The 117054-nt window shown below is 41.1% G+C and overlaps 7 protein-coding genes and 1 pseudogene across 9 annotated transcripts; 2 read left to right on the forward strand and 6 right to left on the reverse strand.

The window, feature by feature from the left end:
- Positions 1-2088: 2088 nt before the first annotated feature.
- LOC117474992 lies at positions 2089-4072 on the reverse strand (annotated as a pseudogene).
- A 4333-nt stretch (positions 4073-8405) lies between these two features.
- Positions 8406-10138, reverse strand: LOC117474999 (glutamine amidotransferase-like class 1 domain-containing protein 3A, mitochondrial). Its single transcript, XM_034121043.1, is given in 6 exon segments — positions 8406-8742; positions 8834-8985; positions 8987-9036; positions 9131-9302; positions 9492-9604; positions 10041-10138. Coding segments are annotated over 5 exon segments (675 nt in total). The 5' UTR covers positions 9600-9604; positions 10041-10138; the 3' UTR covers positions 8406-8549.
- A 1583-nt stretch (positions 10139-11721) lies between these two features.
- On the forward strand, positions 11722-15740 carry LOC117474993. Its single transcript, XM_034121038.1, is given in 9 exon segments — positions 11722-11727; positions 11932-13093; positions 13096-13500; positions 14049-14148; positions 14231-14379; positions 14472-14584; positions 14666-14755; positions 14847-14969; positions 15063-15740. Coding segments are annotated over 9 exon segments (2349 nt in total). The 3' UTR covers positions 15264-15740.
- Positions 15741-32825: 17085 nt separating this feature from the next.
- On the reverse strand, positions 32826-37818 carry LOC117475010. Its single transcript, XM_034121057.1, has 11 exons — positions 37689-37818; positions 36790-36975; positions 35096-36610; positions 34919-35011; positions 34724-34828; positions 34480-34589; positions 34179-34370; positions 33907-34069; positions 33657-33822; positions 33433-33527; positions 32826-33325 (listed from the first exon to the last, which is right to left on the reverse strand). Exons 1-11 carry the CDS (start codon positions 37813-37815, stop codon positions 33240-33242), a joined length of 2838 nt encoding a protein of 945 aa, XP_033976948.1. The 5' UTR covers positions 37816-37818; the 3' UTR covers positions 32826-33239.
- A 238-nt stretch (positions 37819-38056) lies between these two features.
- LOC117475011 (cis-aconitate decarboxylase-like) lies at positions 38057-42076 on the forward strand. The gene is made up of 6 exons (XM_034121058.1): positions 38057-38130; positions 38554-38608; positions 38698-38885; positions 39206-39298; positions 39596-39798; positions 40439-42076. Exons 1-6 carry the CDS (start codon positions 38113-38115, stop codon positions 41361-41363), a joined length of 1482 nt encoding a protein of 493 aa, XP_033976949.1. The 5' UTR covers positions 38057-38112; the 3' UTR covers positions 41364-42076.
- A 4374-nt stretch (positions 42077-46450) lies between these two features.
- LOC117475116 (glyoxalase domain-containing protein 5-like) lies at positions 46451-50005 on the reverse strand. Of its 2 annotated transcripts, none has more exons than XM_034121231.1 (5): positions 49959-50005; positions 48982-49140; positions 48271-48423; positions 46921-47076; positions 46451-46754 (listed from the first exon to the last, which is right to left on the reverse strand). In XM_034121231.1, exons 1-5 carry the CDS (start codon positions 49998-50000, stop codon positions 46602-46604), a joined length of 663 nt encoding a protein of 220 aa, XP_033977122.1. In that variant the 5' UTR covers positions 50001-50005; the 3' UTR covers positions 46451-46601. The 2 variants fall into 2 exon arrangements, with proteins under 2 accessions (XP_033977122.1, XP_033977121.1); XM_034121230.1 differs by having other exon boundaries at positions 46456-46754; positions 48271-48426.
- Positions 50006-50110: 105 nt separating this feature from the next.
- rlim (ring finger protein, LIM domain interacting) lies at positions 50111-57382 on the reverse strand. Of its 2 annotated transcripts, none has more exons than XM_034121229.1 (4): positions 57265-57382; positions 55782-56016; positions 54073-54186; positions 50111-53988 (listed from the first exon to the last, which is right to left on the reverse strand). In XM_034121229.1, the coding sequence occupies exons 2-4, from the start codon at positions 55951-55953 to the stop codon at positions 52109-52111; spliced, it is 2166 nt and encodes a 721-aa protein (XP_033977120.1). In that variant the 5' UTR covers positions 55954-56016; positions 57265-57382; the 3' UTR covers positions 50111-52108. The 2 variants fall into 2 exon arrangements, with proteins under 2 accessions (XP_033977120.1, XP_033977119.1); XM_034121228.1 differs by having other exon boundaries at positions 57231-57381.
- A 6592-nt stretch (positions 57383-63974) lies between these two features.
- Positions 63975-114937, reverse strand: nexmifb (neurite extension and migration factor b). The gene is made up of 4 exons (XM_034121045.1): positions 114313-114937; positions 76266-76396; positions 67250-71453; positions 63975-66728 (listed from the first exon to the last, which is right to left on the reverse strand). The coding sequence occupies exons 2-4, from the start codon at positions 76345-76347 to the stop codon at positions 66623-66625; spliced, it is 4392 nt and encodes a 1463-aa protein (XP_033976936.1). The 5' UTR covers positions 76348-76396; positions 114313-114937; the 3' UTR covers positions 63975-66622.
- Positions 114938-117054: the final 2117 nt, after the last annotated feature.

Here is a 117054-nt window from a genome sequence, read left to right on the forward strand (position 1 = left end):
TTCAGCTATATAACTTGGTTCTTCAGATTTTTGATATCTTTTACACTTTTTTAGATATTTAACTTAGTTTGGAGCTTGGTAAAGAGGCCTTCTTCAGGTTTTAACATTAGTGGTGTATAGAGTGCCACAGTGACGCGTCCTAAAACCCGGAAGTAAACTTCTTCCGGTTCCTTCGACAAAAAAGCAATGCAATTTCTCCATAGGATTTGGAAAATAGCTCGAAATAAGGGTCTGTGGTTGACAGACATTAAGAGACGGATCACATTTTTGTTCAGCCAGATAATATCCACGCTGTCTACCCTACTTTTATAATTTTCGAATCATAAATCTAATCGCCAGAAGCAAAATGCTAACGTTATGCTATAAACAAACTACAGCAGGGTCGCTGCTTCAACGTCACGCCAACTTAAGATCCATATTCAAAAATACAGATTCAAAATTGCACAAGTTGAAGCGTTTGTTTTAACAGTTTGCAGGAGGCAGGTACTTGCTTTCAAGCAGAACACGGGGAAAAACAAACTTAGCGGGAGTGTTTACGTGTTCGGTGTAATGACGTACAACGGCCTCGACAACTTCTGTCGTCCTATTCAGCCACATCTTAACAACCATCGTTTTTCAGACACGTAAACTCTTCAAAAATCACCAGTGGGGTCACTGCTGATGTATTTAATGTCGTAGAACAAAACGTGATCTGTCTCTTCAATTTGTGTCAACCACAGACCTTATTTCGAGCTATTTTCCAAATTCCTATGGAGAAATTGCATTGCTTTTGGCGAAGGAACCGGAAGTGGTAAAATGCTAACTTACTTCCGGGTATTAGGACGCGTCACTGTGGCACTCTATTGCGCAGCTCGTTAAGGCTTAGAGTGTGTGATGTCACAGCTAGAGTGGAGGAGAGCTTTTTTTTTAAACTGCCATAATTCCCAAACCCTACACTCCTGGGACATCATTTTATACTTGAAATTTAGGGAAACCTCTCTTACGTTGAACAATTGAGGGCATGAAGTGACAACAAACTTTCAACATGTCTCCATTAAGGCCCATTGTAAATTCAGCCTGATCTATCCTCGAGCAGCAGCTGCACACCTTTAGTAAATCTGCCAAAAATGCCACATTATTGACCCGAAAGTGCACACAAAGCACACTTCAAGACACTCGGGGGTCTTGACATGCTTCACGCGTTGACATTTTACCAAAAGCAGGCTACCGTTTTTTAAACTATAGTTCGAATGTAGAGGGTTATCTTCTCATTCAGAACAATGGAAATGGTCTCCTTTCACAGCACATCTCCATAGAAACCTTTGATCTCTGGGCTCATGTACACAGGTGTTTGATAACGTCGTCACCATGGAAACCTTTGATCTCTGGGCTCACACACAGGTGTTATGATTAGCTGTTATGATTAGGTGCTCAGCACAGAAACGAACACTGACAAACAGACTGGAGTTTAAAGACTGTCTCATCCTATTATTTTCTGTCTGATGGAGACTTCATACTTACTTCAACATGTTCCACATATTTTATACATTATTGGTGACGTATGGTTTTAGTTCAAAAGTTTGCAGTTAAAATATTCTACTGCTTTTCAAAGTGTTATTACTTTATTTTCTCTGCTTAATACACATTCATTCACTACTACTTAAATGTAATATCTAACTCCTTCAGCCTACTTTCTGCTAGAGAAACCATTCAACTATTAAATTATTCAGCTATTTCAGGACATTGAGGCTATACATTTTGTTCTTTATACCTTTTTTAAACCTTTTATTTTAAATATTAAGCTTCTTCACTATTTGTCCTACTCTTCCAGTTTAACATTTCACTTTCAAGTTTTCAACTAAGTCATTGCAATGCATTTGAGCTGTAACAATTTTGATTCAAAATCATTTCAGCTTTTTCTGCATTTCTCTCCGCTAAGTTTAGCAACACACTACTTGGTTTTTGTAGCTAAAAGCAGCTACAGAGACCATTCAACTAATTAAAAATATTCAGCTTTTTCTGCATTTTCAGCTAAATTCAGCAACAAATGTAACACAGTTTACAGCATTCGCACGCATTTTCAGCAGGAAATGCATTTTCTAGTTGTACTTAGTGGATCCCTCTGGGAGTCGACTGGTTATAGTTTGAAACTTCGATGAGGTTGTGGTCTGGATCTCTGAAGTACAGAGACGTGATGGACCCCACAGCTCCACTCCTCTTCACACCGGTCCCTCCTCTATCTCCACCCCACAGACCTGCAGAAGAAGAGAGACAACAGCAATTGACGCTGAGCATTTCAGAGACACCCAGAATGGTGAGAAAATGTGATGCACAGACAACTAGAGTCACGTGGCTTTAAAGGTGTAACCATCTTAAAATATTTAAATTGGCATTATTAATTCAAGAGAGTCTGTAGGAAACCTTCAGATGTGAAGCCACTGTAGCGAGGGGGGTTTTGGTGATGAGGCACAGGTCCGCAGAGCCTGACGTTGGATGCTTGGCTTTGGGCTCAAACTCCTGACCCAACTGGTGAAGGTTAAACTTCTGCTGCCCAAAACCCAGGGCCTCACGATCTCCCTTGAAAACGCAGAGAGAGCAGGTAATGTGGGAAAGCTCAAAGCAGCTCATAGTGGGAGTACATAACAGTAGAGACACTCTCAGCTGACATACAGTCAAAGCCTGCCATCTAGTGGATGTTCTCTCAAACCAAAAGCAGACAGTATTTCACCTTAACTAATCACTACATAAACAATGCATGGATAATGATAATACTGACACATTAAATGATTAGAATTATTAACATTAAATTGATCCCCAGGAGGGGAATGGGGTTATGTTAAAGTGGTGTCTATTTGAAATGAATAAGAATAAATTGAACAGTTATGTTAAAATTGCAAATGAAGATATTGCATAAACTATATTCAATTAATTAGCAATACTTAATCTGATTTACTATGAGTATGCCTACTAAAACCACTACTACTAATACCTGCTACTACTGTTACTGATACTACTACAACCATTACTACTACCTGCTACTACTACTGCTACTACTACTGCTACTACTACAACCATTACTACTAAGAAAAATAATAATAGTACATTTACATTTAAAAGCACATTGCAAACCTTGAAAGTGATGACTTCCATGCCCAGGACTGAGGTATAAAAGTTGATGGTGTCTGGCACACTTTTCACAGTCAGAACCAAATGATCCAGACGGCTCACTTCAACAGGACAACTTGTTTTGAACCTGACAAAGCCAAGTGTTTGGATGGAGACCTGCTGTAAGAGATAAGACAAATACATTCTAGGGATTAAACAACAGCTTTATGTTGATGGCATGGACTAATGCTATTCAAGATTAATAAAACATTCTATATTGGCTACATTTATAAACAAGATAATACAAAAATGTAACATATTGTAAAATTAAAAAGCCATACATTATACATAAATGATCTGGGCATTTCATTTGTATATATTATTGTGCTGACATGTACCTTTTTGACAGTGCAATAAAAACATTTTAAATCAGAAACAGCGCCGCAGTGTGGCGTCAATGTAGCCTACGGCACACTGTAAGGACCAGAAAGGTGTGTTTAGCAAAACGTTGATGTAGACCAGCAACACGTTTAACAATCATATAATCATAATGATTAACAGTCTATTGTATGAACCTATTTTTCAAGTCGGTTATTAAAATACCGAATTATCTAAAGGGAAGTCTTAACTGCTGGTACTTCTGCCTTTACAAAGTGAGACGCGAGTGGTAAGTAGTGGGAATACATTTAGCGGTTAAATTGGCAGATAATCTCAATAAAGTACCTTTAAAACGTTCCTCTGAAAGTAAAAGAAACGACCTCCAGCTGTCCGGAGCGCCATCCTTGCTGTAGTCTGCGGGTTGGAGCACTTCCTTGTTGTTGCACCTCTGTGTGTGAACCTCAGACTGTGAACCCGCTGCAACTGGCCAAGACAGAGGAACCACTGAAGAGAGGCATTAACAAACTCTGATCAAAACTACAACCTTTCACTAACATACTTTTCCGGGGTACGTCTCTATCGAAAAGACACCTATGAACAAATACAAAATGTCTATTAAGTTTTACATTGGATTTTCACAAATCTGCCAGTAGGCGGTGCTAGTACTTACACACTTTCACAGATGCAGAGACCAAACGCCAGTGGTGGAAAGTAATAAAGTACATTTACTGAAGTACTGTACTTAAATTCAAATATGAGTTATTTGTTCTTAACTTGAGGTTTTCTATCTTATGTTACTTTATTCTTCTTTACTAGGCCCACAGCTTTGAGGAAAATATTGTACTTTTAACTCCACTTTTAATTTAATTTGATAAATTAAGTTACTTTGCAGATTCCTATTGTACAAAAATCTAACCAACTAAAAAGATATTGTAATATTATGGATAGATGAGTCCAGTTAATTCCTTAGTCAAATGCACAATCTCTTTGACAATGTGAAATACACATTATCCACATCAATGAGTCAATTATTAAATTACATTATGTACAAAAGACTCATGGACCATTCTGCCTAGGAAGGACTTTTGGTACTTTATTTCAATATTAATGGAACCACTTTTGTACTTCTAATTTGTATATTTTGTAATGCTTTTACTTGTTACATTCTGGGGCACTGTGGCATTAGTACTGAAGTAAAACACGAGTATTTGTTCCACCACTACCAAATGCATCATAAACAAAGATGTATTACACATATTTTGTATTGTGTAATATGCACAATGTGTGCAATATGTTATGGTCTGGACATTAAAGGGAACACAAACCATGCTCTGCTGCTTCCACTCCACACCATCATTCAAAGTCATGATTTTGCCTTGGATTAAAAAATGTTAGAAACCAAATATAAAGCGGTAGAAAAAACATTTCAATGAACATCTCAACGCGTCATATCAAAACAAACATGAAAATAAAAGTATATTTAGACTGTTTAATATATAGGGTAAAAGTAATAATATAATGATTGTGTGCACCTGAATGCAGAATAAAATTACCAAGCAGCAAAGTAAGTGTACAGAATGCGTACCTGCAAATGCATTTTGTAGCATAACAACGTGTTTAATTCAGCGTTAGTTTCATTTAACACCCAGTTAACATACTGCACTGGGTGACACAGAACAAGGCCAAGACTAAGGAATGGCCTAAGAGGGAACATACATTTCATTTATATGTTTATGGTATACAACAATGACAACGTCTTGCATTCAAACTTTTCTGTCCCACAGAGGGAAGTAATAATTGTGGCAAAGACATCAAACAGTGGAACAAGACACGTGACAGGATGGCATTCATTGTGATGACCATTACTCCTTTAGCCAGTGTTCCTGTTCATCGACAGTGCTATTAAAACCTACAGAACTTCTAAATAAAATAAAATAACTTCAACACATTTTAAAAGGTAATAAGTCTTAATTTAAAGGTCCCATGTTATGCTTTTCCGGTTATTACCTGTCCCCTTCTGTGTTATGAAGGTTTTTATGCATGTAAACGGTCTGCAGAGTCAAAAACCCTCAAAGTACACCCTGTAGCGAGTAAAACTCTAATACAGAAAATACCTCCCCAAAACGCCTCGTTGGAGATTTCTCATTTTCCAATGTTTTCTTCCTGGGTATCGCTACGTAGGGATACCCAGTAGCCACGCCCAGAGCTATGGCCGCACCCTCTGCCAGCCTTTCACGAAACAAAGCTTCCCAAACCTTTCAGCGATTCATGCCGGATATGTACAGCGTAAGGCACTGAAGAACGATGCTGTTCCTACTTTGTTTGGACCAGCGGGAGTTCGGGTACACAACCTGTAAGTATTCATTGTTGTTTGTGTATTTATGATGTTTAAAACAAACAAGGTATCTACCACGACTGTTTAAATGGGTAAACGTTTTTCGGGCTACTACGTTGGGATCGCGGAGAAATGCTCTCCGCAGACCCATTCTCACAGCGTTATAAACTTACACTTTGATAAGGTAGCCTAGGTGGATTTATCTTTCCCTTATGTCTGTACAACATTCTTTTTTTTAACCTTTCATGGTATATGCCACTCATACACAAAAGAGTTGTTTCTTTCTGGTGAACAAGAAAATGAGAGTACACGTCACACTGTAATTGGCAAACCAATCAATGTCCTACAACCTTTGGACATCACAATCTTTAAATAATTCTGCTGTGTACATTGATACCTCCAATTGGTGCAACAGTCAATTTAGGGATTCTCTGATAGAGAGTAATTGCCGCCAACTTGACCTTAATCTTCTGTTTTTAAAATGTAAGAAGTAAAAAGTACAGGTATTTGTGTTAAAAATGTAAGAAGTAAAAGTAAAAAGTTGTCAGAAAAACAAGTAGTGGATTAAAGTACTGATACCAGAAAAATGTACTTAAAGGGGACCTATCATGCAAAATGCACTTTTGTACGTCTTTTATACATGAATATGTGTCCCCGGTGTTCCAGGGAACTCACCAAGTGTCAGAAAACACAACCCTCTCTATTTTCCTCCATACCCAAATCTCTAAAAAAGGGGCTGCAATGGATCTGATACAGACTGATCCAGATTTGAACACTGTCCTGACGTCAGGACGGTGGCGCTACGGCTATTGGGCCAACTCCACCAATCAGGAGGAGACAGCCACAGCGATTTCCGTTCGAAAGCGCTGGAGACGCTGTATTACATATGCCAGGCCAGTAGATGGTGCTGTTCTCACTGAATCTGCCCTTGCAGAGCAGAGCTAAAAAAAAGTGCAAATTGAGCGAAATGAGGCATGGCTAAAATGCATGATCTGTTTGGTATTTTGAAAAGAAAAAAGTATAAATATGCCTTATATAGGTATGGTCCTACACTATATTATTCAAATATAGCATGATAGGTCCACTTTAAGTACAGTAACGAAGTATTTGTACTCCACTACTTCCCACCTCTGTAAATAGGGTGTAACTTTTTCTCTCTGTGCCCTGCAGGTAGCCACTGCGCCGGCATGTTACCCCACCGCCAGGCCACCCGACCTGGAAACATGCTGTCAGTCAACCAGGAGATCCCAGAGGAGCTGCTGCAGACTGATGAGGCTGTGTTCTGCCCTCTGTTAGCTGGCCAGATGTCTGTGAGTGTATTTATTGTGCAGTGCTTTTAATAGGCTTGAATTAAAGAAGGTGAATTAATTAGGATTTGTTTTCACAGATTCATGATGGACTCCTGGTCCATGCCAGTGATGCCAACACATCCCAGAGAAGGCGCTGTGGGCTTGTGATCCGTTATTTTCCCCCCTGTGCACATCCCACCCAGGTGAGACCAACATGGTAGATGTATTGCTGTATTTCATTATAATTTCACAGACTTGTAATGTGTGTTGATCTTGTTTTTTTATGTTGCTGATAGGATCCTGATCGTCCCAGGATATTTGCTGCAACAATGTTGGCCTGTGGATCGGATGGCTTCAATCAATTCTCCGACAAACCACATGAATCCTTCCTAGATTCATCCTACGTGCTACAGTCACTTTACTGAAATATGTTTTAAACTTAAACCAAGTGTCTCCTATGTTGATTAATAATATAGTAGTTTAACAGAAGAAGGACAGGTCTTTATGGTAGTTTATTCTACATTTCAGTAGTATTTATTTATGTATGGATTGTGAATAGTGTGCTTAAATGTTCAGAATCTGTGTAATTTGCAATGATATTCATTTACTTGTATACTGTTTTTAAATGATTAAAAATAAACATTAGAAAACACTTTCACTGGTCACTCATTACATCTCAGTTCAACCCAATGAAAAATATGAAAGACATCATTAGTATTATTATCATTACATTTTTACTTTCTTGTAAAGCGCTATGAGCACCAGGAAAAGCGCTATATAAATGTAATGTATTATTATTGTTATTAGTAAAGGTTCATCAATGGAGTATTGAAATGTTATCCAAAATGGAGGTATTTGTTTTTTTAAATCCAACACTTCCTCGACAGTATATATACTCAGCTTGTTTTAGAGGGAAATCTGTAAAACATCTATAAATAAAATCAGGCACCTTCAGTGATTCAATACTTTACATTTTATTCAGGTGAATTAGATTCCCTAGAGATTGTCCTTAAACCGGACTGGACTCAATGAACGTGTTATCTCTTACCCAAAGAACTGTTCCACTTCAAGGTTGTTGTTTTTTAAATTGTTGGTGTGTAAAATGGTTATTGCCCCTTTTCATGCAGCTCAATGCTGATTTACGTGTTGTAAAGGGAAAAACCACAGGTATCTCGGGCCTATATGTGGGCTTAAATTTCATCTGACTGTGAAAAGAAAAATGTGAAGTACAACCACTATTCACAGTATATTTTGCTGTATGAAAATATTGTGGAGTGTACCAAATGTTCATTGCTTTAAAAGAAGAAAAAAACTCAAAATTGTAATTCGAAGAGTGAATTTTATTGAAAATCTCAAAACAACACAACACAGACATCACTGCTATAACTTTATATTGAACACCGTGTTTGTATAGAAAATCACAATAATTAATCACAGCCATGCAGTGTGTAATCAGTGACCTCCTAGGCCAGCTTCAGTGTCTCTTTAACCATGACCCCTATTCCATCAAAAACATTATGAATGGGAGCATTGCACATGAATGCAGCGGTGGTGACCAGCTTGTTTTTAACATCAACGTGAGCTTTCTCCACATCTGTGTTGACGTGTTTGCAGCCCATTTCCTTCATAGCGCCTGCGGTCTTAGCGTACGGCCACCTGGAGATAATTGAGAAAGAAAAGTTAGAAATATAGATCATTTTCTCTTTATATGCAAAGACATTTGATAAAGCCAAACTGTGTCACACACTTTTCACACTCCTTGTCCTGTCCCACAGTGAGCTCACAGCCGGGCAGGATTTTGGCAGCGAGGACGGGGGAGATGCAGCACATGCCCATCGGCTTTCCAGCCTTGTGGAAAGCCTTGAGGAGCTTCTCCAGAAGTGGCTGCACGGTGCAGTCCCTTGTTCTTCACTGCCCAGTCACTCAGGTTCTTTGCCACACCAAAGCCCCCTGGAAGACAACAGAAACAAAACCTAATAATTAAATAAAACAGAGAGAAATATGAGATATTGTTCTCTGCAGCATTTATTTATTGCAGCCTAACCTGGGATGATGACGGCATCGAAGGCTGAAACTTCCAACTTGGCCAGATCAGTCACCTCACCTCTGGCAATGCGAGCACTTTCCTGCAGGACGTTTCTTTTCTCCTCTGTGGGTTTCCCCTCACAGTGGTTGACAACATGCATCTGCTCTGTGTTTGGAGCAAACATCTGCACCTGAAATGAAGAATGTCAAAATGTAGACTGAGGACTGTGGGATCTCTTTAGGGTTGTTATAATACATGAACCACTTACTAAAAGAACAGAAACGTCAAACTGAAAACTGCTGTCCTTCTTAATAGGACCAAAAACAGATGAATACACTCTAGTAGGCTACATTTACTTCTCTTCTTTTCTTGCCCTTACTTTAGCTCCAGCTCGACTCAGATGTACGAGGACAGCAGAGGCCTCGTGGACCTCTGTGCCGTCATAGACTCCGCAGCCTGAGAGAATAACTGCAACACGCTTTGCCATGGTTCCTGTGAAACACACATAAAGCACATACATTTATCAAATGGGTCTAACCCCTGTTTAAACATTGCTGTTTGTTTCCCTATCACACATGCAGAGCTCTGCTGCAGTGCCACCTGTTGCACTTGTTGACATAGAAAATGCACGGGGACAGAGAGACCCAGGAGAGCTGCTGCTGCTGCCAGGTTACACTGTTGTTGACAACAGTGGGCACGAGATACAGGAAGAGTCTGAATTAATGAGCAGCACTGTAAAATGAATATGTCTAAGACACTTTTTAAGCATTTCAAAATCTCTCAATGCATTTTGCAGTGCTACTTTACATTTATGTAGCCTATAACAATATAGTCTAAAATCAACATGTGTTGGTTCCTAAAAATATAAGGAATAAGCTTAAGGTTAAGTTTAGATAGCAGAAGAGAAGACAGTGTAGATATATCTCACCTTGTATACGTGCAGGTTAGGCTGTGTGTAATGGAGCAGTTCAGCAGAGAGGTGTGAGGCTGTAATCTGAAGCAGAGTCTTTATATCGTGCCTGTCTCCTCCCACACTGCTGTCCAAAAGGGTGGGATTAAGGTAACCAGGAACCTGATGGATTGACTCAGTTACCTTTTAAGGTAAAATGCTGAGTCATCCGTCTCAGATTTCAATGCACAACAATGGGGAACATTTAGGAACATTTAAATTACTATATGAAACGATTTTGACTGGTTTGCATACACTAAAATGAAAATGTGATAATTATTTGATTATAAAAATGCATTAGGTAATTTACTGTATTTCTAGGCTAAATAAATACAGAGCAAATAACAGGTGCTTTTAGTATAATATGAAAGTTTGGACATTTTGTGTGACACAGTTGGAAGAAATATATTAGCCTAAAACATATTAAGCTAAACAAAAATCACCTTTTTGTTGTTAATATTAACATGAGTTTGAAATTAATATATAAAAGTAATATTTAAAATGTTTTTAAGACATATTTTCAGCTGGATGATTCATTTGAGTAGCCTATTTTTCTTCTTTGACTGTCTGTGACGCACCTGTCTCGGCATTTCCCGGTGAGGGGAAGATCAGGGGTTTGCGTGCTGACGTCACACGCAGCTGTATAAAGCAGCTTCACGTGCTCAGAGCTGTACTCCGCTATGGCTCACCCCCACTCTCTGCATGAGTCCGTCGGCATACTGGGCATCTCTGGAGGTAAGATTTACATACAAAGTAACGATGTTTTTATTGCGGTAGTTGTACTCGCTGCTTGTCTACTCTTATTTATCATTACTAATCATGAATTGTTGGATTGAATTCAGTGAAATCCTTTTGTAACATTTTTTTTTTAAAGTATACGTTAAGATTTGAAAAGTTAGGGGGAAAAAACGAGTAGCCAAATATTAATATCAGAAACAAATCTGTTGTTTTTAATACATAAATGCAATTACTACGGTAATCTTTGCTAAAACAAAAAAATTAAAGTGATACTTTGGTACAGCTTACAGTTAGGACTGGTTTTAAAACCCCCTTTTAAACATCCTCATGGACCCTTCGTTTTATGGAATTTTAATTATTGTACTCTAACTGTATTTGTGTCATTGTGTTAAGTACCTCTTTTAATTGGTATTTTCACATTTATCTTGTAAGATTCATTTGTTGTTTTTACATTGCTTTTACATTGTCAATTGTGTTTGTTGATTTGTGAAGCCCTCTGAGACAAATATGATTTGTGATATTGGGCTATATAAATAAACTTGAATTGAATTGAATATATAAGTTTGGCATTTGTTTTATTTAATCGTGTTTGCAAATTAAAACATGGAAATATTTTTGTTTTTCTTTAGTTTACAGCCATATGGCACACACATATAGACTCCTGTTTCACAGCTTCGTTTTTTTTAATTGTTTTATTAAAGATTAGTATCTCTGACTCTAATTTATTACTTTTTTCACAGTGCATCAAGTGTATTTTAATAACATTTTTGAAAATATGTCAGTAAGAAGGATCATGTTTTCATCTTACTTACAGGTTCTCTCCTGCTTTTGGTGAACAACTATGCCAGCTCGCCTGTTAAAGAATTCATCCCCCATACTGCACTGGGGATTCTGCTCCTCATCATTGCAGTCCTCTTAGCCTATGCAGGTTAGTTTAGTTTATTCTTATTAACTGAAATCAATGGTTACCTTGTTATTGGGTAAGCTCACGGTCTTCCTCTCCTCTGTTTACTCTTCCTCTCTAAGGGATCTCTCGCAGCCTGTCCCAACGCCCAGCTGTTTTCCTCTGTGTGTCTGACTGTCTCTGCCCTGTGGTGTGGGTCCGGTCTGGTGCACATCCTGGTGGTGGCAGGGGGTGCTGCAGCCCTCAGAGCTGAGAGCCTCTCTGGTCCCGGGCCTGGCAGCATTCACCTTAGCTCTGCTCGTCATAGGTGGCGTGGCAATAGCAGTGAAGAAAGCAGTGCTTTTCCTCATAGCTTTCTGCATTAGCTTAGCATGTGCCCATCAAATCGCTGGTTTGTCAGCTGTAGGTTTTGGTCAGTCTGCTACAGCTGCCAACTACCTTCTTGTCTGTCTGGTTGGTGTTTACTTTGGATTTGGACGTCTGCTGTCCATCATCACTCATGGTAAAGTGGAGCCTCCGGGAACAGGCCTGAAGAAAAAAGCTGAGCTGGAAACTGAGCAGAATCAGTGTAGTGATGCAGTGTCAGTGTGTCTGGTGATGAACTTGCTCTCCGCCTCAGTGTTGGCCTGTCCTCTGTTGGGCGTGGTCCCCCGGCTCTCCGTCGGTCATGTCCCCTGGCTGTGGACGGCTGGAGTCTTTCAGCTTGGCATGTGTGTCCTCTTCTACAGAGCCATGGACACACTTGCTGCCACTTTTTACGGCTTCACTGCTATTCTGAGATTTGCCGAGGGCTACAGTGCTCTTCTATCATTCTACTCAATTCAGCCTTTCTCCCCTGTTCCCTTCCCTGCTGTCTTCTCCGTGCTCTTCTCCATCCTGGCTGTGTTCAGCTGTCAGAAGAGCCTGGTGGAGGGGCTCTACCAGTTATTCTTTGCAGCTTATTGTATCGCCATCGCAGCCCAGCCTCAAGGCTTCTTCCAAGGAGGCACACAGGGTGTACAGGGAGCTATATTTGTACTCTCTGCCGGCATGCTTTTAATTACCACATTCAATATGGTCTCGACTACAATGATTCCCACAGGCCAGGGCTGTTTCAAGGCCTTAGTAGCCAGGATTCAGGGCCTCACTCTCAGAGCCCATGATAAAGAGCTACATGCTCCTCACCTGGGCTACTCCAAGTATGCTGATGCAGAGGTGTTGGGCCACGCCTGCAGTGTGCTGGCTGCTTTTGCTGTCACAGCCACAGTTGGTGACAGAAACCCTCTGTCTGTGCTGGTTCTGCCCTGGGTGGTGGTGGCTGGCGGCGGGCTCCAGCTGCTCTGCGGCTCAGTAGCTTTTGCTCGAGGTAAAACCTTTGAGAGCACAGTTTTTACTCTGTACGGGGTGATGTGGCAGTGTGGGGGTTGACCCGATACGGCGGCCTGTACGGTGAAACCAGAGGCTTCCATGTGGCTGTCGGGATCATAAGCTTCATGCTGTTTAACTGTTTAGTGACGGTCGCGGCGTTGTTTCTAAATGTCGCCTGGTTTGTTTATGCCCTCACCTTCCAGCTCATCCTTATAAGCTTCTTGCTGGATGCAGTAGGCTCACTGCCTTATGGTTATGACATTGGAGTCACCATCATCTTTGGTCTGGTCAGTTTTTATTGTTTCCTGGCACACATTTTCAACAGCACCTTCCAGTCCCCCCAGATGCCCTTAGGAAAACCTTTAGTGAAGCTGAGCGGGGTTGGAGGAGGCGCAGATGTCTGTCCGCATGTACCGGCCCGCAAGGCCTCATCCGTCCAGCAGATTGCCGGTGAGAATCTTCAAAAGTGATACTTCTCCATAAAGATTAGCATTTGTGTATCAATTATTATTAAACCTTGAAACTTGAAGACTTTGCTTTTCTAGCATGCCTTCATGGTGAACGAAGAATCAATAAATGGAGAAAAACTGTCGTGAATTCAAGTAAATAGAGGTTCAACCTCAGGAAAACTATATCACAGCATAAGTTCTTTAACACAACTTGTGCAGTATAGTTAAACTCTCATGTATCCAGTCCTATGCTCATTACTTCTCAAACACAGGCATTAATACTGTGTACTATAGTTAAAACACTTTGGAATGATATGAGTCGAGTAATGCGTCAGTGCAAGTACAAGAGTCTTTATGCAGAAATAGTAAGGTTTTATTGAAAAAAGTAGTAAACAAAAAACTTGATAAATGAGAGTTAAAAAAAAATCTACAATACAAGGTAACACAGTGAGCGTAATTGATATGAAAATGGTCGTTCTGTGAGTTAAAAAAAAGAAAAAAAAGTTGTTTACATACTTGCCGTTACTTTTCCTCTTTTACCATCTGTAGAAATCATGAAAAATGGGGGCATATGTGGAATGCCTACTGACACCGTCTATGTGCTGGTGGCAGCTTGCAACAGGCCAGACGCAGTTATCAAAGCTTATAAGTGAGTTTCCATTTTAGATTTTTATCTACATTCATTTATTGATTTGATTTCATTACTCTTTAATTGCTGTGTTTGACTCCAGGGTGAAGAAGCAGGCGGAGGACCGGCCCATGTCTCTGTGGATCTCCTCCATCAAGCAGCTGGAGCCGGTGCGACACCTGCTGAGCCCTCTGCTGCTGGACTTCATGGAGGCTGCCTGGCCCTCCTCGATCAGCATGGTCATACCCAGAGGTAAGTGTGCCTTCATGTATGATTATTAGTGCGTGTGCCTATGTTGGTGCCTCATGACGGGGGGTTTTACGCTGGTTTCTCGGCTCACACAGGCCCGTGGATGGACACTTTTGGTTTAGGGGATGCTGCCAAACACATAGGGACTCCACAAAGCATTGCCATCAGAAACCCAGACTGCTCTGTGGCCACACACCTCATTAATATGGTAAGGGGATTAATCATTCAAAATGTGTGTGAAACTAGTCAGCAGGCCTTTTGTTTAAAACAACAACTTTTTTTCTTGCAGGTGGGGCCCATCGCTGTAACCTCAGCCAACCCTACAGGCGAGGCAGACACGACTCACCACAACCAAGTTTACGCCAAGCTGGGAAAAAAGGTTAAGACAATATTTATTATTATTAAATATAAGAGGCCTGGGTACGTTATTTTATTTTCCAGTAAACTACATGTGCTTTTTGCATGGTTAGGTTGATGGAGTGCTGTGTGACGGACCCTCCCCAGAGAACATTGCCTCCACTGTGGTCGACTGCACTAAGATCGAGACAGGACATATTGGTTTCTTCAGAGTGGGTCTCATTCCTAAATCTAAGGTAATGTTGGTTCTATGCATTTAGTTCTAATACACAATTTCAACTTAGTGCATGCTTATTCTAATACCTGCTGCTTGTGTTTGTGCTTTAAAGGTTCTTCAAATCTTTGAGGAGGTTCAGATGCGGCACAGACATGGGCAGACAAACCCTGCTTTCGAAGATGACGTACATCTGTCTGATATACAAAGGGACAAAAGTTTTGTAATGGAAGACGTAGCAGAGTCAGGAAAAGGAAGCGGAAACTCTACACCATCCACAGTTTCACCTGAACAAAGTCCAGTCCTCAGAAATTAGTCATAGCACCAATGCACTATAACAAATGTTCAAATGTATTTAAATGTAAAATCCATGCAGGGATGGACATGCAATAGTTGCTATGGTGTTGTTTGATTGATGTTCTGATGTCTGTATTATGCTGGTCTGTTTATCTGAATGATGCATATTGGTGTGTCATTTCTATAGTGGTATGCACACAGACACTAATGTCACTTATCTAGCTGGGTAACTTAAATGTGTGTTTTGTATTGTATGTATTATAAAAAAATGTTACATTTTTTCACAAATTTGGAGTATCTTAAATACATGAATGTACTGTGTATATTCACTTTCATGATCAATTATAGGCTTCATTAAATTATTTCCAAAGAAGTTTAATTTTTTCATATTTTTAGCAGAATATTGATTTGTGTTTTTCTCTGTTGCATATTAAAGTCTCCTGACTGCATTACAACATCTCATTATGGGCAATATGAAATATAAATACATGCATAAATAAACGAAATCACATAAATATACAAACATATTATTTATCTAATCTGTCAATTAAAATGAGCTTTGTTCCAAAATTAGGTTAAACCAATCCAAAGACAACACATATTTGTTCATAGTAGCAATATGTTGGACGACTCAATGATGAATGTTTATCTGAAAAAGTCAGATCATGCCTTAAGTTGAAAATTGATTACTATGGATAGATCAATGCAATACATCTATAATACCCATCATTTGAAAAGCACAAAACCACTTTTTCATGTATTTTATACAGAAAAACTCTCTTTTTGTCCTGATCCATTTATATAAAAACCTCTCTGAAAATGAGCTGATTCGATTTTGGCCACTTTATGATGTCAAAACGATGTTTTGGCTTGTGTAACCATTAGCCAATAACCAACCAAGGTAACCCCCCCCCCCCCCCACCACCCCCACCACCTTATCACCTGAATCTCCTCCTAGAGCACCATTGTGTTCCTTTTAACCAAATATCTCTCAGAGGGGCGTGGGGAGTGGCTCCTTATTTTCATCTAAAGTAACAGACAGAGAATCAGCACTTTTGAAACAGGGCTGAAACAGAGGGGTTTATGGGATGCTGCAATGATCTGTTTGGTATTTGGAGCCGAACACTTCAGAGACATGTTTTTTATATATCTGAGACCTATAATATATTGAGGAAAAGCAGTATAATAGGGGACCGTTAAAGCCAAAACTCACCCAAGGTAAACCCATACAGGGGTTTACATTTACTTTGTTTGACAAGACCTCTTTTCCCCATCTTTGTACAAACTTTGTTCATTGTGTACTGTGTATAAACATTACGCTTTTCCCCAAAATATTGTGCTTCCTTGATCAAGACAAAGTAGGATGAAGCAGCCGCAGCAGTCTATTTCTTTTTTTTTTGTCATTACAATTTTTATTACATTTTTCACATTTTATACATAAATGCAGAACAAACATATACAGGCAGCAGATCCGCCCCCCCTGGAACCCCAATTATTCTCTCACACACACATGCCTACATACAGCTGCGCACACATTCATATATACATCAACGTAAAGCATGTAGATATACATTTACAACAAATACATCATATACACGCACATATACACATATACAAATATACTTCCCTCCCTAGGACAGTGCCCCTTTGATATAGGCCAAGAAGATGTGCCACGCTCCATTAGATTTGCTTGGGACATTATTTACCCTGGCGATCATAATTTCAAAGTCTCTGTCATGAGTTTAAGCCATTCTGTAAACTCTGGCTGATGTGGGCTCTTCCAGTTGCGCAGCATAAGCCTGGCAGCTACAATAAAACCTGTTAAAGTCAGTCTAAGTTCTGCTTTAGTAAGGCCTGGTGGCACAAGAGATTTGTCCCCCAGCAAACAGAGCTGTGGCGATTCTGGTAGAGGTTTTCTGAGCCACCCTTCAAGGTTTTTTAATACCACCTTCCAAAAAGGCAGTACCCTTGGGCAATCCCATAGAGCATGAAGAAATGTGCCCATTTCTCTATTACATTTCCTACATTTATTGTCCTGAGTTAAGCCCATTTTAAACAATTTCAGGGGTGTAAAATAATATCTATGCACAATTGTATAATGGATAAACTTGCTTCTCGTATCCCTTGTAGCCCAACCTACATTCGAGACTATATGCCATAGATCCTCCCTAATCTCACTACCAAGATCTTTTTGCCATATCTTTCTCAGGGCTTCACATATTCTAGAGTTTTTTCAGAGCAATTCTTGGCTTTTTTCCATTCCATAAAAATTCCCTAATCATCTGATTATATTGTTTGAAAATTCCGTCAGAGATGGTTACCGGTATCATCATAGAAACATAACTAAATTGTGGGGCAACCACCATCTGAATAATATAAATGTTCCCCAATAAAGTGAGATTTATCAATTTCCATTTTTCCAAATTTGCCTTAATTCTTTTAATTAGAGGAGTCATATTAATAGAGATTATATCTTCTAGCCCTGAACACAACCTGATGCCAAGATATTTCATTCCAACTGGGATCCACTTAAAATTGAATGTTGACACCGCTCCTTGGTTGCATCCAGTTGATATGGGCATACATTCAGATTTCTGCCAATTTATCTCATAGAGTATTTTCGAAAAGTATTCAATTGTAGATAGAACATTAGGGATTGACGAAATAGGATCCTTGATAAGTAATAAAATATCGTCCGCATATAGGAACATGTTGTGTTCCCTTTCCCCCTGTAAAACTCCTCTTATACCAATTTCTTCCCTGATTGCGGCGGCCAGGGGTTCCAGAAATAAAGTAAACAGCAGAGGACTGAGAGGATCTCCTTGTTTGGTCCCACGTGTTAGTTTAAAGAATTTCGATATCACCCCATTAGTTGTTACTGCTGCCCTTGGGTCTGAATACATTTAATTTATCCATTTGATAAAACCTTCTCCTCATCCAAATATTTTAAGAGCATACCACAAAAAGCCCCACTCGACCCTATCTAATGCCTTTTGGGCATCCAGGGAGAAGGCAGCTGGCGTGCTTTCATCCCGATTACGCTGCATAAGGTGTAACAATCGTCTGATGTTGTCTGTGGATGATCTTCCCTTAATGAATCCTACCTGGTCTGAGTGTATTAAGTGTGGCAGAATGCTTTCCAGCCTCTTAGCAAGAACCTTTGTCAGAATTTTGCAATCCACATTAATCAAACTAATAGGCCTATAGCTTCCTGGTTCAGTGGGGTCTTTATCATTTCTAATAATTATAGAAATCAGAGATTCATTTAATGTTTCTGGCATTTTCCCCAGGGATAAAGATTCTTCATACACAGTCGTTAATATTGAAGCCAGTTTGTCCACATAATTCTTATAGTATTCGGAGGGGAAGCCATCTAGACCAGGCGATTTCCCAGCCTTCATTAATGAAATAGCACTTTTGACCTCTCCTGTTGTTATTGGACTGTCGAGATACTCTTTCTGATCAGCTGACATTTCAGGCAGGTTAATCTTTGAAAAAAATGCCTCATACTCACCCACCTCTGGGCTAACCTCTGATTCATAAAGTTGGTTATAAAAATCACCCTGTTAATGTCGCTCATGTTTGTCACCAATTCCCCTTTCTCATCTTTAACAGCTGGTATAACATATCTAGCCTCTTTTGGTGTACTTTTGGTGTAGTTGTCTAGCCAATAGTTTTCCTGGTTTTTCCCCACTTTCATAGAAAGTACTTTTAGCAGTTCTTTCATCAAAAAATGAACTTTTACCGGGATTTCAAGTGAGAACAAATACAGGCAAGCGACAAACAAGCTGTGGAGCGGAACATATCCAACAACTCAATATGTAAATATCCGTGTGTATGTTGACTCTCCAACCACATATCCCATCAGGAAGTGTATCCTTCCTCGATGAAGTCAAATAGGATTAAGTTAGAGCAGCAGTTTGCTTCTTACATCATTACCCTATATATATTGTGAAGTCATTGTGAGTATGTTATAACAAGTTAAAATAAGTACAATTATAGTAAGTTATAAAATATTACAACAAGTCAATAAATAAACTTTTACCAGGAAATTGAAGTGACAAATAAATACAGGTGTGTATCCTTCCTTGTTGAAAAGCAGGATGAAGTTAGAGCAGCAGTCTCCTTCTTTCATCATAACGTTAAGTAAATATGTTAATACAAAAAAAGTCATAACAAGTCAATAAATAAACTGTAACCAGGGAATTGAAGTGAGAAACAAATACAGGCAGTTTATGGTTTTAGAGAGTGATTGATTAAGCTAGTGAAGTCCACAGCGACAAACAAGCTATGGAGAGCATCCACAGCCTCAGACCATAAAAAAGTCCTGAGTCATATTCAAGGTCAAAGTATATTATGTCGTAAAAGAAATTAAGGTTTTCTTTCGGTTTAACTAAAGGCATTCATTATTAAGGATTCTGTTATTATACAGTATCGTTGTTTCTATTGTGTTTTCTTTTTTATATATTTTCCAATTTGGTACATTTTATGCATGACTGTATTTGTCTAATCTGGATATATGGAGTATCATGTGAGCCCTGAAATAACACTTGAGTGCATTTTTTCTCAAAGCAAGGACCCCCATCAGGCACAGCGAAAGCACTTTAATGTATGTTTCAAAGATGATATGGGCACCTTACTATTTATTTATGACAGACCAGGTGATCAATTTTAAAGCTTTTCATTTCATTTTCATGCTATATTTAGGTACACTATGGTGTGGTTGAGCCCTGTTCTTAATGTTGAAAGTGAGGATGGAGTCAGGGTTAGGGTTACATGATCTTCAGATAAGATTGATATTCACCAATATTCTAACATCTTTATTTATTCACTTATTATAACATCTGCAAAAACGAAACCATTAACTTCATACCTCCCTACGCAGATATCTCAAGCAAACACTGCTGATTAAACTGTTTGTCAGTAAATGTTTACTCAATGAACATCCTTAATCATGCTTTTGACTATCACCTGATAAATAAATCCTCTATTGCCGTAAGCTAAGTGAGGAACAAATACAGGCACACTGTAAAAAAAGATTGTAATTTTACAGGAAATAACTGTACATTTTTATAGTAATTATCATGTTTTTTTAAATAACTTGCAAAATCCTGTAAAATGACAGATATTAACTATAAATTAACAACCCAAAACATTATTTTAAGTATTTTGACAATAACAACAAATAACGATTATTTCATTTTTTTTTACAGTAAATTTACTATATAATATTTACAGTATTTTTGCACTTTCAGAAAATACATGCAGATGTACGTAAAATAAAAAGTATTATCTGTAATTAAATATGTAACTCGTAATATAAAAGTGTATTACTATTATAAGACTTTAAGATATTTCTTTGTAATTTTAAGGTAAACATAAAACTGTAAAAAAAAAGCGTCAAACAAAAAAAATGTAAAGTAAAACATTTTTACATAAATCATTTTCTCAATATTCGATTGAATCCACCACAAACACAAAATATCCAATGTTGAAACAAAAGTAAATAAATATGTTTTCATTAAATTCCTAACTTACTATATTGTAAACATCTACAGTTGACAATATCATTAAAAAAAATAAAAATCTTAGAAAGTGGAGAAATCTCTGCAGGGAGGACCCAGGTTTAAAACACACACTGTTATTTACTCAACAATAAGTCACAGTTATCCTTGTTTTATTTATGTGTTCTGTTGCTGTGTTTTTTTCCCCATTGGTCAATATACAGTAATAAGCCTTAGTCTTACATGCAGTATAATGTGCATGGTTTTCGGATTCTGGCCGACAGCCAGAGCTACGGCACTTGAATTGGAATTCAGCCATAACACGGCAGACAAGTCAGGCATGTTTGGAATGAGTCCACAACACTCCTGATTGGTTAATATAAACGTCATCGAAGAAACCTGCCAATGAGAACTGCCCGCGCCTGTTGTTCACATTTGAAACATTCACGTCAGTTAGAGCGGGTCTCCTCCTGGGGACGGAGCTACAGCTGTCTGCCCCTTTCACACCGGCGCTTTTCCAGCTCCGGCTCGGAGCTGCAGGAGTTTATGGATTAATGGATTAATATCGGGATCGTTTTACATCTACACGTTAAATATGAGCATCGGGACGTCAACAAAGAACAGAAGACTTGAGATCTGGTGAGTCCTGCAACTGTAATGGAGTTAAACATGTATTTAGATAATCCTTAGTTTGTGAATGTTTTATTTTTTATTTAAGGTTACGTTTCTTCTTCTAGTTAGCTGAGTTTGCATCATTAATAGGTTGTTAAATGTTAAGAAGCCCTGAGATGCTGTTTCTTGCAAGATGTTGCGCCCAAACCTGGTTTAACAAGGTGGCTGCTAACGTTAGCTTACAGCTTATTGCAGTGCTGCCGCTCCACCTCTCGTCTCCAACACGGGAGAATTACACATAAACATGCAGCGGGGTGTCACAGTGTTGTCGCCAAATTTAATGTAAAGTTTCACAGCTTTCTTACAGCGGAATCGAGTTTGTTAATGTTCAGTAGCCAACAGCTAGCATAGCATAAACAGCTAACCGCTAACGTTCGGCTAACTTGCTAGTTAGCTCTGCTCTATATATTACAAGCTAACATGACTAGCTAATGTCACACTGTGTGAACTAAAATACTTGTTGTATTACTACATCATACATGCTTGGTCCAAATCACTGCTAAAATTAATTATTTTGAAAATGTATAGTAAATAAACACTCAGCCATGCATGAAATAACATAGCAAAAGAATACGGGCAATGTTTGACCCATGTTGTCCCTTAGAAGTGTAGTGATACAAACATGATTTTTATTCAAAAAGTAAGAAAGTAAAAATTAGAATCAACCAAGCATATCTTCCCCCTCGAAATCCCAGTTGTACTTCGCTAACATGGACTAGGTCATGTTAGACAAGCAATCCAGTGGTTAGTTTTAGGGTAAGCTCCATTGTTTTTTTTTTTTTTTTATTCACTTTAAGAGAAAGGGATTTCAGAAACAAGTATCACAAGTTTGGCTCGAGGTAAAATTAACAAAAGCTAACTGTTGTTAGACTATGTTCCCCCCTTCTAAACTTATGAAATAATCAATGCCCTTGGGATGCTCGTGTGTGTGTGTGTGTGTGTGTGTGTGTGTGTGTGTGTGTGTGTGTGTGTGTGTGTGTGTGTGTGTGTGTGTGTGTGTGTGTGTGTGTGTGTGTGTGTGTGTGTGTGTGTGTGTGTGTGTGTGTGTGTGTGTGTGTGTGTGTGTGTGTGTGTGTGTGTGTGTGTGTGTGTGTGTGTGTGTGTGTGTGTGTGTGTGTGTGTGATCATACAAGATTTAGGGGCTCTATTGGCAGCTGCTGATAATAACATCCATCATTATGGTTTACTAATAGTTATCACTTCACTTCCTCCTCCAGCACCTGGACACAGCAGGAACCTACGCCAGGATCCTGTTTGTGGACTTCAGCTCTGCCTTCAACACCATCATCCCAGCTCTGCTGCAGGACAAGCTCTCCCAGCTGCAGGTGGATCACAGACTTCCTGTCTGACAGGAAGCAGCACGTGAGGCTGGGGAAACACGTCTCTGACCATCAGCACCGGTTCCCCTCAAGGCTGCGTTCTTTCCCCTCTGCTCTTCTCCCTGTACACCAACAGCTGCACCTCCAGTCACCAGTCTGTCAAGCTCCTGAAGTTCAGACGACACCACGCTCATCGGACTCATCTCTGGTGGGGACGAGTCTGCCTACAGGTGGGAGATGGACCATCTGGTGACCTGGTGTGGGGAAAACCACCTGGAGCTCAACGCTCTCAAGACAGTGGAGATGGTTGTGGACTTTAGGAAGAACGCAGCCCCGCCCGCCCCCATCACTCTGTGTGACCCCCCATCACTCTGTGTGACTCCCCAGTCACTGCTGTGGAGTCTTTCCGCTTCCTGGGCACCATCATCGCCCAGGACCTCAAATGGGAGCAGAACAGCAGCTCCCTCATCAAAAAAGCCCAGCAGAGGATGTTCTTCCTGAGGCAGCTGAAGAAATTCAACCTGCCAAAGACGATGATGGTGAACTTCTACACCTCCATCATGGAGTCCATCCTCACCTCCTCCATCACCATCTGGTACGCTGCAGCCACAGCCAAGGATAAGGGCAGGCTGCAGCGTGTCATCCGCTCTGCAGAGAAGGTGATAGGCTGCAATCTGCCATCCCTCCACGACCTGCATGCCTCCAGGACCCTGAGGCGGGCAGGAAAGATAGTGGCCGACCCCTCCCACCCTGGACACAAACTGTTCACCCCCCTCCCCTCTGGCAGGAGGCTGCGCTCCATCAGGACCAAAACCTCTCTCCATCAGGACCAAAACCTCTCTCCATCAGGACCAAAACCTCTCTCCATCAGGACCAAAACCTCTCTCCATCAGGACCAGAACCTCTCTCCATCAGGACCAGAACCTCTCTCCATCAGGACCAGAACCTCTCTCCATCAGGACCAGAACCTCTCTCCATCAGGACCAAAACCTCTCTCCATCAGGACCAAAACCTCTTTCCATCAGGACCAAAACCTCTCTCCATCAGGACCAAAACCTCTCTCCATCAGGACCAAAACCTCTCTCCATCAGGACCAGAACCTCTCTCCATCAGGACCAGAACCTCTCTCCATCAGGACCAAAACCTCTCTCCATCAGGACCAGAACCTCTCAAAACCTCTCTCCATCAGGACCGAAACCTCTCTCCATCAGGACCAGAACCTCTCTCCATCAGGACCAAAACCTCTCTCCATCAGGACCAAAACCTCTCTCCATCAGGACCAGAACCTCTCTCCATCAGGACCAGAACCTCTCTCCATCAGGACCAGAACCTCTCTCCATCAGGACCAGAACCTCTCTCCATCAGGACCAAAACCTCTCTCCATCAGGACCAGAACCTCTCTCCATCAGGACCAGAACCTCTCTCCATCAGGACCAAAACCTCTCTCCATCAGGACCAGAACCTCTCTCCATCAGGACCAGAACCTCTCTCCATCAGGACCAGAACCTCTCTCCATCAGGACCAGAACCTCTCTCCATCAGGACCAAAACCTCTCTCCATCAGGACCAAAACCTCTCTCCATCAGGACCAGAACCTCTCTCCATCAGGACCAAAACCTCTCTCCATCAGGACCAGAACCTCTCTCCATCAGGACCAGAACCTCTCTCCATCAGGACCAGAACCTCTCTCCATCAGGACCAGAACCTCTCTCCATCAGGACCAAAACCTCTCTCCATCAGGACCAAAACCTCTCTCCATCAGGACCAAAACCTCTCTCCATCAGGACCAAAACCTCTCTCCATCAGGACCAGAACCTCTCTCCATCAGGACCAGAACCTCTCTCCATCAGGACCAAAACCTCTCTCCATCAGGACCAAAACCTCTCTCCATCAGGACCAGAACCTCTCTCCATCAGGACCAGAACCTCTCTCCATCAGGACCAGAACCTCTCTCCATCAGGACCAAAACCTCTCTCCATCAGGACCAAAACCTCTCGCCACCAGGACCAAAACCTCTCGCCACCTCAACAAGGCCCCCCCACTGACACTTTACCTAATCCACAACGCAGACTCTATGCATTACATAATGGAGATCACAGGATGGTAAATATTACAATGTTTAAATATTGCTTACTGCACATATTTTATATTCTATAATTTATTGCATTCTATTTCGATGTATATTACTGCTTTATTTTATTGCTATCTTACTATATTTTTATTACAGTGTTCTTAATATAGTTTGCTATCTGTGTACTTTTTTTTATTTAATTTTTTTTATTTATATGTGTATGTACGACACCTAGTCAAATTCCTCATACGTGTGAAAAACCTGTTTCTGATTCTGATCTTTTTGTCCTCTAGGTTGCACTGCCACGTCTACAGTAGCGCAGAATGGACAGAAGAAACATGATTGGGCCTCAAGTTTTTTGCAGCCAATATACATTCTACAAACTTGGGATAGGAGGGTGAGTGAACAAGTTATCCATTGGTTGGAACCTACATCCCCATTGTTAGACGTACTAAATCCTGCACACTGCTCCTTCAAATTGACAATGTGAACATATGTTGCCATTTTGTAATTTCTGTTATTTTCAGTTGAGAATGTTTCAAAGTACTTGAAAGTAATTCAACTTACTTTTTGTTTCTACTGTTTATAAGTATGATGTTTAAATATGAAATGCTGTATTCATTAGTTGTACTATAATTCTACAAATATTTTTATATTTTAAGTTTTCAGAGTAATTGTTTCCTACAGAACATTTTGTGATTTTATTGAACCTGTTTGATTGGAAAATGTTAGAAAAAAGCTGTAAAATAACAGTATTCTACCTGTAGAACTTTAGGTTCTGTATTTATTTTAGTGTTTGATCATACAAATCTAATAAAAAAAAAATGTAAAAAACAGTTTTTCTCATCCAAACTTTATTTAAGGTATTTGAATGTAACATTTTAAGACAATGGATTTTGAAAAGAGAGGAAAGTTTCCTGTAAAATCGTTAAGGACAATTTCTGTATATTAATTGCTTTTGCACTTTATTTGAGTTAAAGTATTTTTACTTTAATTTTATGGTTTTTGTTTGGCAGCCGCTGCTGCCAGTCATTTGACCGTTTTTTTACGGGTTTTTTTGCCCGTAGAAGTTTTAGTGCTGTACTTTTTATTAAAGGTTATTGACTGTAAAAAGAGAGGATAAATCTGTAAAATTAGAGTATTTGTACGTTAAAGTATTAGTAATGTACTTTTATTAAAGGTTATTGACTGTAAAAAGAGAGGATAAATCTGTAAAATTAGAGTATTTGCACGTTAAAGTATTAGTAATGTACTTTTATTAAAGGTTATTGACTGTAAAAAGAGAGGATAAATCTGTAAAATTAGAGTGTTTGTACGTTAAAGTATTAGTAATGTACTTTTATTAAAGGTTATTGACTGTAAAAAGAGAGGATAAATCTGTAAAATTAAGAGTATTTGCACGTTAAAGTATTAGTAATGTACTTTTATTAAAGGTTATTGACTGTAAAAAGAGAGGATAAATCTGTAAAATTAGAGTATTTGTACGTTAAAGTATTAGTAATGTACTTTTATTAAAGGTTATTGACTGTAAAAAGAGAGGATAAATCTGTAAAATTACAGTGTTTTCCTGTAAAATCTTTAAGGACAATTCCCGTAAATTAATGGCTTATTCACTTTATTTCAGTTAAAGTATTTTACTTTAATTTAAGGGTTTTTGTTTGGCAGCCGCTGCTGCCAGTACTTTGACCGTTTTTTTACGAGTTTTTTTTTTTACAGTGCAGGTTATGGTTTTACTGAGTGATGGATCAAACTGTAGAGAAGTTAACCACAGCGACAAACACGTGGAGAGGAGGACATCTACACAGTCTAAGATCATCAGTAAAACTACATTTATTTGCACATATATTATTACTTAATGTGCAAATATCCATGTGTAGGTTGACTCTCCAACCAGCTTTTACATTTGCAGACGGTGTGCTCATGTGATGTTTGTTAATGTTATAATATGTAATGTATCATTCAAAGCCTAATGAGCCTGTGGACGGGGTTAATTAGTCACACTATCAAAAACTAAAAACATTTAAAACTCTTTCCTACTCCACCTGGTAATGACTTACGGTATAAGAAGAGCAGTTTCCTTGTTTAATCATTAGCTTATAGTGACTCTTTGAACAGGGAAAATCCCAAGGGTATTTGTTTCAGTCCATTAAGATACATATGGTGACGTATGTGGGGGGAAAAAATAAGTATTTCCTTCACAGCAAAAGAAAATGACTCAACTTATTTACTTAAATTATATTACTGTGTGATTATTGCATGCTAGGGTTTATCTCTGTTAACTGCTTTCATGTTTGTGCTAAGCTTGAGAAATATCCTAATTAAGATTACATTGATAGTGAGTTTCACTATGTGCACATTATCACGTATCCAACTGCCAGGAAACTCCTCTAATGGGAACCTGAGCAAAAAGGTGCTCTGTGTGTGAGTGACCTTGAAACATCTAGTGCCATCAGGTTCGTCCCTTTCAGTGTTGAAATATGCAACGCAGTCTCTCCTTTTTGTATTTCACTCTGCAGACAGTGATACTCTCTGTATGACTGCAAGCATTAAAGGGGCCCTTTCCTGTAGTGTGCATGTAAATGGACTGCAAAGGCTAAAACCCCATGTTTCACTCCAGAGAGTCTTTCTCTCCTCTTTTCTTTATTCAACTTTAATAAATAAATGTGCAGCCACAGTAACCTATACTTTAAAGGGGCCTTTCAGGATAATCTCCCTGGAAACAATAAATGAAAACAATATTTAATAGAGACGGTATTCTTAAAAGGGAAAAAAGGGATATTCCAATATATGATTACATTTATCCCCATCTTGACAAGGATTTGACAGTGATATTTACAGTGAAAGAACCTATTTTTCTTAATCTTAACTGTCAAAGCTAATTCTTCCTTAGAGCAGATTTGACTTAGTCTTTTCAAAAGATGTCTGGTAATTGTTGCTGTATCGCCCTGTAACAGTATGTAAGCCAATTCCAGAGGTTAACGTTACTAAGCTTTGTCTGCAAAACACCCATCATGGAAATGTACACAACTGGACGAACAAAAGAAGATACACTGATCGACATTGAAGCCTGAAACCACAAATATTACGAGAAAAGCCCGTGAATTGAGCTTCCTTGTTTTGAAAAAGTTGCATGTAAAGGATTTTCATACTTGAAAAGAATGACATTACTCATAACTAATTCAGTAAAAACGAGACACACTGACTCTAACCTTTCTTTAAGGTTTCAGCACCTTATCAGAATCTTGATTTTGCTATTAACGAAATAAAGCCTCATACTGTAACATCAACTTAATTAATACAATGACTCCCTACATTAATAAAACTGGATGTTTTACATATGTCTTCTCCCTTCAGGCTTTTTTAAACAAGTGGTTGGGACACAATTTTCAGATAAAAAAACAACTAGCGTATAGAGTGGCGAAGACCCTCCCCTTCCGGTGGACCTCCATGGGACCTTATTTCGGAAAAAATATGTATTGAAGTCAATGGAGAGAGAAAGATTATCTTTCGATCCCGTTTGAATTGTGCCACAAATTACACATATGATGTTTGTCAATTTAAAAGATAATTTTGCAAATCAAAAAAAAAGAAATATGTCGTAAAACTGTGAAGTAACACATTTTTTTGTGTGAAACGCTCAATGAACTACATCTATTGCACAACAACACACGTCACCAAGATGGCCGTCACTACTGTCTTGTCAAAAAAGGGATTGGCTACCCTCACTATCACCACAATGAAACACGTCCAGAAGAATGTCATGCAAAGCTGCCTGCCTGCCTGCCTAGCCTGCCTGCCTGCCTGCCTGCCTGCCTGCCTGCCTGCCTGCCTGCCTGCCTGCCTGCCTGCCTGCCTGCCTGCCTGCCTGCCTGCCTGCCTGCCTGCCTGCCTTCCTTTGATTCTCTCTGAATTGCCTGATCTTTTTAATGTTTAATGTCAACCATTTGTGCAGATAGCATGAAGTAGAAAAGATCGCCGATGCTAATGTAGCGTTAGTGTTAGCATTTCTCCCCCGGGATTAAATGGTGTATTATAGAATGATCACACCGGTGTGACAGTACTCTTCAAAGGGTTCACGAAATATGACTACTACTCTTACTGTTTAACATTTTGGGTTACTTAATGTTACTTCATGTTAAGGCTAATAAAAATGACAAGGCTAAGCCGGCTGTAATGCTAACTAACGTGCTTGCTACTAGCTAGGTAGCCAACTTGATCCAGCCACTCCTGGTCCTTTCATCAGACGGGAAGCGAAAGAACGAGCAAGACCCATTGCTGGTATGATAACAACCTGGTACTAAGCACACAGGCATCTTGTTAAAGTTATCTTATCTTAGCTATCTCTATTTTAGTGGAGGAAAACAATTGTGACATCAGTTATGAGTGACATCACTTACGCGACTCTGGGATTTGTAATCTTTCTAGTTGCGTAGTCTTATATTTCAACAGTTTTACGACAAACTGTGACTTTTTTGACATGGAAATGATTTTTTAAGATTGACAAACATCATATGTGTAATTCATGGCACAATTCAAACGGGATCGAAAGATAAGTTTTCTCTCTCCATTGACTTCAATACATAATTTTTCCGAAATAAGGTCCCATGGACCGGAAGTAGATGGGCGTGACTTTGCCACTCTATTGCGTTCCAGCAAGCAATAACCAGAGTTGGGTGTAACGCGTTACAAAGTAACGCGTTACTGTAATAATATTACTTTTGTCGGTAACGGAGTAGTGTAACGCGTTACTTTTATAATTCAGTAATCACACTACTAATTTGAGTTCGTCCGAAGAATAGACAGCAATGTGACGGTGAGGTGCAAACTGTGTCCAGGCCAGCTGTTATACACTGCTGCAAACACCACGTCAAACCTCAACAAACACCTGCAAAGAACACATGCTAAGGTGTAGCTAATAGCTAAGGACCGGACCCCCGAACCCAGAGTGAGGATGTTGTGAGTCGCGGCCGCCGACTCCGAAGCAGCACAAATTAGAATTTGGAGGACCGGTAACCAAAGCAGAGATGGACAGGCTTGTAGCATCCTTCATAGTAGAGGTAATGTTGCCCATTTGCACAGTGGAATCACCATCGCATCGTTCAGAGATATACTGCGCAAAATACAGATAGCAGGAGACAGAGGACAGCCATAGTCAGAGCTATCTGGATCAGTCTTATGCGACAATGGAAACTGAACTAAAGAGAACATTTGAAACTTTAGCAGTCTGCGTGATCTGCCTGTAGGGAGGGGCGGGCCGGCCCTGCGAGTAAAGTAACGAGTAAAGTAACGAGTAAAGTAACGAGTTACTTTATGTAGAGAGTAACGAAGTAGTGTAATATATTACTTTTTTTTTTAAAGTAATATGTAATATGTAATATATTACTTTTTTTTTAGTAACGACCCCATCTCTGGCAATAACCATGGTAAAAAAATGTCTATTTGTTAGCAACACCTGTGATCACATGCTTTACATTGTCTATGTACTACACCAATAGTTTAGTGGGAATGCTGATACAGCATTCCAACTATCTGTTCTTCAAAATCTTTATTCCGCCCGTTATTTTGCCGGTCTTCTTCTCCCACATTCCACATCGCAGAAACTCCGTTCAAACATCAAAACTTTCAGCTCGGTCGGGAATCGATTGCTATTACTTTTCTCATTCATAACTTTCATAATTCCCGAGATATATCCTATAATTCATCACATTTTTAACCATTGAAGTCAATGGAGAAAATCTTCAGACTTGAACAATCTTCATGCCACTTCAACTGCTAACTGTTCCTTCATACTTTCACTCAGAAACCTCATTCCAACTTTAAAATGTAGGAAAACATCTCGTAGCTTGAAAGATGACAGATTAAGCAAAATAATTAAACAAAATGCCTCTTGAGGGCATGAAGTGACAAAATCTTTCAACATGTCTCCATTAAAGCCCATTGTAATTTCAGGCTGATATTTCCTCACAGCAGCAGCCGCACACCTTTAGTTAATCTGCCAAAAAGGCCACATTATTGACCCGAAAGTACACAAAAAGCACACTTCAGATATTCAAGGTCCTTGAGATGCTTCACGCTTTGAAATTTCACCGATATCTGTTACGGTTCTTCAACAAAACGTTCACATGTAACAGGTTTATCTCATTCAGAACAATGGAAACCTTTGAGCTCAAATATAAACACCTGTGTCATGGAACACAATGATGTCATAACTCCAACTGACATAATTAGAGCAGCAGACTTCAGATAATGGTTAATGGTCCTGCCCTCAACAGCTCTACGTCAATTATGGGGTGTCATCATATGCCGTTTCCATGGAAACGCATCCTTCGCCATAAAAGACGATGTCGCTTTACATTAACTCCTATGAAAATGTTCAAAAAGTGCTCAAACTTCACATGTGTGCTAACAGTCCAGCTGTGATGACATCTGTGTGAAAGTTTTGAGATTTCTTCAAATGCCGTTGCCATGGTAACACAAGGCTCGCCATGAAACACGGTTTTCTCATAACTTCAGTGAAAATACTCCAAACGGCCCAAAACTTCACAGGTTTGGTAACGATGCAGCCATCAACGCATCTAAGCGTATTATGGGGTGTCATCAAATGTCGTTGCCATGGCGACAGATCACTCGCCATGAAACACGATGTCGCTGTAAGTCCAATGGACACGGTCCAATCGTCCCCCAATCTTCACTTGTATATCACCGGTCCATGCCTCAACAGCTCTACGCCAAATCTGAGATCTCACCATATGCCGTTTCCATGGAAACGCATCCCTCGCCATAAAAGACGATGTCGCTATAACACCTATGAAAATGTTCAAAAAGTGCTCAAACTTCACATGTGTGCTAACAGTCCAGCCGTGATGACATCTACAGGACAGTTTTGAGATTTCTTCAAATGCCGTTGCCATGGTAACACAAGGCTCACCATGAAACATGGTTTTCTCATAACTTCAGTGAAAATGCTCCAAACGGCCCAAAACTTCACAGGTTTGGTAACGATGCAGCCATCAACGTATCTAAGCGTATTATGGGATGTCATCAAATGCCGTTGGCATGGCGACAGATCATTCGCCATCAAGTTAGTTCAAAAGTTTGCAGTTCAAATATTCTGCTGCTTTTCCAAGCCTTTTTAATTTATTTTCTTTTCTCATCACACATTCAAGCCCCCAGTGTTCATGTATCATTTCAATCTAAATTCTTCAATTTCTTCTTACACATTACATTTCAGCATAGCAATTCAGCGTCAGCTTTTCAGCATAAAGCATTCCCACTAGCAATTTCTTCAGGAATTGCATTCTCTAGTTATTATATTATTATTATTAATTTCCAAAACCTTCAAAGCTCTCTTGCATGTGGCAGCTCCATTGACGAGAGCTTCCTTCCTTCCCATGTACGAAATTGAAGTGAATATAAGTCGCTGATGGATTGTGGTAGCAATACATTGTATAAAATAGTAATTTAACATTTTCCACAATTAATATTCAAAAGGAGTTTTTCCTAACTTGTTGGTGTATCCAAAAGGCGACCATTAATGTGTGAAGGGCTTTTTAGAAGCAATTAACTGTGGAGGTATTGAATATTTTCAAAAAGAACCTTTCACAAAACATTTTCAAAGCACATGTTTTAAATTAAATGTTGTTGTATAACCTGTAGGAGATTATCAATTTGTTAAGTGATTTTGCACTAAACTATATTACAATTCGAGTTACCAACTGTGAATAAATGTCTTTGCCTGTTGGAACAATGCAGCAATAGATACTGATTTTTCAAGTTTTTGCCAATGTCTTTAAAAATATTTCTTTAATATATATATTGAATTGAATGCATCAGTTATAGTCCAAAACATGACTTTATTCAAAATTAAAGCACATCATTTGTAAGCTACTGATCCCCATGTCCTTCATGCCTACATGCTATAACATGTGTTAAGAAATGAATCAATTGAAAGTTATATTATAGTGATGTAATTGTTTTTATTATTATTTACACAAACAGTACACAACTTCAGTCACATTCATTGTTTCCACCGTTAGCTTAGATACAGTAACCGGGTAATTTTTCTATTCAACAAAACTCATGTCAACATAATGGATAATTTAAATGTATACATACATATTACATAATTACCAAACATTTACAATGGTAGGTCCATAAATATATTTTGTATTGTGTTATATAGTAAATAAAAAGTTCAGCAGATACAGCAAAGAAACAGTATCTTTCCCAAGGTCTTTGCTGAGAATGTCAAGTATCTATCAAGAGCATTGTGAACTACAAAAGGTTATTTGTATTCTAACATTTGCACACACACAACATACGCTGTTACTTATAAAGTCGCCCTGAGATTGTAGAAGGGAAATAGGGGAGCTAAACAAGCCAATCTTATGGGGTATCAGTCATGAAGAGGAGAAATTGAGTGCAAGAGAATCACACCATAGTGCTTTTCACTCGTTCGAAGATCTGATGGACTTTGACGGCAGGGACACAACCTTCCCTCACAATGGTGATGGTTCCTGTGTAAAAGTGTAAAATAAAAAGTAAAACATAGGCTTGGGTTAGATAGTGCCAGTGAAACACACAGAAAAGAGAGAAACATAATGGGATTTCTCTTGCATTTTACCTTCATCAATTTTGAGGCAGTTGACCACAGTAGAAGCAACAACTTCATTTGAGTCCCCGTCACACAGAACCCCTTGGAGCTTGTGTCCCAGTCGACTGTGGCAAAAATAAGATAGGAGAAAGAATGTGAGTCAATGTCCGTCCATGAAGAATATTCAATCATGACACATTTTGTCTCTCGGGATTAAACTGCTGTAAAAGGACATTCAGAGGATAGACACTGACTTGATGACCATGGTGTGGTGGGTGCTGTCTGGCTCTCCGCTGGGGTTGGCTGATGTAATAGCAAGGGGTCCGGTGATGTCACATAGGTGGCCGGTCACTGTGTGGTCAGGGACTCGGATCATGATGCTGTCCTTAGTGCCAACACGGTCATAAGCTGGACCAACTCCTACACAAGATACATTGAGGTGAGCTGACAATTGATGGAAGACTTGTTAAATGGGTCCAGTAAAGCAGCTGTTAAACTGTTTACCTAGTTTGAAGAGCCAGTCTCCTTTGCTGACGATGCAGCTGATGCCTCCTGGATACACGTTCCTCATAAACTCCCAGAGCAGAGGGCTGAAGGGAGGCTTGGCTGCCACCAGCTGCTCCACATTAGAGATACAAATGCAGATGGGCTTCTCTGCTGGTCTGTCCTTGAGGAAGACACAGAAAAAAGGTTGATGAGTTTCACATTAAAGCTAAATGTGGATTTAATGATTTCAGATTACACTTTAAAATGATAGCAACTACAAGCATTCTTACTTTAATATTGTAGATGTTCTCAATAGCTCGGGGGTTCTTGCAGGAGGCAGACAGGGCATACACAGTGTCTGTGGGAATACCGCACACTCCTCCTTCCTCCAGAAGGCCAGCGATCTTCATGAGGCTGCTGGTGAGTCGAGAATTAGCAACAGGACAGGGCAGCTCTGGAACAGACTCCCACCTCACTTTCTCCTAAGGAAGGCCAAAGAGTTAGGGATAATTTCATGGAATACATTGGATAGAATATTACAGACTATGTAGAATTAGCAACAAATGCAAAAATAGTATCTTAATTGGTTACCTTTATCAAGGGAGGGCCCATAGGCAGAAGTCTATGTGAGAAGATGCAGTTCACCAGTGACGCCAGAGCCCCATATATACAAATTGTTGAAAAAAGTGCAAGCATGGCAACTGTAAAGAAGAGGTTGTCAACATGTTTTAATAACAATATGGATTTGATTTTACAGATTTGATTTTAATTCAGGCCTTTATCTATATTTAAAAAAGGGACATTCATCTCAAAATGAAGCTTTGTCTATACTTACTTTCTAATTCATATGGAAGTCGTTGCAGAGTGGAAAGCAGGAAACATACCAGAACGACCTCCATGACTGATGTTAGAAACAGCAAAACCAGGTTCCTATAGGCAGCTGACATGGACAATATAAACATGAAAAAAAGCTAAAAAAACAAACTAATGAAATCTCCAAACTCTCTTAAAATAGAATCCTTGACCTTACCAATGAGCATAAGGAAAGCGTTAATGACCAGGAGAGCAATGGCTCCTGCTGTGAAACCGTATGCTGCCTCTGCGGAGAGCTGAAGCAGGTTGCCTAGAAAAGAAAAACGTGGGATCAGAATGTGTGTAATTCAGTCACAACAAGTTTTCTTTTAAACACATGTTTGTCATGACATACCTGAAAACCTAAACCAGGTCCAGGTTGCCCATACTGCTACGTAGATGGTTGGAATGACTGAACCAAAACGACCCCCTCCTGTGACCTGCAGCCGGCTGACATAGGCCTGGATGATGGCTCCAGAGATCAGGACCCAGGGGACAGTCAGATGAAGGAAGGCAGGATTCAAACTGGAAGAACGTGCATGAAGAGCTGAGAGAGCTGCAACCCCATTAGAAATGTAGAACAGGGCGTCTGATCCCTGGTCAGTTTGGGGCTGCGCCTCCTGGTCTCCCTGCTTGGCCCTGCAGCACATGAGAGCCTTCTTCAACATCTCAGAGGAGATGGGCTGGGGTCCCACAGGGATCAGAGACTTCTCTGCTATGGTGTTGATGAGACGCGAGAAGGTACAATACAGGGAGGCTGCGGTGAACAGGGAGCAAGCTACACCAAAGAAGATGTAGTATCCCTGGAGAGCAATCTGGGGGATTGTTGAGAGCGTGAGCAGGACGAACAGCAGGTTGTGGATCAGCTCCAGGACATCTGTGTTGAGGCTTCCCACGCAGAGCACCACACCTGCCATCACAAAGAACCAATTCCCCACCATTGCTTCCCTCCCTGAGGCCACTTTGCCGTCCTCCAAAACCAGAGCAGATAGCACAAACTCATCCCAAGCCTTGATCAGCCAATATGTGGCATGAAGACCAAACTTAGTGGTGTGGTAGCAGTCTTGGCGCAGATGGGCGTAATAGCTGGAGAACAGCTGGGCAACTGTGATGATTGAGACCCATGCCACTCCAACACCAAAAGACTTAATGTACCCAAAGCTGTAGAAAGCAAAGATGAAGGGGGCTACAGTGTCACAGAAAAAACCCAAGGCCATCGGCTCAGCATATTTTGTATTTTTCTTCTTCTCTTGGCCAATTCTCTGGGCGCTACCTGAGTTGGTGGTCCCGAGCAGGAGGACATTAAAGAGAGGGGTACCAAAGCCTTTGAGGACTAGACGTTGAGTCAGACCTTTTCCAAGCAGTGCAGCTGAACCATAGATGGCAAAAATCAGAATAAGCAACTCCAGAACCCCAGAGACCACGAGAGCCCAGGAGCTCGCTACCAGACCCACTGCTTCAAAGACTAAGGTGGCTGTGATGGCCCCGAAAACCAAAGGCATGATGTAGTTGACTGTGGCAGAGCAGAAGGCGAGGAGAAAGGACAGAAGGATGTAGGGGACCAGACCAGCAATGGCTGTCTCCTTTATGGACAGGCATACATGGCAAACTGGGATCACCATGGTGGAGGTCAGAGACATGTTGCTCGTGATATTAGTGGACAGGGACAAATTGTTCATCATTTGAGCTGGCAAAGGTATTATTGTTAGGGTTTGAGCTGAGGCACCAAAGTAGATTCTAGTGGCACCATAACTGCCCCAAAGTGCAGCGTAGCCAATAAAGGCAGTGCCGCTCAGATGATCGTATTTTCTAAAGGAAAGCATTCCTGCAACTAGTTGGCATACACCACCAATCAGGATGAGATGGACACCTACAAAAAAACATAGAATTGAAATTACTAAAACGAGTTTCGCAGATAGGTACAATAGATACAAATGTATTAATATCAAGGAAACATTTTGTATCAAAGATTGTGAAGAAAAAAATTAAAATAGAAAAGTAAATTACAACAACATCAGTAAATATAAATATATTTTAAACAATTTCAACCTGCTAGGATGTTCTCCACCCCGGCTGGTGCAGTGCCAGTGTGTGCTGTGTGGAAGTTCTGCAGAAGAACGAGGAATGCACTGATCCCATTGGATAACATGCCCAACACTCCTGGTTCTCCATAGAAACTGGCTGGAAATCCATCTGACGCCATCAGGTCTTTGTTTTCAAGCTGAGTCAAAGAAACTAATCACACAGACAACACATCCATAAGTGTATGAACAATTTCCATTATGTTGTGCAATACCAAACGCAGGACTTGCCTGAAATATAAACTGATACTTTTGTTTTAATCTCGATTTACTGTAACAATTGATTTGCTAAAGTAGAGTAGTAAAAAACTCAAAAAGACTCAAATAAAATTATCATGTACCATAAATATTTAGTTGAACACAAATAACAAATGGTTATGTCATGAAATGTAACGTAAATCAAGTACTTACAGTACTCACTCTTATCTCCCTAATCATTTACAGGAACATGAGAGTCTTTGCCCCCCCGCCCGCCCTGTCATAAGTATGCTTAGTGTGACCCACTGTAGCAAGACACACAAGGAATATTATTTTTAAATCCAACTTTAATACTCCAATGCCTCAAAATAAGCATGTCACAATTTAACATTTTATCCATAAATTACACTTAAGATTAGATTTACTGAAATCTACCAAAACACAGATTCTGGTTTCATTATGTCTTATATTCTTTCAGTTTCAATTTGAGTAGTCTATGGTAAAATATTTTCAAAAACAGTTTAACGTTGTATTATATATTTCATCTAATGGCAGCTTTTCACCCTGTGTCAATCTTGTTATCACCATCACTTTATATTTGGCATTTTATTACATGTAATAAATTGTTTCTACTAGCTAGTAATACAGCAATTAAAAACAAAGTCTTACCTGGTGAAGATACTCGGACAGAGGAGCTGCTGAGTTGAAGCAGGGATTCAATAAATAAGTCCTCCTGTTTGTAGGAGGAGTTCATGAAAATTCCCCAACTTGAAGTTTGCAACCTGAGAGGTGACATCACTGCTCTTCATCTTAGACAATGAAGTACCACTCCTTCCTCCTCTTCTACCCAGGAAGACCATCCTGGTTATGACGATATTGAGGATGATGATGATGACCACCGTGGAAATTCCATTAAACCATAAGGTGTTGTTATAGATTTGCCCATCCCTGTTTTTTCCAGGTCAGCATTAGAAGCCATTGTGAGGCTGGGACTATATAAGGAAGGCACGCTCTGAACCTGAGAAGCATCAGCATCATCTGAACAACCTGTTGACTGCAAAGAGCAACGAGAGAGAAACAGCTGACTGAAGCCATGATCTCCACATTACAGGTAAATATTTATAGATATAAGTATATTTCTTATTAATAGAACATCTAGATAGTCATACATATTACTAAGGCTTGAGTAACTCAATTAGATTGTTAGGTGTCCTTAAAATATTCATCTTAATCCAGTCAGCTCTAAACTAATATAGCTTGCACTAGGTGTTTTTGTTCTTGTTAAGGGAGAATTAACCTGAGCAGATTACACACACTGTACCATACCCAGCACAATAGCTTTTTCAAAAGAGTTATTTTCATTATAAGGATGCCAATATCCACAAATAGCTGATTTAATTAAACCAGAGTCTGGCAGAAAATCATTGTGCGTGTGCTCACTGACGGTAATTAATCTGAGATAGTTAAACAATTATTGTCACACTTAGTGGTTTACAGGTGTCAGTAAGGATTTTATGTTTCCTTGTTCCTGCAGAAAACCATTCGACCAGTATGGGCTGTCAGGGGGCTGCATAAGTCTGCAGTAGAAGGTAAACTTAACTACATCTCTTTGTCTGAACACAAAAAGACCTCTTTACTTACTCCTGACCTATAATATCCTTTCTCTTTCTCCCTGCAGCCTTGAAGCGCCCGGACCCTGAAGACACAGTCACAGCCAGCTATGGGAGGTTCATCAGTGAAGTCAAGCCTCAGCACTTGTCATCACTGGTGCTTCACCGCAGCAAAAGAATGGTGCTGGACAGCATCGGAGTTGGTCTCATTGGCAGCACTACAGACGTGTTTGAATTGGCCCTGCAGCACTGCCAGGTGAGGCGAAGTCAATAGAAATAACCTGAAGGTATTATCTGATATGAAGCAATAAGACAGATGAAAGCAATTATTGACCTTTGGCAAACAGTAGTCGCAAGTCAGTGCAAGTGCTGTGTGGACAGATCAGATGGGTTTAAAAAAACAACCATGTTATTATTAGGCAGAAGTTCGTCATATATCGTGAGAGGGGTTTATTTATGCATGGTGACCTTTTTCTCCAAATGTCTGTGTTTGACTTGAGCACACACAACTTTTGTATCAAAAATTTCCTTGTGACAACACCCTGTGTTTACCTGTCTCTGTGTTTCCCGCTCCAGCACATGTATGCTCCTGATGACATCAGCTCTGTTTACGGACGCAGAGGCAGCAGGCTCTCTCCCACACTGGCTGCTTTCGTCAATGGAGTGGCTGTGAGTACAAACAGGAGGAACAGATGGGTCACAATTGTCCCCAGTGCACATCAGATGCACTAAAACCATCTGTGCATCCCATCGAAAGATGGGTTGATGAAAATACTGACTTGACCCCGCATTACCCTTCTGTAAAAATGTCAATCATTTTGTCAGCAAACATTGCTTGGCTTTCATACTTTAAGCAGCAGTTCATTTCTGCAGCAGTTACTTTTAGTTGTATATTTTCATTAAAAACAGTAATTAAACAGTCCATTTTCATTTGAATTCAATCTGTTTGTTTTTTGTGTGATGCAGACTCACTCCATGGACTTTGATGATACATGGCACCCTGCCACTCACCCCTCAGGAGCGGTCCTCCCTGCTGTGTTAGCACTCAGTGACATGATGCCTAACAGCAAACCCAGTGGCCCTGACTTCCTGCTGGCATTCAACGTCGGCATTGAGATCCAAGGCAGATTGATGAGGTTCTCTCATGAGGCCCACAACATCCCTAAGAGGTGAGCGCCTCAGGGAGTGGGTCAGATTAGTCAAATATAATGTTATTCTTAGGGTTATAAAAACATTTATGAAGGTTTGTACTTACTGGGTCTTACAGTGATTAATTGAACGATCTAAAGCCAGCTTATTATTGAGTATTTTGAATTTTTACTTTACGCGAAGAACAAATATCCACATGAGTCTAAAGAGCCCCATATTTGATTCTGCAGATCCCTGCAGTGTGGTTTACAAGGAGGTTAGTGCAGTGTAATGGGCAGCCTCTTAGTGGTGTCAATGAGCTGTGAAAGGCTGGTTGTCATGTTCATATCAAGGACAGCAGAGCCTCTGTGGGTAGTGTTACCACAATTAGCCATGTGTTCGAGAGTATCGCACAGGAGGACTACTTTTGGCAAATGTGTACACCAAGTCAAATCACCCAACACACTATTTACTTGTTTGTCAAATACTAAAATGGCTTTGAACCATTTTCCTGAAATAAGCTCTCTGAATGTGGAAAGTCTTTGGAAAGTGTACCAGATTCTAACAAACAGGCACCTTTACACAAACATAATGATGAAAAACACAAATTTGAAATGTTCTGTCCCAGGTAAAAATAGTCTTAACACATTTTAACACAGTTTCTTTCTCCCTTATCACCAGGTTTCACCCTCCAAGCGTTGTGGGGACCATGGGGAGTGCAGCCGCCTGTGCTCGCCTCTTGTCTCTAGATCACTCCCAGTGCAGTCATGCCTTGGCTATAGCTGCTTCTCTCTCTGGAGCCCCAATGGCTAATGCTGCCACTCAGTCCAAACCCCTTCACATCGGTAATGCCTCACGTTTGGGGCTGGAGGCTGCTTTGCTGGCCTCCCGGGGCCTTGAGGCAAGTCCTCTGGTCCTCGATGCTGTTGCTGGTGTGGCCGGCTTCGATGCCTTTTATGAAGACTATGTGCCCGAGCCTTTAGAATCCCCCAATGACGGCCATGTGTTCCTGCTAGAGGAGCAGGACATGGGCTTCAAGCGCTTCCCAGCCCATCTGGGGATGCACTGGGTAGCAGATGCTGCTGCCTCAGTCCATAAGCTCCTTGTGGGGTTGGGCCCTGGCACTGTCTCCCCATCTCAAGTCCAAGACATCCTGCTCAGAGTCCCCAAATCAAAGTACATCAACAGGCCATTCCCCGAATCTGAGCATGAGGCACGCCACTCCTTCCAATTCAACGCTTGCAGCGCTCTCCTGGATGGCGAAGTGACCGTGCAGTCCTTCACTCCGGCTGCTCTGATGCGCCCAGACCTCCTCGCTCTGCTGAGTCGTGTTCGCGTGGAGCATCCCCATGACAACCCTGCTAATTTTAACAGCATGTATGGGGAGGTCCAGGTTACACTTGTTGAGGGAGAAATTCTGAAGGGACGCTGTGACACGTTCTACGGTCACTGGCGTAACCCGTTGACCAATGAGAGCCTGAGGAAGAAGTTCAGAAACAACGCGGGGGCGGTGCTTCGCTCAGAGCAGGTGGAGGGGCTGATTGATGTGGTGGGGGGGCTGGACACACTTGGAGACTGCAGGGACCTTCTCTCACAGCTGCAATGAGACAAAGAAATGACATTGAAATAGAAATTATTGTGTGCAAAAATATATAAAATACATTTAGCAAAGATCTTTTTTGTAAAATGTATTTGACACATTTGCCCAAATCCAGGCTGGAAAATGTAACTTGTTTCCCTTATGTAATTGGTGATGGTGAAAAGGCCACTATGTTGTACACTATGATTCTTTAACACCCGTAATGACAAATACTGAAATATCTCTTGAGCCATGTCAAAACATATTTATGAAATGTACAATTATGTATGCTGAATTATGTGATTGTATAGTCATATAGGACACTTTTAACTTGTAAAATATGATCTAGTAACATAACAAAGACGAAATGAAGAAAAATGTATGAATTTATATATTACGTTTTTATTAGTATACTTTCAGATATTAATGTTGTCAAAATACTGCACTTTATGTTTTTTGTGCCCAATAATGTAAGATGTTTATTTCTCCACATTGCAATGTTTAATGCTTTAAACATGTAAATACAACACTGTTTTCTCTTCCACATTTCAGAATTTCAAACATGTAGCATTTCTGTTTGTGTTATGAGCTTCAATAAACTTACAAAAAAAAACACAGTCTAAGAAATTAAATATTTGACAGAAGAAAATTATAATGTGTTTTGTTTGGCCATGGAAGCTACTAATCTGTCTTTTGTGAGTCCTTAACACACAATGAAAATGAAAGCAAAAGAGTAGGTTATAAAAGAAAATTCAACAAGCTGTATTTCCCAAGAAGACACAAAGAAAAGAAATTACTCATGATATCAGAAAGTACACTACAGTCATTCAGTTGACAACTCGCAGTTAATCATCTGGAACTGAATCCATGTATGCAGTCTTTTTCTCAACAAGTAGGACAACATTTGCAGAACAACTGAGTCAATAAATAACTGCATACAAAAATCCAATGAAAGTACTTTTCTTTTCCAAGTGTAGTTCACACAAAAACAGAAGGATGTGTTTGTAAAATTGGAGCAATGCTGGGAAGAGAGGGCTGGTTTCCTCATTCCAGTCTGTATCCTTCAGTTAATGTGTGGCAGTAAGTCTGCAGGAGATGGAGACAAGTGGGGTTTGTTTTATGCACCGGTGTGCAATGGGACATCTGAATGGAGAGAGTGTTTTTGCAAAGTCTTAATAAGGGTAAGTATTAATGCCAGATTAAGTTAATTATTCAAGTGATTTCTAAACAGAGTCTATAGCAGCCCAACAAGGTTCTAATTAACAGTTAATGTATTAATTTTGATCTTATCTTACAAAAAGAGGGACACCCAATTTATTCATGTTGTTTATTCATTTGTACACACTTTTCTCTGTAATTCTACTTGACATATTCATTAATCTTTCGAAATCTTGGGGACGTAAAACATTTAAGTTACATTTGGGCATACTGCTGCATATCAGCAGATGACATTCAACCTGTATAAAACAGTGCGTGCACTGTGTACGTATACAATCATTTAAGACTAGGACTTTTTCAACTAAATGTCCTATTGTAAAAGCTAGGTTTTGTGTAAAAGCAAAAACTAACACCTTGTAACCAAGCTTTTAAATTAACAAAAAGGGTCTGCACAATGTTCTCAGCGTCAACAGCAGACACTACACTTCCTAAGCGAGAGAACGGAATATATAAGGAGTTTTCCACAAAGGTCCACAGATCAGGTTACAAACACTATATGACCTTTGTGTCTTAAATTACAAGAGCAGATGTGTACAATTCTTCTTGTAGAAAAACATTTTGGCCCCAAATGAGTTCCCTATTTCTATAAAGCACTGGATCAATACAGGTTATCACTAATCATCTGAACATGGTCTGTTGTGTTTGGCAAAAAAGGAAAGAAAATCTAGGGCACAGTCTTTTGACAGTCTTCCACCAGTACCAGGGGATAATGGGGTTTCTGACTGATGTCATGTTAACGCATACGAATTAGAATAGATGGTAAAGACACTTCGGATAAGGTACTGTTGTCCCTTTGCATGGAAATAAAAACATTCCCTATGAATACAGCATTGAGGTAAGATGGAAATACTAAAAGAAAGAAAGAAAAAACAGTCATGTGATTTCATAATTTGTTTTTCACTTTTATCCAATTGTTTTTTTTAAAGTCTTTTTTTACTTTAAGGTTGTGTTGTCACGTAAAAGAAACAATACAAATTCAAAGAAGGAAATAAGCAATAGATACAATGCAATGGCCAGGCAATGGATACCAGTATGTTTATACAGGGATAATTATGAGCATTGGGTCAAATTACCCACACGTCAAGGATATGTTCTATTGCCAGGAATGTTTTCCTAAGGATACTTGCAGTTCTTGCATATCTCTGAGTTATCGTAAACATTACCATGGTAAAAATAGCAATACAATATCTAAGCTAAAAATATCCCCTCAGGTGTAAAATGTTGTCATAAAAGACTTTTGTGTGGTGACATATCAATGACAAGGGAATTCAAACACAATAGAGATAGATTATAGGTGTAAAGTTCTACTTTATACTCCGCCCACAGCAAACAAGATTACACAATATTTGCTCAGACTTCTTTATAGACGTAAATCTTTGACAGAGATTAAGTTTCCATACAACAATGGATAGACAGGTTTCTTTTGATGAGTGCCAGTAAGTCCAATGTTACGGTTTACATTCAGGAAACAGGGAAAAAAAATATTCTTCTCACTAATGATAACTTTCATTCATGTGCACAATGCACTGCCCCTTACACGCAGGTTTCAGATAAGGTAGCACCGTTAACTCAGCCTTCAGTGGTGTCATCTTGTCACTGATAACAGACCACAAACAAAGTTACGATTGTGATTCGATACGTGGGGTGATAGTGGGTGAAAATACAGAGACAGAGAAATGTTTATCTTCTAGCTCTTCAGTGCATGTTATTTTAACATTGGGGGAAAATATTGAATACAGGGAATTGTGAACCTAAGAAAGGAATATTCAGTACTGACAAAATTAACTATAGCCCTATATTTGTGCTACAGTCTTGTTGATCGATGCCCAGTTGTGTACAGAGTTGAGACTGTCTTGAACTGTCTTTGTACTGTTTTAGTGTTGGACATGATGTGTTCCAGCTGCAGGATGTTTTAAGAGAAATGCACTACTGAAGAAATAAAAGAGAAGTACACATTTGTCATGGCCCATGCGCCAGCGTGTGTCTATACAGTATACTATTCACATAATAGTATACCTATTCAGTGTTTGTGAATTAAATGAGGAGAAATGTTGCCTATTTCAAGTACATCTGACCCACTAGTCAATGTGCTTTACAGTAGTAAAAAACAAAAGTCCCGATAACTCAACGCCACATAAGAAATTGAAAATTAGATTTTTTTCAACTGTCTTTTGTAACATATGATGAAATATGATATTATCTTAATAATAAATAATACATTGACATTCTATTCAAACAGGCTAAGCACTACTGCAATGAAACTAATAAACTGCGGCAATAAAAGGCTTACAATATGAAGACATAATAAGCCAATATTGTCTAAAGAGTTATTTAGATGATGGCGAAAAGCAGACACACCAGAGCCTTAGGTGCATGGCAGATCCTTTATTTTCCTCTAAAATAAGCAATCATTGGTTCGGTTTTTCTTTACAAAGTATAACAAAAAAAAGGTGTGATCAAATATTCTAGTCTACACATAATTATAATAGCAACAACTGGTCAGCAGAGTTACACAGAACCAGTCTGTCTACACAGCCAACTGCTCTCTGAAAATAGTGCTGTGTTGTTTAAGTACAGTAATTGGGGTTCTCACACTTCACAGCTAAACTCTAATTAGTGTGAATGCTGTGCAACAGCTTTCCACTATAGTTCTTCTGTTCTTTAATCTTCTTCTTATTATTTCAACCAATATTTTGCCGTCGAATAACTTCAGCCTACTTTCAGCTACAGGAACCATTAAACTTTCAACTTTTTCAAAATATTTTATACTTTTCAAAATATTCAGTTTTTTAATCTCTTTTTTTAACATTTAACTCAATGGGAGGAACCTTCAAATCCTCTTTTACCTACACCTTGCGCCAAATGCTACTCCTTCCACATACTTTCAGCTAGAGACTTCATTCCAACTTTAAAATGATCCTAAGACATTCAGCTATAAAACTTGTTCTTCAGATTTTTGATATCTTTTACACTTTTTGAGATATTTAACTTAGTTTGGAGCTTGGTAAAGAGGTCTTCTTCAGATTTTAACATTAATGTGTATTGCGCAGCTCGTTAAGGCTTAGAGTGCGTGATGTCACAGCTAGAGTGGAGGAGAGCTTGAAATTCGCTTTATTTTTATTTTTTTAAACTGCCATAATTCCTAAACCCTAGACTCCTGGGACATAATGTTATGCTTTTTTAAAATTAATCAAGTCCTTGACATGCTTCACGCGTTGACATTTTACCGAAAGCAGCTACCGTTTTTTAAACTATAGTTAGAAATGTAAGAGGTTTATCTGTCATTCAGAACAATGGAAAGGCTCTCCTTTCATCTCCATGGAAACCTTTGATCATCTCTGGGCTCACACACATGTGTTATGATTAGCTGTTATGATTAGGTGCTCAGCACAGAAACAAACACTGACAAACAGACTGGAGTTTAACAGACTGTCTCAGCCTATTATTTTCTGTCTGATGGAGACTTCATACTGACTTCAACATGTTCCACATATTTTATACATTATTGGTGACGTATGGTTTTAGTTCAAAAGTTTGCAGTTAAAATATTCTACTGCTTTTCAAAGCGTTTTTACTTTATTTTCTCTGCTTAATGCACATTCATTCACTACTACTTAAATGCAATATCTAACTCCTTCAGCCTACTTTCTGCTACAGAAACCATTCAACTATTAAATTATTCAGCTATTTCAGGACATTGAGGCTATACATTTTGTTGTTTATACCTTTTTTAAACCTTTTATTTTAAATATTAAGCTTCTTCACTATTTGTCCTACTCTTCCAGTTTAACATTTCACTTTCAAGTTTTCAACAAAGTCATTGCAATGCATTTGAGCTGTAACAATTTTGATTCAAATCATTTCACTTTTCTGCATTTCTCCGCTAAGTTTAGCAACACACTTACTTGGTTTTTGTAGCTAAAAGCAGCTACAGAGACCATTCAACTAATTAAAATATTCAGCTTTTTCTGCATTTTCAGCTAAATTCAGCAACACATGTACACAGTTTACAGCATTCGCACGCATTTTCAGCAGGAAATGCATTTTCTAGTTGTACTTAGTGGATCCCTCTGGAGTCGACTGGTTATAGTTTGAAACTTCGATGAGGTTGTGGTCTGGATCTCTGAAGTACAGAGACGTGATGGACCCCACAGCTCCACTCCTCTCCACCGGTCCCTCCTCTATCTCCACCCCACAGACCTGCAGAGAAGAAGAGACAACAGCAATTGACGCTGAGCATTTCAGAGACACCCAGAACGGTGAGAAAATGTGATGCACAGACAACTAGAGTCACGTGGCTTTAAAGGTGTAACCATCTTAAAATATTTAAATTGGCATTATTCATTCAAGAGAGTCTGTAGGAAACCTTCAGATGTGAAGCCACTGTAGCGAGGGGGGTTTTGGTGATGAGGCACAGGTCCGCAGAGCCTGACGTTGGATGCTTGGCTTTGGGCTCAAACTCCTGACCCAACTGGTGAAGGTTAAACTTCTGCTGCCCAAAACCCAGGGCCTTACGATCTCCCTTGAAAACGCAGAGAGAGCAGGTGATGTGGGAAAGCTCAAAGCAGCTCATAGTGGGAGTACATAACAGTAGAGACACTCTCAGCTGACATACAGTCAAAGCCTGCCATCTAGTGGATGTTCTCTCAAACCAAAAGCAGACAGTATTTCACCTTAAAGGGGACCTATCATGCAAAATGCATGAATATGTGTCCCCGGTGTTCCAGGGAACTCACCAAGTGTCAGAAAACACAACCCTCTCTATTTTCCTCCATACCCAAATCTCTAAAAAAGGGGCTGCAACGGATCTGATAAAAACTGATCCAGATTTTAACACTGTCCTGACGCCAGGACGGTGGCGCTACGGCTATTGGGCCAACTCCACCAATCAGGAGGAGACAACCACGGCATTGCCGTTCGAAAGCGCTGGAGACGCTGTAGTACATATGCCAGGCCTCTAGATGGTCCTGTTGCTCACAGAATCAACCCTTGCAAAAACAGAGCTAACATTTTTCAAATTGAGCGAAATGAGGCATGGCTAAAATGCATGATCTGTTTGGTATTTTGAAAAAGAAAAAGTATAAATATGCCTTATATAGGTATGGTCCTACACTATATTATTCAAATATAGCATGATAGGTCCACTTTAACTAATCACTACATAAACAACGCATGGATAATGATAATACTGACACATTAAATGATTAGAATTATTAACACTAAATTGATCCCCAGGAGGGGAATGGGGTTGTGTTATTGTGGTGTCTATTTGAAATGAATAAGAATATAAATTGAACAGTTATGTTAAAATTGCGAATGAAGATATTGCATAAACTATATTCAATTAATTAGCAATACTTAATCTGACTTACTATGAGTATGCCTACTAAAACCTACTAATACCTGCTACTACTGTTACTGATGATCAGTGGCGTACTGGCCATCGGGACGTTCGGGACGAATCCCGATGGGCCGGTACTGAAGTGGGCCGGTCGGACGATGTGGGCCGGTCGGATAAGTCACTAGCACCCCCCCGTTGACAATTTACTAGCGGTATTTACTTGCGGTACCGAGGTGGGCCGGCGGTACCGAAGTGGGCCGGTCGAGAGTCCAAGGCTGATTTTTAGTCCCAGTCCGCCCCTGCTGATGATACTACTACAACCATTACCACTAAGATAATAATAGTACATTTACATTTAAAAAGCACATTGCAAACCTTGAAAGTGATGACTTCCATGCCCAGGACTGAGGTATAAAAGTTGATGGTGTCTGGCACACTTTTCACAGTCAGAACCAAATGATCCAGACGGCTCACTTCAACAGGACAACTTGTTTTGAACCTGACAAAGCCAAGTGTTTGGATGGAGACCTGCTGTAAGAGATAAGACAAATACATTCTAGGGATTAAACAACAACTTTATGTTGATGGCATGGACAGAGCTGGGTTAATGCTATTCAAGATTAATAAAACGTTCTATATTGGCTATATTTATAAACAAGATAATACAAAAATGTAACATATTGTAAAATTAAAAAGCCATACATTATAAATAAATTATCTGGGCATTTCATTTGTATATATTATTGTGACAATTACCTTTTTGACTGTGCAATAAAAACATTTTAAATCAGAAACAGCACCGCAGTGTGGCGACAATGTAGCCTACGGCACACTGTAAGGACCAGAAAGGTGTGTTAAGCAAAACGTTGATGTAGACCAGCAACACGTCTACATCAACGTTCATATCATATAATCATAATGATTAACAGTCTATTGTATGAACCTATTTTTCGGTTATTAACATACCGAATTATCTAAAGGGAAGTCTTAACTGCTGGTACTTCTGCCTTTACAACGTGAGACGCGAGTGATAAGTAGTGGGAATACATTTAGCGGTTAAATTGGCAGATAATCTCAATAAAGTACCTTTAAAACGTTCCTCTGAAAGTAAAAGAAACGACCTCCAGCTGTCCGCAGCGCCATCCTTGCTGTAGTCTGCGGGTTGGAGCACTTCCTTGTTGTTGCACCTCTGTGTGTGAACCTCAGACTGTGAACCCGCTGCAACTGGCCAACACAGAGGAACCACTGAAGAGAGGCATTAACAAACTCCGATAACTACAACCTTTCACTAACATACTTTTCCAGATTACGTCTCTATCGAAAAGACACCTATGAACAAATTAAAAATGTCTATTAAGTTTTACATTTTCTCACAAATCTGCCAGTAGGCGGTGCTAGTACTTACACACTTTCACAGATGCAGAGACCAAACGCCAGTGGTGGAAAGTAATAAAGTACATTTACTGAAGTACTGTACTTAAATTCAAATATGAGTTATTTGTTCATAACTTGAGGTTTTCTATCTTATGCTACTTTATTCTTCTTTACTAGGCCCACAGCTTTGAGGAAAATATTGTACTTTTAACTCCACTTTTAATTTAATTTGATAAATTAAGTTACTTTGCAGATTCCTATTGTACAAAAATCTAACCAACTAAAAATATATTGTAATATTATGGATAGATGAGTCCAGTTAATCCCTTAGTCAAATGCACAATCTCTTTGACAATGTGAAATAATACACATTATCCACATCAATGAGTCAATTATTAAATTACATTATGTACAAAAGAGTCATGGACCATTCTGCCTAGGAAGGACTTTTGGTACTTTATTTCAATATTAATGGAACCACTTTTGTACTCCTAATTTGTATATTTTGTAATGCTTTTACTTGTTACATTCTGGGGCACTGTGGCATTAGTACTGAAGTAAAACACGAGTATTTGTTCCACCACTACCAAATGCATCATAAACAAAGATGTGTTACACATATTTTGTATTGTGTAATATGCACAATGTGTGCAATATGTTATGGTCTGGACATTAAAGGGAACACAAACCATGCTCTGCTGCTTCCACTCCACACCATCATTCAAAGTCATGATTTTGCCTTGGATTAAAAAATGTTAGAAACCAAATATAAAGCGGTAGGAAAAACATATCAATGAACATCTCAACTCGTCATATCAAAACAAACATGAAAATAAAAGTATATTTAGACCGTTTAATATATAAGGTAAAAGTAATAATATAATTATTGTGTGCACCTGAATGCAGAATAAAATTACCAAGCAGCAAAGTAAGTGTACAGAATGCGTACCTGCTAATGCATTTTGTAGCATAACAACGTGTTTAATTCAGCGGTTAGTTTCATTTAACACCCAGTTAACATACTGCACTGGGTGACACAGAACAAGGCCAAGACTAAGGAATGGCCTAAGAGGGAACATACATTTCATTTACATGTTTATGGTATATAACAATGACAACGTCTTGCATTCAAACTTTTCTGTCCCACAGAGGGAAGTAATAATTGTGGCAAAGACATCAAACAGTGGAACAAGACACGTGACAGGATGGCATTCATTGTGATGCCCATTACTCCTTTAGCCAGTGTTCCTGTTCATCGACAGTGCTATTAAAACCTACAGAACTTCTAAATAAAATAAAATAACTTCAACACATTTTAAAAGGTAATAAGTCTTCATTTAAGATTTTAGCCATTAACAACAGTTTTAACAATAGCATACATTTATATCATGGTTTGTATTTCCCTACTTTCACTTTAGCATGTATTGCACACTGATATGGAGCATCTGCTCATGGGGTAGAAGGAGGCAAGCATTACGACTTTCTACTGGAGCCTTATTAAGACAGAAGGAAAATAGTGTGAATGTTTTCAGACTTAGTTGGCGTCTGAAACTCAAATCTTTGGGTTAATAACTTAAGTTGGACCTCCGTGTAAAGAGCTATTCTGGCTGAGTTGACAGTTCAAGTGAATGTGTGGTCATTTCAATCTATGCGAAAAACAACTTAGATAACTTACTTCATTGGTCAATAATTAAAGACAATCCGATGTGTAAAAATAAAAAAGGATCAGATCTGTAGATAATGGATGACAGGACAAAAAGATTGTGAAATCATAGTTGTACATTAAAAAGCAAACAATCTTTTACATATGGGTGAAGAAAGCAAAAGAAAGTATATCTAAGTATTTCGACATGTCATGCCTGTTAGTATAGTATTTTTAAGTTGGGAAAATTCACATGCCAACAACTTAATATCAACCAAATATCTACTACCGATATTGAGACACCCCTAATTTCTGGTATTACTGCTACTTAATCATTTTTAATGATCAAGAAAATAAAGATGCTATATGATTCCAAAATAAAACTCACACTTCGATAAGGTAGCCTAGGTGGATTTATCTTTCCCTTATGTCTGTACAACATTCTTTTTTTAACCTTTCATGGTATATGCCACTCCAAAATAGTTGTTTCTTTCTGGTGAACAAGAAAATGAGAGTACACGTCACACTGTAAATGGCAAACCAATCAATGTCCTACAACCTTTGGACATCACAATCTTTAAATAATTCTGCCGTGTACATTGATACCTCCAATTGGTGCAACAGTCAATTTAGGGATGCTCTGATAGAGTAATTGCCGCCAACTTGACCTTAATCTTCATGAGATAATTTACAATCCAAAATCAATTCAATAATACAAAGTATGATTAAAAATTATTTTTACAAGCTTATTTACAGCTAATACTTTGAACTGGTGTAACTAAGAAGTGTACCAATACCCAAATTCTGGTATATAAGGCGCCATTTAGGAGATAATAGAAAAGAGCAGATGTGCCTGAACTACCTGCCGGTGTGCAGCATTTATAACCAGGGGGTCTTTAAGAGATACCGAGCCGCCTGTGTGCATGGCTTTATGCACTGCCACAAACTGCTCGGTCACTACAGGTGGATTCAAACAGCATGCATTGCTTGTGCCTAACTTTGGACTGCAATTATAAATGTCTAAATAGAGACTGAATATGTCTCGATGTCACTGTATGGAGCACCCCAAAACAAACCTGTGACTGCATTATGATTTAAACTCACAAATGGTATGAAGGAAATCCATTTCAACAGTGGAGAAACATTTCCTCAAATCCTCTTATGTACTTGGGACAAAAGGCCTGCAGTCTTTTTGAGCTACACAACACTCTCTCTGTTGGCTGACACCAAGACAGCACTGCGGCAGATGGGGCAAGTGGAGTTTTCGGATAGCCAGCGATCAATGCAGTGCACATGGTACTCATGAGAGCAGGGCAACTTACGTAGCTTGTTACCTTCTGCATATTCTGTTATGCAGACACTGCAAGTCTTCAGGGCATCACTCTCACCAAAATTGCGCATTGAGAGGTTGTCAATCTGCTCTATGGTCAGCCCTTGGGGCTGGTCCTCATCGTCATCATTTAGAAGAAAGAAGTGAGCAAGCCGCAAGAAAGGCAATGAGCTGGGCTCCGCTAGGCTGATAGGTGGTAGTGGTCTAACCCTGCCAGCTGAGGCAGGGGGAGCAGTGACAACACCCTCCTCAGTATCAGTCTCAGCTGTCCTTGCTCTGACTCCTGCAGCTACAGGGGGTTCTTCCACATCAGCAACAGGAGCCGCAGCAGGATTGGCTTCCGGGTTGTTGAGGGCTTCAGCCAGATCTGCAGGTGTGGTGGCTCCACGGTTTGAATCTGACGAATCGGAGTCTGAGTCCATGAGGTAGCCGAGTTCACCAAAACCAGTCATTATTTGCCTAATCATAGATTGGAGAGCCATCGAGGTGGCCTCCCCCAAACCTGCATCAGAGATTCTTCGGATAGGGATGCGAATAGTGCTGACGTAGGTCCTCACCCCAGCACGCTCAGAGCGTGAGAAAGTCCTGCGAAATCCACCACGCTCACTCTCATAAAGAAATGTGTTGTTTGAGTTCTGGGAGCGTGAACGGGTGCGGCTAGCAATGCTGTCTCTTTGCCGATATTCGCCTGGACGCACACGACGCACCTGGAGATCAAGCATAATGGTAGGGGGACGGCGCCCTGCTGCGGCCCCTTCCCCTGCAGCAGCTTCTCCTTCCTGAGCTCCTACAGGTTGGGCCTCTGGGACCACTTCTGCACTAGCCCTAGATGGCTGAACATCAACGTCAGCAGTGCTTTGCCTAGAAAGAACGTGTTGTCGAGTCCGTGAACTGCCCTCCACTTGAAGCACAGGGGGAGCATTGGTGGCAGGGTTGAGGCCTTGAGTGCTGTGAGCATGACGTGGATTCGGGAGGCCATCCAGGCGATCCAGGTTGAGAGGGGAGCGGCTCCTGGCCGTGCGCGCCCTGGTCCTGCGTGGTTCTGGACTACGGCTGCGGGCTCTCCGCTGTCCTCTGCGTGGAGAAGGAGAGAGTGGGGGTTGTGGTGGTTGTACCAGCAGGGCGGCAGTTGAGAGGAGAGGTTCTCCTAAAATCTCTTGTGAAACAACTTCTTCTAGTTCAGGCTCTGGTTCAGGTTCTGGTTCCTGCTCTGTTTCAGGTTCAGGTTCAGGTTCCTGCTCTGGTTCCTGCTCCAGCTCTGGTTCCTGCTCCAGCTCTGGTTCCTGCTCCAGCTCTGGCTCCAGCTCCGGCTCCGGATCCAGCTCTGGCTCCAGCTCTGGCTCTGGCTCGACTATCACAGCCACTTCCTCTACAACCGGTTCTTCCACCACGTCCGTCTCCATGGGTACCTGTGGTTCAGCCTCCACCACAAGTGGTTCAACATTAGCCACCATTTCTTGACTCTCTGGGGTTTCTTCTGAAGTTGCCTGCGGAGTTTCCTGTGGAGATTCGTGTGGAGATTCCTGCTCCCCTTCAGCAGCTGCCTGCTGTTCAGCCAGGTTGCGGTTCACACTGATTTCCAGGCTGAAGCGGAAATCACCACTGTTTGGGTTGGTCTGGCTCACGGCCCGCCATGACTGGTTTCCACGATGACCAGTTCTGGTTGTGTTGCCTGTGCGCCTCACTGTGTTCAGCCAGTCTAAGAGACTATCCCCATTTGCAGGATCCTCAGAGTTTTCTGGTGGTTCTGTAATAAGAGGAGTAAACAAGCATTAAATTAACTCTACATTTGACAGTAAATCAAAGAAGAAGAAAGAAATGGCAAACTTACCAACTGGATCCACTCCACTTTCAGTACTGGGGGCACTAGGGGTGCTATTCGGCTGCTCTGGACCATCCTTGATTTGCTGAAGTCTACTTAAAAGTTCGTCCTGTGTTACCTCTCCTGAAAGAGACATTGCAAAACAGAAGGTTAATAAAAACTCTGAGAATGATATTGTTCATTGTTCATTGTTAAAATGTGTTATTAAGCCAAGTAGGATTGTGTTGAAAACCAGTCACTAACTGCCAAGATCAAATAGCTATTTTTCTGCAGATTTAAAAAAGGATTTGTTTATGAGAGTTTAGCATAATGGGACGGCGTTAGTCTTGTTCCCTGACTCTACTACCCGGTAGTACATGTTTTTATAAATTCATAATAAATGGGGATTTCTACAACACTAATTAAAATGTCTTGATTTAAGTCAACTTTATCTATATTAACACTTTTGACTAGCACAAGTTTAAAACTGGAACGGAATGGAATTCTATACAGCATAAAAAAAAACAGAAAATAGTAAGAAGATAAAATGACAAAGAGCTTTAATTTACACAAGTGCTTGGTAAGATCCTTTGCTGGCAGGCAATCGGTTTGTTTTGACCAGTTATGATTTGATTTCACTAAGAGTACCTGGAATATACAAAACACTGATACACAGCCTTATCTTTGAGTTGCTTAGTCAGTGTTTCCCACAGAATTTGATTCTATTTGTGGGGGCACTGCACCCCCCCCGGCAAGAAAAGCCAAAGGCCCCTTAACCTATTCGGGTGGCCCACGCATCCACCCCCCCTCAAATAAGAAAATACATGTGAGTTCATGGCTACTGTAGACAACGTTCTTGTTGCTCTGTGTTGCGTTGTTAATGAGTGGGACACACCGGAGTTGAGGATCTGTGGGGTTTATTCTCCCAAAAATATAATTTACAATTTACAATTTACAATTCAGGCATTTAGCAGACGCCTTATTCCAAAGTGACTTACAATGACCAATTACAGGGACATTCTCCCTGGAGTAACTGAGGGCTAAGTGCCTTCCTCAAGGGCACACTAGTAGTGGTGTTCCAGGCGGGATTTGAACTCGCAACCTTCCGATCATCAGCCCACCTCACTATCCATTAGACCAACAGTTTTTTTTTTTTTTATGAGATCCATTTGTGGCGGACGATATTTAATTGTGGCGGCCCGCCACAAATAAATCAATGTATGGGAAACACTGTTAGTATTATCTTGTCAACATTTGTTAAAACCTGCTCTAAGATCATCGAAGTGAAACAGAGAGACTTAAACTCCTTTTGCAACCAACAGATTCTGCGGAAAGCAGAGAGCATTCTGGCCTCTCCAGGTCATGTTCTTGCAGATTAATTTCATCTGTTGCCATCGGGGCGTAGATATGCTCTACCTGCTCTAAAGACAAATCATTCCTCCCCTCTGCACTAACATTTTTAATTCTTGAAAGGCTTTTTAACTTGATTATTATCTATTATTGTGATGCTATGAACTATTTATCATGTAAATTGGAATGATCCACATCTCTGCTCCCGGGTGTATCTGTGTGTTTTCTTCCTGTATGTTCTTGCCTGTGTACATGACATAAACTGCTCATAACCAATTGCACCTTGCGGGATTAATAAAGTTGTTGACTGATTGATTGATTGATTTCCACTGTGAACTGTAAAGGTCACAGGGCTACAGGCTGGTGTAATTAGATTAGAGGTTCATTACCTGGGGTGCCTAAAAGATTGTTGTCTCTCATGAGCCGATAGTCCTCATCACTGAGATTGTTGACAAACTGGTAGAAGGCCTCCTCCCTGCCCAGGCGGTCCAGCTGCCTCCTGCGCTGAGACTCTGGCTGCTCCCCGCCGCCGCTCTGCTCGGCACTGTCAGACCCCTCCATTGAACCAGAAGGGAGGGAGGTGAGGGATGCTCTCCAATCTTCAGCAGGATCCAGCTGCTGCAGCTAAAAAAAAGAGGAAACTTTTACAGATGTATATTTAATAACAATAAGGTTAAGGTTAGTTTATTAATGTAGCAAATTTCAGAGACAACGGCAATTCAAATTGCTTTACATAGGCAATAACACATAACAAATAAAAACTAAATACATTGAAAAAATAATAATAATAAAAGAGATGGAAATCAAGAATACTAGATTATGCAACATTGATTCATAAAAAGGCCAAATGTCTTATCACACTTTAACTTTACACCTTAAAGAATTTCCAATTTGTTAGCTATGAGTCTAATGACCGAATCGGTGTTACTACCAACAACCAGGAACATTGTCCTCAGGGTAAAATCCCGGGTCTAAATACTGCATCACATTGCGACACGCTTAATATTTGTGAATATGGCCCCAGTAGCTAATGTTAGCTTGGTTTACATCCACTGGTTAACAACAGAGTGTAATGCTGATTTACTATAAAAACAACACCAGCTAGCTGAGACGTTACACCCAAAGAGATGTAGACAGAACGTTTCCTGAGCAACATTGAACAGGTGGCTGTTTAATATCTACACTTGCTTTGAATAATTGAACGGTTTATGTATCTTAAAGTCCTATGCAAAAGCAGTGTGTTGGTCAAAGTCGAGATAAAAACAAAATGGCACCATCTAGCTTAGCCTACGCTAGCGAGCATTGTACACGGTTTCCCACACTGACAACTTCAACTACTATTAGCTATGAATGATCACCTACCATGTCTGTGGTAAAATGCGAAGCAAATAATCGACTGCTGACAGTGAGTCTGAAACCATGTGTATCGTCGGTTCAAAACAAGCTTCTCGGGTGACCAAACATCCCGGTTGTGTTGAGCTTTCACTTTGCTAAAGCTAGTAAGCGTACATGTCTAACATTAGCCAGCAACTTCGTGATAAGTGTCCTCAGTTACATTTCTTTGACGTAAACACAAATTTCGCACAAACTGCTGTTGTAAGGAAACATGGCATTGCCTTGCTTTAAGTCTTTTATATTGTTACTGGGGGGGGAAACACGAGGGTTTTATTAAAAATACATTAACGCTACTGTTAGCATCACCGCAAGCTAACTAAGCTAGCGACGTCAACCAATGACGTTCACAAGCAATTCACAAACAAGCTAAAATTAGCTAGCTAGTGAAAGCAAAGGTAATCACAAGTAATATACAGTCTGTCACCAAATCGCTGTTACATTACCTGTTCAATTATGTTAATAGCAGTGTAATTGTACCTCCAATTTGTTCTATTGATATTCTCTCAAAAACGCTCCACTGTTAAGCTAAGTGCGATTTCAGGATTCCATTTTCTTTCTTTTAGGAAGGCTACAAAGATCTTCCGGAAACCGGGAACAACGCAAAATGTTTCCCTAAGTTCGGCCTCACAGGAAGAAACAGGCGCTGCATAACGCGGTTTGATCCAATCGAAGCGCAGGAGGCGGGGTGAGTTGTACGTGGGGCTGCCTGAAAGACTGACCTCAGGGCAAAAAAACAGCTGCTGTTCTCAGAAGAGCGTTAGAAAAAGGATGTTTGTGTTGCACAGTGTGGCACTGTTCAGCTGTAGCGTCACGATGCGGCTGAACATGCAAACACTCTTACCTCCTCTTAACATTGTGCATCACAAACACAATTAGAGAATACATCTTAAAATATAACACAACATGTATTACATAACAAACATGCATATTTCAACTTTTCAAGAAGATTGAATACATCTGTTTTATGGTGGCCAATATTGAATTACATGTTGGAAAGACATTTGAGAACTAGAGAATGCAATTCCTGAAGAAATTGCTAGTGGGAATGCTTTATGCTGAAAAGCTGACGCTAAACTGCTATGCTGAAATGTAATGTGTAAGAAGAAAGTGAATAATTTAGATTGAAATGATACATGAACACTGGGGGCTTGAATGTGTGATGAGAGAAGAAAATAAAGTAAAAAGGCTTGGAAAAGCAGCAGAATATTTGAACTGCAAACTTTTGAACTAACTTGATGGCGAATGATCTGTCGCCATGCCAACGGCATTTGATGACGTCCCAGAATACGCTTAGATGCGTTGATGGCTGCATCGTTACCAAACCTGTGAAGTTTTGGGCCGTTTGGAGTATTTTCACTGAAGTTATGAGAAAACCGTGTTTCATGGCGAGCATTGTGTTGCCATGGCAACAGCATTTGAAGAAATCTCAAAACTGTCCCGTAGATGTCTTCACGGCTGGACTGTTAGCACGTGAAGTTTGAGCACTTTTTGAACATTTTCATAGGAGTTATAGCGACATCGTCTTTTATGGCGAGGGATGCGTTTCAATAGAAACGGCATATGGTGAGATGTCAGATTTGACGTAGAGCTGTTGAGGCATGGAGAGGTGATATACAGGTGAAGATTGTGGGACGCCCGAACCGTGTCCATTGGAGCTACAGCGACATCGTGTTTTATGGCGAGGGATGCGTTTCCATGGCAACAGCCTATGGTGAGATCTCAGATTTGGCATAGAGCTGTTGAGGCATGGACCGGTGATATACAAGCGAAGTTTGGGGGACGATCGGACCGTGTCCATTGGAGTTACAGCGACATCGTGTTTTATGGCGAGGGATGTGTTTCCATGGAAACGGCATATGATGACACCCCATAATTGACGTAGAGCTGTTGAGGGCTGGACCGTTAACCATTATCTGAAGTCTGCTGCTCTGAGCATGTCAGTTGGAGTTATGACATCATCGTGTTCCATGACACAGGTGTTTAGATTTGAGCTAACGATGTGTCCAGAGATTTCCTCCCAAGGTTTCCATGTTTTTTTATTCAAAATTAAATCTGTCCTCCACTCAAGCTGTGACATCACGGGCTAGCTAGCTCCCCGTGGCTCCGTTAGCTCCGGCCGGCGGACTCCGGCGGCCACCACTGGGATAATTGGGTCCCCTTTTAACATTTGCTCCCGTTTAGCATTATGGCCGTCATAGCCATAGACTATAAAAGTCTTACCCAAGGCTGAATCATAAACTAAACTGTATATATATATATATATACATGTATAAAGGGTTACGTCCTTAGCTGGCTAATAAGCTATATAACAAGCTAAGCTAACAAGCACACAAACACCTGCTAACATGTATAATATTATCATTTTACTCAACGAAAAAAGCTGAGAGTAGACTTCTTGGAAGTTCTGTTAGTACATTCAACCGCACAGCACGACATGTTAATTGTCTGGTATTTGTAACAACATTCCCTAAAAGGCACAATCACCACGAACACGGCTAAAGGGTCAAGTACAGTAACTACAACTAGCTAACGTTGTAGCCTAGCAGAGTGGAGAAGTTGCTGTTAGCTGACAGTGAGGCACGTAGGCCTACCTGTCCATCAAAGTGACCACGCCCTAATTTATGCAAACACTTTAAGACCTAATATAAATAAAAGGGTCGCGTTATAAAACAATTCACTCAACAATTAATAATCATTAAGGTGGAATCTAACTATATCCCGAATAATTTTTATTGCATCCAGGGGCAGAAACATGTTTATTTCTGCTGTAAAGTTGGGCATTTTAACATGGGGGTCTATGGAAATTCCTCCTTTCTGCAGTCATCGCCTATCAGCCAATAGATGAACTGCAGTTTGTGGCACTTCCGTATTGGCATCCCGGCTCTGCCCCAGAGTTTGCCGCTTGGTCTCGCACAACAACACACGTCACCAAGATGGCCGTCACTACTGTCTTGCCAAAAAAGGAATTGACTACCCTCACTATCACCACAATGAAACACGTCCAGAAGAATGTCATGCAAAGCTGCCTGCCTTCCTGCCTTCCTTCGATTCTCCCTGAACTGCTTGATCTTTTTAATGTTCAATGTTAACTATTTGTGCAGATAGCATGAAGTCGAAAAGATCGCCGATGCTAATGTAGCGTTAGCGTTAGCATTTCTCCCGCGGGGGCATCCGGGCTTAAACCATAGACTGTATATATAGGCTTAAACGGTGTATTATAGAATGACCACACCGGTGTGACAGTACTCTTCAAAGGGTTCACAAAATATGACTACTACTCTTACTGTTTAACATTTTGGGTTACTTAATGTTACTTCATGTTAAGGCTAATAAAAATGACAAGGCTAAGGCTGTAATGCTAACTAACGTGCTTGCTACTAGCTAGGTAGCTAACTTGATCCAGCCACCCCTGGTCCTTTCATCAGACGGGAAGCGAAAGAACGAGCAAGACCCTTTGCTGGTATGATTACAACCTGGTACAAAGCACACAGGCATCTTGTTAAAGTTATCTTATCTTAGCTATCTCTTATATTTAGTGGAGGAAAACAATTATGACATCAGTTATGACATCACTTACGCGACTCTGGGATTTGTAGTCTTTCTAGTTGCGTATTTTTCATAGTCTTATATTTCAACAGTTTTACGACAAACTGTGACTTTTTTGACATGGAAATTATTTTTACGATTGACAAACATCATATGTGTAATTCATGGCACAATTCAAACGGGATCGAAAGATACGTTTTCTCCCCATTGACTTCAATACATAATTTTTCCGAAATAAGGTCCCATGGGTCGGAAGTAGATGCGGGACTTCGCCTGGTTGAAAATTGAGCAAGCTATGGTTATTTCAATAGTGCACCATAGACATAATGTTATGAATGAGCAAGCTGCCTGTGTCAAGATGGCCGCCATGTGGCAACGTCGGTCTCCATTGGCCAGCAGCACGGGTGAGTCATCTAGTGTTTATATATATCAGGGCTTCTCAAACTGGATCCGGACCGAACTGCAAATCAATCCGGACCGAACCCTGTGTCCCATTATAAAAAAAAAAAAAAAAATGATAAAAAAAAAAAAAAAATATTCTGATTCTGATAAATTAATGTACATCATCATGTACGCGCGTCTTGTGTCTGACGCGTTGTGAGAATGAACGTGCATATATATTTACTTGTGTGCGTGAGCGTGACACGCATAGCAGACCGCAAGTTAACCGCAAGTTTACCTTGACATACTGTATGTATGTATTGAATGTGTGTGTGTATACAGGGGCGCCGTTTACCGACAGGCAAGGCAGGCAAGTGCTTGGACCAGAAGGGGGCCCCCAAAGAAGGTAGATTAAGAAGGTCCACAGCAACGACAACACGAAACACCCTTTAATTTACTGCAACGACATGTCGGGCATTGATCCGGACCAGTGACCTTGTATAAAGTTCACAACTGGACCTTTAATAAAAAAGTTTGAGTACCCCTGATATATATCTATGGCTGGGACTCCCCGCAGCTTCTACTGAAGCCTTCCGAGTAAATCGCCAGAACGCTGACACCTCCTCATCACTCCACCGATCCCATGTTTTCTTTTGTGTTGCCATAAGTTAGTCTCTCTCCGTTGGTGCGCTGGGCTAATGCTAATGCCAGCAAATACAATGGCGGCTTCTCAAAACTTTTCAGAGTTTTACGGGGCGTGGTTTGCAATTCGCCCAGCCAATCAGAAATTGGAACTTTTTTCTCCCCAGGAAAGTACCTGCTCTCTAGCAGGGACTGAAAAGGGGGGGAAAGTTCTCATGAACTTTTTGGTGTGAACGCAAAATCCCAGGAACTATCGGAACTAAAAGGGAAAAGTACGGGGAAAAGTACTCCGGTGTGAAAGCGCCTAAAGTGTCACAACATAAATTAATGCAACTACAATATTTTATATTTATTAAATCATTTGTAGTCCAGTCACAGTGTGTTTTAAAATGGTTCCCATTCCCATGTTGACAAAGGAAATAGCATACAATACAAATAGTCATTGTTATAGGAAAAAATGTCCGATAGTAATTTTCAATAAACAAAAAAAGTGCAATAACTGAAATCCTGTGTGACTGTTTTGCAAAATCAATTCCTTATTTTCATAATTCAGTGGAGTGGTGCACTTGTACAAAGGCACACAGTTACGTATAGCCTGCGATTTATATTCTATATTGTTCAAGGAAATGTTCTAGTCCTCATATTGTTGTGTCAAATGCACCCACTCACTTATATCCAATTCAATGCCACGTTTCTCAGCGAGGGAGTTCTGCACCTAGGTCCATTGATGATGAGGCTCTCCCTGCTCTCCATCTTATACTGTAAGTTTACAGCTTACAGTGCTTACAATGTGTCAGAGTTCAAGCATTTTGTCCCAGCAAAAAAAAGAGAAATGGCTCTATTTGATGTGGCAGCTGGAGTTATCATATCTTCCTCTTTGGTTTCAATAAAGTAATCTATGTTACTAACATTAAGTCCTAGCTTCTGTCTGTTGTTGTTGTTTTTTTTCAGACAATACTGCTCCTAGTACTAGACTCCTGGTACTAGGATGGGTTAAATGCAGAGAACACATTTCACTGTGTGTGATGTGTGCTCTGCATGTGTGACCATTAAAGAGGGGTTCATCTCTCCAATTCTATTCTATCTATCTATCTAAATCTGTGGCAGTTTAGAGAAATTACTTGAAAGAAAATTACACTTGATACATAACATTTCTTAACTATTTAACTAAATTTGAACATTATTTGGAGGTCTGTCTACAAACATTTTTCTATAGTCAAACAGGATTTCTCAATTAATTGACTATTATAAATGCGAGGCAACTTTTGATCAGTTAAGGACTTAAAGCCACTGCACTCACTTTTTAATGCATCCAAGTAAACACACAAAGAAAGTCCAATAGAAAAAGCAAAGTCAAAAGGAATACATTTCTCTTCATCTTTGAAATCATAATTTAAAATTGGAAGAACAATAGATATTTTAAGGGAAGAAACAGCTCCGGCTTATAGCTGGGCCAAGACTTTAGTGTGGGCGGAGGTGGGGTTGTTTTAATATTCAGCAGCAGGACAGAAGATACCCTGGGATGACCCTTTGGCAGTAGGTGGCATCTAGTTACAGAACATCTGTAAACCAATGTGTAAAAAACAAGCTAAAAAGAACAATTGCAGCCATCATCGACCCCTGTTGGGGAAAATTTACTAACAGTAAAGCCAGCAAGCGTAACAAAAAAAATGTGTGGGTAATTGTGTTGTTTGTATGTTCTTCTGATTTGAAGTAAATGTCTGCATCAGAAGTGGGCATGCTGAGTCTTGCAATGTTACCCTGCAGTCTTGTGGGTAATGATAAGAAAACAAAGAGGAAACAATGTTCCTAATGAGAGAGTCTACAGCTGTCCATGCATTGTGAGCACGCACTGACAAAACAACTTGGGTCTTATTTAATAACCACAGGTGAACCTGGTCCATTGCATTAGACATTCCATCTTATTACTTGCCTGCTCCCTTATTGGCTATGGGTGACTAAAGAACAAAAACAATGCTAATACCACCTGACAATTTTGGAGGCATACATCACAGGATCTGTTTATGGTGTGAGACAGTATCTCCAGCTCCAATTAAGCATGCCAGAATGAGTTGCAGTGTGGACCACAGCAGCCCGGCTCAGAGTTATGGATGAGCAGTCACTCTAGCAATGCCTGACCCTGAGCACTAATTAGATATGACATTAAAATAACATGAGCCAAAGCCAGGCTTGTGCAGAAATTAAAATGCCTTACGACTAAGAGTCTCCCAATATAATGAATAAGGACAGACTTATTTGAGTTTTTGAGGGTGTATTTACACTCACGCATTTTGTGGAAATAGCAAACGTTGTATATCAGATTATATATTTTTTCTATTACTGTTATTGTAGCAGTACCATAGATGGGGTCGATATTTTTGAACATGTGTTACTTACTTTACTTCTGACATACAGTATCAATAAGCTGTCTAGTATTAAGTGGCTTCACAAAACTGCATGCATTGTGACCTATTGTGCACTTAATGTCATATTCTGTTTGCAGAGAAGTAAAAAGTGTGAAGCTTTTATGTGCATTTTTATGTACATTGTATACTGTTGTTACTAGCTACAACAAAGGGTGGGTGGTAAAAAACACAACCTAACGCTCTTCAGAAAGCAGCATTCAAAATCTTATTTTAATTTGTATATTTACTCCATAAACATTATTACAAAACTCAGCAAGTTACCAATATTACATTATCACCATACAGGCTTGATCACAAATATTTAAAACCTTTGCAACAGTTACAACAAAACAAAAAACAAAATAATACTCAAATAATTTACATGAAAATCTATAAAACAGCAAATTGTTCACAAATTATATATTTTTTCCAGGTTTTCATTTTTTTTCTTTGCTTATTTGTGTTTTGCACAGTAACACAACACTCTCACAACAAGATCATGGTCTTATTACAAAACTCCCAACAAAATGTAAATATTTCTAGTTTTTCTGTTGATACTTTCATATTTTGGTTTTTAAAACCAGAAACTTGTCGTTGTATATCCTTTCCACTGCCCATAGAGGCGCATAAAAGGTTACTCACACACACAAATACTTCACAGCACTTTCTAAGAAAAATATACACTTACAAAATATGTTACAAATTGGCACACAAAAAATATACAAGATTTTGTAGTGTCAAGAGTTCATTAAGATTCCTTCTGGTAACAACTCTAGACAGTATATATAAAGCTCGGTAATCTTTTAATGAAAAGAGCAAAAGTAATTTCAATCAATGTCAAAGAATCATGAAGTGAATACATCAAACATAACATTTCAATATACATTCATAAGAGGGTTAGGTACCTAATCTATTTTGCATTTCTTTTTTGTTAACTCTGGGAAAACAAAAAAATGAAAACGAAAATGAATAAAATAAAATAATTGTCAGCTTTCTTAGCACCATTAACATGAGGCAGCTCAACAGTGGCACATTATAAAAACAAAAACAAGAGAAACCAACAAAGAAACAATGAACTCAGAGAAGTACATTCAATTTGACAATAGGCAGAAATGAGAGAAGGCAGACTAAATGGGCGTGCAGCCCATGAGGAGCTTCCCATCAGCAGCTTGGTCCTAACCCTGATACACTGGAGAAAAGAAACAAAGGATCATGGCAGAGAGGATAGAAAAAATAAGAGACAGAGAAAGATTGATTTTGATTCTTGCCATATGCAATCAATCAATTACTATCACCTCAGAATTACCAAATCCAGTGTGACAAGGCCTGTTTTTGAATCAAGCTTCATTTGTCCGCACATCTCCATGCAGTCTCATGTAATTACTGCTATGTTTAAAAATGATATTCAACATTCAAAAGAAAGTGTAAATAAAGGCCTATTGTTTGAGTATATATTTATAAAAGATACTCTTGTAGCAAGTTGAAGTGGCTCTGCATTTCTCCTGAAATACATGTAGTATATAAAATCAAATAATACATCTGATTTAACATGATTGTATGGTTCATTTTAAGGTGGATTTATTTCAGTGCAGTGAGGCAGAGTGAGCCCATAGTAATTCATAAAAATGGCCCCGGGAACACACTGGATCAGATAGTATCAATACATTTTCTTTTTCAACTTGTGCCTTTATCTGGCTTTGATTTTCTAGTGATATTATTTTCTGCCAAAATATTGACCCATCAACAACTGAAATGACAGTTAAAGACACCATATAAAAAACGATCTTCAAAAAAAGAAGAAAAATTAAGACATTATGTGACAACAGAACCAAAATAAATAGACTGAACACACCAGCGGTGCAACTTATAAGGTATGGCAGTGTTAAGACACAAATTACATGAGAATGTCAAGAAAAATTACTGTTTAAATGACCATCTCAGGTTAGATAGAAGTAAGATTCCCATGTGGAGCTAATGCAAAGACATGCTTTCCTTCATTTACAAGATTACTGATTCCATTTTTACCGAAAACTGCTTTCACATTCACATTAAATCTAACTGCAAAAATGTCATGTCCATTCACGACTGATGCGTGAATCAGAATCTCGATGGGTAATAAACTGCCTTGAATTTTCAGTACAAAACAGCTATTCAGCGAGGCACAGCCCCGACTGACAAATAGTTCCCCTGCTTACCCTCAAACATCTGCACTACACTCTCCGTGGTCCACAGAAAGCTCGTTTGAGCATCTCTTCTTTTCATCGTCTTCCTCTACAGTAGCCTTCAGAGCAGATCTCCCCTTTGCCTCTTTTTTGTTGCTTCTCAGTGCCAGGCGATGTTGAGGTAAATTGAATTTGGCAAACAAAGTGGGGGTAACGAGGAGAATTCAGAGTCTTTCTGATTTGGTTTAGTGAGTGGTGGCGTACCACTGCCAGCTGTTGGTGCCTTTCATCAGAGAAGAGAGAAAAGTCCCAAATAAAGAATTCCTGTAGTGGCAAGTCTCTGTAAGGAGTCTCCAGCCCGAGCAGCCAATACTCCAATGGATAGAAAAGAGGAACAGCCAATATTCACACATATATAAGAGGTCATTTACACAGCATTGTTACTTTTGGCACATTGATTTTAAGATTATAATCATCTTTTTTTGCAAATATTGCATGTCTCTGTACAACAACATTGACAAAAATACTCTGAGGGTGGAGCTTTTATGAATTTGCAAGGCGTAAAAATGTACATTTAGATTCCTCTAAACTCTAGAGGAAAAAGAACCGCTCGATAAAAGGAAATGGGGAGACGTTCCAACTTTGAGGGGGGAAAAAAGACGTCTGATATGTCATCAATACAAAAGTGTCCCATCTTGTTTATTCAAGATGTCTCGGGCTCAAATTGGGCTCATTAATCGTAGGTTTCCTTCTTGAAATGAGCCAGGCAGTGTATGAAGGACAGCAACAACAGGACATCCATATTCTGCGTACAAAAACAGATGAGGAGGAGGGGTGCGTAGATGTCACTCAATGCATTTGTGTATATAGCTACATCTTTAGGGGAAAGGGGGATAAATACATTATTCAGGGGAGCAAGTTCTGCTGAGAAAGTACAAAAACAAAGTTCCTCAAAAAAGGCGACAGAACTTTTTTCAAGGCTTATTCTTTTTTCAGACAAAAGTAAAACAAAAACGACTATAAGAAGAACAAACAAAGCAGAAACAACAAAAGCAAGAAAAATGCAGCCATGGTCGTTTCAAATCTCAATCAAGCTTGACACAATCACTCAATAGGTAGTTTGCAAAGTACAAGAAGTTTTTCATGCAGATATTAATATCCTCTTCGGGTGGGGGTTAAAAGGAAGTGGGAGTAGTCAGGGGGGAACGTAGTACTCATGCAGCTCTGGCATAGCGTCAGTGTAGGTATGCTTGGGAGGGAGGGCTGAGCAGGTAGTGGGGGGGGAGAGAGAAGGGGGTGCAACAGCAGCTGATAACAAAATATTACCTCAGTTTCTCAAAAGAGGTCATCAGTGCTATGTCCTTATTTGGGTCTCTCTCAGCTCGCTTCCCCTTCAGTGTCTCAATCCGCGGGAACTTTGCACTGGTCTTGTGGCGGTACAGCTTTTTGTGTGCGGGCCCAGGGTTAATAAAGTTGGGTTTATCAAACATGTTACAGCCCAGCGCTAGTTGAGGGAATAAGGGATGAGAGGGGTTGAATTTGGCCTGGTTTTTCCCTCCCTTTCCCCCTGCCTTCCTGCCTTTCCCGGCCCCCGTTAGCGCAGCTCCTTTTTTCTTCAGGTCGGCCTCTGTGCCTGCCAAGATTTTTAGGGTCTTTAGGTTGAGGTTATTGGCCTCAGAGGGCATGCAGGCCTCCGACATGGGATTCCACAGTGGCTCAATGGAGGCCATCATGAACCTTTGGACCTCTGCCATGCCAGAGACAATGTTGGACAGAATATTTGAGGGCTCCTCGAATTCTCTCTGGTCGTCCCCAACCAGGCTGTTGCTCTCGGACCAGCCGGCGCCAGACCAGTCCCCAGTGCTGCTACTGTCAGTCAGGCCCGGGCCACAACTACCCGCCTGGTTCTTCGCTGCCTTGCCCTCTAACATGGCCTTTATCTTTTTAGTAGAACGTGAGTTCTGTTTGGGGGTCTTGACCTTTTCTGACTTAGGAGCTCTGGGAGCCCGGACTTTCTTTGGGCTCTGTCCTGCAGCTGTCTGTTTGCAATTGCCTTTCCTCTTTGACTTAATGCTTTTTGCACCAGCCAACATCTCACCAGTCTTTTCATCAAATTCTTCCTTTTTGTCTAAGTGTAGCACATCCTGACTGTTGAAGTTGTGCAGCGGAAACTGTCTGTCTTCCACAGTGTATGCGTTTGCTGTGTGCTCTTGTTGCTGCATGACATCACAGTTCCACTTTACCTCTCTGTTGCAGTCCATGCTCATATCATTAACATCCTGGTAGTCTCCAACGTTCCCCGCCATCTTCATCTCACGCCCCATCACCTGGGGGGACAGGTTGGGGGTCTCGGGAGGGGAGAGCTCCGACAGTGATGAGTGTCTAAACTTGTCTGGGGTGAAGTTGGAGATGTCCAGCAGGTCTGAGGACTCCCTGAGAGGGGTGAGGGCGTCCACGCTCTGCTGAATCACCACTTTAGGGCTGCAATGAGCTAAGAAACTGTCGCGGCCCTCCTCCTCACCCTCTCGCTCGCAGGACTTGAGGCTGAGGGAGCTGTAATTGCTGGAGGAGGCTGACAGAGAGCCCACTGAGTCATAACTGATGAGCCTGCCGTTGTCTGTGCACAGGGACCCTCTCTGGTATTGCACCTGGCCCTCCACACAGGCAGACTGACACACTTGCAGATCGGCCCCAGGCTGCAGCCCTGCCTCCGTCAGGTAGTTCTTCTCATAAAGTAGCCTGTCAGCCTCGGGGCTCAGCTGGCTGTAGTTAGACACTGGCAGGCTGTCGTTCAGGGGCACAGCAGCTGGGAAGGTGTTGGGTAAGATGGGAGTCTCAGGGGTCTCTGGCCCAAAGCTCTGGCTGTGACTTGCACAGAGCTGCGTGTGCCACATCTGGGGGAAGCTGGGGCAGTTCTGGGGGGATTGCTGGAGCTCTGACTCCGAGGGGGGGGAGAGGACGCAGCTCTGAGCGAGCTGCAGAGAAGAAAACTGTTTCTCCTCAAGGGATAGCCCCAGAGGATACTGCTGCCTGGAGGGCTGCTGGGGGAAATAGGAGATAGCTGCCCCACTGGAGGAGTCTGTGGCATCTAACAGGGTCTGCAGGTAGCCCCCCGGGATAACAGGGACCCCCGTTTCCACTGCCTCTGAGGGGGGAGCTTTGTCAGGAGAGCAAGTGGATGAAACAAAGGAGAATTTATCTTCCGATGTGTGAGCGGTGGTGGTATTGTCAGAGAAATGGGGTTTGACTGTAGTTGAACTGATGCCTGCCTCTTCCAACCCAGCAGCGGGGTCCTCAATCTGTGCTGCAGCAACACAGACATCCGTTTCATTTGTCACGCTCCTCCCCTCCTCTCCTTCTGCCTCTTTCATTTTCTTGCTCCTCAGCCTGGCTTCGCTTTTGAATTTCCTTATCCTTACTGTTTTATTTCCTCCCAATCTCCTCCCCTCCCTCTCCTCCCTCTCCTGGGAGCGGCTCTTGGCTGTGACTGTGTGTGTGATGGAGTTTGTGTCTAATGTGACTGGGAGACCTGGGGCTGCTATTATTCCCCCTGCCGTGGGGGTGGCCTCTTCTTTAGTGACACCTCCCTGGCCCCGATCAGAGAGAGGAAAGCACTGTACTGTTGCTGATTGCTCCACAGCGTGAATCCTCTGAACCTTAAGCCTGTTTGCAATCTTGTATTTCCTTTTGGGATGACTAGAATTAAAAGGGCGATGACGGCGTCCGTTTAGATGAAAACCGCGTTGTTGTTTATCTCTGGCAGCCAGCTTAAGCTGTTCCTGTCTCTCTCTTTGCCTCTCCTGCCAGAAATCCTTCAGAGGAGCCAGTGTCTCATATTTGCTCACTGTCTCTGTGTTTAAGCTCACAGTATCCACAGGGTCCAACTTGCCCAGTTTCACCGACATGAGTCTCTCTCCTTTAAACCTGTTGATGATGATGTACTTGATGACCACTGGCGGCTCTTTACGACAGGATTTCCGACGCTTTTTGGGGCACCAGTCCACGTCCTCCTCCTCCTTTTGACCAACTGGAGCTTTCTCTTTTTTCTCTGCATTCTTTTCACTCTCAAGCGAGTCTACGTCATATAAGTAATCGTCACTGTATCGAACCTTTCTCTTGGAGCGCAAACCGTAGTTGAGAGGGTTAGAGGGGCTTAGCAATCTCTTTGAGTGTCCCTTCTTGAACCTGCCCTCCTGCAGGGTGTCTGAGGAGGAGCCGGTGCAGGAGCTATCATCGCTGAACTCGCCTGACTCCTCCGTGGAATTAAAGTCCATTAGGTAGTTCACTTTGGGAGTGCACATGGGTGAGCCTTGGGAACCGCCGAGGGGGCTCCTGCCACTGCAGTCTGCAGCTTTCCCCTCCTGCCCTGTCTCCAGGATGAGCTCATCAGATTTGGGCTGAAGCTCCTCAGCGCTCCTCCTCAAGCCTCCCGCTCCTTCCTCTTTCTTGGCACAGTTGGCCAGGACACTGGGGAAGAAGTTGAACTGTGTCTCCTCCTGGAGCACGTTTGTTTTCTCCCTCATGTTGTCCTGGAAAGACTCGTAGCGAATCTTCAGCGAACAGACATCACTGCTTAACGTTGAATCATCGTCTTCATCGTCAAATAGATTGTCTACGTCTTCCTCCGAGAAGAGGTTGACTGACAGTTCATTCTTTGAACAAAGGTCCAGCAGTTCCATCTTACTCTCACTGATGAAGGATTCAAAGTAGCCCCAGTCCTGGCCGGCGTTAGCCAGCAGAACCTCCTCTCCGCTCACTTTGTCCAGTAACAGTCCCTCATACAAGTTCTTAGCTGTTGCGTCATCCTCCGGGTCATCACAGTCTTCCGTTGTTTTGTTTCCGTCAGCTCTCTTGCCCTCACCTGGGGCTTTCGGCAGAGGAAAGCTAAGTAGCTGGTCAGAGAGGAGCTGTTCTCCATAGTGACTCACTGCCTCCCCCGCATGGCTCAGGCACTGGATGCTGATGTTGTTGATGTCAGAGAAGTCCTCTCGGCTCACATCGCCTATCCTCACACTGAGCCCAGTCTCTGTGTCGGGGTTGGTGCTGGGGTCATGGGGCGGGTTTTGTATGGAATTAGGGTCAGTAGCATCACGGGTCTCGATGAAGCAGCCGAGGCAGGTGCGGGTGGGCTGAAGAAGACACTCCTCTGTCAGTGCAGACACAGTGCCAGGCTCCATCATTGTAGTTGACAGAGGGAGGGCGACAGGCAGCAGAAGGGAAGCCTTCTGGCCGTCTTCTGTTGGGCCCCAGGAGCTTACAGCTGGGGAAGGAAGTGGTGTGGGAGCGGGAGTGTGCTGAAGGACGGGGACTACAGTTGGAGCATCATCGGAGGGAGGGCAGGGGGCCACTGTCAGGACCAAAGAGGGGTCAGAGTCGAGGGGCAGGGAGAGGGTTGGCGATGCAGGCGTGGTCCTTTGGTGTGTGGGGCCGGCCTGCTGTGACGTCTCGGCGGCAGGAGGGGGGGAGGATGGAGGGAGGGCAGCATCAACCATGCCGCACAGACTCAGATCGCCACTCTGCTCACATACTCCTGCAGGGGGAAAAAGCGGAAATATTTTAGATCTTTAAAATCTTTAAAGTCTGAAGTTACATTTTATTGTTTTTACTCTGTAGTTACACTGACATATTTTTCTTGGCTGCTGAAATTCAATTAGTGTCAATTAACCCCGTAGAGCTCAACATGTCATTTTGTAATGCCAGCTTGAACTATATTATTTCAGTTTTGGTACTGGATTCAATAAGACGAAATACCAATTTCAAGGTAAGAAAGCTTCTTTTTGATTGATGTTCAAATGTAAAAGGAGAGAAGAAACACAGCTGGTAAATCCTACCGAATTCTCTGAACACATAAAACAAGAGGAAGGTGATTTTGAAAAGGAGTCACCTCATCATGTTACCATGGTGGCGGAGTGAAAGTTTTAAAGAGCTACTAGAAATGTGGTTGTAGTAAAAGAACAAAGGCTGCAGTTTTATCATACACTAACAAGAAACAGTGTAAAACACTCAGAAACAAAAGCTGTCTCTAAATGTCTTGAAAGTGTTAGTGATCAATGGAATTACTTCTACAATCAAGCAACATCTATGTCATGAGATGAAAGTGACTAAATGGTTAAGTATTAGTTAAATTAACTATGATTCAAAGCCGGAGGGTAGTAAAAGTCACTCTAAAATTGTGTTACTGAAAGTAATATTAGCTCAGAGATAACCTACTTTATGGAAATAATATTTGTCTTTCTTTACCAACCCAAGAGCAATATATGAGATCAAATGAATGCAGTCATCTTGAATTACCTCCCCCTCCTATTAGCATTTCATCTCTACAGGCACACTTATCTCTAAGGTAACACAAAACCACAACATTACACAGATTGGCAGACACAATAGCAGTAATGGCTTAATTGAAAGTAGGTTTTGGTGATTTTATACAGGTCGTTGTGACAATGTCTTAATCAGTTGAAGACATCCATCTGATGGGAAACAATCAAAACCCACAGAAGCGGGCTTGTAGCAGCAGGCAGATAGCTTTGTTTGCTCTGCATAATTAGATGACAGCAGCGGAGGCAGGTACGTACACATGGGACACGACAGGCCCATATGTTGGAGACTGTACAAGCAATATCATCTACACCTGCCTCCCTCCACAATCCCATGCTGCTGCCTCACACATTTTCCTTCAAATCACGGCAGAAAAAAGTTAAATTGAAAAACATACCACAGCAATTAAAGTGAGCACTGAGGTTAACTGGCAACGTCCCCCATTTTAGAATGGATGGTGCCTAATCATTATTGAGCTAGTGATAAATGCTTTAGGGGAAGGCTGCTAAACAAACAGTATTCAACATGGCTGTATTGGCGGTGGGTAAAACTTTGAATATGGATATGATTTGAGAGTGATTTAACGAGGTAATGATATTTCTGAGAGCAGGTCTCTCTGGGTCTGTGGCCTGAAGACACATTGGAGCTACCACAACGCCTACTAAATGCATGCAACTGCGCTCCAGTCATCCTTAATGAAGAAAACCTCGGGAGAAATATGCATCTTCTCTCCTCCTCGCAGAGTCAGAACTGTTACAGTAGCAACTTGTGAGAGGCTGCAGAAGCATCACAGCGAGGCGTTTGCCTGCCATCAGTTCCCTTCAATCTGTGAGCAGAAATGACCTCAGAGCAAAAACATGTTACTGACACATGTTCTGTGTGATGGACCAAATCAAATTTTTACTTTTGACAACTACTTTATTTTCGCTGTTGCATGTTCAGCCAGACACGGACACAATTCATTTGTAATATTTGGGAATTATAAGTCAACAGCGGCAGTCTTTGAAATCTACTTTATTTCCAAAAACACATGGATATAAAATGATTTGTCTCATCTCTTTCATTAGCCTTACAAAGCAGCAAAGCCATAAAAATAGGGAAATTATAAAGGGGGGGTTGTAACTTCCCTCACACCCCCTTCCCCCCGTGCTCGCATGAAAGCTAAGCTGCCACCTAATATTGCCAAAAGATTGTTCAAAATTGCTGTGAAACATTAAACTCATATTGAAAAATGTGTTTCCTCAGGGTTTATACTGGATTAACAATCTATCCTATCCAATGTGTGCGTGCATGTGATTTTCTGGTGTGTACGTGAAAGAGAGAGAGGGGAAGAGTCTGTGTATATGTGCGTGCTTGTGTGTGTGTGTGTATTAGAGGAAGAGTGATAGAGTGTGAGTATTGGCTTGGGGGTATAGTGTTATCGAGAGGCCATCTGTCTCCAGCTGGACCATTAGCTCTTCAGCTGTTCAGAATGTGCCACAGATCAGTCAGTCAGACAGGTACACACACACACACACACACACACACACACACACACACACACACACACACACACACACACACACACACACACACACACACACACACACACACACACACACACATATATCTATATATATATCTATATAAATAAATATATATATAGACTATAGATGACAAATCAAGTTTGACATTAGAGGTCAAAGGGGGATTGGCAGCCTCATATTCACTGATACAGTACAGCATAATGTTGCTGCTGGCAAACGTAAACAAGATAAACATCCAAAATACTCACTACTGCTAGAATAAATCTGCAGATCTGATACAAAAAAAACAAAACCTCTATACCCTCTGAGATCCTCCTAACACGTAGTTTTGTAATTGCGTTATTAGCGAAAGTGCTCCTTGAATAGAAACTAGGCTGGATGTGGCTCAGCTCACGCAGGCTAGCATGCACATTCACCACTGAGCATATGGAAGGAGCTTGGCGGCTGGCAGGAGGTGCTGATCTTCTGATCCCCAGCCCTGCCAAGCCCAGCCATGCTAGACAGCCCGACCACCGCCAAACTAGATCGGACCAAACCGGACCAGTTAGCACTCTGGGCTCTCTGAGGCCCGCCTATCTCTCCAGCCGTCACATTCAGGGCTTCATCCACCTGAGGTAAGCCCCGGCCGCTCTGTGCCAGGAGGCTCTGCGGGGGGGGGGCGGGCCCATGCCGATGGACGCGTTCATGGACATGAGGAGAGGAAAAAGTTGGCGCCTGTGGCCTCGTCTATTAGTGTGTCAGATGCCACACATGCACACACACACCCATGCTTTTTCAGTTTTTGCTTACAATCCACCTTCAGTCAGTTTATAAACAGGACAATAAACAGAAAATATAACAATGCATGAAGACCACCTTATAATAAAAGAGCTTTTGCAGAAAATGTGTTTGTTTTAGCTGTTTTTTTAAACATAAAAGCTTGTACACGCATTTGACCTGTAATTTAGTCGTTAAGCATGAATCAAACTTAAACCTCCATCCTAAGTTGCCGAAATAATTAAAAAAGCCCAGATATCAGAAATGGAAGTACAATGCAAATGAAAACAGCTGACATGGCCTTTTCTTTCTTTAATGGCTTTTTGAAATCACTCCTCCCTCCCATCCCCTCTTTTCTGTCCCCTTATTCTTCCTCCTTTTTGCCCGCTATCTCCTTCCCTTCCAACTTCTCCGCTCCTTATCCCAGCTATATGGAGGCTTTTACATTCGTAATTTGCAGAGCTAGCCGTTCTGCAGCTCAGCCACCCGGGGCGTTAAATCATCCAGCTGGTAGGCCAGCCACAGAAGCCGCTTTCTACCTATTGCTCCATCTTCACTATATGACATTTTGTGAATGGTTGGGGAAAATCAATCCAGCCAGTACAGGATGTTCATAATAAGTGGTGAGTAACTGCCGCATGATTCATGGCCATCCTCCTCAGAGAGCTGCCCTATTCCTGCTCAATGGAGCTGCTTTCACTCTTTCTTCTGCCGCTCGTTCCCTACTCTCTCTCCCTCTCCTCTTTCCCTCTCTGTGCCGCTGGAGGGACAGGCTAGTGCTGGGGATAATCTGTGTGATTCTCACAGTGGGAACTGGTCAGTCCCACTGAGCATGACCAGAGCTGAGACACTAAGATAAACCTCATCTGAGGAGCAGTGGTGCTCGGTAGAGGTAAACTTTAGGGGGCAGTAGGTAGTGGCTGAAAGAGAAAATGCTCAAATGATCAGTGGGGCTCAAGAGTTAGCATAATTAAAATAGCATTATGATGCATTGTTTATGTGATGAAGAATTCACTAAAAGAGAGCAGCATGTTACACCTACAAGAAAACCTAAATAAATATACAAATAAACTGTGTATTCAACACACAGACACATCGCACGCACACGCACACACACATACACACACACACACACACACACACACACACACACACACACACACACACACACACACACACACACACACACACACACACACACACACACACACACACACACACACACACACACACACACACACACCTTTCTTTGTCCATACTAATGGCTGTGAATGAGTGTGAAATAATTATGGTTGCACCCTCTTTCACATTAGCAGCTTTCTATGGGAAAAGGTAGATGTCATATTTCTGGGTTGTGGAAGCATTGAGGGAGAGGATTAACAATAGCTTAAAAAGCTCCATTCAATGTTTCTTTTCCTCTATTCATTTGAAAAAAGACGGGAAGTGTTTTACCTCCCCTCCATCTTGTCAAAGAGCTTAAATCTGGGCGCGAAAAAAGCTAATTCAAGGAAGCTAATTCAATGGTACACGGTAAAACCAATTGTCTTTTTAAAGTTTTAAGATGTTGCTGTCATTTAATCCTAATTCATGTTTGATCATTCCTGAAAAAATGTGATCAGAACAAAGCAACAATTCAAAGAATCAAAAAGCAAAAATGAATAATTTCATGCACATTTCTAAATCAGAAACATTTTTGATATCATGTTAAAAGCTATAGATCAAAGAAGAAAGTGAATAGTTTGTACCTGTGCTCTCCGCTACATTTGCATTTTCTGGTTCTGAAGTCTTCACAATCAATGTGAGACTGCTGTCTGTTAACACATCCATCAATACGGCTCAACGCTTCACCTCCTACGCATCATTTTGACTGTCCCACCTGTTGAAAGAGAGAGCCGGAGAGAAACAAAGAAGACGGAGAGAAATAAAGAAGAGATGTGAGAAGGGAAAGCAATCATTAAAAGGGTCACTGCCATGTGTCTAATGCAGAATAACATCAATAGCACTACATTAGATTTCATAAACAACAAAGTCAGACCCACACAAAGTTACAGTTATTGAAAAGAAGCTTCAAAGACATCAAAGGGGCCCTTGGGGGGCACCAAACAATCACTCCTTTCTTTTCTCTGTCACAGAATCATGTCTAAGATTAATCTAAACTTTACCAACCAAGAAAGTACACCAAGAGTCACAGCGCAGATCTCTATGGCAACTGTATGCCATGCAATCCTATTTTAGGCTTCATTTAACATTTATAGCTGAGTCGTTAACCTATGCGAACCTTACACAGGCAGCTCTGAGCCTATTTGTTTATTTTAATTAGCTGAATCTCTCCTTTCTGTGTGCCTCTGCATCGAGAAAACCAAGAAAGGACAGATTAAAGAGATGTGACTGGGGCGGAGACAGCAAACTGTGAACACTGACAATACTTTCTACTGTAGCAAGTGACGGTGAGGGGGCGGGGATGATTGAGTATGTGCGTAGTTGCAGGATGCAGTGCACTGAGTACAATACAAAACAATACGTTCAGGTAGAGAAGAGAAGAGAGGTGGAAGAAGTTTGTCAGCCTCCTAAAAATGGGTGGGGTGCCACAGAGAAGAAATGGCATATTAACCTTGCGTGATTCCTGAAAGAATAATGATGATACAAGAGACTCTGGGCCAGTAAATGATGAACATTTGATGTTGTGGCCTCCTGCCTGTTTATATTGTTTTCTTTTCTCAGCTCCTGCAGTCCTACTCTAGAGGAGTGCTGCTGCAGGATGACAAATGAGCCAGGGGAGGGGATCTAATAACACGATCTCCTTGTGGTGTGAAAACGGCGGCTGGGAGATTAAGACAGACGGCAGACAATAAGACAAAGGTATAGTGTGCAGCTGACTACAAACAACTGCCATCTCTTTCATCCTAAATGTCATTAGCTGTTCACTGACCTAAGCAGGGAGAGCTACCTGAAGGGAACCCCTGCTTCAGCTGACAGTCGCAAACACACCGGCTCAGTGGGTAATTACCTCGTGAGCCATCACATCTGCTCATGTGTGTAGCAGGTACAAGGACCCTGTTGGCAGACCCAGCCAGAACCTGTTCCCCTCCTCATAGAGGGGCGCCATTATCCGTGTTCAGGAGAAGCTATATGTAACGGCCTGAGGCAATTTAACAGGAAAATAGCAAACTAAATGACAGTTACTAATTAACATGTTAGGGATTTTAAAGGGTTACATCCAGTTATATTATCTTCAGTAAAAAGCTTATGTGTAGAAAATAACATTCATACTTTTTTTTTTTCAAGTGGTATTGAAGCACTTTTAACAGAAATGTGACATTAAGAACATTTAGTTAATGTTTTAAAAACTTTATTGCAGTTTAAAACATTTCTTGGATAAATAATCAAATAGAAATAAAATCTAATAAGATATTTTATATTATTATATTGAATTTAGTAAAATAGCTATTTTACTCGTTATATATTTAACAGTGTAAATAGTAATCTGTCACTTATTACATTTCAAAAGCAACCATCCCAGCACTGCCTATAACCCCTGCAGCACAGGCTTAAGTGGTCATTTTGTAACAACACACTGAGAAATTGAAATTCTACATCTAACAACTGATATATCCCCTTCAACAAAGCATGAATTGGAATTGGATATCCCCTCCTGAACCTTCTGACCCAGATGAGCTAAGCTTGGACTTATCAATGCAACAAATCCTGAGACACAGAAAAAGTGAAGTCTCAGCAGCACTCTATTAGAAACAGGCTGTGGACACCGAGCAGTGTGTCTCCAGAGTGACGGTGACACAACACACAGCCGGGATGTCGGTCGGGCTGCAGAGCTCAGCGCCTAGAGCTGCATGTGTGTGTGTGCGTGTGTGTGTTAGACAAAGCCCCAAGGCTGAGGATCCACAGCATCAGCATCCACTGGCAGAGGCTGCGCATACAATCCCATGAAGAGTGAGAGAGAAAACGAAAGCCGGGCATTTCACAACAACGCCCTGCCACATCCAATGCTCAAATGTGTTTATTTTCCACATTATTCATGATTCTCCTGTATGCTCCCCTCCCCTTTACCATCTCCAGCACTCTGTCAAGTCCTGACGAGAGGCCATTTCAATAATGAAGATGGACTAACTGCAATAGAGAGTGCACATAAATTGGAGCTACAGCCAACAAGCATGTCCAATTTGCCAAGCGGTTAAGCCTGATGTCTGGCGCAGCTTTAAGAGAGCGCGGCGGCGGTAGCCGTCAACAGGTTTGTGCCGACCTGATTCATCCATCCACATCATTAATACTTCACAGAGGGCACCATCATTTAACTCTGCAGCAAGAAACCGCTCTTTAAACACCACACATTAAGGCAGGTAATCACTGTGCACTCATTTCTGGAGCATTCAGCAGGTGTAGGAGAATAGCTAGCACTTCTGACCCAGCCATTGTTCTGGAGTGTGCGCCGGAGTTCTTTGCACGACGAGAAACAGAAATAGAGACAAAGAGCAGAGAGAGGGAAAAGCCAAACAGAATGATTAGGATTTGATTCATCCTTTTAAGCCCTCCTCCACCTCCTCCACACACCATGTGTTAATGTGCAAGCTGGATAACAAGATAAGAACATGTTTACTCGCTCTATATGGAACTTATCAGCAACACAATCTAATTCCTGCAAGCCTCTTCCCCGGATCACCGTTTCTCTGCGTTTCTCCTCGATTCGATTGCATTTCTCTCCAGCGAAGCACCAACAACAGGCATGGCTGGAGTGGGATCGTGTATAATTGCCGAAAATACGAAGCAAGATCCCACAGCAGTAGTATACATAGGTACAAAGGGCCCATTGTGTCAACAGAGGGAAAGAGTCAGGGGCCAAGGAATAGATCCCCAACAGAGGAGCTCTCAAAGAGGGCATAGCGCCACAGGGAACACTGATCCAAACAGACAGCGCTGAAATGGCGACTCCTCTTTTCAGCACAGGTATACAATTTCAGAGCATCGGCTGGCTGCGGACAGGCTGAGTAACCTGCCTCACACGCAACTCAAGGTAATACTGTTGAGCTTGTAGCAATACGTGGTATAGTGCAGAGAAAACAAATCCAACAAAGAGACAGGTACACAGAAATACACAGAATAAATCACAGGGTTATGAGGTATACACTTTTTTTCCAAATTGAAAGCCAGCGTTTATAAAATGTTCTAAAAATCTATGAACAGTATAGTTCAAGTCTGAGCAGACACTCTTTCATGTCCAGTACATTTCACCTGACTCGGTTTGACATCTGAATTTGACCTCTCCTATGTTGGGAAAAGCTACACGTCTAAGATCGAAGGACAGTGTTCTTGTCGAAGAAAAAACAATAAAGATGCCAATAATAATTATTTTCATTATCAATTGATCTGCCAATTACACCCACAAATAATAAATTCATGGTTCCGTCTATAAAATGTCAAACAAAGTAGTTTCTCAGTCAAAGGTAAGTAAATGTACTGTTTTGTCATTCCAAAACCAGTTGTTCATTCTTAATATAATATAAAACGTTAGTCACATCCTCTTGTAAACTGGTGGACTATCTCTCCTTAAGTTCATGCTGTTGCCTGTGTTGCGTACAGTTTATTTCTCAGTATGTTCCTTTTATTTTGCAGGAGAAGCAGTAACTCTCTGTGTCTTTCTGTTTCTACCTCCCAAACATGAGCATTGTTCTGTCGAAGGTCAACAGGCCACCTCACTACCAATATGTCAGAGCGCTCCTCTTCTGAGGGCCTTGACACAGCGAGCCACCTTCAAAGAAGCAGCCCTGTCAATGGCCGACAGATCAAACACTTTGAATCACCTCACGTCTGTTGAATGTTTCACTTGAACGTGTCGCAGGGAGGCCACAGCCGACACTCGTATATTGGTGCCTGCAATAACAAGTGAGTGTTTGTAATGAGAGCTGGTCGGCTGAAATCAATAGCGCAATATTAATACGAGTTTTTGCAGTATCGATATACTGTATATCACAGCGAAGCACACATCAGAATTACAATAAATAATCAGACACACGTTGAGCAAGAACTCAAACCTGTATTAACTGTTTTCTTTGCACCTTAGGGGAAGTGCAACAAGCTGTAAGCAAAAGACTGACGTATTATCGACTAACAAAATTGATGTGGTGAACTTGATCACTACACATAAAGCAGACATGGAGAAACCGCATTTATTTGGCATTATATTGTTGTCAGTCATTCATGCTTCTTTTATGTCTATTTTGGTCTCCACCAACTCCTGCTCTAAATATCTGGCTCGTTAGCTGATGAATGCTCCACTGTTTGTTTCTGTCTGCTGAGCAGGTCATACGGTACATTTATCAGAGCTTTTCTGATGTAAGAGTGAACCAAAACGGTAACGTTTCCGGCCATGAAACCAAAACAACGACCTAATGACACTAAGCTTTAGTCGGTTAATTACTCTCTATTGGTTCATCCCTGCAAGTAACTTGTGAATACATGCAGTCCCTATATTTAATATGAATATACAATTATAGTTGATTTAAGCTAACAGTTAAAGGTGGGGTATGTAATTTTGGAGAAACCAGCTCGAGTGCGCTAGAATTTGAAAGTACACAACCGGAAAAAATCTGCCTCTTCCTTCAGACTTCCTTATAGAGCCCCTCCTCCAACACACACGAACGCGCACATGACCAATGAGGGCACAAGATAAGTTTGTGCACAGATGGAAGGCTGACAGGCAGGTAGGCCATCCAGTTATTTTAGCCGGGCCGGCTAAAATGATTGGTCGTGCTTTTTACAGTACTACGGCTTCCACAGATGACATTTTTTATGTATTTATTGTCAAAGCATTTAATATATTCATTGCTATCGGGATGTTAAGAGCATTCCATGGAATATAACAAAAAGTGTTTTTGAAATAAATTACATACCCCACCTTTAATAGTTCTTATATTTAAAAAATCCAATTAGCTTATTCATTAATTAAGACAAAAATAACTACATTTGTTGAATCCCCTTTTGTTATCAAAATAAAGGCAGAAACATTCTAGAAAGATTAACTTGTTTTATTTGAAATGGCCACAAATGCTTGACAACACAGTGGCACCTGACCTAAATGATGTTGTGTGTCAGGGCCATAACAGATATAAAAGTGTTCAGTTTGTTTTTCTAATAGTGTTTATGTTTTAACCACATCTCCACACAAAGCTCTGTCAAGATGACTCTTTTATGAAGATTGCTTGCCAGGTAATATCTGTGCTGCAGCTAAACAAATAGCTCAATAAGTAAGTCTCTGGCACATAAAGGGAAAACATCTGTATCTGTATATCTTAATGTAATGGTGTCTTCTACATGTGCTTCTGCCGCTGTGTGTCCCCTCTGTCAGCTGTTTGATGCTGTACATGTATTTGATCTAACATCCTCACCTAAAATCGCTGACATGGCCACGGTGATGGCAGAGATACAGTATCCGCTTGAGATAATCATCGCCAATAAGGAAGCATCTGATAGGTAGAGATTTACTGTGTATCAGGATTATAAAGCTGGATCTTTATCAGCACAGCACAACCTACAGAGCCACATGTGGACAATTGTAACCGCAGTTACCTCTAAAGTCTCCGTCTGCTTCAGATTAAAGGGGCATGCCTCTGAATGTTTGTCAAAATCTGCCTTTTTCTTAGTGGACTGTAATATAAGTCAATTTGTATTTCTTTCTTTATGATCACTTTTCTGCTCAGATACAGCAGATGACTGACTCTTGTTGCAGAACTATTTCCTGGCTCAGTATGTGATTTCAGAGATGAACTTTAGGCTTACATTTCCTGACATGTTTCAATTAAATAGAAACATTTGACCACCGTTATACGGGAGTCAAGCTTTATTAACTGACTGAAGAATATTTGCAGAGTGAATATTTACTTTGCCTTAAAGGGTTTATTTTCAGTCATGTGATAACAGCAAACATTTTGGTTTCTCATAATTTTCTTGAGTCAATTACCTTAAAAGGTGTCTTTCGTCTATTTAAAGTGGACCTATCATGCTATATTTAAATGATATATTGTAGGGCCATACCTATATAAGGTATATTTATACGTTTCTGTTTTCAAAATACCAAACAGATCATGCATGTTAGCCATGCCTCATTTCGCTCTATGTGCTGTTTGCTGTCTCCGGGGCTGATCTCTGTGAGCTGCAGCTGACCACGCCCCCCTGCAGGAGAGGGTAGCCGTGCTCTGATGAAGTCAAGAGGGGGAGAAAAAAAGATCTCCGTCCTCCGTGTTTTATTATATAAAGTCGTTATTAATTTGTTTTAAAGCTCAATAAATAACAAAGAAGACCTTTGACCGGCACTTTTCTAATTTTGTCCGGAAGATTTCAACTTTAACGGACATCTTGACCGGCGAAAGAAACTGAAACTGAAACTCTGCCGCACGGTCCCCTCGTTCCTTGGAAGAGGCGGAGAGGTGGGTGTTTGTCATCTGCTGGTGGACTAACCGGAGAGAATTACAGTGCTTGCCTCGACGGGGAGGGATTGCATTGAATTAAAGCAGCGGGAGCAAACGCTTGCCTCGGGGAGGGAGAAAAAAAGCCACAGCGGAGAATAAACAGAAGGGTAACCATGGTAACTATGGGCGGGAAGTCTTCTTCGCTGCTTTTGTGGCAGACTACAGCGCCACTTACAGGCCTGGCATATGTACTACAGCGTCTCCAGCGCTTTCGAGCGGCAATGGCCGGCCGTGGCCCAACCTCACATTCCCCTGATAGGTGGAGAGTTGGCCCAATAGCCGTAGCGCCACTTCTGTGACGTCATAGAAGTGTTCAAATCTGGATCAGTCTGTATCAGATCCGTTGCAGCCCCTTTTTTAGAGATTTGGGTATGGAGGAAAATAGAGAGGGTTGTGTTTTCTGACACTTGGTGAGTTCCCTGGAACACAGGGGACACATATTCAGGTATAAAAGACGTACAAAAGTGCATTTTGCATGATAGGTCCCCTTTAAGTCACGTGATAACAACTGAATCATTTCCATGACAACCAAGCTTATCCATTCACAGAGATGTGGAAACAAAAATGTGGACCTTTGTGAGATTTATTTTATTGTTCACAAGGTCAACAAGGAACCTTCAGCATGAATGGGTCTCTGGCACGGAGAGCTTCAAGTACCAGCATTCATTGTGTGTGAGGCTATTTTAGGCGCCAAGCAAATTGAAATCCAGACAAAACAGGAAAAGGCCTTTCTCTGATTGATAATGTAAATGTAATCAATTTGTAAAGATTTTAAGGTAATATTTTTGCTAACAAATTGGGGTATTCATTCCTGGGTCCCATTAGGTTAGAACTACAGCAGAGGGCAGAAATGCAACACTTCATATATTGGACAGGAAATAAAATAATAAATGACAAAAAGGTAAAGGCCGGGTGGCTTAGTGCTCTGGCCCTGGGATTACAGCCCCGTTGCACATGTACAATATGTGCATACAATATAAAGAGCGATAGAAAGATCTGTGTAACATTGTTTGCAGACAGCGTATTTGTTTATGATTGAATTGTTTATGGGGTAAAACATTAACAATACATTGTTTTCAGCACAACGTTTCTTTTCACAGATCCAACCTCTCCATGTTGCTCTGTTACTTCAACTTAAACATTTATGAAATATTCTTCCGGGCCCCTGTAACCCACTTAAGGGTTTCAGGTCCAACCACCATAGTCTATCAAAATCCTGTAGCTTGCACTGGCTTGTGTGCAGCTACCTATAAACAGCTCTAGCTACAGTTCAATCTTCCATAGCAAATAGCTTTTTTAAACTACGTTTTGCTTTGCAATAACATATTGTTAAAATACCAATGATAACACATTCTTCATAACATTGGGAGGAAGGACAAATCTAGTCATGGGGGGGACACGCACCCTGGACAAAATAAAGTATCAAGGACACCTTATTGCTGAACGGCATTGCATTTCTTTACTTAGCAAGCTGTTTATTACTTTGTCTTCACAACTGTTGCATTAGATCTTATTATTCTTTCATTGTGTATTTCAGGCATGTTCATGGTATTGTTTCAGCCATTGCAATTTAATTTAGTAAAGCCATTACATGTTCATCCTCTGATTCAGGTCTGTGTATGGAGATTATTAATTATTTAACAAATGTTTTTATTTATTTCCTTTACCGTGTCCTTTACACATGAAAACATTAATTAAAAATTGATTGAAGTTATTTTAAGAAAATACATGTAAAGGCTGCTGCTGATGAAGAAAATGGCGGATACATTCTTTACATTCATGTAGACACAACATTTAATAAACATATTTAATACATTTCCTGTGTACAATGCAGACATTTTTTTACACAATATATAACGTTTAACCTTTTATACAGCTGATAACTTTCTCTATTGCAAAACATGAGCTTTTGAACAGCGAAGAAAGAAGAGCGAGGAGAGAGAAATTAGCAAAGGAGAGGTGAAGAGTGAGGAGACATAACCCATTACAATACATCACTGCATGCCACCAGAGACTGCTGCTGCTGCTGCTGCTGCTGCTGCTGCTGCTGCTGCTGCTGCTGCATGTGTTTACAAAGCTGCTTCATTCATACAGTTCGGATGATCAGTCAAAGGCTCCTGCTTAAACCCAAAAAACTAAAGTAACAGAGTCTAAATGGGGGTGGGGTCCTGCCAGTGAATGGCGGTGAGAAGAACGGAAGAAGGGAGGCAGTAGGCGAGGTGTTAAAAGTTGATTAGGTTGTTAAAGGTCACATAGTCAAGCCTCATCAGCTGTCCCAATGGAGCACAAGAAGCAGCTCAGGGCCTTCGCACTGCTGCTAATGAGACAGAAGCAGTGGCACCCTCACTAACATATGGATATATCCTGCTCCCATGTACAGCAATCTTTAATGGTACATGAGCGTGCCCGTGCCAGAACCAAGTTAAAGTGATGACACTGACGAAAAACAACAACATCTTGACTAGCCTGAAGTTACTGTAACAAGCCCTGCATCCCCGCAAGAACACACAGAGCACACAGAACTAAGTGAGGCATGTAAAGATACATTATCTGATCACAGAAACTGGTAGTACCATGTAGGTTTAACATGCATACGTACTTCACAGCACAGAGACATTGGTTTTCACACCATAAACTTTCTCATTACAGAGTCATTTGCTCATTTGTTTGGTCCACCCACTGCTCTTGAAGGGTCATTCTTATAAAACCATTTACGTATTTAATGAGGCTCTGCATACAGGCTCTCACACTCATGCATTCCCATACACACTCATTACGTGCACAGAGCTCCCACTCAGTACAGTTAAAAACATGCTGATGTATGAGTAACTGCTGATAAATAAAGAAGATGCATCCACCACGCAGACACCCAGAGCCAAAACTACCAATCATGACCAAACCCTTCAAACTCCTCACTGATACACACACACACACACACACACACACACACACACACACACACACACACACACACACACACACACACACACACACACACACACACACACACACACACACACACACACACACACACGCTTGCATGCATCAACTCATCTTTACTGCAACAGTGAAAAAAGATCAGCCATCAGAGATGCAATTATCATATTTCCAACAGGTGAATTTATTAAAGCAACGGTTCGTTTGCTTTGCTGAATCTAAATCAGGCTGAGGGGTTGGGGGCCATTACGCCGCAGTGATCAGTGCTAATACAGTGACATAATGTGCTGCAGGTTTACATGCATGCAGGAGCACTCTGTCAATGCCTGTTCCTGCCACAGCAATGCCTGTCAGACGCGTTATGGGTTGAAGTGATCAATATTTGTTATTACACCACTTTGTTCTACCTCTCGCACATAAACTCCAGAATAATTGACATTCATGCAATTTTTGGGGCCACTGCCTTTCTGTTCTTCACAAGTGAGCATGTGTGTGTGTGTGTGTGTGTGTGTGTGTGTGTGTGTGTGTGTGTGTGTGTGTGTGTGTGTGTGTGTGTGTGTGTGTGTGTGTGTGTGTGTGTGTGTGTGTGTGTGTGTGTGTGTGTCTCTCACTATAATAAACATGTGGCAGCATGAGTCCCTGCCTGTGCGTTAGTGAGAAAAGCATTGGCCAGTGCAGGAGTGCGTTTTTGTACAGTCTCTGTGTGCTGGAGTTTGATATTGTGTGTCTACTGTGTGCGCGGCGTGCACGTCTGTTCTTGTAAGAACTTAAAGGGAGAATCCTTCATAATGAGAAGCCCATAAAGGTGATGCCGGATCACAGGGAAAGGGCATCAGAACAAGAAGTGATGATGGTCGCTATGGAGCTGGCCTCCATGATAGCCAATCACAGCTAAGAGAGAGAGAAAAAAAGGATAGCACGTGTAGGAACACAGAGCTATACTGTTCCTATTTTAATTCAACTACTGCAAGAACAGATCTGCCTACAGCGGAGATGGAAGAAAGCAAAATCACACTCAATAACAGTGTTGGCTACGACTGCCATCAATGGCTAATCAATAGAGCAGTGCAACTATGGGAGACATGTTCCATTAAGTCTGCAGGTCAATGTGTTTGCCAGCAGATTGCACTGGTTTATTTTCCCTGACGCTTGTCCCCGGTCCGATACCTTACATGCTTTATTAGCTGCCCTGCTTGGCTCCATTGATGTGTATCAGTGGTCAGACCCGAAGTCCTATCAGTCAGTCACTCTCCAAAGAAAGAGGATCTCTGACCTCTGACCCAGGATGACCCTCAGTTAATTAGGCGTGTGTGTGTTTACCAAACATCTGCCCTCTTCACACCATTACTCCCCTGTCTGAAAAATAGTGTCCCATTTCAAATATAGGCATCAATACTAATTGTGAGTTGAGACGCAGAGGTGGGCAAAATATTGAGCGAAATTACTAACAGACAGAAACTGCAGCCAAATTCCAACGACCCAATATGTTATTGGCTGGTTTAACTAAACTGTGAAAATGTGGGTTTCATTTTTTTTACATCAGCAGTGATTTGTCCTTTGGCTGTTGCTTTTTTTTATCAGCAGCAAGCTCTTTTGTCAGCGCGCACATGTCGTCACTACAAACACTTACAAACACAATGTGAGAACACGCACGCAACACAAGAGCTAGTAATTAATGAAATGACCTCTGAATGCTGCACCTACAGCAGCCCCTTCTCATCACAGCCACACACACACACACACACACACTCGAATAGAATAGCAGTCTGTAGCTGCTGGAACCTGCCAATTATTCTGTACTTTACTGGACCCTCGCTGAATCGGAGGTGTGATTGGAATAACAACCATTCTCCGAAACCACGCAATTCTCCATTCCCTGTAGGGCGGCATTGAACCGGCAGGGGAAAACTAGATGGTAGCGACGATGAGGAAGAGGCTGTGTATGAGACAGAGGAAGAGGAGAGGGATAGGAAGCAAAAAGCCAAGGATTACACGGTGAGGGAGAGAAAGGGGAGGAGGGGGAGAAGTCAAAGCCGGGGCTCCCTGGCAACATGCAGAGGCAGAGGCAGTGTGAGAGTGAGTGCTGCCTGAGTGACACTCACTCTCATATCCCTCCCTCTGGGGAAATAACCCCCTTAATCCAGCATGCTCTTTCAGATAGACAAGATCACCCTTCTTCTCCCAGCAAGGATATGAAACGCTCCCCCTTGTGATTCAAATACCAGAGATGAGGGCTCGAAATCGAATAGACAACAATATGACGTGGTGGCGCAGCTAGAGAAAGACATCAATGCCCCCGTCTCCTCCTCTCCCGCAGCTGACTCGCTGCCACGGTAGGGGGCACAAAGTCATTGGTTAGCACGGGAGGAAGTGGCCTGCCATTGGTCTCTTTTGTTGGGAGGTGGCATAACATTGGTACAGTAGTAGTAAGAGGCACATTTTTAGAGTGAGGCGCATTTATTCTAAACACCTGCTTTTTAAATGACAAAGAAACCACATTTTATGTCAGACTACAGTTTCCAGGTTTTTTTTCTTCTTCTTTTCTAAAATAACTGGCGTATTCACAACTCCCTTAACTTGATTTCTGAAAATCATATACTTAATCTTTCTGCGGATTTGAATGCCAAGCTTAGTAATATCCCTTCTAATAAGCACACACAATGTGACAAACACTCAGAGATGGAGTTAATTAACGGTACACAGCACTGGACAGCCGCAGAATCAATAAAGTAAAGGCGGGCCCGGTCGCAGCAGGCCGAGCGGCAGGACCCGCCAACCACGCAGCCTTTCAGTGTAAACCGAGGGAGGTCTTTTTCGCTCCTTACTGCTAAATCTCTCCACAGCTAGGCTGCTTGGCACGCAGAGCGAACTGCAGAGCTAGGCCGACACAGTGTGATATTATATTAGCATTACAAAGGCTTTCCCACCATCTGTGACACACACAGAGGAAAAAAAAATCACTTTTCTGTTTCCAAGCTCAGATTGCTGATGTTTCCATAGGTTCGGTAAAGAGGGCTGCTGATAGCGTGGCCGAGGGTGACAAACGAAACATTCATTTATTACAGCCTCTCTGACACGTGTGACTCACCTCCAGTTCAGTACAGTACATACACGTAGCCTCGTGGTTATCCAAAGCCTTTTAACTTCAGCTCAGGGTTAATAAATATGGTTATTCACAGCCATTACAAACCTATCAATTTGACAACACTGCACTCTGTGGCGATTTCTACTCTGATTCAAAAAGATATGCCAGGTTTATGATCACTTCTAGCATAGTGTATGATAAAAGTGCAATGTTCTCCTCGGTGAGAGCAGATAGAGTTCTGTGCTTCACTCAGCAGCCTAGGGGAATGAATAGACTTGGCTCGTCCACACAGCTCTCCTTGCTTTCCACTGTAGCCTGTTGTCACTAGCCCCTGGTCGTACGCCAGTCGCCTACTTGGCAGGGAGAGGTGCTGTACAAAGCAACTGGCAGGTCTGGTAAATAATGCTGATGGAGTGTGATAGAGAGAGAAGCGTCTCCTTTTATTCCACACAGCTACTCTATCCATTCCGGTGAGGACAGACAAATGCCACCTGCTTTCTCCCCCAATCTATTCGACTAAAGGAGCATTAAAAAAAGAAAGATCCGACCTACCTAGCTCCTCTTGTGTTATCTTTCATGATGTACGCCATGCTTAAGAAAAACCAACAGCCCCCAGCCAATGGCTTACCAATATATCCAGCACTGCAGTAGCAGACAACCTGCCAACAGCTGGGATTTACTGTGAAAACTTCATGCATACAATTACACAGATGAAGGAGGGACAAGTGGACAATAGCAATGCAGCGTTGAGGGGAAACACTCATCCAGGCAATCATGCAAAGCCCTCTACTTAGTTAGCGAAACAGGATAGAGGGAGAGTGAAAGAGAAATACGTGATTATCATAGTGACTTTATAATTCAAGATTCGACATCAACAGAGAAATACGATCTCCCTCCTGTGTTATTGCCGTGACTTCTTTAACCTCAAAGGTAAAGGTCACCCGAAAAAACTAAAAATAATAATTTTCCTCTTACATGTAGTGCTTTTTGTGATTCTAGATTGTTTTGGTGTGACGTTGTTTAAGATATTTAAAATAATCACAGCCCGGTTTCTCAAGATGACCCACAGACTTTGTTGTGAGCAGATTGATGTAGGAACTGTTTTCTTTCTACGGGTGAGGTGTAGTTTGGTAGAAAGAAAACAGTTCCTACATGAAACACCAAAGAGACATAGCTCTTGAGTTTTTCAAATCTATTTGTTTGGGGCTTTGAGCACCACAAGTGTGCTAGTTCCATTATATTCGAGAGCAGGCAGACATCTGTATGGCCGATATCTCTAACACTCAACAACTCACACCAAAACAATCCAGATGAAAAAGCACTACAGGTAACAGGAAAAATATATATTTTTGATTTTGGCATCAACTCTTTCAGTCATTGTAGGAAAGAGTTCTGCAGTAGATTTCCATGCACTGTTTGCATATGTGGCTTTATGCCTGCTGATGCTTTGTCGGGGCAGAACCAAGATCAGAAATATTGCCATTAACATTGCTCATTATCCCTATTCACTAAAATGACTACAGGCTATATCTAAAAGGAGAAAGCCCTTCATAGTATGTGTGCACACATTGAGTGGAAGTGGGCAAAGGCAGCATGAACACTTATCAGTGGAAGCAAGAAATCCTGTAAATGACAGCGCATGATCTCATATAAAGGCTCTGCGCCAACCTGTAATCTGTATGTGAATGAATGCTTTGCCCATGTGGACCCCTGTCATCTGATGTGGGTATTAACTGGGAGTATTACTGCATATAAAGAGCATATATGGCTCAGTGGCTGTATATAAAGCCACTCTCATCCACGTGGGAGTGCGAAGGGTCAATGAGGTTCCCAGCTTGGTGTAATATTCCTGTCACTGAGCCTCATTTCGAAAACACCTGTAGATGCATCCGGCATCTTCCCTTTCACTAAGAGTAATTTGCATTAGCATATGGCCTAGAATATCCAGCCTGGTGGAGCAGTCAGGAAGACAGCACGGTGAGAGCGAAGGTAGCGGGGTTAGCTCTCTTGTCAAAACCAATATCCCCCTCTTCAAGACTAGACTGGGGAGCCAAAATCATCTGCATAAAGGAGAGGCACTAAAACCACCTTTTATAAAATACGACAGGGGATCCAGCTCACACTGGTTAAAGCATGATGAAAGGAATGGAATCCAGCACAGCTCCCTGTCTGTGGATAATCAAACAACCCTGGCGCTAAAAGCATGGCATTCAAATTCAATTGTGAAAGCTGTGGCTGTCTGAGAAAAGGAAAAGGCGCGAGAGGAAAAAACACATCCCTGTTGTTTTGAACTCTGTGGGAGCTTAAAAGATGTGTTTTATAATGGCTAACATTAGGAATAAACATACAAACCCTAAAAGCAGAAAAATAGTTAACGGTACACTTGGTGTACGCTGAAATAATGAAATGCGGCGGTAATTGCGTCAAATGATGATTGATTGGCAATGCAATGAAAACAATGAAGACTTATTAAAGTGCAGGCAGCAGCACGATCTCACGATATCTTTCCACCCCGAGCATGACAGCCACATGAAATCCCCAAGGAAACAGCAGTACATATTAACCAGCAGATGATGACAATACATCACATGGATTATCACAACCCGTCAATGTACAAGATATCCTTGTTGCAACAAGCCAATCACCTTGTACAGCAAGTATCAGAAAAAAAGACAAAGAAGAAAAGAAGAAAATGCCTAAATGTGTTTTATTTAAATGCATCTATGGGGCAAATAACATCAATGCACAAAAAAGAGCTGCACATTTTTGCTGACACGACAGTAGGCTTTTAGACTTTTACATGTAGTAGTGCGGCAGAGCAGCCAGGGCAACAGCGAGGGAGTATGAATGCCTTATTACGGTATGTGTGAAGTGGAGCCGGGAGCAGGGAGGGGAATGTTTCAGTGACAGAGGCAGAGGATGATGAAAGCCCTGCACAGAGAAGTCGAAAGCGCCGACACATGACACAGCTCATAACTGCTCACCATCCAGGACAGGATCGCATTCATGTAGCCTTCTGCTTCATGTATATTTAAACACTCGCAGCTCCAGTTCAATTTCAGCTAAAAAATATGTTTAAACACACACACAGATATATAAAATACATATGAAATATCAGGGCCAGTCTCACAGAGCCAAAAAAGGCAAAGCCGCAGATGACCCCCAAACTGGATTTTACTTTTCTTTACATCGTTTCATTTGAATAAATAGAAAAATTGAGCAGGCTGTAGTGGCTCTGACACATTAAGACTGTGATCTTCACACATGGGTGTATCTTCAAGGCCCTTGGTGTGTTTGTGTATGGGTGTCGATGTGAGAAAGTGCGAGGGTGTATTTGCTTGACTATATCTTTGTGTAAGAGAAAAAAGGGAATGACGCGTTGATAAGAGAGACGGAGCGAGCGGGAGAGAAAGAGTATAGACATGACGGCTGAGAGCGAATGAGAGGGAGAGAGAGAACATGGTGGTGATGGTAGAAAGAGAGGGGGGGGTCTCAGTGAGCCCAGGGGGTAGGTAAGATTACAGATGTATACACAATGTTCTGGAGCACAGGCCAAGGGCTGAATAACAGAGTGTTGCTGTTTCTCCAGAGCGGCTTGCTTCAGCTCACTCTGTGCCTTGTTCTGCTCAAAGCCCAGGGCAGCCATTCAGAGACTCTCCTCACTAACAGCAGACAGACTCTCAAATCCCAAATAGTTCCTCCAACAGAATGGCACTGTTGTTGATGAGCCATTACACAGAAAAAGGAAAGCTTTTCTTCACTGCGACCTTATTTGTCATTAGCCCTTCTAGAGTACATTTTCAGCCTTTTTTCTTGGTGTTGCTTATTCATACATTAAAATGTAGGGCAATAGGTAATTGCTCCTACTTTGCCTCCTTCCATTATCATTTTACACAGATTAGGTGATACTGCAATTATCTCAAATGTCATGTAACACCCAGGCTAATGTTAGTCGAATTAAGGTAGTAGTAACCCGATTAACGTGGATTACATGTCAATCTTATGAATTACTGTGGCATGGTTTATAACGTGCATGTAAATACAGACTGACTTAGTATCGTTTGCATTTTGAGTGCATTCAGTAAGTACTGTATTCAGATTGGTGTCAAAAAACAAGGTAGAGAAACTTTAAGGCTATCAATTTGACAATAATATTCTGCACGATGAGAAAAGGTACAAATTCTATGCACTGATTTCTCAGGGTTGTAGTAATAGCAGAAGGAGTAAATGCGTTTTTACGACCCTGGGAGAAAACACTGCTCTCGCTGAGCTCTTTTGCGCACAAAACATGCCAAGCAGTTTGACTTTATTAATCACCATTTTGTTTACAATGTATCTGGCAGAGTGAAAACCTATTCTTGTGAGGAGCTGGCTCACATCTAAAAAGGAGAATGGCAAAGCTGAAAACTCATTACACAATTCAATTAGGTACTTTAACTTAAAGACATTAACGTTTCTGCAAACTACCTGACTGGAATCTTTACTGACTAAACAGGTGTTTCAAATCAGCGCAAACAACTGGAGACTTTGCCAGTCCAAGAAAAAAGCCCCAAACAGAAATGATCACATCTAAAGAAAACAACAAGCACCATGTAAACAAATGCAGGATAAAAGACAATATCTTCTGTTGAAGTTATAAAAGAAACTCAACATAATGTATTTTATTTGTGGAGTTATTCAATAAAAGCATATACGTATATTCATCTTTTGTTCATTTCTTGAACGTTGAGAAACGTTAATCCCTATTAATTGAAACAAATACTTCATCAGATTAAAAAGTGTATGGCTTTCTAACTTTATTTAAGGCTTCTTAATTCTGCAAAATGCGATTACAATCCAAGCCTTTAAAAAGTGCCACAGAAGGTCTAAAACACACAATAAAGCAGAGTGAGCATGATCACTAGCTACTCAGAAAAAAAGGATGTCCAAGAAACCTGACATTCCAGCTCCTCCAATCAGCCTCAATACTTCCTGACTGATAACATCACAAGTCTGCGCCAACTAAAAAACATCAAGTCAGTTCTGAAGAGTTCTATAAAGAGAGCTTTGAGCACTCTGCGCAGTAATGCCGTTTCAGAGAGTATGCTACTGTGCAAGTTGACACACATCAGGACGTTCCTGTTCTAGCACAACATTTGACTTTCACTACTAGTGTCAAAACAAGGCTTAAGAGCTTATTTTCATGGCATTGGAGAAGTCCTGAATAGAAACCTGTTCAGAACTATTTGAAAGAATGTTAAGCTTACACAAAGTAAAATCTTTAATTTAGCAAAAGGTTAACAGGACAATCCTTTTCATGGATTTCTAGCAGAGTCTGAGGTCAGGACACTGAACTGCTTATAGCATATATGGAGCATTTACTTTTACTCGATCACAGCTATCTGTCATTTAAGGATTTTTCCAAAGCACAGAAAAAGAAAAGCACAGCACAGCAGAGGAGCAGAGGCATCTGCAAATCACAAGCTGTTGGAGCTGTTACGCAAATCGGGACAAGTTTTCTCAAACCACAACAATATGAACATGGTTTTCCTATGGATAACCTGAATAATATTTCCCAACATAAAAATAGATTTGTTTGGGGAATAGCAGAAATGCAATCACGTAAACTGCTACTGTAACACAGGCAATTGCTTTCACACCTGATATGAGTGTAGCTGTTGTGTTGTATTGTCATTATGTCATTTGTTTTGTCACTATGTATATTTATATACAATTCCCGGGAAGAATAGCTAGTGTGATTCAGCCTCTATTGGGGATCCAAATACACAAGAAAAACAAACAGAATATTGTGAGTCACTGAATGCAGACTGCTTATTAATCATTTTAGTAATCAAATATCTACCGAGAGAAAACTGTGCGGGCATCCCTCTCTTTGAAAAGGGTTAGTGGAACAGTACGCATAAAAAGAAACATCATCTGTCCTCTGATGTATATATTTAGGAGGCTGTATATTTCTGTTCTCTCATAAGGGAAGCCAACCTGGACCGTCTTCAGAGCTCATCAGCAATCTCTCGCCTGCTTTTCATCTTCCTGTTTCGAACAGCACTGATCCCGGGCCAATATTGATAAACGCAAATGTATCTGTAATTTTCATTTGTTTCAAGAAAACAGGATTGTTAAAAGGTAAACAAATGGTTTCAGTCAGTTTTTCCTTCCTGCTTGAGCACCCTGTATAGCCTTTAAAACATGAATTTCAGTTCATACAATAACCGTATGAATGAAATGAAATAGTTCAAGAGACATTTTTTTTTACTCTAGGGGTTTTTCTTGTATGTCACAGTCCTCGGCATGTACAATTATAAAACAAAAAATGAATGAATATTTACAGATTTCTCGATCGGCTTCAAGATCTTTTCTTTCTTAAACGATCTGACAGAGGAACCTCACACCGACCTTTAGGCCCGCCCCCTGTTCATGAATATTTATGAGGAAATGGAGAGAGAGAGAAAACATCCATAATAATATCCCACAGACCTTGAGTGTGTCTCAATTTGATGTTGCGAAGTCAGAAACCTTGACCCTAATCATCTCAGGTCAAAACATCAAGTCTAATGTTAGCATGTCGATTTAAATTCACCTCTAGCCTAAAAAAACATGATAAAATAAACAACAGTGAATTCATTAATTACTTTCTTTTTTATAGTTGTTTTTGGCATGTATTAATTATGCATGCACAACATTTAGTGGGTGAATAACCACAGCCATAACCACCAGCGTTGCAGCAGTAAAATACCTCAGTACATTCCCTGTAAAAAGCAACGCACTAACCTGGTATAAACCAACATTTCCCGTTGGTCTCAACACCGTGCCGATGCTTCCTAACTGCGTTTATCACTTGGCATTGGTGTGAAAGGATTAACGTGGATTTACATGATTATGTCAAACTTATTACAATTGATGGGAACTTTTCAAATACATTTTACTCTCCTAAATCCCCATCAATGCAAATGCGCTAAGCGTTACAGTTTGTTTATGTCAAAGTCTGATATACTAACTTTTCATTTTATGATTACCAAAATAAATAATTGTAGGGTTTTCGGTGTACTTGGTGTTTATGGAACCACAGCTGCTGACCTGTGAATAATGACGATATCAGAGAGCCTAAGAAGTCAAACAAGGTGGAGACTGTAGTGACAAGTATGGAGCATGTGTATAAAACCTCTGTGCCTGTTCTTTCAGGTGACCAAAACCAGTAAAAAGTTCATTTGTAAATATCTTAGGAAGATACATGTGACACAACACAACTCCTCTGAACTGCAGACAACAGAGAGACCTGTTTGAGTCAAACTGCTGTTGCTGCTGTATACAACATTTAAATGTATGATTTTGCAGGAGCTATAAGTGGCATACAACCTGTGTTGTTCGTCAAGCACAGTGATTCATTGCTGACAATCATTTATCAGATAACAACACAAAGATAGTAAAGCTATTATCCAAAAACAAATATGATGCACTAGAAATGAAAAAAACAAAACATTTAGCTACAGTAATATAAAAATTATAATATGTTTTCCCAACTGTCAGAAAAAAGTTGAGCAATAAAAAAGTCCAAACCCAAAAGGTATTCAATAAATAATCACAGTCAGTGTGCCCTGATGAAAGGGGTGCTGAGCATCAACCACAACAAAACTGAAACCAGTCAAATGTTGTCACTATTTTGTCATACATTTTAGTGTTCAGTGCCTGTCAATGTAAAACATTAGTTACTACAGCAAATGAAAACTGTATTGCATTTTGGTATTTTGGTAGTTGTATTTTACACAAAGCTGTCAAATATGATTATTAAATAGCACATCACCATTTTAATTAGGATGTATGAAATGGTATAATTGTATACCTGTTCTATTCGCAGACATCCAGATACATCCTTTGGCTAACCAACACATTATCAACCAACCGATGTGAGAGATGTGAGAATATTATCCCAGTTTTCTCTCTAAGTGCATTTGTGTAAGGTTTCAGCGTTAGAGTTCTTTTAGTTTATTGTTTTGTGTTTATTCTTGTGACCTTGCATTTTATTCTGGTCTACCATCTCTTTTCAGGTGTCTACACTTCCTGTCTTTGTGTGTCACCTGCCAGCTTGATTGTGGTCTCCTGCTCCTGATTGTTTTCACCTGTGTCCCATTACCTATTGTGTGTATATATAGCCCTTCTCTCCTTTTGTCTTTTGTCGGTTTGTCTTGTTTAAACACCAAGTCCATGTCTGTATTCCCTCGTGTACTATTGAACAACCTAGTCGAACCTAGAGAACTTTTGCGTGGCTAGTTGATCCTAGTTATCTTTTTTTTGAAAAGTATTTTGTAAAATAAAAGATATTTTTGAAGTCAAAACCAAATCGTGCATCTGAGTTCCTGTGAGTCCTTCGTGTCAATTTGCTGATCCAAATCAAGTCCATGGTGCGGTTTTGTCATTGGAACAGTGCATCAAATTCACCACAGCACCTCTCTGACCTTGTTAGATGCCCTTTTTCCCCGACAATTACAGCACAGTATTAGGCTTTTGTCCTGAGCCATGCCTGGTGGCCTTGCTGCCTGTTTACAGCTTCTCCTGAGTGAATGACAGCTGATAAAAGCTCTGGGCTCTTGCTGGCGTCGCCGCCACTATGTAATTCCACTGCAGGGGAGTTTGCTTTTAGCTATGAAGCACACTGCCACAAGAGCACTAAAACAAGAGCACTAAAGACACAGGCACAAGCCCTCGCCAAATTGCCTCTAAGCTCCGGAGACATTTCATCCGCCATGTTATTGACAGAGCCAATTGTCACTATTCTAACCGTGTGTTATTCATCGTATTGCATCAGTAGCCCTGCGCATACCACCACCAAACACTGAAGTACAAAAGCAAGAGATAAGGCGGGTAGCTGCATAAAAAAACAGCCACCTAATTATGAGGGTCCGCATTAAAATTTCATAACAAAACACAAGATGACAATAAAGCTCAATTCAATAATGCACCAAGGCGGCACAACACAAAATTATTTTAAACACCCGAAACCTCAAGAAAAATACTGAACCCGGCTTATTAATGCTTGCAAAAGTGTGTGTGTGTGTGTGTGTGCGTACCTGAGTCCGTGTGTGTGTGTGTGTGTGCGTACCTGAGTCCGTGTGTGTGTGTGTGTGTGTGTGTGTGTGTGTGTGTGTGTGTGTGTGTGTGTGTGTGTGTGTGTGTGTGTGTGTGTGTGTGTGTGTGTGTGTGTGTGTGTGTGTGTGTGTGTGTGTGTGAAAGAGAGAGAGACCTTGAGTGCAATGGGAGGAGTAGATGCTGCAGCATTCAGGGAGGGAAAGCAAAGCTAACTGTGAGTCAGACTCTCTTTCTCTCTTCGGCCCTTACCTCCCTCCTTCTACTTCCACTCTCCCCTTCTCCTCCCTCTCTCAGCACTTAAGCAGCTGCCTCCACTTATGCAGGGCACATTTCAGATGACAGGAGGGGAGGGAGGGAGAAAAAAAGGGGAGGAAGGGAATGATGGGGGGCGGGGGGGTAGCAGGAGGAGCATTGGGGGAAGGAAACAAAAGGTTGCACTATGATTGCAGAACGATTCAAAAGCTGCTGGAGGGCGACATTCCTGCCTATAGGTGAGGATGCTCCCCCCCCCCCTCCCCCTCCTCCTCCCGCTCTAAAAACCCACGCCGCTATACATCAAAGTGGAGAAGGTTAACCGCCAGACACAGTAACCTCTGTAATAGAACTGTTTTCTAATGACCATCAACGCGTGTTTACTACCTCTGGGCCTGTGATTAATGGCTGTATGCACGGCAACCTCCTACTTCACATCCTCTCTGCTCGTGCTCAGAGATGTTGAGAGAGATGTGGAGAAAATGACAGCTGGGAGTCTAAATGCTGCTGTAGGATCTTTTAGGACTTGAAAAGCTTGGCCTCCTGACCCCTTCTATAAGGGATCAGTGTCTAATAACAAAACACAAAAAAAGAGGACATATCGAACGTCCTGCGATAAGACGATCAATACTATCCTGCAGCTTTTTAATGAAAGGATTAGGGTGCAGTACTGGGACTGATCCAAAACACGTAAAGTTGCATTTAGGTACTTTAAATTAGCTTTAACTAACAATTAAACCAATAATTGCTTTTTACAAGTTCATTTTCTTTGCCACAAAATACTTTAATGTTATAATAAATGTCGACTGTTTCACAAAATAATTTTTATTTTATGAAATATCATTGCATGCATCCCCAGTTTCTTCACTGCTCACCTCAACATGTTGTAGTATGAAGTTTCTCAATGTCCACTTAACATGAGTCAATGAAAACAGCCCGGTTTGACATGACATTGCTTTTTTTTAATAAAACATAATAGGTAGGATCATTTATTTATCCCATTAAAAGGATCTTTAACTCATACTCATATGATTACATCTTTTTTAAGAGGAAAGCAGAGAAAAGCAGATTTGTGAATACACCACCCCTCCCTGGAAAAAAAACAGCTTTTCATCATCATAGTTTAACAGGAAAATCACATTGAGAGGGCACGATGCTCTGAAAATGCTGCTTCTGCTTGACATATCTAATATCCGTTAGGTCAAAAAAGTTCTTCAATTTAATTCAAATGTAACAACAAAATGCACGATAATAAGTATTTTGGATCTTGCGCCGCTCTCAGCAGGACAACTGCATTCTTTTATTCGTTCAAACACTGTAACAGGGTTGAAAAAAAAAAGTAAATACAAAAGAAATAAGGCCATGGTTTAGGTTTAAAGACTTCGTCAGGGGACATTTGTCGTCATGGTTACATTATAAAAACATGGTTAAGGTTAGGGAATAATTGTGGTCATGACTCCAAAATCTTTGACAGAAAGACCTGTGAGGATCTGATGTTTGTGTGGACCAGGCTCCTACTGCTGCAGCGTGGCTGTCTGCAGACACTAATGCAATTACTGTTTATAAAAGACCAAAATTAAGAAAAAACTCACTTTTTTTACACACTACAATTCAGATTCAAACTCAGGGCGTAAAAATGTTATGCATCAATCGATTTAATATAAAGTATAAGCCGTGCTAATTGTCTATAGGCTGCATGAAAATGTCTGGTATGTCAGCTAAATCAATATAAATATATATTTTAAGTTACAAACAATCCAGTAAAATGCTGCCCGCCAAAAAAGGACAGTAAAGCTTTCGTACTGTAAGGTCCGTTCCCCCTGACGACGACGTTGATGGATGAGATATAAAGATGACTAACACAGGGTCTTGAGCAGCTAACAGCGGGTGTCGAGGTGAAAGGAGGCTGCAGGACACTCTCCTTCACTTTGTGGCCTGAAGTCAGCTAAAGAAAAAATATTTAAACTTTGTCTGAATAGCATTTCATTAAAAGGTTCAATTTGTGGGATTTTTACTTTCATAACATAAAATAATCACAATAATACAGCTTATCTGAGGGGGTCATATTGGTTTGGTTAATACCATTAATCTCTTAAACACACTCACACAATATCTGGAGTGCATGTTTTGCTTTGAATAAATATTCTGCTACTCAACATTGAAGGTCGGGAAAAAATGCTAGTTTGTTTCGTAACTAAAATAATGTTTCCAATGCCTTATTATCTATACTGTGTATGTTTAGCATACAAAACTCACTTTCAAAACGTATCAATTGCATTATATTTATCATTCACAATTTCACTTCTGAAATATCAAAACATTTGTATGTTATTAAAACATTGTTCAAAAGAGTAGTTTGAAATCAAGGGACATTTATTTCAATGCTTTCTCTCTGAGAGTTGAAAAGATCAATGCCACTCTCATGTCTGTGCAAAACTCAACCGTGAGGTGTTTAGCTTAGCTTAGCATAAACTCGGAAAGCAGAGACAAACAGCACACCTGGCTCCAAACTTTAAATATAGAACTAATTAATTTAAGCTAAAAAACTCTGATTAAACACAGTATGCTTTAGCACCTGCCGACAGCAGACAGAGTTACCAGCTAGCAGGTGAACAAAAGCCATTTCTCTCGGGAGTTAATGGAAACAATAGAGCTAAAAGGAGACTGAATATCAGACTTGCAGGTCAGGGGAACAGAAAGCACGACTCCAATTGCATGTGAATGCACCTCAATGTCTGGATGTGAGGATATGTATTTGTTCGCAGTCACTATAAGAAACATTTGTTTTACTTTCCATCAATTCAGTGAAAAACAATTCAGCCATTATCGCTAAAAATATCCGTAGATTCGCTGCAGCTTACAGAAAGCCAACAAGCAATAAACTGAAAGGGGTCATTAAATGTATCACAAGTGCACTTCTTCACTTTTTTTGAAAATAATTGCAAATGCAATTTTTCTAATATGTGTGACAGTGATAATGGCACTCTTTCAGGTTACTTTAAATAATACAGAAGAGTCAACAAGCGATTTTCAAGTAATGGAGGCACACTTTCAAAAAGCTGAGACATTTCTATTGTAACATTTATTTCCATCCAGAGATGGAGCTTTGGTTTTCTTGGAAAATATTGTTGAGTGCAGAAAAAAACAACATGGCTATATCATGAAGCTTTGATAGGTTCCATCAAGTGGATAATCTCCGGTAACTACTTCATGAGACAAGGAGCAAGTAGAAATGTATACATCAAGTAATAAAATATATTTGTTGCAGAGAGGAACGAGTAAGCGTTCAGAGAAGGATCCACAGCATCTTTGGCTTCCTTATTCCCTCTTTTCCAGCACAATAAATGTCCTGCTAATACGTCCCCAGTCTCTTGAGCCCGAGACAAAAGCAGCTCATTGATAACGGCTCAATAAGTGAGCATGGAGGTCTGTCGAGGGCTTTGAGGAATGTCCGGTCAATATGTGAGAATTGTACATGGCATTTTAAAAAAGTATTTTGGTCCTGGAACTGAAGTTGCATTGTGATACAAAAACAATGACAAAGACAGTTATAAATAATAAGCAGCTGATAAATAGTTAATGCACACTAGGGCACACTAATGCATTTTTGTAAAATGTCCTTAAATCTTAAAATCACGGTCCTAAGAGTGGGACACATTTCCTCTGTCATATTACACCCTTATTATTTTTCTCCCTAAATTGCGATCTTTCATCAGTATTTTGTTTTTTTCAAAATGAGATTCTATAATGAAGACAGTTTTCATCCACATCAGAAAAATCCATTCCATTACTCTCGCAGTGAAGATTTCCCTTTGTTCTCGGAGACACAAATTATTTCCCTGTTGCTTCAGAAGGCGACTCCTTTACTTGGCTTCAAAACCAAAGGACGGGGGGCAGGTGGGGTGCAGGGGAGGGGGTGACCGAGGACAGAAGGAGAAGAAAGGAGATACACAGAGAAAAAGAGGGAGATGAAAAAGGGAGGGCAGAGTGACAAAAAAGGCCACAGAGAGAGAGAGAGAGACAAGGCAGAGAGGGATGTCAGTCACAGAAATAGTGTGTGCGCAATGTGTTTGCATGTGATGGGGGGTAATAATGAGGATGGCATGGGACACAACAAATCGGACCGTCTACAAACTCAAATCTCAATATTCACCCCCATCTCCCCCTGCTAATACCCTGCCTTCCTTTGATATTTGTTTTCCCTTTTAAAGTCATTGATGTTATTAGTTTTTGAAACCCGGCTTAGAGGCTTATTGATAGGCTGCACAGATGGAAAAATAAATGGCCTCAGAATCTCTGATGAGAGAGAACAATCATTCTTGTCTATTGCTCATGTGAGGCTGCAGCACATCTACAAAACTAACACTGCGCCAGGAGGGAGTTTCTGTGTTTTCCTGCGTGAAAGACACTCTTGCATGTCGCATTTTGGGCTACCCTCTTTCCAGGGGACTTCACCAATAATGAAGCAAAACCTCAGTTTCTCTGATAAACACGTAATCAGGCAGTATGGAATCAGTGAGAGCAGTAAAAGGAGCACACACTGTCACGGTTTTAATGTGAGTCTCTCTGTGTTCAGGAGGGGGGGGGTTAGCCTCTCTGATGTGCCACAGCTGAAATTGGCAGGCTATCAGTCACAACCCTGTAACACAATGTACAGCATTTCTAAACGGTATAAAGAGATATGACAGCCAAGAAGGCAGAGAGGCAGATTGAACGAGGGAGAGGGAGAAGACATGGAGACATAGAGCAAAGCAGGGAATGAGAGTGAGAGAAATGCCATTTTTAGAAGCCTGATGTGTTAGTCTAAATGTTTTCTTTACAACTGGGTCAGAACAGCACATTATTCCAGACACGGAGAACAAGCGTTTAAGTCTTTTGACTGATCTAACTCTCGGTGCCGCAGGTCACATTTCTCAACAGAATAATAATAAACGCACCGTGGTTAAGGTCCTTAAATGATACCATATTGTGTCTACACGAAGCAAAAGTTGTCAAGATGTTTGGAAATGGGGCAAGCTCTTCTGTTGACAAACGAGAACAAAGCCCGCTCAGCATCCCTGTTGGTAATCAGGCCTATTGATTAGTGGCTGGGTGGGTCTGTGAGGGGCCGCAGAAGCCTGGGAGCCAGTGGCTGTGTGCATATGCACGGGGGTATTAGCAGCGCTTATTCTCCCGGCCTGTGGGACAATGCAGCCTCTGAGCGAGGTGATTAAAAGGCCCGAGCTATTGAGCTCCTTCAATCAATGCCCTCCTGTGCTGCTGGACAGAGCCGGAGGCCACTTCCTAAACAACAGCCTCACACACATGCTAAAATACTATCACTTTCTCGACCCTCCATTTCTCCTCTCCCTCCCCCAAATCTTAAACCAACTTCGTTAAGTGTCAGGGCCAAAGGGGGCCAAATCCCCATTGCCTTGCTGCATGGCTTGCCTTGACCACACCACATTGCAAAGAGGCTTTCCATTTTCATCATGTACAATGGTCAATTAAACCAATCGGGAGAGAAGAAGGGGGTGTGGGATAAAAGTAGGAGCTTTTCATTTAAATGGATAAGGTTAATGAGTTATTTGTATGGTTGACGTGTTTCGATGGTTGGAAAGGTTAGGCGCATCTACAGGGCTGCCCTTTGGAGTGATCTCCTCTGTTTCACACTCTCTCAAGCAGTGGTAATGAGGGGTCACTGTGCACCATGAGGGCCCTGGGAGCCAGTAGAACCGGCCTGACAACCACACAGCCACCGTCATATTACCATTTCCTCCAAAGTAAACACGCCATGTGCAGGTAATTTCTCTCTCTCTCTCTCTCTCTCTCTCTCTCTCTCTCTCTCTCTCTCTCTCTCTCTCTCTCTCTCTCTCTCTCTCTCTCTCTCTCTCTCTCTCTTTATCCTGACAAGTGGTCTGCTCTCAGCTCGCCCTGACCAGAAAAAACTCCTCCCTGACGTTTTTTTGGAAAATCCACTTCCATATTTTCAATAACTGCCGGATCCTAATTTTGTTTTTTTAATGGAGCCTCTCATTTTTTTTCTCATTTCTAAATTCCATTTCAGAGAACTGGCCCGTCTTCAGTTCACCCGCTGTCATAATCATACCTGCTATTTTTTGCCACTTGGTTAATCTGGTCAAAAATGTCACATGCTGCTGATAATAATCAGTCATGTGAAATATAACTCAATTGAATGCATGATTATAGAATAACAAAGCAAATATATATTTGAATATCATGGCAATCACAAATTCTAGGCATAAACTTAGACTCCTGTTGGTGAGAATCATGATAAAAGGCCTGGCTTTTCTTAATTCGGAGCTATTAGTTTGGTAATGATTTCATAAACTGGTATGCTCAAATTCTCACGGGCTTGTATCGCAGGCGGCCAGGCAGCCTGGGGTGTGTTGCTGTCAGGTTTGCCAGTGTGAGCGGACAGAGGCGGTGGGCTCTGCTTAAGACAGAGTATTGGACAAACACAAACAAACGAGGCAGCGGCCACTGTGACTCAGTGCTCTAATGAACCAGCGTATTGACTTGCTGGCTTTCTCTTTCTCTCTGCCTCCATGTCTCTCTCTCTCTCCCTCTCACACACACTCTGGCTCGCTCACTCTCTCCCTCTGTCTGCCGTGTTTGTATGGATCCCAGCTGCCACTCGGAATACCAATTACTGTAGGCCCAGGAGTGGGGGAAGGAGAGAGGTAGAAGGAAAGGGAGAATGAGGGAGAGGGAGAGAGGGATGTTGGGAAAGCAAGGAAGGATAAAAAGAGGAAATGGGAAGAGAGAGGAGAACCGCTTGAGGAAAGAAAGAGGAAATGGCAAGCAATCCAGGAGTCTTGTCCTCACTTGGTGGCCGTGAGAAGAAGCTTTTCCGGGTGATAACGATGAGGGAAGGAGGGGGAGGAGCGAGGGGGGTCTTCATCCCTGATGCTGTGGCACCTCACAAGGAGGGAAAATCAAAAAGTGTCTCCATGTGAGACACTTACATCCCTGATGCTGTGACACTCTTACAGCAGACGCACAGGGTGGGAAAATCAAAGGGGACCTTTTTGTGGTCTGCCACAAATAGGTGCACCCCCTGCACAGGAACGAAGGGAGTGTTAGGTGTTTCATGGGTAAAAATACGATTTTCCCTGAGCATTCCTGGGACAAGAGCCTGCTACATCTCTCATTACAAGATATTTGTATTTGATAAAGGGATTTGGACTGTTGTAAGCTTTGGGTTCCAATGACACTCCTTCTTTCCCTCTCCCTTTCTCTTCTTCAACCACCGCAACAATTCTCATGACAACTGTAATGAGCATGCTCACATTCTGCACGATACCACTAATTTGAGAAATTTCCAGCACAAAGACATAATTAGACAAACTAATTAGACGAAGACTTCGCTGCACAGAGATCCTCCGCAGTTCAACTCATCCGCCTACCTGCCGATGACTAAAATAGGAAGCAGCCGTCAAGCCCATCCATGCTTATTCCCCTCAGTTAGTGCGGTGAGGTGTTTGTGAGATGGCGCACAAGGGAGAATAACATGATCCCTCCCGAGGGCTACAGCCGCTCCTCACCAGCAGTACAGCAGTGTCTTTGTTGTGGCTTTAGTGTCACATAGGGCTAACAGGTCCTACCCAGCCACATATTGTCTTCCTATTTTTATCTGAGGCGGCGGCGTTGTCTAGAGACTGCGAAAAAAGCAGGCTGAGAACATTCTGCGCAGGCCAAGAGCTATATGTAAGACATATGAATAAATCAGAGAGAGGCACTCATTTGTGCCATGAACACTTTAAAATACACAGTTCCGGTTGAGGTGTTCATAGTGAGCTATAGGTGAAGTGGTGGGTTTTCTAATGAAGAATAAGAGGAGAGTACTTAGAGAGAGTTGGAGAGGCGAGGGAGGTAGAAAGGTAATTGATTTTAAAAGTGATGGGAAAACCCACAGGTCTCAGGAGGGAGCAGCAAACCGTCTCGACGGATACAGAAACCCCAACTGCCTCCAAGAATAATGGAATTAATTCTTAGTCTGATTTAAATACATGTTATAATGGAATCTTAAATTAACATTTCATAAAGCCCCAAGAGACTCAGTCAAAGATGTTAAAGTTTTTTTTTACTTTTCTCTCGACAATGGAGCATTTGTCCTATGAATATGTGTTCCTTGTACACGCTCTGTGTTATCCAAACAACAGTGTCTGCTCGTTATCGCTTTTGTACAGTGTAGGATGAAAAAAGAATGTTATCATTATAAGAATGTGGACTTGCTCGTGCATACACAAAAAACAACTTGCTAGTCCACATAAAAGCTCAGAGGACCAAATAAGCATGTGCACATGCGTACTAGGGCTGTGCAATTAATCGTATTTTAATCGCAATTACGATTTTGGCCTGCCACAATTACGAAAACAACATAATCTAAAAAAACGATTATTTTGCTTTGCTAGGTTGTGACATATTTGATCTAATTTATTTTAGTCTGATTTATTTTTATTTATCATATTAATATATGTTTAGTAGCTTGTGGAAGTGCGCTCCAAAATATTTGTTGATCTTGTTTATTGGTGTTTATTATTTTTGATATTATTTATTTAAATGTAAATATAAATGTATCATTTATTTAATTTAGTATTGGTTTTTCAGTTGAATTATACGTTCAGGGTAATCAACAGTTAAAAAGAGACTGTTCAAATTATTATTTGTATTTGTTTTAAAGTTCAATAAATGGATGTTTTCAAAGTCAATGAATAATCGTATTTAATAATCGTGATATCAATTATTGACCAAAATAATCGTGATTATGATTTTTGCCATAATTGAGCAGCCCTAATGCGTACACACACATTCATATTTTCAACTGCTTGGCAGTCTGTCGACGCAGAGTTTCAGTGACGGCAGATTTGTGAAAGAGGGGGAGAGACAGACGGGTGTTTGTTTTTGCTAATTGTCTGTCAGTTCACTAAATCCAGGTAGACTGGATGCACCTCGGGATTAACAGTCAGCACAGAGGGCTTCTTTAAGCACTGACTGCCCCTTAAACAGATAATACATATGCACACACACACTGTAACACAAACACTTTGCACATAGATACCTTACCCACCTCTCAAGAGGCTTCATCACTGGAGCCAAAACACAGCATAGCATACATCTTTGATAGTGAGTTTTAAACCTATTAGATCCTATGGCTATAAAGTATGCATGCAGACTGTACACTTGCTCTCCTCTGACAAAAGACTTTCTCTCAATGGAATAAACTGCATAAATAAACCATAAGCAAATCCTAAATAGTGCACACAAAAGGCAAAAAGGCATGCTTATATACACGCCTCAGAGACAGATATCAAAGGAGCAGGTTATACGCAGCGTCATTTGAATATAAAAGGAAAATACCTGCAGTTGTGATGCTCCCAAAGTATTTAGCCCATGGTGACAGAAACGTCGCTGTATGACAGTAATAGCCGCTAAATAAATTAACACACTGGGCGTGAGTGTACTGGACACAAGGATGTACTTCCTTCTGTATATATTGTAGGCATGACATGTTGAGCTGTGTTTGACATGAGGTTTAGTGCCAATACAACCATGTATTTATCTTTTTTTTAATATGGGTCAGTAAAGTACTTTCAAAGGTTTTTCCACATAACGGTTTTATCAATTTAAAAAAGGTCAAACTACTAACATTTAAAAGTGTTTAGGTTTGTTTTGACTAGCTCTAAAAGTAATAATTGTTTTAAGTATTGAATCATATGCTTGTTTTAATCAATTTAATACTTGGTCTATAAATTATGAAAAAACAGGGATCCACAAAAATAAAGAGCCCAATGTGACATCTTCAGATTGTTTGTTTTGACTGAGAGTCCAAAAGCTGAAGACATACTACATTATTTACTAGAAAATAAAAAAAGGGAAATCAGCATGAGCTCACAATTTAGGTGTTATAAATATGTGGAATATTTGACAATTTACCTCAAAATAAATTGCTGATTGACTCAATCAACCACAAGACCTTTAATAAAATAAAGTCTAAACACGAGGAAATAAATTATTAGAAGTTAAGGATCTGACAAAGCATACAGTGCCAGTCTTCAAATCTTGACAGCTTAGTCAGTATTTCAAAAGGGGTCCGAATACAGGTTCATGTTCATTACAAGTAACTTACCATAATAGTTCAGAGAAATATAAACAACATTTGGTAGGGCTTCAGAAAAAATGCAAGTATTTCAACTGAAAAGATCAATAACGATTTAATATTACCTAAATCAAAAGATAATGGAGACCGCTTTATCAAAAACAAAGCTAAAACTTGGTATAACACAAAACGCCTGCAAATGATTTTGCAAAATCCAGTCCTACTGAATTCCAACAGTATACAAGATATTACAAAGAATCTCGGAGGCTTTGTGTGACTAAATGATGAATTAGCTCTTTTATCAGCGCCGGCTACGCTGCGTTGCATATTTGACTCCTTCTAGAGAGCATTTTACTGGCTCAACTGTGATATGTGTGGGCTGTATTCTGACATTGTCGCTGAATGATGACTTGGGGAAATGGGTTAGAAGAGCACTGAAATACGGTGAGCAAAAAACTTAAAAAGTCTGTTCGCACACGACAGTGTACGTCACTGACAATAAATGTGAAGCAGGCATCCTGGCCTATCATGTATATAGTTATGCTTAAATTGGCTACTTGTGTGTGACAGCAGAGACTGGGTCACTGTCATAATGCTAAAACATGTGCGTGTGTGAATGTGAGAAATAACAGGAGTCACAAAGTCGAAGAAAACGCCGGAGCCAGCAGAAATTCTTCCTGAGGCATGCTGGAGCTGACAGAGAAACAAGCAAGAATACACACAGCTGTACATCCTAGAAGTCAAAGAGCCGCAGTACACACTTCATACACCCTTTTGAGATGCATCTGAAATGAGAAGTCCTAATTATTATTTCCATTGTGCCCCACTCCTGTGACAAGGACCACTAGCTGTGAATGATTATAATTATTACCCGTAGTAGAATAGCAGTCGTGCTGTTGTATCATCAGCAACATCATCTAACAGATCAGGGTCAAATCCAACTTGAAATTCATGTATGCAATTCAATTCACATTCTCTGTGTTAAGATATTCAAAAACATTCCTCATTTGACTTCTTCTTAGATGCGTCGCGCATGGATTGTGTTTTGCCTCTGGCGTGCTATGGTAAATGAAAAGTAATGCGCTATTCTTCAGCTGACTGTATCTGACAGGAAGACTATTGCAACAGGCTTTCTCATCGCAGGATGATAGAATAGCTATTCGATTAAATTATCGCTAATGTTTGATTAGGGCACAAATGGCGCAGTCTCCACAAACAGCAGCACAATTAAAGTTAAATAAATTACAGCTAATCTTAGACCCATCACTGGCAATGCCCGTAAACACTCAACTTGTTCGCTGTGAAAAGATTTACAGCAAAATATAGCCTGTCTCATATTTGTAAAAAAATTCACAACATCGTTTAGAGTAGCAAACAAGCCCGTCTTGAATGGCTGGTAATTATGTACAGCAGGAAATAAAGCGTGGTTCCTTTCTGAGGCACTGGTGGCTTGTTAAGTGGTGAACAGACAAAACAGCATTTAGAAAATGAAAGGTGCAGGGAAAGATCCAGGGCACAGCCAGCTTCTCTCCCATTAGAGACAACACTGTCTGTCTCACGACCGTTTGTTTGTTCCAACTGGCTTTGCTGGAAGGACGCACCCTGAACCCCCACCTTCAGCAGTAACTATGTCTCTCCCTTTTTTCTGTCACCCTCTCCCTCTGTCTGTCCAGCCCTTCCTCTAATCTTCCCACCATGTCCATCCCCCCTCTCATCTCCAGCTCCTCTGTTTTCTCCTCTCTCTCAGTACAACCTACCCTATGTTTGGCGCTCTTTCTCATCATCAACCCCTTTTTTCATCTCCTCCACCTCCTCCTCCCCCCCACCTCCTCCCCCTCTTTCCATCCACCAAATCAAAGATAAGGCTAATGAAGGTGGCTTATTATTCCAGCATTCGGGACCCTGGATGTATACACGTTTAGCACAACATGGATATGCGACTCCTCCGGCTCCAACATGAGGAATTAGACAAGGGGCAATGAATCTATTAGTGTTATTATATAACAAAAAAACAGAGTTGTTATTGCTACTGTGTGTGCCGTTACAAAGGGAACAATACATGGGAGCAAACTGTGAGAAACCAATTTAAAATCCAGCCTTGTCATATAGCTTCCTCCCTCCCAAGTCATATCGTGAATATACCGCTTTCATACCATTCATGTCAATGCACCTGTGTCCACTGCATTAAATCCCAACCTCTTTGGGCTCCTTCTCAAATTTCCCAGCATCAAATCACACTATCTGTTTCAAGAACCCCATGAGTTGAAATGCAAGGGGGCCCGGGAGAGAGTGAGCAGAACTGGGGAAATTTCACATTATCTATCCATCTGTAATATAAGGGTCTGATGTGGAAGCAGGAAATGAGCTATGAACGTCAAGCCTGCACGCTCATGGTCCCAGTGGCCACCAGCCTACATGTTGAGATCAAGTAGGCAACGCGGAAAGTGGTTTAATAGACCCCAGTTTAATTGGACTTTTATTTGTTAATGGCAGAAATCCTGATGCATTACTTTAATTATCCTGGCAGAACTAATTCATGAACACGGTGCAAAAACGTGGCTGGCCTTGGCATTTAAATTGCACCAAACTGCTTTTCCTTTTTTTTTTTTTTAAAACCTCTCCTCAAAGTGATTTTCTGCCTTCCACTGGAATCTCTCTGATAGGACTTGTAAGGATGGTTTAACCCCTTGGCGTACTTAAACCAGCCAGCTGTCATGAATGAATCCAGAGAATGAGGAGAGGAGAGCGCTGAGGCCATTTTTCCCCTAAAAGCGCTGGGGCCAACCCAGATCCTATATGTGAGCATGTCCATGTTTGCCAGGCCCTCAGAGTGCAGAGCAGCCCTCTTCAGTTTGGCTGCTGCTATGGAGGGAGGGAGGATGGGGAGGCACAGCTCCCCCTGCAGAGCGCTGGTCCAAGACAACCACAGGCAGTCTCTGCTCACATCTACACTCAGCCCCATCACACATCAACTTCTCTGTCAATGCAGACCGGCAGCCAATCCACGGAGAGATCCTTAATGTATTTCTGATTGCGCTGTTTTTAATTCATTACATGACTGCACTCTTACAGTTTTGCCTCAGTGCCTCACGCCTCGTACTGACACATATTTTCTTAAACGGGGCATTCTTTAAATTAGATTAGCTCAGTTTGCCTGTCAGCTACAGCTGTAATTTTTGCCTCTCTCAGCCACTGTGCATTAGTGTGTGTATATACATATGTGTGTCTGCAGCAGGAAGAGTTAGAGTATGTTTACTTGTGTATGCATGAGTATGCCAGTAGCGTGTGAGTACAAATGTGTGTGTCTTTCTGGAACAGCTCCCGTCTGGGGGGCAGAGCAGGCAGCAAAGAGCTCAGCAGCGCCTCAGTCCCTCAGGACACGCTGCAGCTCTCTCCTCGCGGCCATGAAAAGCAATCAGAGCCCAGCCTTCTCCCCTGGACTTACCTCTGCCTTTAATTACAGAACTCGGCAGAGGCAGCAGCACGGGGAAAGACTGCCTCCGCTGGGCCGCAGTCAGCAAGGCACAGCCCAAACGCAGGGCTGGGGCGGGCGCAGCAGGCCTCTGCATACAGTGGCCTGACATAAACACAGTGTGCTTACACAGACACTCGCTACTGATAGGCTCAGCGTGCTTCTACATAGACTGGGAAAGACACAAGGTGCTTCCATAATACTTTAGCGACACAATGTGCAGAGAAAACTGCAGAGCTCCAGACATAAAACACAGCGGGGCTCCATAGGCGGGAAGCCCTTTCTGTATCCTTAACGAGATGTTTTCCCCTGTATCCCCTTTTAAGTGTTGTAGTGCAATCTGTCAGGCAATACGATTGAAGAAATCCATCATACTTATAAACATTTATAGTACAAGCAGTTGTATCCTCTTCTCTAAAATGCCTTATATTGATTAGAACCTTTAAGGTGTAAATTATTGACCAGGAACATGATCTTTATATACGAATAATGTGTCCACTGGCAAGAAAAAAAGCATGATTGACGGGGATCAGTTCATTCGGTATAATTGAGACTCTCTCCCATTCAACAGACACGGTAGTAGAGGCCCAACACATGTGCCTGAGGCAGAAGCAGAGGAGAAGCCATAGAGCACACATGGGCAGGAGAAGATAAGAGACTATGTACACAAGCTGCTGGTTTTATTGCAGCAACATAACGCTCGGATAACATTTTCAGAAAACCTTCCAGCGCTGTCCTTGCTACTCTGGAACAGAGCCATGGTGGTGAAATGTGTCATTGGACTCAATTTCTCACCCAATTTGAGGCAGAACGGAGAATGGCGCTGGAGTGAAAGCAGTGAGACTGACCAGGAGGAGATGAATGGCAAATTCTGTAACCTCCATGGCGAGCTTGGCGGCACGTCACAGAAGAAGACACAGTTTGATATGTGAGCTTCTGTTAGGTTCTGTATCTATGATCTTCAAACAAGGCTGCAGACGGCCAGAGCAAGGAGACCCACTCCCCGAAACACGTCACATAGCCTCAGGCCCAGTGACGGCACACATTATCATGTATGTTAATGACACCCACATCAACATGTCAACTCAATTTGGCCCTCTTAAAGGCTCTCTTTGACTCAATCAATGCATGGCCTTCCATCTGGTTTACACTGCTGTCTTCACATTAGAGAAGCAGAGGGCAGTGACAGGTTGCCCTACATCAGTGTATCACTACATTTCATTTTTTAAAGAAATCTTCCAATAGGAACCAAATGCATGCAGAAAAGCCACAAAACAATCCTCTCAAATAGGTTAATATAAAAGCTGCAAAACATAAATCAAACTAAGTCATGTCAGATCAATAATTGTCCAGATCATTAATTGTGGCGATAAATTCAGCAGGTTGAAAATCCCTTCTTACAAGGCTTTCCAATAAACATTAGCCAGGGAAATGTCTAGCCCGTTAAAATGTTATCCAATTACAAAACCCTATTTAAAACAGAGTTAACAACTGATTGTAACACCTCCACAAAACCAGAGCACAGAGGATGTTATTATGGGCTGCAGCTCATTATTCTCTAGCTGGGCTTGTCTGGCTCGCAGTGTGGCTGCCTGGGACATCCAGTAAACATCTGTCATGAGGCATCCTTTAAGAGGAGCACAGACACAGTAAGCTACTGATCTAGTGACCCGACAGTGCAGGCATTCACACCGCGTTAGTGCACCTGTGTGTGCTCTGCCATCATGGTGTTTAGGCCAATTTTAGGAATCTGTGCTCATAAACCGTTTATATGAATCATTTATTCACCTTATCACAGTGGAGGGGCCTATAGCTGTAAGATGATGTGTTATCCCATTGGGTTTCAATAGCCCATTCATGAATCATTCATTAGTTTGGACTATAGATGATTCCCCTTTATTCATCTCTTATTTATTTTGGGGCAGCACTGCTCCGGATGCATAGCGTTGATTCAAAATGACGTCCACAGGCCAGTGTTTGCCTTCAAAACACACTAACAGTGCAGGGTAACTGGCTTCAATGTGAACAACCACACGTGGCACCTGTATCTGTGTTGATTTCTGAGCTTTAGAATAGGTCAGTGTACCTGCGCTTTAAATAAGTGGGGGTATTTTTCGCAGGGCTAATCGATGGAGCAGAGAGGAATGAATGTAGCCTACGACAGCTGTCCCAAGGAGGCAGGGCAGCTACTACACCGCATGCTTGGTGTGTTCTCCCTTTGAATAAAAATGTCCGATAGATAAAGCAAATCAAGCAAAGCAAGGATGTAAATCAGTGTGTGTACAAATCGAGCTGTCATGTGCAGTGCATACCAAATAGAGCTCGCTCCCTATTCAAACACACACGGCACGCTGAATAGCAGCATAATAACGTTTTCAATGCCTACCTCCAGAGCGTATGCGCCCAAAACTGCGTTTTTCCCCCGTCGCAATGGGATCCTCCTCAGCTTCTTTGGACAGTATCAGAGATGCGTCTTTCCCCAGAAATGCAAACACTTCCCATGCATGTTCCCCCCCCACCCTCCCCGCCACCACCAGCAGCAGAAGCAGCCCGGGCCTCCAGTAATAGCAGGTGGACGCGCCTCTCAACGATGGAGACAGCGCGACTCTCCTCTCCCCCGCCGCTCCATTTTCAATTACGGAAGAATTCGTATTCCAGGAAACGCGCTATAGGACAGCCAGCGTGTCCTAATGTCGCCGCTTCTTCTCGGGACAAACAGGGGCCGTCGCCTCTCAAACTCCCGATTTGCGGCGCCCCCTCGCCTGTTATCTGCCTTTTACGAGGTGCTTGATGTTGCCATTGTCACGGCGTATTTTTTCTTCCTTTTTTTTGCAGCTGGACCTCTCCCCCTCCTTGCGGCGCGCAGTCTCGTAGGCGCGCACTTTGCCTGCTCCCCCTCCGATTCTTCTCGGTCCGACCTATGAGCGCGCACAGCTAGCCGACGCAGGGCCACGCACCGCTTTGACGGACGCGCTGAGCAAATCAGGTAGCCCACTCCAAATAGGACTGTATCGTAACAGGGCAACTGCAATGACATGAATAATGAATAGGCTCCTCATGTATGCCTATGCTGGATGATAGGCCCACTCATAACACTTACCGGACTGGAAGCAATATTTGGGTAGTCTCTCTCTCTCTGTCTCTCTCTCTCTCTCTCTCTCTCTCTCTCTCTCTCTCTCTCTCTCTCTCTCTCTCTCTGTGTGTGTGCATGTGTGTGTGTCTCTCTCTCTCTCTGTCTCAATATGAGTTGGGTCTGCAAACTGAAGAAAAGAGAAAAAAAATAAAAAAATTAATGATTAATTGATCAAATAGATTCTAATAATTTTATAAAATTACATTTGTTTAAATCTAGTCATTCTTGTTGTATGTCCTGCTACAATGCAGTTTTAACATACCGTTTAAAATGCAGGCTACATAATGTACTCTATACAAAAACACAAGGACTTCCATTGTATTTTTTGGAAAGCTGTAAAAGGTGATTGTATCTTTGTTAATCTGTGTGATGGACAAAACATAGTTTAAAACATTTTGATTTCTTAAAAAATATTATGCCAAATCAAGCCAGAATTTACAGACATGCCAGATTCTTTGTTTTCTATCACTGTGCATTGAACATTAAGTTTAGTTTGGGCTTTGACTGTGGGTCAGAACAAACATGACATAAACATGGCTCTAAATGCTATGATGGTAATTTGTATTCCCTATTAGGCATTGGTATGTGCCTATACAAACTATTATATATATGATTAATTTAATATGAAAGTAACTATTAATTATCTGGTCTTAAAATGTCAGTAACATTTGAAATGCATTTTCCAAAGTTCATGTTGACATATTTAAACTGATTGTTTTACAAGGCTTTTCCAAGAATATTCAGTTTACTATCATAAAAGAAGAAGAAAATATTCACATTTGAAAATTAGTAGCAGTAAATAGATTTCTGCTTAAAAAATGATAAATAAAGTATCTTAATTGCTCAAGATTACTTATTTGTTTAACTGCTGATTATCAAAAATAATCAACTTTGTGTTTCAGCTCAAGAAATATTAAGGTTCATTAGCCCAAAGTCTATCTTTTGGTATAAATATTCAGACATTTTGGAGCGACTCAGTTTCTGTCTTCCCTGATGTTAAATGTGTGTAATGAAATGTGTAATAATGCCCAATAAAACAGAACTGCTCAACTAAAACATTTATTCAAGGCTGAGGTGAATACGTGTCTAATATGACAGGGACAATATCTGTCCTTCTACTGCAGCACCATCACAAACTTTCACAAGGCATATATTTTATGAGCCGTGTTTTCACTTTTCCCTTAAAGTACAAGACGTGTGAACAGATATAATATCCACATTTCTTAAAATACCTTTTCATCTGCAGTCATCATTACAGATGTTTATACTGAGGAGACAAATTGGCTTACAGCTTTTCTTAAAGCCAAGCAAGTTGATAACAAAACTCAAAGCTGACAAGAGCGGAATATTTTCATGCTGTTATAATTACAGAGTTTCTTTATGTCGTTGCAGTAAACAGAGGTAATCACTACTGCAGTGTGGTGAGTGTAATATAAAATAACAGGCTCAGCTATGCAAATTAACTCTGAAACTTGTTGCATATAATGAAGAGTGTGTTGAAAAATTTAAATAAAGAAATGGTTTGCTGATGTGAAGATCCATCCATCATCTGGGTAACAAATCCCTGATCACCAAAGATGATATCATTATTATAAAGACTAATAATGTTTGTTGCAAAAGATTAAAATCCAACTAACTTAATGTATCAACTGTAAACATAAGGAAAATAACATCTCTGCCATTCTAAATGTGGCATAATACAGTATATAAAATAGGTGTTTATTATCCTAATGAATTAATATAGCTCTAAAGCAATACAATTGTTATTAAAAGTCAAACAAAAAAGAACAAACTAATTACTTAATTACACTGCTGTACACAAATAGACAAATATGACTTTTCAAAGGGCCAATACTAGTAATTTCCATGTTCTAAATGTATCTTTACCATCCACTTTGTGCATAAATATAAACAATACATTATTAACTGATTTTACACAACATTTAATTTAAAGGGAAGAATGTATTTAACTCACATTATGTATTTGTTTTGCCA

The sequence above is a fragment of the Trematomus bernacchii genome, unplaced genomic scaffold (assembly GCF_902827165.1).
Source record: "Trematomus bernacchii unplaced genomic scaffold, fTreBer1.1, whole genome shotgun sequence".
Taxonomy (NCBI): Eukaryota; Metazoa; Chordata; class Actinopteri; order Perciformes; family Nototheniidae; genus Trematomus; species Trematomus bernacchii.

Coding starts and splice junctions, on each gene's coding strand:
- rlim (XM_034121229.1), bottom strand. CDS start 55,953: ATGGAGGGGTCTGACAGTGCCGAGCAGAGCGGCGGCGGGGAGCAGCCA. Junction 54,187..55,781: donor CAATCTTTTAGGCACCCCAG/GTAATGAACCTC, acceptor TGTCTCTTTCAG/GAGAGGTAACACAGGACGAA. Junction 53,989..54,072: donor AAGTGGAGTGGATCCAGTTG/GTAAGTTTGCCA, acceptor CTCTTATTACAG/AACCACCAGAAAACTCTGAG.
- nexmifb (XM_034121045.1), bottom strand. CDS start 76,347: ATGGATGTGTTAACAGACAGCAGTCTCACATTGATTGTGAAGACTTCA. Junction 71,454..76,265: donor AAATGTAGCGGAGAGCACAG/GTACAAACTATT, acceptor TTCCCCCTGCAG/GAGTATGTGAGCAGAGTGGC. Junction 66,729..67,249: donor ACCTCTTTTGAGAAACTGAG/GTAATATTTTGT, acceptor TTTTGTACGCAG/AATATGGATGTCCTGTTGTT.
- LOC117475011 (XM_034121058.1), top strand. Junction 38,609..38,697: donor GCATAAGTCTGCAGTAGAAG/GTAAACTTAACT, acceptor TTCTCCCTGCAG/CCTTGAAGCGCCCGGACCCT. Junction 39,799..40,438: donor GCCCACAACATCCCTAAGAG/GTGAGCGCCTCA, acceptor CCTTATCACCAG/GTTTCACCCTCCAAGCGTTG.
- LOC117475010 (XM_034121057.1), bottom strand. CDS start 37,815: ATGTCACCTCTCAGGTTGCAAACTTCAAGTTGGGGAATTTTCATGAAC. Junction 36,611..36,789: donor GGTGGAGAACATCCTAGCAG/GTTGAAATTGTT, acceptor GTTTTTTTGTAG/GTGTCCATCTCATCCTGATT. Junction 34,371..34,479: donor TGGGCCCTCCCTTGATAAAG/GTAACCAATTAA, acceptor GGCCTTCCTTAG/GAGAAAGTGAGGTGGGAGTC.
- LOC117475116 (XM_034121230.1), bottom strand. CDS start 50,000: ATGACTTTGAATGATGGTGTGGAGTGGAAGCAGCAGAGCATG. Junction 49,141..49,958: donor AGTGGAAGCAGCAGAGCATG/GTTTGTGTTCCC, acceptor GCCTCTCTTCAG/TGGTTCCTCTGTGTTGGCCA. Junction 47,077..48,270: donor TGGAAGTCATCACTTTCAAG/GTTTGCAATGTG, acceptor TGCGTTTTCAAG/GGAGATCGTAAGGCCCTGGG.